The sequence below is a fragment of the Amphiprion ocellaris genome, chromosome 1 (genome assembly GCF_022539595.1).
Source record: "Amphiprion ocellaris isolate individual 3 ecotype Okinawa chromosome 1, ASM2253959v1, whole genome shotgun sequence".
In the NCBI taxonomy this organism is placed as follows: Eukaryota; Metazoa; Chordata; class Actinopteri; family Pomacentridae; genus Amphiprion; species Amphiprion ocellaris.
In genome coordinates, this window is record NC_072766.1 from 2674276 (window position 1) to 2818454 (window position 144179).

The 144179-nt window shown below is 38.8% G+C and overlaps 3 protein-coding genes across 13 annotated transcripts in view; all 3 read right to left on the reverse strand.

The window, feature by feature from the left end:
• Positions 1 to 699, reverse strand: part of pias1a (protein inhibitor of activated STAT, 1a) — a 75088-nt gene extending 74389 nt beyond the window's left edge. The window contains exon 1 of the mRNA XM_023270658.3: positions 650 to 699. Within this exon, the coding sequence (XP_023126426.1) occupies positions 650 to 673 (24 nt within the window). The 5' untranslated portion in view covers positions 674 to 699. The remainder of the gene's footprint in view (positions 1 to 649) is intronic.
• Positions 700 to 8692: 7993 nt separating this feature from the next.
• Positions 8693 to 29507, reverse strand: skor1a (SKI family transcriptional corepressor 1a). 11 transcript variants are annotated; one of them, XM_055013355.1, is made up of 11 exons: positions 27351 to 29507; positions 19997 to 20039; positions 16887 to 16998; positions 13228 to 14995; positions 12636 to 12717; positions 12474 to 12545; positions 12244 to 12306; positions 11404 to 11490; positions 11193 to 11267; positions 10583 to 10648; positions 8693 to 9667 (listed from the first exon to the last, which is right to left on the reverse strand). In XM_055013355.1, exons 4-11 carry the CDS (start codon positions 14983 to 14985, stop codon positions 9570 to 9572), a joined length of 2301 nt encoding a protein of 766 aa, XP_054869330.1. In that variant the 5' UTR covers positions 14986 to 14995; positions 16887 to 16998; positions 19997 to 20039; positions 27351 to 29507; the 3' UTR covers positions 8693 to 9569. The 11 variants fall into 11 exon arrangements, with proteins under 11 accessions (XP_054869330.1, XP_054869324.1, XP_035804245.2 ...); XM_055013349.1 differs by having other exon boundaries at positions 19997 to 29507; XM_035948352.2 differs by lacking the exons at positions 16887 to 16998; positions 19997 to 20039; positions 27351 to 29507 and adding an exon at positions 16039 to 16240.
• A 2458-nt stretch (positions 29508 to 31965) lies between these two features.
• On the reverse strand, positions 31966 to 118300 carry map2k5 (mitogen-activated protein kinase kinase 5). Its single transcript, XM_055011010.1, has 22 exons — positions 117889 to 118300; positions 115864 to 115912; positions 113157 to 113224; positions 106859 to 106928; positions 106056 to 106096; positions 104638 to 104705; positions 104501 to 104549; positions 101254 to 101318; positions 86799 to 86838; positions 86596 to 86664; positions 84706 to 84787; positions 83581 to 83642; positions 79825 to 79873; positions 79631 to 79704; positions 78413 to 78463; positions 77089 to 77160; positions 75568 to 75597; positions 66849 to 66875; positions 66462 to 66494; positions 52326 to 52387; positions 51335 to 51380; positions 31966 to 35811 (listed from the first exon to the last, which is right to left on the reverse strand). The coding sequence occupies exons 1-22, from the start codon at positions 117985 to 117987 to the stop codon at positions 35701 to 35703; spliced, it is 1317 nt and encodes a 438-aa protein (XP_054866985.1). The 5' UTR covers positions 117988 to 118300; the 3' UTR covers positions 31966 to 35700.
• Between the last annotated feature and the right edge of the window lie 25879 nt (positions 118301 to 144179).

Below are 144179 nucleotides of genomic sequence, written 5' to 3' on the forward strand. Positions count from 1 at the left end.
GCTGATCTAACGGCTCGGCGGCAGCCAGAGGACCGTTACACGGAGCTGCGTGTTTTTATTGTGCGTGTATCAACAGGTAAAGAGTCAGGTAACGTCTACATCACTCCCCCACAGGGTCGGCCCTCTGCTCAGACGAGAAACTACAGATAAATATATAAAGTTTACGATGAATTCTCGGTCCGTGTGTGGTGTTTTCCAACGTGAACCAACAGGCAGGACGGATTCAAACCGCCTGACAGTCTGCAGGCTGTCGGCGCGGCAAATATTCAAGCTAACGTTATTTTTTACTAAAAATACCACCGGAGAAGCCACGCAGAGACAGTTATCAGGCTGCCAGGAGAACCGCTGTCTTCACATTTTAAAATAAGAGCCGGAGGAGGACGGTGAAGTGAAAGCCGCCCTCCAGGAGCTGGTGTTTGTGGAGAAAACGGTCCTGAGCCCCAGCAGCGGCTCAACATCAACATAAACACGCTTCGGCCAGCCTCGGCGCGCCCGGATTCAATAAAGTTGCTGCTGCCTTTGGGTCATAAACACCGAACCTGAGCTCATCTCAGCGCCCCGAAGCTTAAATCACTCGGCAACTGTGTCACTCCACATTCTAACGCCTCAGAACCGAGTAAATTTATAATGATTTCAGGCTGCGTCTTACCTTCAGTTCCGCACTCTCCGCCATCTTGTATTTCTGTGCGCAGGCGTGGTGAGGTGTGGTCACATGACTGGGACGCGCAGAGCGCTGCGTGAACGCGCACACAGCGACAATGGTGCGTTCAGGAGCAAAAATAAAGAGAGGACAAACGGCCGTAGAAATAGAATAGAATAGAATAGAATAGAATAGAATAGAGTTTATCAAATTGCTGAAAGTACAATTCTTTAATTAAGTTAAAGATGGATAGATAGATAGATAGATAGATAGATAGATAGATAGATAGATAGATAGATAGATAGATAGATAGATAGATAGATAGATAGATAGATAGATAGATAGATAGATAGATAGATAGATAGATAGATAGATAGATAGATAGATAGATAGATAGATAGATTACTTCTTTAGACTTTTTAAAATATCTGTCAGGTAGACCAGAACTGAATAATATGTTTCTGTTTTCGGTGTATTAGTAGTAGTAGTAGTATATTCCTTTTTATGGTTGTTAGACAGACAGACTTTATTAATCCATAGAGGGAAATTCTGTTGTTAGAGCAGCTGGATATTCAACAAGGGGGTAAACAACAGACAACACAGAATATTAGGGTCAGGTATAAAGTGAAGGTAGCATAAAATAAAATAAGATAATAATAAATTAAACTAAATTCAATAAGAATATGAAAAATAAATTGTGACCAAAAAGATCATCATTAAAGTAAATTTTTATTAAAGCTATTGTTATTATTAGATTATTCTTAAAGTAATAAAATAAAATATATCTTTAGTTATCATCCATAAATATTTAACTAAATTCAAATAATTATTGTTGTTTTTGTAGAATTGGTAATTATATTTTGAAAAATAATAAGAAATGTATTTATGTATTTTTTTGGTCAATAATACTTTTAATGTAGTAAATCATTTATATAATAATGATATTAATGCTAGCAATAATAATAATAATAATAATAATAATAATAATAATAATAATAATAATAATAACAATTGTTGTTAGCTGAAGTAGTAAATTAAGAATCAAGTAATTTTAGTCTATTGTTTGACTTTAATAATTTATCATTTTATTCAAGATGTCAAATTTTAGTATGCAAATTATTTTCTACATTTTCTCTCCTTTTAATTCCTAGTTATGTGTTCATACTTTATGAATTTGTTAGATTATTTCCAGTAGTTTCCAGCAATAATGATTCCTGGAGATTGAAAGGTTTAACACATAATGCACGTTTTTACAAACACATGTAAAATTCTAGATGTTCCTTAAGAATAACATGCCACTGAATAAACTGTAAGGATGTTCATAAGAACACAGCAGATAAAGGGTCATAAAAGTTTCTCTTCAAAGTTAATTTTCAATTTTGTTAAAAGACTGAGGAAGTCACTTGATAAATGTCTCTTACTGTTACAGCAAAGAACTTTTGGATCATTTTAAAGTGTAATCTGTGCTCAGATCTCTCAGTTTCAGGATGCAGTTTGCTCATATAAACATTATTAGTAAACTCCGTCCACTAATGATGAGTTGAGGCCTCAAAGCTGAGTTTTCCTCTGGGTTTATGATGCCAATATTCTAACTCTGAATGAATGCAGGTCATCTCTGATTATAACAATGTAGACCAAACAATCTCATCGCATCTCCGTCTCAGATGTCAACAACAACCAATGTCTTGTTTTCCATCTTAAAATGTGCCACACCTCAGCGGGCTCGTCTCAGATTCCCAGTAGTGCTAACATGGAGACACATCTGATTCAGATCAGTCGACTATGTGGGTTAAATCATTCTTCACCAACAATGACTCTAATCTATTAGTCCATCCAGCCTGTAATCAATCTCCTGGTGATCTGAAATCCTGACTGGAGAAGATTAGAAAGAGTCTGAGCCACTGGGTCAATATATCATTGCAAGACTTTTTCTAACATAGTTGACAGGTATCATAGTTGATATTTTTGCTGTTTTCAGGCCTTAAATCAATATAACCACCTATAACCAAACACCACATGGTATTTTTACAGAACGATTCTTCTAAATATTATATATAGAATTAAGTAAAATTGAAATGTAAAGTTATTTCTACAGATGTTGTAGTAAACCTGTTGACTACTTTATTTTAAATAACTCAGAAAGCCTTGGAGTCTGGCCAGTCTTTTCTTCAATAATTAATTAACATTAATTTACAAATTATCAGAAATATTTCCTAGATGTTACTCATGCCTTTGGTGAGTGTTTTATTGTACAGAACATTTCAGAACGTTCCTGTCGTGTGATATATTTAGTTGTGGGAACACTTTGTTGAACGTTCTTCGATTAAACATTTCAACAACGATAACAAAAGAAATACGTTCTTAACCCTCCATGATCCTGCCTTGAGGAAGAACATTCTGGGAACTAATTAAACACTAAAAACACTCTAACATTTGTACATTCTTATTTCACACAGGACATTTTTATAGTGTATGTTACACGTTTTATATTTTGCATTTTATTTAGTTTTACTTACTGCATATTTTATCTCTATTTATGGTGGTGGTAGCTTTATTTTTTCTGTTGTAACAACCACATTTCCCCTCAGTGATTAATAAAGTATTTCTATTCTATTCTGACTAAAAGAAAACTTCCTGCTGGAAACATTAGTGGAATTTTGCTGAACTTTCAAAGACTTTTTCTTGGAACAAAACAAAATCAAGCTGGGTAAACACTGAGAGCAGAGGAATGTTTGATGGAATGCGACAATAATTTATTTATCATCACGAAGGAAGACCAGGATACATTATAGTAATATTACTAATTTAAATGTTTGTACTGAGTGACTACGACAAAAAATATTGAATGCAGGTAGATATTAGATCACAGTTTATATCCTTCATGTTCTGTAAACTGTTTGTTAAAAGAGTTTAAAATATCACAATAGATAATTGGATAATATGGTGCTTATATAATAAGTCCATATGATATTGTAGCTTGTGGACAGAATAAAGAGGAACATCAGAAATAATAAAGATTATAGTTTACATGCTTATAAAGACACAACCTGAATAAAAGCTTGCATTTAGAACCTCAAATTTAGTTTAAAAGTAGAATATTTCAACCTAGAGATGCACATAAAGGTTGACATGCAGCAAATTTGAACATTTGTTGTGAAATATTCTGATTCTGTGCACATTTTTTGACAAACAAATGAGTTATTCTATCCTAGATTGACATCAAATTATAGATCTAAGTGAGTCACCACAATGTAAACTCATCTCTCTGGTCTCGTCAGCGCTGCCATCTAAGCTAACAAAAAATATTTTATGGGAAATATATTATGAGTGAAGCAGCAGGATGGTGTAAACTGGAATTTATCTTTCAAATCTGAAATCAAAAATCCTGGAACAAGATGAGAATCACGGCTTGTTTCCAAACTGCTGTGCTGCACCCTGACCTCTGACCTTTGGAGAATTCAGCAGAAATAGCGACCAGAATATTAAATGTTTCATACAAGTGGATCACATGTTCATTTTATTTGATACCAGGTGACTCTATTGTGCTCTTAAAATCTTGCCAATGCAAACATTGTATACAAATCTTCAGGATACATCAGAAAACCAGAGACAGTTGTACATAACAGTGTAAGATAATCCAACACATATCAGAAAATGCATGTGTGTGTTGGGCTGAACTGCTGGCTGTGGTCGTAAAAGCTGCACATCTACAGTAACAACTTGAATTTAAGAAGGATTTTGATCACACATATTAGTTGTTTGTATCAAAACTTAGAAAATGTAATGATCAAAAACATCATGTCAGCATGCACAGAAAGTGAAATGAAAAAATATTTACTAAAGCACTAAATTTAAGTACAGTTTGGAAGTGCACTGCTTTACTTTCTATTTCACACGACTCAGAGGGATATTATTGAACTTTTACTGTGATTTTTTTGGGGCAGATATACAGACCTGACAGGTGTTTTCAGTGGAAATAGGCCCTCTGAACTTTGATGCTTCACCATGACACAGGAAGTGCTGTTTAACTCGCCTCTACATGCTCTGATCTGCCTCAAACTTTACATGTTTGATCAGAGTCCTGCCCTGATGACATCCATAGGCTAATATCCATTCACAGTATTAGTGCCACCTAGTGGCAACAGGAAATTACATGATTTACACTTTGATGTACACTCATGGAAAAAAAACCTATTAGACCATCCTTGTTTTCTTCAACTTCTTGTTCATTTCAATGCCTGGTACCACTGCAGGTATATTACCTGAAGAATACAATGAACACGACAAAAAATGCAGCTGATTCCATAATACTTTATGTCCTATTTGACCTGCTTCAGCTTCATTGTATTTCAGGGTCTATAAGAGGACATTTCATGTCATCAGCAGCACATGTAAAAGCCTAGAGTGGTTTCCTGCTGACATTCAAGCTGTAGCACAACTCAGAAGCTGTCAGCTCTCACATAACGCCTAAAACTAAAGAATTATGTGAAGCCACAATGGCAGCCATCATGAATGAGAGACAGGTAGAGAAAAAACTGAAGATCTCCAAGACAGCCGTTCATTACACCAAGAAAAAACAAGCCCAACATGATTCTACCAAACTGCTAGCTGGTCAGGAAACACACATCACAACTGGCTAAATGAACTGTATGCATCTCGGCACTATATGTGCCATAGCGCCCCCTGCAGCACGTTTTACCTACATCCATGATATCTGGTAGGCATGTGTAGCCCGTGAGGGCGAACAAAAAAGTCCTGGGGCCCAAAACCTAAACCCAACAGGAAGTCTGCCATCTTGGATTAATTGTGAGATTTTTGGTAATTTTGATCGTTTTCAGTGGTTAACTACTCATAGGGGATAACTCCAGTGTATGCTATATGATATACTAATTTATACTTTGGCCAGTATATACAACAGACCTTAACGATGAAAAGTCATCAAAATTTCTGCAAAAGTCAAAGGATGTGGCCATGGCAGCCCCCTGAATTTTGATGCTTGGCCATGAAACAGGAAGTGCCGTCTAACTCCTCTACATGCTCCAATCTGCCTCAAACTTTACAAGTTTACACCTGCTGGCTACAGGAAACGACACATTTTACACGTAGATGTACTAGTCTTAGCCATTTGACCATATTAACCTCAAATGTGGTGACATAAGCCTGAAGACACTGGTGGTTTCCTCTAACAGTGTGTCTCTGGCAGCTTTAATTAGTACCTTAAAATGCTGCTTATACTTAAATCCGTTAGTTGTAATAAATAAATAAAACATGACACAATAACACTGACAGGGTTCAGTCTGCACAGTGAGGACTTTTCATAATTTGACTGCATTTTACTTCATAACATGTAGCTTTTAAAAGATTGCTCTTACTCTGAAGTATTTCTACTTTCATTTCTGTAAAACATTCAAATACTTCTTCTGCTGCAGCAGATGGTTTGTATTCTGAGAGGAGGCCTGTTTCTTTTTCTGTAGCAGCTCATATTTGGAACATAAAGGTCAGTTTACTTATAACGGGGAGTTCTTCCAGCTGCATCTCGTCTTTTGTAGCTTCAAAAATCAGCCTTTAGATTGAGTTTGGAGAAGCTTCTGCACTGTGACCCAGTTCATGGGCCTTTATTGGATGATTTAAACTAATATTTTTGTGCTTTGTCTCTCAGGCGTTTGCCAACTTTCAGATGTTCAATCACTGAAGTGTACATCGAACTGAAAATTCTTAATTTGACAGCAATTTACGATACACAAAACACATTAAATCAAAGTTTACAGTGATTAAAATCAACCAGCAAGACTTTAATGTCAATAGTTTTCTAAAATAGAAATGATTGCAGAATAAATCAGGACAGAAGATACTAAAGTTGTGCTTTTGTATGTTATTTTTGGACATTTGAACATGCATTTTGCAATTAGAAAACTAAAATAGTGGGACTTCAATGCTTACCCAAATTATTAGATTCAGTTTGACTGCTTTTTGCCAAATGAAATATGAGATTTCTCTTTTGTTCCACAGAATCCTTTACCTCTCAGCATGACGAGTGTTTTTAAATATAAAATATATTTGAAACTTTAACTACATTATTGAAAAATCTGGCAATTTAAGGTTTAAAACAAGCTGTTTATAGTCATTTAAAGCCCCTGTCCTCCCTTTACAGTTTAAATACAGTCAGGAGAAGCAGTCCTGTGCTGCTGGAGCCAGTAGGTGGCGCCCTCTCATTTCAAATGAAGCTGAATTCTAAATAAAATGAGCTGAACTCTCCACATCCTCCTCACTGTTTCGTCTGTAGCCTTTTTGTTCCCAACCAATGCCATCCCATAATGGTTTTATATTTCTATACTGAACAAAATCACTATTACAGCAAACACATTAAGCTTTATGCCCAAATCCATTATCAGAAAATGCCTCGAGGGTCATACAAAGAATCTATTGACAAACTGGTTCTGCTGCTTGTTTCCTGCACAGCAGAATCACAGAGGTTTCATTATATCATTATGTATCGCTGCCATCTGTTGTATTGTTGATGGCCAGTGATGGGGCAGGTGTCTGCTGACCACACGTGTTTATACAGACACACAATCAGTCAGCAGCACACACTGCAAATACGCACACAATTGTCCAGCAGGAGCATAAAACGTTATTCTTCGTGTAAAATGTTTGATATTACAGTGGACGGATTTAACGCTGGTTTGTGTAAATGTGGAGCTCATTACTGAGATCATGTAATGCAGGAGTCACACAGGGACAAAATCTTCTGTTACAGCTCTGAATATGACCTTTACACTGAGATACCAGCAGATCAATATGTAGAAACTGTTTATTTGACAAAATATATAGATGAAAACTGAGTCAGGAACTTCTTTTAAATCACTTCTTAAAACCCGCTTTTACAGACTTGCTTTTATGTGAGCTTTACTTTTAGCTTTCATTAGTTTTAGTGTTTTATTCTATATTATGTCCTGTTTATTTTAGACATTCTCTCTGGTTTTATTTGACTTTCAGCTGCCTGGTTCTTTGGTGTGATGTCATCTCTCTATTTCTTTAATTGTCTATTTTTTTACTTTTAATTTTAACCCTCAATCTTGTTCTTTAATTTTCAAACTAGTTCCCTTGTTTGAGTTGCGTGTTAATCTAGCTAATTATTCATTTAATTTATTGTCATTTTGCTATTTATTTTAATTGACTGCTCTGACTTGTCTCCTATAGCTTGTTTGTCTCGGTGTTTGCATATTTTAACTGTCAAAGCATTTTGTGAACGCTGTTCTTAAGGGTGCTATATAAATAAAATTATTAATAAAACTGTCTGAGAGATCTTTTCCAGATTTATACATCAAATTTTCATATACAGATTTTAGATCCTTTACTCTGCTACATTCATTTGATTACCAGAGTCACAAACTAAAAACAGCCAAGAAGTGAAGAAGAATGGATGCAATATGAGACACAAATCCACCTCAGACATGTAAAGTGACTTCAAAAAGACACAAAACAACCTTAAAATAACTACAGAAACACACAAAATAACCACAGAACAGCAAAGGTCCCACATGCAGCTGCATCTGGAGCCTCTTTGTCACACAATCCATCGTCTCTCTTCACCACACATCAGCCTTAATCTGACTTTACGTGATATTAAACATCTGAACACAGACACAGTGAAGCAGCGACTCGTTTCTCTGCTGCTCAGCTTCTTGTTAGCATTCAGAGGGAAGAGGGCAATTACTCCCAGAAAATTAACATTCATTGTGTGTCGGTGACATTATGTGAGGATCTGCCTCCGTATGAAGCATCCAGGGAGCGGGAGCCGTGTAATCAATATCTATTAGTCCTCCCATCAGAAGAATTAGATTTCACTATTAGATCAGCCTGCTCCCCCGACTCCACGTCAAACAGTAGAAGTGACTGAACATGTCATGCGCCGGAGTAGCTGCCTAATGAAAGATACAATATGTAGAAACTCAAATACAATAAGAGGAAACACGATCCACTCCGAGGAGGAGCTGTTTTCTGTGGAGGCCAGCAGGTGTCAGGATCACACCGAGAAACAAAAGCACACAGCTGCTTTCACCTTTTATTAATATTGACATGGGTACATACAGGAAGGGGAGAAAAATGTGTGAGAAAAACAAATCGGATTTGCTTCCTTTTGTTCTGTTCTCCTAAAATTACAAAAGAAAACGAGAGGAAAAGGTTCGGTTTGCGTGTGATGACAGAAAAAAAAAACCTGAAACTGAACATTTTAAGGTCTAAACTGTACAGAAATGGCTGCTTTTCTTCATCATCAAGTTTGCATGACACACAGCACTCGGTGAAAGAAAAGAGTTTTATTGTGAAGAGTAAATGTGTTCTATTGAAAACAGAAAAGATGTTTGCCATAAAAGAATTTTGGTATAGGACGGCATGGTCAAATATTCCGAAATGTTGCCCATTTAAAGTGCTTAACGACATGTACAAGTGTTACAAATAACCTAAACAATAAGTTAAAGCAAATACAGATAAATAAATGTATGTAAAAACTCAACGTATTCAAACAAGCAACAGAATCTAAATAATGTCAAACTCAGTGTCACAATTAAACAAGCCATTGCACATCGTCATATGATATATATTTATATGTATTTAGTGTCGTATTTTATTTTAACTCGGCTAAAGTAGCAGACAGCTTTGATTCGGTGAGACTCTTCAGTCTGGAGCCTCGACAATCCAGAACATCTTCAGCTCAAGAGTTCGAGGAGGAACCGAGTGTTCGCCTTCAAGTCAAGTGCTAAAATGTGAGTCGTATCTGTGGGAGGTGAACACATGAGAGCTCTCCAGGTGGAACTGTGTGTGTGGGTTCTCTTTCTTTATTTTTTATTTTTCTTCTTTTTTTTTTTTTTTTTGGCTGTGCTGGGTGGAGGGGTGGAGGTCGTGGTGCGTTCAGGGTCCCGTCGGGGCACTATGGAGGCAGCAGAGGAGGTTTGAAGGTGCAGGCTCCGGTGCACTGGCGAGGTGTGAGCATCTTGCAGGAGAAATGGTGAAGAGCGTCGTGAGCTTCTGGGGAAGAGCGAGTCCATCAGTGAGAACATGCAGAGGACACTTTCACACACTAATGCTGCATTAATCAGTTGTGTTTTCTCGCCCTAAATGTTGCAAAAACAACTGATTTAAAGCAACACTCACATGTCCAGACAGATTCATAAAGAGATCTTTTCCTCACATGATTTTAAGTGATGGAGGATCAAAGAAGAAAGCAAAAATATGCAAAGTGGCACGTTTTCAGGAGCCAAACGCAGCACAAAATGCAGCCGAATTTTCACATGATTTGCAAAAGAATTAATTTGCATCCATTAAAGTAAACAGCTGGTGGAGCCGATTCTCTCCTCGCTGCAATTAGAACCACCACAGAAGAAGAAAATGAGGGCGCCGTGAGATGACGTAATTAGAGAAACCTCAAATGGTGGAAAAGGAGAATTTGCAGCATTTCTGGATGGATATTACATGGATTTGTGCCCCAATTTTAGTCTCTTCGGTGGATGTTTTACAGTTTATTTGTTAAGTTTATCCAAAATCCTTTTATGTCCAAATAAAGCATTCCACTGTTTTGCAAAAGTTTGAGTTTTTTCCACTCAGATTTTTGAATTTGCACAAATTTGCAGTGATAAATAGTTTCTGTGCAACAAAAAGAGTGAATTTTCATTTACAAAGACTGCAATTTTGGATGAAACACACTAGATTTGGATCACGTTTCCCATCACACACTGGAAATCCTTAATAAAAAAGAATCTCTTTAAAGGAGGAACAAATAATGTGGGCATGTGAGTCCTGCTTGAGAAAAACATGAATCTGTTCTGTAAATATTGACCACAGTTGTTAAAAAAGTAGCACTTGCATATTTATGTTCTTAGGCCCAATAACTGAATAAAAGAATGACATGTTCATCATGTTCCTTCTTGGACCAGATAAAATTACCTTTTAGCTTCTGCTGTATTGCATAACGAGCCTTTCTCTCTTGGTCCAACTCGCTGCACAAAGTGTCTATCAAAAAAAAATGAAATAAAAAATGAATAAAAAAAATAAACTGTTTAAAAAAAAGGAAAAGGTGAGCTGGTGCTGCTGTTTGCCCCTGTGGTATTTAGAGTGACCCCTCTGCGTACTTGAACCCTGTATTTAAACTACTGTAACGTTACACCAATCCTTTAACGGCTGGCATTAGTTGCTGTCTACTGCATGTAACTGATACAGCGCCACATAATGGGCTATCCATTCAATTTTCCAGAGCATGATTTAGGACAAAATAACCTTTGCAAACAAAACAGTGCGGTTTCAGTTTCACCTTTTCACATGTGATAATTTCACTCAGCTGCAGGAGAATTTTTTAAAAAAAAAGAGTTTACAGGAAAAAGCCTGGACACAAACTGCCAATATTTCAATATGCAAGTGTCACTTTTCCTCTATTTTTGTTCAGGATTGATTGGAACAGGCCTGCGTTACATTCTGTGGCTTCATTTTTCCCCCTCATAAACTTAAAGAGCATTGATCTACATCTGCTTTACAGTCAGAGGACAGAAGAGGGACCAACCTCGAACAATCTGCAGCTGCTGGACCATCTCCTCTCTGTAGGACAGCTCACGCTTCATTTGATCCTGAAAATTATCTGAAGAGTACCGAAGGCCACGTCACATGGAAACTCTCTGACATTATGAGGGTGAATTTAAAAATACACACATTTTCCTGCATTCAGAGGACAAAACACAGTTCCTCTTCTCTCCAAAATAAAAAAATCCACTCACTTTCTGTCCTACCTTTTAAATGCTGGAACTCCCTCTCCAGCTTCTTCCTGAGCTCCACCTGCTCCACCAGCTGCTTCTGCAACTCCTCTGCAAAAAACAAAGCATCAAATCTCAGTGTTTTTCTGCATAAATCACCAAAGAAATCCCACCTCCGTCTCCTCCACTCAGTCAGCCTCCACTTACTGTGATATATTCTGATATTTCTGCGCAGGAAGATTTATGTGAGGCCACTAAAAAGCGACTTATTTCAGGTGCGTTTTGGAACAACCCGCTTCTCTGCTCGCTGCCACAGTAATTGCCAAGCATCGCCCCGAGCTGGAGACGATAATAATGGAGTCCCAGGGTTTTTCCAAGCGTTGTAAAATAATTAGCTGCCGTGCCTCGGGGTTATGGCTCTGTTCGTTAAAATATTAATAGCCTCTAAACGATTTCCTCTTACAATAATAAGTCAAAACTCCCACATCTCGTGATTAAGTGGTTAACAACTATGGAAACACTTTAGGCCTGAAAAATGGAAATGTGCACATTTCTGATTTTGGCACGTCATCTTTAGCAGGCCGAGGGCGTCGAGCTGCGTTTGGATTTTAATGTTTAATATTAATGTAAGACGCATTGATATATTCTAAAACCCAAACAAAAGCTACAGCTACATTTGTGTTTAAAAAGAAATCAGAAATGAAGCCTCGCTGTGAAATAATTGGTTCTATTTAATTACATTTTTTGTTAAATTAAAAATAAAGATATACATGAATATAAGCCTTAATTATTGTTAATTAATATCACCTTCTTCACCCTCTCTGTCTTTTAATTTCTATTTTCAGCCTAAAAAAAGCCTCCTACCTTTAGCCATGTTCTCCAGGTCTCTTCCATGCACGCTGATGTCGATGCGTAAAGCTCCATCGGCTGCACGAGATTAACAAAACACAACATTTAATTAACAAATCAGCCATCTCTGTGTCTGAATATTGTTTTAAAAACCCTCTGGGGAGCACAACAAAGCAGCCAAACCAACTACACGGTGTATTTTAAATTTTAAAACCCCCCAAAGCAGATAAAGTGATGATTTAAACCTTGTCTGTCCTTGTGCTCCTGGTAGGACGCGGCGCTGCGCTGCGTCTGGATTTCAGACACATGATGGAGCCCTGAAGGAGACACGGACACGTCCAGTTAAAACTCACTGGAAGAACCTCATCTGCTTTAATATCCACAGCATAAATCGGTGCAGTAATTACCGTTGGATCTGCTCGACTGTTTGGATCCAAACGGCGGAGGCTCGTTGAGCAGCACGTGCGCGTCCTTTTCATGAACGTACACCTGAAAACCCAGCAGACAACCGCGGTTAATAACAGACACCGATTAAATGCCATTTACCGGAGCCCTTCACATAATTGAGGCTCAATTTATTTCTTCAAAAACAAAACACAACAGGAGCGCTGCAGTTTGATGCAAAGATGGAAGAAATGTGGGTTTGACAAGCAGCGATGTCTTAAATCTATGCCTCAAAAGCAGCTTAATTGGAATAAATACAGAAATAAATTCTGATTAATTGGACTGTTTTATTTTAATTAACGACGGAAAATGGAATATTGTGTTCTAGATTAGCAGGCACTGAGGTGGCACCTTTTTAAACATTTTTAGGAATTTCTTTTTCAATGATTTTCAAGGTTAATTTTCAGTGTGTTTATAAAAATATGTTAAGTATCTACTTTTTCACGACTTGATTCCATTCTCTCGGCCTCCTCTCTGCTATAAACTCTCCTCAGATTTTCTAAAATCCTTCTGCCCTCTCAGGGATAATTAAAGGAGCATTTTATCTGCTCTTACTTCGTGAGGAGGCGAGTCGTTCCGCATCTGTCTGTCCTCATCTGATGACCCGGTGTGCGCCGAGTCCTCCGGTGAAGCTGCGGCCGCCCCGGGGCTGGAGGCGTCCGGCTGCTCCTGGCTCTCCTCCGCCGCCGAGGAGACCCGGTCCTGCACGGGGGAGTCGTGACGCTCCCCTCCCGGTGAGATCCGGATCGGCTCGTCTTCGTCTTGTCCCGGGTTGGACTCCACATCCACGTCCGGGTCGTCGTCGTCCTCCACCACGCTGTCCCTGTCCGGAGACATGGATCTGTAGCTGGAGCTCTCGCTGATAAAATCCGGGGACAGGTAACCGGGGCGGACGCCGTAGCTGTCCCGGTTGCCGTAGAGTTTGGCGATGGTCTCCGCGTCTTTCACGACGGGTCTGAAGGCCGAGATGTAGCTGATCTTCCTCTGAGAGGTCTCGTCTCCAGACTTGTCCTCGTCGTTGCGGGTGGAGGAGGACTGGGAGCTGGGGCAGCGCTCTGCGTCCTGCTGGAGGTGCGGGAGGTGGTTCGTGTCTTTGGGTGTGTTTGCGCCTCGGTCGCTTTGGTCCGATAAGTCCAGCTCGCTCTGCCGGACGCCCGGCAGCTCTGGAGGAGGTTTTGGTGGAGAGCCCGGGTAGGGCGGCATGGGGAGGCCGCCGGCTGCGGGCCAGAACATGGGGAAGGCAGGGTAGAGGGTGTCCTTAGCGCCCGGCCAGAACACACCCGACACGTTGGTTTTGTTGGCGTCAGGAACCCCGTCGCTTTTTTTCTGACACAGGCCGTAGCTGGGGAAGCCGTAGGGGTGGTGAGGAAACAGAGGTGGGGGGATTTTCTGCAGCATGCCGAAGCTCTTGCTGGGCACCGGGATGACCGGGTAGCTCCGCGCTCCGCCCGCCAGGCTCAGGTTGTTGCTGCTCTGCTCCTCGTCGCAGCGTAAAGTTTTGTGGGGGATCTCTGGGGAGCTGGTGGGCGCCAGGCTGGACGAGGCCTGACTTTTCATCGACGAGGACATCCCCGAGCCGCTCATGGGCAGAGTCCTCTTTCTGCTCCCCCCGTTGAACATGGCCTTTACATCCTCCCACGCGTGGTTAATATCCTCAGATGGCTTTTTGTCCGTCAGTTTCAAGTGGCGTCTCCACGAGTTGAAGTTGGCCGCGTCCGGCTGCAGGTACTTGGACTCTGGGGTGCGATGAGAGTGGAAAATGAATTTATTTGGGGAGAAATACATGTTGCAAAAGCTGCACTTGATGCACTTGGCTCTGGAGCTGTTGTATCTGGCGGGGATGAAGCTTCCTCTGGAGCCCCAGGCGCAGTCATGAGACACGTCAAAGGCGAAATTTTCCGGCAGCTTCGGGGGGCTGTGAGCTCCCAGGAACGACTTGCAGAGCCGCTCGGCCTCGCGTTTGGTGATCATGCCGCAGCGCCTGGAGGAGATGGGCATGGCCCCGGCCCGCCGCAGGAGCTCCAGCTGGACGGGGGTGCACTGCACGCAGGTGATGCCCAGAGCCACCCGGCGGTTGTGAATCTCGTTGTAGCTGTAGTTCTTCAGCAGCGTGTTGGAAATCTGGGCCAGACAGAGCCTCTCCCTGCCGTCTATGACCAGAGACACGATGGGAACCCCGTACAGGGAGGTCTCACTCACTTGGTTCGGTTTGAGGGTGCTGGGGCTGGAGAAGCTCTGTGCGTCCTGCTTTGAACTCGGGGAGGAGCTGGCGTCTCGTCCCGCGTCTCGAAGCTGTCCGGGCATCGACTCCATCCCTGGAAGCCTGTCAATCAGAAACATGGAGTCAGCCTGAGGCCTGCTGGGAGAGTCTACACAAGAAAGAGATTTTCACTGCAAATTATTCAGTCTGTGAGAAAAACAGTCAGTAAAAACAAATAAAAACACGTGAAATATGGCAAAATATCAAAATATAAATTCAATATTAAAAATGTGGTGAGTCCATAAATATGTGAAATACAGAGAACATAATTAATATCATTATTTAATGAGAAATATTAACAAAACATTAATCTGGTATTTACAGTAGAAAATGACCTAATAATGCCAATATGGTGGCATAATAATAATAATAATAATAATAATAATAATAATAATAATAATAATAATAATAATAATAATAATAAACTAACATTTTTTGTCCAGGACTCTGCACAAATAAAAAAGTGAAATCAGTCAGACATCTAGTTCATCTTTTATCTATGATTTCTTCCTTCGTGCGTCCGGCCTCCTCTCCGGTTATGAAGCCTCCTCTCCGGTTATGGATCCTCCTACTTCGATGTGGATCTGCTCTTATCTTGAAATCGGCTCAGCACTTTACGGAGCAACTACTTAAGAGCCACATAAGATCCTTAAACGCGGATAAGGACAGAAGGAAAATGCCGCCTGATCTGCGCCAAATGCGCTTAGCAGAGAGGAAAAGAACAACTATAAGCTGCTTTTCTGGTAATTACACGGATCCAAGCGTGCGTCCTGCATTGTTAATAAAAGACCAGCCCCATATATAATTAAAGCTTGTGCCAGGTTAGCCTCGGAATGAGGTTGGAGGAGGCCTATCTCACGTTCACCTGGGCATACTTACTTTTTCCATCTCGTCTCTGGGATTCTGGAGGCCGCGACATCTCATGCAAACCGCCTGCAGCCTCTTTAATGTTCCATCTGAATTAACTACACCGGAGAGGCTCACAAACCAATATTTGGCAAATTTGGAACCAATTACGCATGCAAAAATGAACAACAAAACAAATCAATAACACAAAAAAATACCCTTAAATTGTGATGGAATTATTGATTTTTAAAACGACATACCTTTCTCTACTGAAAACACAACACACTCCAGCGGGGTTAGAGATGGAAAAAGATAAATAATATGAACGTAAAAGGGATGAATATTCAGGCCCGATGCGTCCAGAAAGAAAAACGAGGCGATCTGACAAAGAAAGTCAGCAGCGGAGCCTTTAGTTCAGCTTCTCTCTGCGTAGGACCTCCATCCTGTTGGAGCCCAGGGAGGTGAATGGAGAGGAGACAGGAAGCACATGGCATCTCTCTCTCTCCCCCCTTCCCTCTCTCTCTCTCTCTCTCTCTCTCTCTCTCTCTCTCCCCTGTCATGCTGGTGTGTAATAGCTCTCTCCCTCTCCCTCTGAGCTGCTCCTCACCACTTCTCACAATTTCTTTTGCGCACAAACATGATCAGAAACAAAAAGACCTCACGCCCAATTAGGCTCCTGCTGACCCCAAATGGAGAAACATTCCGGCCTTTATGAACATATTTGCTGTTATTACACATAATTAAGAGAATGGCATCTTCCTCAGGATGGCACAGGCTTGGAAACGTGTGCGTAAAAACACCAAAATTTCGCTAAATTATAACGTCACCCCGTCTATGCGATTCTAGGACCCTCTAGGGGGCCCCCGGACCCCACATTGGGGGCCACCGCCGTGCCAGAACCGATCAGTGCGTGTTGGGGATCAGCTGTAATCATGCGCGTCCTCTAGCTGGTATTATTTCAGTCGGAGCGAACTAAAAAAAAAAGGGCCCGGGCTCATTTATCAAGTTACGCCGCCATCTGTTAGGCTTCCACGCGAATCAATCCGAGGCCTCCGTGATCAAAAGAGAAGCAAGAGAGGAAGAAAGAAAACAGAGAGAAGGAACTTACTTTTAAAAATGCTTTGTCTTCACACCCACAACAAATGGCGTAAACGTGGGATGAGCTGATGATCTGTCAAGGTCTGGAGAGTCGCAGCGTTTGGAAACCAACAAAAGAAACTCTGTAAAGAGGAGGCAGGAAAAGGCAAAAGCAGTCAGATTGTGTTTTATTTGTTCCACATTATGTGAGTTTTAACAGAGCTACACCCTCAAACAGGATCCCAACCTGCAGCCAGGGCTAAAGCTGCACTAAGGTTAAAGATGAAAATATGATGAATAAACTCACTCATCCATGTTCTGTCATTTAAAATCTAAACTTTACCTTACAGGAAGTTCTTTCTACAACCATTAAATGACCCAGTAAATAAATATTTTAGTAAAAACCTAAAGCAAATAACACATTTAAGGGATGGTAATGGACAATATTTACTGATGTGACAGTGAAGCTGAAACCAAATTCAGGAGAATAAAAAAAAAAATCAATTATCGGTTCTATAATGGAAATAATTCTGCAGACAGAAGGACATCTGTCTGTTTTTTACATGTTAATGGCTCTTTAAAGGACACAGAACCTGTAATTATTATTATTTACAGCATATATGGCTGTTATTTTATTTTAATTGTGTAAAATGAAGCACAAAGTTAGAAGCAACATGAAAAATGAAACAAAAACCATCTTTTCATAATTATTCCTCTGTATAACTTTATTCTTCTACATGTTGTGCTTTGATTAAATAATATTCACTTTGGGGAACAGAGCAGTGATAAAGGATAAACCTGCTAATTTTCTATATTTTTCTCATTAAAAAAACCCAAAACAAACCCTAATAAAGCTCCAGTGTGTCAGAAACTCTTGTTTATTTTGCTGATTTCACCTCATCCTGCTGCTATAAGTCGTCGCAGCACACCCATTGTGTATCAATCCGCCTCTGAAAATAGTCCCCAACAAATTTATCCCTCTTTGCGTGACATTTGTTAAAACTAGAGCTGTTATAATAAAACAGTCAGGTTTTTAAAACATTAAAGATGATGTATATTTATGACCTGCTCTTACAGATCTTTAAAATGTGCATTCATGCATGAATTGCGTACAGATCAAGTAAATCATTGACTTTACTGAGAAATAACAGAATAAATTCTACTGTAAAGGGGAATTTATGAATTCTTTATGGGATGTTTGTGTTGCAGATGGAGGGTTTAAGGGGGCCGGTGAGAAACAGTGGACCTCTGAGAGTCTCAGTCCGGCTCTGATGTTCAGTTTTTACTTTATAAATGAAACTACATCACATTGAAATGATCAGATGATATATTATGTTTACAGGAATGTTTAAAAAAATCAAAGATAATGTGAATGCATGAACAGATATCTGTCAGAGATGGCTACCAAGAGAAACCAAAGAAATGAAAATAGTCCACAGAAATGCATCATCTAAGCCAGTTTAAGTTAAATATACAGAATGCAGCTGCTCTAAAACATCACTCACTGCTTTTAAAATAAACTTATTGTATATTTGTAATCTGTTTATAAAACCTTAAAAATGTACATTTGTGCAAAAACTGACAAAAACATTGAAAGATAAACTACTATTAGCTGGTTTTGGTCTTTTCATGGGCTTGAAATACCAGAATAGCACCAGTGTTCTACTGTAAAGTGGAAATATTAGTTAATTATTGGGTGTATTTGCTACAGGTGGAGGGTTTCAGGGGGCCACTGAGCACAAAGGGCCCCAGAAAGTCTCAGTGCGGCTCTGCAGTTAAAGTGACAGATAACTGTAGGTGGGGAAACACCTGAAGCAGGAGTCTGGAGATCCTCCCAGGTGAAATTCTGATCTTGAAACACTTCATTTTATACATTATTTTGTGCTTTTCCTGCATCACTTCACACACTTTAACTGCTTGGATGTATTTCTTTAAGATAAAACTCATTTTTAAAAAAACTATCCACACATTTGGAACACACAGAGTGAAGAAAATGACCTGCACCTGTCATTTCCCCGCATATTCTCTCCCTTGAAGTCTTTGTAAACGCATAAATGTGTGTCAGAGAAGGCGACAGGTCAGTTCTAGTGTGTGTGTGTGTGTGTGTGCGTGAACAGAGTGTGTGTGAGAACAGTGACAGATGAGTGTGTTTATGAAGCATCATCAGCCTCGTGCAGCCGGAGCTCAGCCGGTTTTACCTCCTCTGCAATATTGATGCCGAACCTGATCCTGAGCGCATCCTCTCCTCTTTCACCATCAAGAGGCTTCCCCCTGCAGCCCCCGCCAATAATTACAATTTTATACTGTAATTATTCCTCTCCTTTTAATTATTTAGACCGCCGACTTGAATGCAGCCATTGTCGCTGCTGATTCCGGGGGAAACGTGAGCTCGACGTGGCCGGATCAGCAGCGAGGAGTTTTTAATTAGACATTTCAGCGGTAATTTTAGGCGAGCTCTTTATTATTACTGTTGGATACAAATTACCCGGCCTCATTGATATGCGCTCAATTGTTTAAACAAACCTTTAACCTGAAATATTCATGCGCTTCAGGTTTAAGTCATTAGGAGTCCCAACCCAGCAGGTGAACCAGACCTGATGGATTATTTACCACCAAGGGAGACAGATGTTTATCTTTATAAAATAACGTTTAATAATCGTTAAATTTGAAGTCTGTGCACTTAAGTTTTCCTCATTTTTTTGCTCGGAAGACTGGGAACTTTGGCACAGGTGTTATAAAACATCACATGGAGAAACTTTTGGTTACCTTTGCAGCAGTGTTGTCCTCTTGTCCTTTAACCTTTTCATGTTTTTTCCTTCTACTTTTATTATCTATATTCAGTTTTGAATTTCATAGTCATATAAAAGCATGAAAATGAACCCAATTTGGAGATACATTTGGTTTAATCCCTCTCGCAGATACTTGCGCATTTAAAAAAGTAAATATTTGACTCAATTTGATCCTAACAGTGCCTCTGTTGTTTTTTTTATTTTATTCAAACCTTTATTTCATTGAAGCAAGTTAACCTCCTCAACTGCAGCTCCATAAATTGTAATTTTGTGCATAATAAAAAAAATATCGTGACAGTTCTAACGGAGCTTAATATACATCCATAGAAGCGTTAATACAAATAAATCTTACCTTTAAAACCTTGACTCTGTGTGGAACAGCTAATCTGTTGGATCTGTGGAGGAACACAGAGCATTATTTACACTCAGTGCCGCTGCTGTGCCATGTGCGTAAATACGCACAAGGTTATGAATGGAATGCTTCCACCGCTGTGTGATGATTGAAGTCAAAAGAAATATTTTAACAGGACAAAACAAAGACAACTCCAGTAGACTTAAGAAACAGAAATAAGTTTATAATAAATAGGAAATAAGAACGGACAGATCCATTAAGACGTGTAAAAGAGAGGCGGATTTAACAGTTTACCATGTTTTTTGTGGATTAGTGTTTAATCAGTGCTTTATATCTCTGCCTTGTGTTCAGAACTTTGAAAGTAAAAGTTTCAAACAGATAAAGTCGCTTTTCTTTACATTTTCTGCAAATAATTCTGCTGCGTTTTAATAAAAAAAAAACAAACAAAAAAAAAACGAGACGGTGACGCGTTCAGGTGCTTTAAGGAAGAATCTAGGACGGCTATACTTCCTTTGCACTCACTTGATCTAGTTATTTATTGATTGATTGCCTGATCAGGAGGTGGAGATCAAGTTCAAATCTAACCGACAGTCACATCACCTGCTTGCTGTCTGACTGCAAACACGTGGCTGAAGGGAAACATCGTGTATCTGAGGGCTTTTATCCAAACTAAAGGCAGAATATGAGGCTTTAAAATGCAACAATCACACCTTTAACTGTAGCTGACTGTGTGTGTGTGTGTGTGTGTGCGCGTGTGTGTGTGTGTGTGTGCGTGTCATTGATCTGCTTTTGTGAATTTGAAACGTGATCATATTTTCCAGTTTGATCTTAATCCCACAACACTTGAATTTTGTCACTTGGCGCAAAGAAGATAAATCAAGCCCACCTCAATCAGGACGGCTTTAATAACAGCAGCGATTGAGGCCAAATGTTTTATAATTAACAGGTGTATCAGCATCCTATAAAACCATGACCCCTATAAATCCCATTTTAGAGACCAATCAATCCTCCTCTCGGACTAAAGGGCCTATTGATCCCCTCTGCTCGGCTCACTTAAACGCTTTCTCTGTATCCTTTTTTTTTTGTTTCCAGTGAAAAGAGCATTTCGATTGCACTTTTTTTTATTGGAGGAAAGATTCCGCCGAGAGGAAAGCGATGGCTCGAAAATGAAACGGTGACATTTTAATTACAGGACATTGATAAAGGGATGTGGGTAATGGCTGTGTACAGGGCGGCCACTCATTGTCCCGCCTGATGTGCTAATCAAGTCGGACTGCGGTGGAAAAAGGTCATCGGCCGACACAAAGCGGAGCCGCAGCTCGCTGGGAATTTGGGAATATGAAGGTCCTGAAGAGCCACAAATGAAGACGCATCTCCAAACAAAGCGCGGTCAATATCCCGAGGAGAGGCCGCCAGATGAGATCACGGAGCGTCCATATATTCATTCCAGACATATTATCACTATAGGTCAGCCATGGATCATCTGATGCTGCAATTTACATGTCACACAAAGCGGTTGTGGTAGCAAGCTGAGCTGACACCACTCAGCAGCAGAGAGGCTCCCTGAGGGCTGCAGTTTGGTTAAATCAACACATCTGACCGAGTGTGGACAAGAAAGTTATCATGTCAGATTTAAAAGTTACCACAGCATCGTTATTTGGACATTCTGGCGTCTTTAAGGCAGTTTTGTGAGCTTAAAGTAGGTAGAAATCTGGTGAGGAATATTTGGCTTCATATCTGAGGATGAAATATTCAGGACTAAATCATCAACAATGAAAGTTAAAGTTAAGAGAAAACATTACATTCAGCTAATCTGCCCACATTGTAACTGATGTTGGTCCAAATACTCCCAAACTCATAAAATCTTGTTCTCATGTGGAACTTATAAGAAGCAGATTGAGAAAGTATGTTCAAACATACATTTTTACTGCCCTAAATATGTTAACTTATTAGAAAAAACACGACATAAGGCAGCCCATGCATGGCTGGATAAAGCTGGGTCGAGTCCAGGTGCAAAAAGTAATCATGGACCCCCTACAAGATGGTTTCAGTCTTACAACCAGACTTGTGTAAAAGATTGCCAAAAGTTTCCAAAATTGCAAACATCTGAAAAAAATTCGATAATGAATTGGAAATGGTTGATCAATTCCTCTTTTCACCATCTGAAGGTCTCTACACGCTGTCTTTTCAGCCGTCCCAGATGAAAGATAACAACGGTGAGAGAATGATGGTGACATCTTTGGTCTTGGCTCTAAATCGGTGGTCCTACGTCGCATTGTGAGACAGGTTCAAGGATGGCTGTTGTCATGGTGACCAAAGACAAGCTGCCATAAAATTCTGACTGTCAGAAATTTGGGGTGATCGTCTCACAGTGTGATGCTGCTGGACCTACGACAACTAACTAACCAATAGAAATGCAGGATGAGATGATGTACTGATCAGAGCCACACTGGAGCTTAACACAAAGAGATGATTTGTGATGACAAAGTGGATCAAAACAAGTATGTGGGAATTAAACAGAGAAGACAGCCTAGTAGAGTTGTGGCAGCAGAAGCCTTTTTGACGCGTCCTCCAGCTCGTACCACAACCAGGCAAAAAGGACGAAACATGGAAGGATGTAGCGGCAGAATTGCAGCTCCCAGGTTAGAAACCTAACATTAGCTGTTATTCCCTGAGATTGTAGGGCTCTGTTCATGTTTGACTAGTTTCCCTGTGATTGTAGGAGCTCGGTTCATGTTTGACTAGTTTCCCTGTGATTGTAGGAGCTCTGTTCATGTTTGGCTAGTTTCCCTGTGATTTTAGGAGCTCCGTTTATGCTCTGGTTGTTTATTTTTCATGGATGGACGCGCATGATTATGATGTTTTATTCTTGTGCGTTCACATCGACTCATCATAGGCTGAGATTCAGCTGCGTTTTCATCGTTCAATCTGCACAGAGCAAACTTCAGGTCATGCCCAAAGATTATTAGATTCATGTGGTACAGTGTAACAAGCTGTGAATTTATAAGATTGTTAAATCGCAGTGTGTCGAGGCCACCATGAGCCTAAACTCCAGACCTCATGCATGGCTCCTTAACATGGTTTAAAACCAGGACGTACCCAATCTGTCCTTTAGATGTAACTAACAGCTCGGTAACTTGTTATGGCTTGATGTTGCTGTTTTAGTGCTGATGAAGTCCGCTTGGTTTGGAAATCAGAACAAAAACTAAATGATTTGCTGACAAAAACATACGGCGACATGTTTTTTAGCCACGTCTGTCTGACATTCATGGTTCCCAGCGGCAACTTCTAGGTCGACTCCCGGTTGCCTGAAAAACCTCCAAAGGTATGGATGCTTTGTTGCAAAGAAGCAGAAACTCGACTCCAAGCTCCTTCTGTATGTCCCAATTCCACAACTTTTCTCTAAAACTGAGCCCAAGCTGCCTATGGAGTACAGACAGAATCCCACACACTGCCTTACTTGCAAAGATATATTTAGTGGCGCAACGTGGTGCAAAACTGGAAATCCTGAAACATTGCACCGATAAATGAACTTTTTGGAAACGTTCATCCCTCTTCTATGCCCCTGCCTCATGAAAAACGTGTGAAGAGCTCATTAGTGTTTAAACCTACAGAGAAAACTCATTTCGGACCTGTAATTCACAACCTCATTCTTTTGGTCCCTAGATTTCATGACCACAGGTGAGAGTTGGAATGTAGACTGACTAGTAAATCACAAATCTTCACCACAACGATCAGATACAACACCAACACCAATCCGTCTGTCCAACAAGATCCCAAGATACTAGAAGTTCTCACTTGGGGCTCAACTTGTCCCAAACCCAGAGGGAGCAATCCACCAGTTTCCTACAGAGAACCATAACTTCAGGCTTGGAGTTACTGACTCCGCAGGATCCATCACTTTAACGCTTTCCCTTCATTGTCTATGTGAAACACCCCACATTGCATTGTGGTAGAATTACGTTTTGAGGTACCGGGCATTGTGTTGCTTGCTTCTGCCTGCACCTCATTTGCATAAAGTTGAGGTCTTGTCTATTTTATGCAAATGAGGAGCATCGAGAGGAGGTCCGTCGGCATGCAAAACTTTGGTGAAATCTCTAAACTAGTGGTTAAACTAAAATGAGGGCAGAATTAGCAAATGCAGAGCTGTTTTCAAAAATACTTTTAGCCGAACTATTTTCATAATGACAGATAAAGTTTGTGAGGGAGCCGCCATGTTGGTCCAACACCACTACAGGACTGGTTTCAAGTGAAGGTAGACGTCTGCTGTTGCACCACCTAGTGGCCTTCTAGTGACAATGCATCAAGCTTGCGATGGTGGGAAACATTGCCTCACGTGTAAAAACACTGTGAACACCAACCTTAACAGCGGTTTGTAGCTAAGTTTACTGTAGCTATTAACCGCCCCAGTAAGCATTACAGTTCACGGCCTGATGAAGCCAAGAGAACCTCATCATGTGCAAACAGAAGAGATGTGACTCCGATGTTCCGAGCACTTCAAATAAAATAGTAAACATGGTAAACGTTCTACCTGCATGTTAGAGACATCGCAGGTATGCTAACATGCTGTTGATTGATTCACAGAAGTCTCATCTCCATGGTATCAATGTTATTTCTTCACTGGGAAAGTAATTTGAAGGTTTTTGCTGCTGATGAGTTGATGTAGCTCTTTGTGCTCCTTGTTAGCCGACATCCCTTCTGAATGGACCATGACAAGGAGCTCGGCGGCGCCTTTCATCTGATCCCGTAGACAACTCTCTTACTGATTCGGCAGCAGGTGTACAAGGTTGTTCTGCTGCTTTTATTCTTAAAGATGCAAGAGTAAATGTGACAAAAGCAAATGATTTCTCTGCCTGGCTGGAGTCTCAGTGGAGGGTTTCCACGAATGCTGCATTGTGCTCTTTTGAAATGTATCTGCACTTCTCTTCCTCTAATGAACTTTCTCAAACACTTGACGGGGATATTGGTAGCATGAGGTTCAGACGGCACAGAGGCAATTCTCTCTCCCACTGCAGGCTGAGAAGAAAAAACTACAAGGACAAGCAGCATTCTGGCTCTTGGTGGGTGTTTCTCAGAAGAATAACCGATGCTTACTTTGAAGCGTAGAGAAGGGTCAGGCAGCAGGTAAAGTATCAGCATCAGGCAGGGCAACCTCAATCACAAGCTCATCTTCCTAAAGATGGATTTCATTTAATGATTAAATAAAGCAGGGAAAGAATTTCTGTATGATCAGATAATATGAGAGTATAGATGGGCCTTGAAATCAAGCCATCCTCTGCCTTCTAGGGCTCCTTTAGAAAACTTGAAGCTCCAGACAATAAGGCTTATCGCTGACTTACCGCTGGCTGCTTAGATTCGTGTCAGGGCCCTGAAATGCCTCCATGCTCCTGTTATGTGAAACACGGCTGCATAACTAGCACACTTGGCTGCCAGTCAATAGATGTGCAGCTGCATTCAGACAGGAACGTGTATAAGCAGCATCGTACAAGGACTCTGACTGCGTGACTTAAAGAAACACAATAGAGCCGTGAAGGCCGTGAGTCAGTCTGAAAGAGCTGGAAGGACTCGGACAAATATTTGTTTAAGCTTAAGGCGACACTGAGAAAATGATTGAGTGATCTTGACGTTGGCTTGTTTCCTTGAGACCTGCAGGACTTAATGTTTTAAAAAAGGGGAATTTAAAGATGTCTTTAGCAAACAAACATGCAGAGATTAAACTGAAGACCTCTTTGAATTAATCATCGGCTCTGCGTCATTCTGAGGAGACGAGCTGCTAAACCTGAAGGCCAGAAATGAATCCTGATCATATGAACTGCTGATCAAACCCTGGAACTGAGGATAGATTTGGCACATTAGCAGCTAGCGAAGCATATTTAAACATATAGAGTTTAGTTAAAACAGTTTTCTTCTTGTATATCTTCACTCACACAGTTGTTTTGCTGTTCTAATATTGCACAATGAACCCTAACCCTACAAGTTCTAACAATGTTTTGAAGAAAACATTTCATTCTAATGCTCAAACAATGCATAAAGGATATTTCTCATTACTAACAGTGTCCCTATGAGGTTAAAAGTTAACTAAGATGTCACGTTTTGTTAGGAATATTCAGAGGATGATGTCAAGCTTGTCCAAACATGTTCCAAGAGAACAAGAACCTCAAACCAACAACTTCCCACTAAAAACATTAGTAGAATTTTGTACAACAGTCTCAGAACAACTTGAGAAAAAAAACGTGCAAGGTTCCTTTAAAGCAATTTTAGCTGAGTGGTAGAAATATTGCAAATATGTTAAAACGTGATAAAAAAAAATTATACCTTATTTTCTTCATATCTCTGTGTTTCTAAATGAATCAACTAGAACTCCATTCATTTCCAGGAGAACCTCCGTGAACCGCAATGAATTTACAAAAGTCTGCCTTCTGTTGTTTTCTCTGGTTGGGAATTTGCCTTGAGGACGTTTAAAATTCAGAAGATTTGCAATGGATTAAGAAGAAACTGGACTGTAAAGCTGGAAAAAATAATTAGCTGGGAGCCTATTCAGTTGCTTGCTGTATCTTGAAAATATAATAGATAATATAATAGAGTTCAAGACATTCTGTGTAATATACAGCTACACATAATGTGGTAGTTCATACGTCCGGTACCAAAATATTTCACCAAACTAGGCTACACAGGTGGCAGGATAACCTCCTGAATATATGGCTTCACTTTGTAATCCACGTGGCAGAACAGCAGTTTCTTACCTTCTCTGTCATCTACAGGAGGACGTTCTTGTTATTGCAAGAGTTCAACAAACAAGGTGTTTCTGAGGCTTTAGTATTTTTACATAAAAAGGGAGTAAATGTTAAATGTCCTGCGTGCAGACTTTGGTATTTATTGGTTGAGGTGCAGAGTGCAACCAACTCTATGCTCCTCACCCTACTTTTCCAAGTATGTAAAAGAAACTGCAATTATTGCTGCAGTAAATTGCAAAAGGCCTTTTCTAGAGCTGGTGCCTGGTTTGTCCATTCTGGGCTTCTGTAGAAACATGGTGGTGCAACAAAGTAGAGTCTGGAAGAAGACCTGCTCCCTCTGTACAGGGATACCTCGGTTTACGACGTACGGTGTTTCATCATTAGTAGTGGAACTAGTAATGAGTGCAGCGGATGAATACGTCGTCACACGGTGCTATCAGACAGCTTTGTTTCCATTCTCCGGTTGTACGCCACCTTGGATTGTGCTACATTCACTAACTTTTTGTCCTTCATTATGGCTCCCTAGTGTGGTCAAGTTGTAAAAACAGTGCAACTTATTCTGTTATCTTCTTGTAAAATGATTCATACATGCATGAAAGTCGTTGGTATTCATGACTTACGGTGAAAATCGACTTACATCGGGCCGTAGAATGGAACTCCGACTCCGCTGTAGATATAACAATTCTGAATTTCCTGGTATTTATACAGAAATAAAAAAACATAATTCTGAATAATATTACCCATTTCGGCCAATAGACTTTATAAAAGTCACACATTTTAAGAAGCTAGCTGACAGGGTTTAGCCTAGCTTAGCATTAGACTGGAAAAAGCGGGAAACAGACTTGTAATGCTACGTGTCCACTAGATGTGTTTTTTTCCTGCATGTAAACGCATCACATCTGAAAATCTCCCGTTTTGGTGAGTGTGTACTTTAGGCCAGTAGCCAGTGTTTAACTCCTGCTTCCTTCTTCTCCAACTATCCTGCCCCTGATTGGACAAACGCATCGACTCGGGAGCTGTCTGCTTATGGATTTCAATCCGGACCAACATGGCGGCTCCGTTGCAAACTTTCTCTTTTATTACGAAAACAGTTCAGTGAAAAGTATTTCTGAAACATCTGAGGCGAGAAATAATCTGACGCTGAATCTGTCCTGGTTTTAGTTCACCGATGGCTAGTTTAGACGTTTGACTAAAGTTGAGTCTACTTTATGTAAATGAGCTATGGGGAGATGAACCGGATCGCAGCTAGAAACGCACCGCAACTTGACCAGCATGCAGCACGTGTGTTTCACATAGACAGTGAATGGGATGCGGGAAATTGACGGATCTAGTGGACACGTACCTTTAAGCTCAAAATAACAAAAAGTAAAAATAAAACTTTCTTACCTGCTGATGACACAAGATGGAATTTCACTAACAGATAAAATGTTTATGATTAATCCAGAGGAGAATATGAACAGGTGCACTAAATGATAACAAACATAAACCATCTATGGGTTTTCAGAATATTTCATTCTCAACAAAAACTCACTGTGGTGCTGAAGGAGAAGTCACGGCTGCACCAGATGCATCCTCTGGGGAACATGAAGGTCTGTTTAAAAGTTCACTACTTCAGTCAGGACTGACCAACTGAGTGAGAGAATGACTGTCGAAACATCACGGAAATGTTTACAAAACACTTGAAGAGTTTTTGAATAAATGGAAATTGCTCATCACTAAATGAACCATTTTTCAACATAAAAACAAAATCCTGCAGAAATAAAACCAAAATAAAACACATCCACCACACTGAGATTACATCTGTGTCAGCTCTGGGTCGCATTAGTAGACATTTTTACTTCAGTTTCAAAGCACATTTTCTGACAAATCAGGAACAGCTGCATTCATCCGTCTTTGTTTCTCAGCATTCTGAACATTTAAAGACTTCAATGAATGTATTTGTATGTATTGTATTTAATTATGTGTTTGTGAATGTGGAATTTATGAAAATATTTTCCATTTTGAATCATAAACACTATTAATTTAGTGGTGCCAGATTTTTTTTGTATCACATTCAGAGATTCATGAGGAAAACACTGGGATCAGTTGAAGTCTTTGAACTGCAGATAAATGAGGTTAAAGTCTGTCATCCGTGGTTTACCATCGCTCCTCTCATAAACCTCTTAATTCGGGGATTTGTTTATGTCCTTATTGTTCTGGAGGTATTGAAGTTCAATATGAAGAGCTGGAGGTGATTTTGTTTTTCTGTCTTGTTTCCACTATCTTTCATATTCAAGAGTTCTAAGTTGCATAGAAGGAAAATTCAGGGTGTCCTTGATGCTTTAAGAGAAAAAACACAATGGCATCTAAACACAATCGCTCTGCTAGAAAACATCTGAACTGCTTTTCACGGCTAAAGCACAAATTAAAAAGCAGGAATAAAGCAGATGTTAATTAAAGGCTGACTAAGATTAATTATGAAATGCAAATTAGAACTGAACTCTGGATAGCGAGGTGCTCACAGGTTTGGGTCATTCTACGGGAAGACGTGTAAATGTCAAAGAATTAATGAAGAAACTGTGATTTTTCTCTACACTTAAAGCCGGGTGAAATGGAGGCGATTCTTTAAGGCTCTCCAGGTCTTTATATGATCATTTTAATGACAACTCCATCAGGCTGCTTGTCTGAACTTTGCACTCAGTCGAGTTTATCAGGTCCAGAAGGCTGAAGCCGTCCAACACAGCAGTCCTTCAGAAAGGTTAAGATGTTAACCTTCCTGTTGTCTTCACTTATGGACACCCAAAAAATGCTTTGTCTGAAAAAAATCCAAAAATTCAGCAAAAAAATCCCCCAAATTTCTGAAAATTTGCAAAACCTTCAGGAAGAAAATTCCAATAATTCCTGAAAAGTTTCCTTTAAAAATTTTATTTTGAAAAAAATCCCCCAAATTTGGCAAGAAAATATTTTCAAAAAATGAGTAAAAATCTTCAAAAAAAATCCTAAAAATATTTAAAGTGATTAAATATGTATCAGTAAAACTTCTAATATTTTCTTTAATAACATTTACAAAAAAAATCAACCAAAATCCAGAGAATTTTGCTGGATTTTGGTTGATTTTTATGTGAATGTTCTTAAGAAACATTTTTAACATTTCTTTTTTTCCACAAAAAAAATGTTGCAAAATTTCCCAGAAATGTTGAAAATGTGGACATCAGAAGTTTCACTGTGAAAATATACATATTTTTCCACATTTTCAAACTTTAAACCAGGTCAGTTTTGACCTGCAGGATGACACGAGGGTTAACTCAACAGTCATTCTGAAGGCTGCTTTTCGAGGTGCTGATGGATCGTCCTGACAGATGTTCTGAGAGCAGCTCATTTATATAAACTGATGTTTCTGGAGCTGCTGCATCTCTTTCCATGATCTGCGTGACTTACATCTTTAAGTGTATTAAATTTAGCGATACATTCTAATGTCTAAAGTGATTCTAGTATAAAAACACTCATATCTGGAAGGTACAGGCCCTGGTGAATCAATGCTCCTGGATAGAACAGGGTCAATATATAACTGAGGGACTTTTGAAGTCCATAGGATATATCTTGCATTCATTTTTATTAAAAGTAAAAAAAACTGTTTTTTATGTTCATTCTGATCATGTCTTTACAAATTCCATAATCATTTATCATGGAAACCATCACTTATTAATAAAAAATGAGTGGATGTCACTAAAATGTCAATTAAATAACCGTCTGAATTTAATACCAACCTCCTTCTAATGAGCTAAACAATAATAAAACGAGCTGATTCAGAAATAGCTTTGTCTGTTTGTGGTAATTTTAGGTGTTTTGTGGTCATTTTGTGTGTCTCTATGGTTATTTTGCAATGCAATGAGGAAGTTACTGCTCAAAAAATCAAATCATAATAAATGTCAACTTTTTGACTCGAGTTTGCCAAAAAGGCATGTGGGAGACTCTGGAGTCAACTAGAAGAAAATTCCTTGGTCTGATGAACCCAAAACTGAGCTTTTTTGGCCGTCTGATGAGATACCAAACACTGCACATCATCACAAACACTAAAAAAACCACCGTAAAGCATTGCAACTAGCTTCTAACTCCTTCAGAGGAGTCGCAGGCGTCCTGGTGGCCGCCCTCATAAATCTCTTCTCACTCAGTTTTTGAGGATGTCCTGCTTTAGAATAATTTAGATAGAAGTTGGATCCAAAGGGGTTCAAATGAACTGGAAATCAATACGGAATAATGTGGAAAGTCATGAACAACCCTCTCTACAAGCTAAAGCTTCTACCAAAAATAATGATTCAAACAATCTGAAAGGGGCTGCACTTCTGGTATGAAAATTACAGAATTTTGTGATTAAACGTTCTTATTCATTGTAATACTATATAACTGTGCAGTGTGTAACATACTAAGATGTGTAACTCATGCTTACGTGCCTGTATAAAAGCTGTGCTGTTTCCTGCCTTTGTCACTTGTTCAGACTGTGTTCTGCTCAAGTTGATTCTTCGCCGCAAGTAAAACTTGGGAAATTAATCTTCAGAAGAATCTATTTGAAACGTGGAGAGGTGAAGAGAAGAAGCCTGAAGGGTACAAAGGTGAACATATGAACAGAAATACACCTTAAAGATCAAGAAGTGCTGCAGTTAGTGAAAAAACTGAGATTATACCTTCAAACTGATGCGGTTTCCCCGTTGTGTCATCATGAAAGCAGCAAAAATAGTTTTCCCTTCAAAATAAACAATAATAGACAACAAGAATAAGGGGAAAATTAAAAAGACTGTATTCAACATTAGATTATTATTATTATTATTATTATTGTGCAAAAAAATTCAAGGTAAAATGCATCTTAAAAGAACATTTCCTATTTCATTGACAGAAGTATTGCACCAATATTGACCAAAGGGTCAAAAATAAACACTGTTTAAGGAGGTTGTCCATCATCATCAGACCCCAGATTCTTCCTCATCTGAAACACAGAAAACCTACTCAGGAATTAGTCTGATTCTTAGACTTTGTGAGCGTTTACAAGCCCATCTTCATTCCAGATCTGGACCATTTACAGCACCTAACCTTTGTTCTAAACCTGCACCGTTTAAACTCTATGGATTAAATTATTCTGTGAAAAAATACAGAAAAGCTCATTCAATAACATTCAATTTAAATCCAGACTGAGAGAACAACAGATTGTTTTTAAAGGTCAAATATTTAAGAGAACAACAAAATATCAAACTTAGGCAACGATTTAGTTTAAATACATTTTATTTATTATGGTTGGAGTATGTGCCAACACAGATAATTACAGAGAAGGCCATAGTCAGCCAGTAAGATCACAGCACTGATACTTCTGCTGAATCCCATCTCTGACTGGATGCTTTGCGGTTTTTGGCAAGAACAAGAAAAACAAAAAGGGCAAGAGTTGGTCTCAGATGTGAGCAGGCTGAAGAGTAAAAAAAAATAATAAATATTTCCGTCTTTACGGCAAATTCCTTTAAAAAAAAAAAAAAACACAATCAGTGAGAACAAGCAAAAAGGAAATGTTTGAGACTAAAATTAGAATGTTACACTCTTTTTAGTCGAACTTGAGTGGCAAGAATGCACCAACCGTTTGTTCATGAGCAACAAAACACTCGTCTTCTTTCACATCAATTTAGCAGTTTTACCAGAATGCAAAATATTTAAAACTTAACAGCAACTTCACAGCCAGTGGGCGTCTCACTAATGTAAGAAGAGTGTGTTAGAATTTGACATGATGCTATGATGCAGAGAAGAAAATCTAACTGCTGAAAAATGATCCATATTTTTCGGCAGTTATCAGAGTATTTTCTTTATGATGATGAATGGACATTTTTTTCCCCTAAACTTATAGTGAAAGTACATCTATGCCAACAAAGGTAAAAAAAAAAAAAAAAAAAAAAAAAAAAAAACACAAAAAACTAAAGCCTCACCTGCAGGTATCTGAGGCAAATAGTGGCACTGATAAAACCTGCAGTGAAAATCTGTGACAAATTAACTTTCCCCTTATTGCTGGAACACAGAAAAAGGCTCATTCTACTTAGTTTATTATCAGATCATAGAGTTAGAACCGATGATAAAGGGATTTAAGGTGGGCTGGGATCACATATTGAATAGTTTCTGTTCCACATTGTAACCCACTAAACTTTAAGGCTCAGTTTACCAAACATGGGATGAGTTCAAACATCCATTATATACTGTATAATATGTTTTAGTATGTCCCAGTAAGTCAAAAATACCAGGATATCTTACTACATTTGGTTGCATTTCGCAGTAATGTAACCCAGCATTCCACAATCCTCTGAGCAGTGAATGATATGCAGCCTAACGTCGTGGTGATTGAGCCACGGATGAATGAAGGTCAGAGATTGAGATGCAGTAGTATGATGAAGTGGTGAATCCCACCGGTGTGCAGACGGCAGGCAGCAGTATGGATTAAAGTGGAAATACAAAGAAGGTGATTTGAAACGATTCACGTCCAAGACTTTAGAGAACTTTTTTCAGTGGAGATCGTCATTAAATTTTCAGACTAAACATTAATCCATGTCTTGGAAACCGTTTGGGATGCTGTGTCCGAATTCCACCCAACGCACCAGAGTGATTAAACACAGATAGGTGTTAATTAAACTAGAAAAGCTCTCAGAGAGCGCAGTACTCCTCCAAGGCTGCTCGGTCGTTGCATGATTTCAACCGATAAGTCTCGATAAGTCCTCAGCAGTGGATTTGAATCAGGATCACAATCATGTGGCGTTCACTTGTTGTCATGGTTACAGTGACGCCGTGCCGCTATCTGGCAATGATACAGAAATCTTTAACAAATCTGTGGATCCAGACTATAAGCCGCATCACTGCCAAAATCTAATCATTTGGTCCTTGTGTCATTACTGACCTTCCCTGAAAATTCTGTTCAAAACGTTTGTTCAAAGAAAAGTCGAAAACTAAAGCTGAATTGCTCCGATTTGTCCAACGTTTCTCTGAGAGCCCACAGGTGCTACCAACTCTAGAGGGAGAAACAAAACTCCAAATGTCAAAGATAATTAACATTTACGTTTGTACAACGCTACAAACTTGGTGTTTTCACTCCAGTGATGTTTCACCATGCTGGATGTATCGTCCAACAGCTCATAGATTCTAGAAAGCGCGAGTGGGCGGAGGAAGGGAAGTTTGAACTTGTGGGAACAGAAATTTCTTCATCGACCACAGAATCAGGTGCACAATGCATTTCACTGTGCATTATACTATGTGTAATTATGTTTGTGATAAATAAAGGTCTTGAATCTTGAATCTTTGGGGATTTAGAGCCAAATCTTGCAGATGTTTTATCATGAAACGGACAAACGTATGAAGATGGAGTTCCTTGGTGGAGTAATTATGATTTTAACACTTCTGCCAAGGTAAATGTTTAAATCCTCAACAGAAAGAAAAATGTTTGTCCAAGAAGTAAATGAATAAAACCACTTACTGGCCTTCATGCATCTTCCTGCCTTCCTTCAGCTGTTGAACAACACACTGACACGGTACCTTCAGTTAGATTTTAACACATTCCAATGTTGGACAAAGGCGTCCATCAACTCCCAAAATTAAAAGATCTGGCCAATTTAATATTCCTACTTGCATCTTATAGTATATTACATGCTATTTTTCCCATCTTTTGTCTGGTGAACTGGAAATTAAATATTACTTCAAGACAAAAAAACAGCAGAATATATTGGTCATTTTGGAAATAGATGCAAAATAATAATAAAAAGATCCCAAATCATGAACAGCGTTTGATGATTAAACTCTTTCCTCACCATCACGGAGAATAAAACCACGTCTAAATGAGGAATAATAAACTGCTTTCAGCCCGTTTCTGTACGTTGATTCTCACACATCAGACTACGTTCACTGTGAATCTGCATTTAATTGCACTTGAGCACTGCGCATTTCACCGGCTGCATTTAAAGACCTCGTCAAAGGAATTCATCTTCGTCACTTCATTACGTTCAGCTCAGCCATTAGAAATCCATAGAATCCACCGTTTGGCTCGTCTTTGCTGTTTAGAGCACTGCATTAATGTTTTACTGATCTCATCAGGCAATCCAATGAAATGCTTTATATCTGTATAGGACAGGAGATTTGTTTTCAAAATAAGGACTTAGTGGTCACAATATGAATAAAACCATAAGTAAAGATGTAAAGTGATGGTTTGTATTGGGAGATTAAAAAAACAAACACCTGATGATTAAAAGTGCACATCCGGACCTTAAGGTTGATTTCTTTCAGTGGCTTTCAGGTTCGTCCGATAAAAGATGTGCAACTGAGTTATACTCTGATTTAATTAATAAATTAACCTTGGTTCCTTTTGATGAGTTTGAGTAACTCACGGTTTCCTCTGTTAATATTTCATTTCCCACTACAGTCGTTTTAGCTCAGGAGCTGGAAAAAAAATACATTTTTGGGAGGAATCTTGCCACTACAGTGACAACTAACATTTGCTGAGGTAATAACTTAGACCACTGGACAAACAGGCACACAGATGGGCAGTTACTCACAGGCAGAAACCTTAACATTCACTAGAGGGCTGTCAACGGTAAAGCACAAGACGGCTACTGAAGATACCATCATAGGAGCAGAGCACAACTCTGCCGGCGTGTTGCAGACTTGTGCTTTGATTTATCGCCTCTGATCCTTAGAATCAGGATCAGACTAATTCCAAACCTCCGTCAGGCTGTGATGTTCGCTGAACAAAAGAAGCTAGAAAGAAAAGCTCAGAGCAGAGACTCCTCCACGCGGCCGGTGCTGTTAAATAAAGAACTACTTACAGGAAGTATGTAACATCTGGTGATTTGTTTCTTTTTAGTCCATGTACATTAAATCACCTCTACAGTGCATGTGGACGTACTTGACCCTGCAGCCTTCGATAAGTGCTCAATGTTTGGGTCCAGACGTCCGGATCGACAGCAGCTGGACGGCTGGAGGACGTCAGATCGGTCCCTGAGCCTGCTGAGCTCGTCTCTCCTCCAGACAGCGACAAACCCACATGGACACCACCTCTGCATTTCCATCGTTGTACTGCACGATGAAGGAATGATCCTGAAAAACACAAAGTTAAAAAAAACATACATCTTCACAAGAAAAATCGGTGCAACTCAAACAACTGAGAGTTGAATTAACCCTCCTGTTGTCCTCATTTACAGGCACCAAAAAATATTTTTTCCTTGTCTGAAAAAAACTCCAAAAATTCAGCAAAAAAAAAAAATCCCTAAATTTCTGAAAATTTGCAAAACCTTCAGGAAGAAAATTCCAATAATTCCTGAAAAGTTTCCCTTGAAAGGTTAATTTAAAAAAAAAAAAAAAATCCCCCAAATTTGGCAAGAAAAATCCTGTAAATATTTTCCAAAAATGAGTAAAATCTTTCAAAAAAAATCCTAAAAATATTTAAAGTGATTAAATATATATCAGTAAAACTTCTATTATTTTCTTTAAGAACATTCACATAAAAATCAACCCAAATCCAGTGAATTTTGCTGGATTTTGGTTGATTTTTATGTGAATGTTCTTAAAGAAACATTTTTAACATTTCTTTTTTTCCCACCAAAAAATGTTCAAAGATTTCCCTATAATGTTGAAAATGTGAACATCATAAGTTTCACTGTGAAAATATATATTTTTTTCCCACATTTTCAAACTTTAAAACGAGTCAATCCGATCCACAGGACGACACGAGGGTTAAAAAAGTAGTTATTTGATAAATAAAGAGAGCGACGACACACTCGGCCCGACTCTTAAACTAAGCTTTCACTAATAAGTTCTGATTTATTTGTTCAGATTGAAAACTTTTTTTAACTTTAACCTTAACTGCACTGCCAAATCAAATTAGAAAACATACATAAAACACAATATTTAACCTTTATCACCTTCATTTATTAAAAAAAAAAAAAAAAAACTCTTTGGAGTCATTCATAAATTGAAATTAAATTTCATCTTTTCACCCATCTAGCTTCATATGTATGACCTTCAGAATAGCTAAAAATGAACTGAAGTGGCTGTAAAAACACAAGTAATGAGTTTTCACATAAAAACTGAAAATTGTAACAGCTATTAAAATGTTTATACCCATTCTACAATATTATTTTTATTATCAAACAGATTGGAGCCACAAACATTATTACATCTTTACGGTTTAGCGCTATTTGTATAATTATTCTAAATCATGATTGGCGAAATAATGATAAAATAGAAATAAACTCAACAGGAACGTCATAAAATCCTCTTAAATATTAATGTCGAACAGATTTGCTTTTAACTACAAAATGTGTAAGTAATGGCTTGTCAGGGTGTTTCAAAGAAATATCTCTGGACTTTAATGATCCATGAGAGTCATAACGGATTCTGAAATGAGCCTCGTAATAAAAAAGTAGCAGCGGCAGAAACAGACCACCTTAAAAACGAAACTCTTTTCAGGATAATCTCGACCGCTTTTCAACACTCGAGCCGACGAATGAGCTCCAGAAACCCCACAGACCTGCCTGCTGATTGGTGGCTCATCAGGTTTGTTAAATGCTGACAGACTTGTTACTGCAGCGGGACTGAAACAGAGATGTCACATGTGATATCTCCCTGACAGCAGCCGAGTCAGCGACCTCATCTGGCCGACAGCTCAGACCAGAGTCGGGGGTCACGGAGGTCACGGGGGGTTAAAGGTGAAAGAGCAGGAGGCTGTAAATGAGACAAACCAACCTGAGCTAACCATGAATTTTATTTGAGGTGTCTCGATGTCCAATTAAGTAAACAGCACTCTGGCCGGCCGCTTTAAATGAACTTGTCAACACTGATTCCAGCAAAATCCGTCCTGAACAACGAACGGCTGTCACTGTGAGCAGGAGTTCACTACGAAGTGAGAAGATCAATCACAGCAAATAGACTCAGACTTCTGTTTGGCTTTTTAGTCACAATTAGAACTCGGATAATAAATGATCTAATCTGGCAAATCAGGCGACGTTATCTTAGGGCAGATATCGGTATGTATGTCAGCTCTGAAGCAGTTCTACGATTGTCTGGTGGATAATTGTAACTGAGAATAAACTACAGCAAGTTGGCACAATCATAAGAACACGATGTTTTTTCTTTCCCACAGTTTTGTGAAAGGATTTTTTGTCTGTTTTGTGGTTGTCAGAAATTTGGTTGCATAAAGCAAAAACTAGTAAGATATAAACATGTTCACTGCAATTCCTGCATGGCCTCCTACCTTCACAAGTCAGTCAGAATATTACTGAACTCCTACAAATCAGCTAAAGAACCCAGCAGTTGTGCAGGTAAAGCTTCTATGATCCTTCCCCCTCACTGTCCGCTGCTTCCAGGTGAACCACTCAGAATAAGAAGCTGCCTCGTAGCTCTAAAATATCTGATCCATGACCAAAATACACCAAATGCTCTTCTGTCAGCCCAAGAGTGAACACAAGAGTCTTCATGCACTCCCAGCATCTGAAAAACTGAGAGGAATACTTTGATTTTCGAGGCCAATTTCTCAACAACTGAAAATTGTCAGAGCTTTGTAAAGCTGAGGGACATTCAGAGATGGTGGAAATCTTAAGACTCATTTGAAATTAATTAATAACCAAGGACTTGGTGGGATATTGTGTTTTCATGTCACTCTAATCCAGGGGTGTCAAACATGCGGCCCGTGGGCCAAAAGCGGTCCTCCAGAGGGTCCAATCCGGCCCTCAAAGTGTAAAAATTCCAGAGAAGACATTAACTGCAGATTATAAATTAGTAAAACTATAAATTTAAAATCATTTCTAGATCATGACAAGTTGTTTTGATCATAAAATACTAGATTGTTCATTGTTCTTTTGTGTCTCATTTTTGTCATTTTTTGTTTCACTTTTGTCTTATGTTTTTGTCATTTTGTGTCATGTTTTTGTAATACTTTGTCCTGTTTTTGTTGTTTTTTGTCTGACTTTTGTCATTTGTCTCATGTTTTTGTTGTTTTGTTTCTCGTTTGTCGTTATGTTTCCTTTTTGTCTCGCTTGTGTTTTTCGTATTTTTATCATTTTGTTTTGTTGTATTCTATGTTTTTCGTCTCGTTTTTGTCGTTTTGTGTCTTTTTTTGTCTCGCTTGTGTCGTTTGTCCCAGCCCACTTGAGATCAAATTGGGCTGAATGTGGCCCCAGGACTAATATTAGTTTGACACTTCTGCTCTAAACACTAAACTCAGCCAGTGTTTAAATCTGTCTGCTTCCAACAGCCAACCACTCCCATAAAAGCTGTTCTCATTTACATATTTTTCTGTTTCTGTTGTCAAAACAAGAATTAAATAGTGACTGAAATGCTAACCAGCAGTCCCTCCAAAGCCATTTCCAAACTGCCGCTTTACAAAACTAAAATACAGATTTTATAACGACAAGGTTGTCTGACAATCAGGGCAAATAGAGACGTTTATGTAACCACTAATAGATAACCCCATTCTGACAACATGCTCTCAAACATTTTTTTTTTGACAACTTGTACATTCATATACAACTTTTATAAAGATTTTACAGTGTTTTGCAGGACTGTAAGTCAACAACAAACCTACAAATCTGGTCAATGCAAAAACCAGATCTCCCTACAACGACGACTTCAGTAGATTGACTTAAAATTGAGGCGCAAAGTCACTCCAAGGTGATTAGTGTTGTTGTCAGCTGTTTCTTGTGGGGTCGTCGAATACCCCCCAGCAACACCCAAACTGGTGCAGACAATGTAAGATTAGCAACAAAGTAGGACAGGCTGGTGCTGATGGTCCACTTTTTCCCTCCTGAGATCCATCTTGTCTATTTGTGGTTCCACAGGAAAATATGTTAAAGTGAAGATTGTGTTTATAAAAATAAAATCATATTAAGGGTGAATACTTTAGCTCGTGATTGGCTTTAGAAAATTCACTGAAATGAATCTGGTTTGCTGATTATGTTCTGCTCTATCTTTGCTGACCGCTGTTACTTTGGGCTGCAGACATTCAATCACCGCAGCAGTTTTATATTTTAAAAGAAAATGGACTTTCTAGTGTGCTCTAATCGTGCACAAACTGTAGAGATTGTTAAGGACTGGGGGGGAGCCCCATCAATCCTGTTGTCCTTCTAATGGGCAGCTGGGGTTAACACAGTCTGAGGTTAATTACTCTCATATCAGTGTGTGTGTGTGTGTGTGTGTGTGTGTGTGTGTGTGTGTGTGTCTGTGTGTGTGTGTCTGTGTGTGTGTGTGTGTGTGTGTGTGTGTGTGTGTGTGTGTGTGTGTGTGTGTGTGTGTGTGTGTGTGTCAGTATGAGACGGCTGGACTGGACGCTCCTGGGTGCCCCTATGTGCTGAATACCCATCTCATCAATCATTCTTCCTTGCCTCAGCAGAGAGGGAGGGACGCAGGAATAAAGAAGGAAGTCCTGCGTGATGTTTTTAAAATCGAGCTCTCCAACCTCTGCTCCAAAAATTAACCCCGACAGGCCGGAGACATCTGCTGGAATGTGACCTGGACGAAGGTGGACATCACACCAGACCGAGACAGCAGAAATGCAGAAATGCCAAGACACTAGAAACACGAAATCAGGCCAAACTCCCTCTACAAGATGTTTTAGTCCCATCTGCTGAATGCAATTTACATTTACTACTCAACATAACAGAAGGAAGAACTGCTACATGATTGGAAGTGAAATAGGTGCAAATTTCAGTAACACAAAACGCTTGCAAATGTACAAGAGACACAGCAATGATTGTGTGGTATTATCAAACGCTCTAGAACAATTTTTAAATTGTTCCTTAAGCTGAAACTCTGAATTTAAAGTTTTAAGTAATTATAGATGAGAAGTTGAAAAGAAGTGTACTCAGAAAATGGTAACTTTAAACATTTATACCTGTGTTTCCATCATGTATTTTTATGTGCATTTTAAACTACTGCATGAGAGTTAATGGAAATAGCAAAATTTGAAAGAAGAAATTCCCAATGTCTCAGAAAAGTTTTTGTAACCTGCCTAAAGAAGGGTTAAATAATTATTTTTATTCATTTCTGATCATTATTTCTTTCCAGCTTACGTTTATAAGTGCTGTGAGTTTTATTTTAAGAACTGGAACTTTATTTTGGGTTAGACAGGAAGTAGTATGCTAAAATATTCGACGTAGCTTAACATTGCTAATTCATGGACTGAGCACTGCTTCTGTTTCTTCTGTGAGGGTTGAAAACGAGAGAAAAAGAGGTTGGAGAACTGTTAAAGAAGCACTTTTAACTGTCCTGGCTTCTCCTGATGAAAACCCCCTTCTTGGTCAGGTCTTATTTGATGCATGGAAGCTGAAGCCTCCCAGTCAAACTTTGAGTCTCCACCACACCATTCAGTGGATTCTGTGGTAGGATAGTGTCTGTCCTACTGACCGACACTAACGAGAGCCTACTTTGAATCCTTTCCCTGGACTTTGACTAGCCCCCCTGATTTATTGACTTGAACTTTGATTAGATCCACAACAAACCAATTCCAGAGGAACACTTTCAAATGGACATTTTATGTTTTTTCTTAGTTTACTGGGCCCATTGGTATCGCATTGTAATGATGTGCACTGTTCAAATAGTTTTTCAAACCTAAAAAGTTCACAATAACAACTGATACCTGTGTCCGCTGGTTACTGCTATTACTCCTAGCTCCTCCGAACCTCAGTAGCGACGTGTACATACTCAGAAGTGGGTTACATTTTGAAAAACAGTCCATGTATAATATTTGAGATGAAAAGACCTTTCTTTCCTCAGTAAGTTCTGACATTTCGGCACCGGGCAGCATGTATCATGGCTGATACCAGCTGACTTGAAAGAATTATTACAACTTTACTGATTGAAAACAATTTTTGAAAGCATATTTCTATTTTCCACTTGTGGTTGGCCAAAGTTTTTTGTTTCTTCTTTGAGTTTTTTTTTAAAAGTGGTTTTGTTTCCTCCATCTTCTACTACTGTTTATTATCGTCATGTGGAAAGTTGTCCTTACTGTCACCTTATGACGACACTAGCCAGCCTAGTTTATTCACCCCAAAGAAGGTCATGGAAACAAGCCAAAATTTCTTTTTCAATTGCTTTTTTTGTGGCATATTTTAAGAGTTTGCTTCAGTTTGCTCAAGAATTGTTCAGAAATACAAATTTGTCAACGGGGCAAACGGCATCTACCTTTAATCATGAAATACAAATAATAATGCGTTCCTTTAGACCACTAATTCCCAATATGTGACCCTTTATAATGAAATGATGTCCAATAATAAATATCCTCTCACAACTCCACCACCAAGAAACAAACATACAAAACCCCCAGGAACGGAAAAATAGCTCTAGACTGTTAGAGACATCAGTTCCCTCAAGTGATTTTCACTACATTATAAATACATCCATTGCTTCTCTCTCGCATACACATAACCGTCTAATAATTAAATTACCTGCAACCTAAATTAAGTGTGAAACCTGTAAAGGAAGAGTTATGAACACAGAGTGAATAACTACTCCTTAGTTAGGTCATTGAAGGTGTTTGACTTTCTACAGTAGCAGCGCATGGTCAGAGGTGAGACGGGGGGAAGGACTCATTTAAAAGTTACATTAATCACCGTCTGGCCATATCAAACTGGGATAATCACCTGCAACCGCTCCGCTCAAATAGAAATGGCCTAAACCCAGGGGAAATTCTACCTAACTCTGTAATTGTTTGAAGCCTTTCAAGGGTCTGTTTAATCTAAGATTAATTTATGCGATTTTAAATAACTCTATGTATGATTAATACGCTCAGAAGAAATTAAAAGGAGTTTGAGGCAATTATAACAAGAGAGTGGTCATCACCTCATTAGAATAGTGTTGGAAGAAACATGGTGTGAGTGTCAGTGTGTGTGCGAGACAGAGAGAAGGGTGAAGAGGTAGATAGAATAACTAGGTCTTTACAGATTTGCATGCTAATCACCGGCTCCCTCTGGAAACTGGCTGGCATTAGTTAGTGTGTATGAACGCAGTGTGTGTGCGATTTCTGGTCAACGTCAGTGCACAGGGAATGTAGAGAAACTTCCATTTGGAGGATTACTAAACTAATAATCCACACATCTGTGTCGTTTTCTAGATATCTACCTGGCAAATGAGCCACAACACTAAACATTAGCCACCAAAATGGAAAAAAACAGTAAAACAAGGAAGCGCAAAGGAGTAAGAGCAGCATTACTGTCATGTTTTAGTATCTAAACAAGTACACAAAAGAGCAAACCATCCACTACTGCAACAGTCAAGATTCACTCTCAAATCGAGGCAGCTTTTAGCTTGGCTGTGTGACATTTAACACTAGTGGCAAACAAAACTAAGGAGTAGCAGTAATGGTGATGACGGCATGTTCCAGATTGGAAAGATGAGATATGTCAGTGTCAGAGATTTCAAGGGTAAAGTCCTGACTGACATCAGACAGTACTGGATGAACCAAGATGGAGAGATGAAGCTGTGGAAAAAGGGCATCTCCCCGAGTCCTGAGCAATGGAACCAACTGAAGGACCAGATTTCAGAAATTGACGATGCCATTAAGAGAGTAAAAGCATTCCTTTCAGTGTTATCTATTGAACTAACTGAACATGTCGGCTTTCATGCTTTTGTTTCATCGCGTTTAGATTACTCAATTTCCTTTAATCAGGTTTGCCAAAGAAGACCTTCATGGTCTGCAGATGGTCCAGAACGTAGCAGCTCCTGTTCTGACCAGAGCCTGTAGATGAGCATCACTCCGGTGGCTACCTGTTTCGGTTAGAGCAGACTTTAAGGTGCTGATGCTGACATATAAAGTTGTAAATGGAATTGCTCCATCGTACCTGTCCAGTTTGATGAATCTGTATGTCCCCACTTGTGTTTTATGTTCCCAGGGGATCCAAAGGTCCGTAGAAAGATGGTTGGGAAACAGGCTTTGTCTTTCCAACATTGTGGAACAGTCTACCTGTTCAAATCAGGCAGGCATCTTCCACCGATGGATTTAAAACAAAGCTGAAGACCCACTGGTTTACTGCTACATATGAGTCTTAAACTGTTTTACTGATGGCCTTTTTATTGGTTCAGGATGTTTGTGGATTTCTGTTTTTTATCTCTACGAACAGCACTTTGACTGAAAGCGTTTCCTAAGTAAATGTATTATTATTATTATTAACAAAAAGGTCAAATCAAATATGTTTTGTTGTAAACACGTTGTTTTTTTTTAAATATACAAGATTTAAACATTGATTTATGTGTAATTCTGACTTCTGCTTTTGTTCATAAATGGCGTGACTGAAGAGTTGCTGTGGTCTCAGCACGTGTAAATGGGCTTCACATCAAAGAAGACCCAGGGGTGAAATGTGAAAACATCTGGCAGGGAAGGTGTTGACAGGAAATTTTAGGGAGGAAGAGACACCAGTGATTTGGTCTGAGAGGAGGTGCAACGATACGTAAGCATGCATGTGAAAATCCTTTTTGCACGTGTAGCAATGTAAACACTAAGAGAAGTATTCCTCAGATGATAAAGCAGCTTTCAAAGTTTGAAGACACATGATAACTACAACTGAGGCAAGACGACAGTCATTTAAAGCATTACTTAAAAAAAATACACAGAAGACAAATACATACAAGATTATTGGATGTGTAGTTTAGTCTGTATCTGGACACAAGAGCCAATATTACACATCTTTCCTATGCTTGGAGCTACTAGGACTCTGATCCACGGCATTTCGGTTTCTCTTCAACAAAATAAAAAAGAAACCGCAGAAAAACACACAGAATTTCTCTGCTGTAGTAACGCATCTAAAGCTAAGTTGAATACACTTTGTCAGTTATCTGAATAAATAAAAATACACAAGATTATTTCACAAATAAAGAAAATGTATCTAAGCATCATTGATGTTCACAGATCTATTGTGGATTAATATAAAAAAAGTCATTGACGGTTTTAGAATACTCGCACTGAAAGAGGCCAAAACTTGACACTACTCAGTTTCTATTCTGTGCGTCTGAGTCAAAAGCAGATTTGCGGACGGTCAGAGAGAGGAGGGGGTTCTTTTGTGAAAAACCGAGGGGCTCATCTGGTGTCTCTGGGGTTGGAAGGGGGCTATGAAATGTGTGTGTGTGTGTGTGTGTGGGCCCATGAATAGAAAAGCAGAAGAGGAGGGCTGCATTGACAAGGGTGCTAAAAGGCTGTGTGAAGGCTGCTGGCTGGGGAACGAGGGACAGTGAGGGGGAGGCAGAGGGGTGGATGGAGAAATGAAACGTCCATCAAATCACAATGAAACAATATTAGGGTGTGGGGATCATCTCTGTTGTCTATCTTCACTCGTACACCAAAATGCATAAAATAATTCTGCACTATTTGCTCTAAAACAACCCATTCTCTCATTCTCACAGTAAATCTTAATAAACGAGCTAACTGTTGATGCACAGGCCTCGTACTGGAGGAGAACGATGGCCTGTTCAGAATCTAAAGCGAGAAACCTCAGACAGGACGGGTCACCACCAAATACCTGCTGCCAGTGTCCTGGGAGCGAGCCAATGGAAAGTCTCCTCGGCTGACCCACGTCAGTAGCTTATGATGACAGGATAGGGTGTCCACAATGAAAGATGCATCAGTATGAGGAGAGAAAAACACACTCCCTTTCCTCTCTGACGGCTCATCATGTGATTCTTTACAGGAGAAAAAAATCGCTTCTGATACGAGTCGAGTATTGAGCTCAGTACAGCTCAGCCAGATATTCCTTCTTGATCAGTGTCGAATGAAACGACAGAAAACTGAGCTAAGAAGAACTCGACATTTGCATTGATGACAAGGCTTTTGATAAATGCTATGATTTAGTGCTACATAAATAAAACTGAACTGAATATAAAAGCTTAAGCTACCGATTTATTTGTTACATTATCAGGAATTTAAAAGTCTATTTGCACTGTCTAATTTCACTGTTGAAGCCTGAAAGAGGTAGAAATACTAAGTATGTGTCAAATAGTTCGACTATGTGAGGCTTTAGTAGCATGTGGTGAAAGGAACCAAGTACCCCGTGGAGACTTTGTTGGCTAATAGAGCTCCCTGGTCTGACTGTATTGTGCACATTTAAGTGCATGTACCCAAAAGGTGGTCTGTGCAAAAGCTTTACAATAAAAAAAACACATTAAACACACTTCTGAGGTCTAAAAGATGCACAGAATGTGATGACTGAACACAGTGTAAACATGTGGATCTTATTTGGACTGAATTCAAAAGTACACAATTGGTTTGGGATTTTAACAGTTAGTATTAATTAAAAAGTTTTTTCAAGTACATAAAAGTTTTCTAATGTTAAGACACACCTCATAAAACACGCTCAGATCATCCTGCAGCTGCCACTAGATGTACAGTTGGGCTCTTTTTTCTTAAAGTGTCACTGGAGTAAAACAACTGTGCCAGTGGGACATGCAGCTGATCAGCACTCATATTCAAACTGTAAACAAATACTAGGCGCCAGTTCCTCTGCTGTTGAGTAGAGGGAGAAAAGGCTGGAGGTTTTTTTTAAATTTTTTTTTTATTGCAGTTGTTTTTTTCCACATTCAGGACGCCAAAGCAAGTACCAGTGATTGGCCAAAAGATCTCTGAACATTGCCTGTCCAACGCTGTACGCATCCACAAGTCACTTTGGTTCCACATTTCACACAGACGTGGTAAAAAAAAAAAAAAAAAAAAAAGTGAGAGCAGGTACAAAAGAAATAGCATCAGATTCAAGCAGTTACTGACTTTTGCTCGAAAAAAATTCAAGAAAAAAATTGTACTTGATGAATTCATGGACTGATTTAGTGATGCACACATTTTATCCATAATTTCACATTATTGTATAAAGGTGTGTGAATGTGTTTTGCACTGTCGTCATAGTAACAGCTCCAGCAAAGATGTGAAATCCGCTTTGTTCGTCCACAATGCAGAATTTCACAAGATGTAACTGCTGTGCTGAGAGAAAAGAAGTTACATCAAAATAACAGCATTTATGATTTTATGAAAAAAATACGTCATTCTTAGTGGAAATGCAGGTGCTTCTGTGCTGTTTACAAGCTTTTGCTATCATTAAAGTTTCTGTTTCTTTTTTCTTGATACTTTCCAGGGTCTCTCTTCCTTTCCTCATGTTGGGAACATAGCATGAGCCCAAGAAACAGCTTTTCCCTTCACGGTGCGCCTCAGCTGGGTAAAACAACAAAACTGAACTCAATGGGATAAAATAATCTTAGCATGAGCGAAGCACCAAGTCCGTGTAGTTGCAACAGACTGTATCAGCCTTCAGGGACTGAACCCATCATGAGTGAGCCTGCAATCAAACAGCAGCCCTGTAAAGAACATCTAATGGGATAAAATCCCAGTGACAACAATGACGTCAATAAAAGCTACACCAGTGATTAGAGAAACCACATGCTGAAACCTGATGAGCAAACTAGAGCTACTTGGTGAGTTTGCACGGTCATAAAACAACATTATTTGCTCAGTGTCTACACTATTGTGCGATTTCCTGCATTACCCTCCGCAGATAAAGAGTGGGAGCAAATGGTGGCATTTTCTGTGGAGCAGAAAGAGAGACAGAGGAGAAAGGGGGAGCGGTGCATTAACATACAGATAGAATAGGTAAAGAGTTTTAATGTACTCAGGAGGCTGAGTGAGAGGCGGGGAGGAAAAGAGGGAACGAGGAAGAGGAAAGAGAGAAAGACAATCAGCAGGCTGGTGCCACAAAGGCAGGCATCCGTGACCTTATATCTCAGTTCATCACGGGCCGGGAAGGAAATGAAAGGCCTACAGGAGGACAAAATATAGGTAAAGGAAAGACGAGCGGGATGGAGGAAAGAGGGAGTCAAAAATAGAAGGAGAGAAGTGTGAAAATGTGAAAAAGAGCACAGGGATCACCATGAATATGAAAGAAGTGGAGCAGAGTGGGAAGATGGAGGAGAGTTAGGGAAAGGAAACATTGACGGGAGCAGAGATGGAAATGAAACCATGCAAACTACGATGACCCGAAGCATCGGAAAAACAGAAAGAGTCTAAAAAAGGAAGCCATGTACAGTCATGAAAAGATGGAAATACAAATATAACAATTACTTGTTGTCAAAGGTGGCCTGTATGCAGGATAGTAAAGACAACAATGCTGCACAGATGTTGTTCTTTTTTCTTGGGTTTCCAATTAATTACTGAAAGCACCCACACCTGACAATTCAAGTTCTATCATACTGTTTGTTTTTGATTGCTTTCATTTGTACACCATTAAAGTCAATAAAGAAAATAATGACGGGAAATTGTTAACTTTACACAGAACATTTAGGGAAGAATTTGTGGATAATAAGCGTTGGATAAATTAGCTAACAAAGCCTCCAGAGTGTCTCAAATACATAAACTGCATATTAACTCATCGACATTTGGTGTAACCTTTGTCCTTGCATTGTTTTGTCTTTGAATTAAGCTTTGGCTAAGAAGGAAATAAACCACAAAAACACAAAGTAAAAAGAGACCTCAAGTATTCCTATTCCTCCTCACAGTACAAATACAAAAGAAGGCCAGACGACGGGGCATTCAGCCAGACTCAGAGACAAGAGGATGCAAAACAAACTAAAAGCAACCAGGAGAACAATTAGAGCAGATAAATCAGAAAAACAATGGAAGCTGCATTCAATTTGAGCTGCAAGCAAAGTAAACTAAAACTTCCATTTCGTGTGGAGGCACGACGTCTCTTTCCAGCCAACATTTCCCTTCACTCTTTCTTTCTGGTGTGAGACTGAGAACATGCAATCTGTCAGCAGCTGTAGATTTACACCCTGCAGCCCACAACACAAACTTTCACCTCTCCACTCCCACCGGACCCGACTGTCGCTGTCCTTGGTCCTAACACAGAAACCCGAGAGTGTCGCAGCTCTTAAAAGGCGGTTTGTGCAAACTGCCGGTTTGGTGTGTTAACGTGGAGCTGAGAAAACCATCAGGTCCACACTGGAAGGGAAGCATGAGGCTCGACACGATGCCACAAAGAGCTGGAACTGAGTACAGTCCTTATTCATCAAACCACTTTACAAAGTCACAGGATCTATGGCTTTGGTATTTTAATGTAAATTAACTGGCTGCTGCTGTCAGTTTGGACAGAACCAGTTCACCAGCCAGGACAAATCAACACTGTCCAATTTTTTTAAGACACAAGTGTACAGAGACACTGAGTTTTTAAACTTCTGTTAAACCCTGTGAAATCCCATATTGATGGCATATTTCCAATGCTATTAGCAAAGCAATTCAAATTATCTTCAGACATTCATGATCCTACATAAATACCTAGCGATTCCTAGATTATCAGGGGTTTTGGTCCTCACATTTTAAAATTTAGACGTCAAAGAATTATTTATCTCCTGCCGAGGGGGCTGTTATTTAGAGCTGTCGATACCAGCACTGTAAACCAACACATTAATATTTAATTTTTGCTCCAGTCCATCGTAATAAATGCTTTTCCCTCAGTATCACTATTTAAATAATGCTTCAGTTTTTGGGTCCATTCATTGGTCAGCTACAGTTCTAGAGAATAACAGCTGCAGCACAGTTCAACTCAGTTCAGAATAAAAGTTTCTAAAGTATGCCAATACTTCAAATTAACCCCAAAGAAAAAATGCAGCTTGTTCACTGTACAGTTTTAATGCGGCACAGGAAAGAGAAAACACAAGGGTAAATACACTATCAGGAAAGGTGAAAGTACATTTAGTGTTTTGTATTCATCAGTAAAGACAGCATTTATATTCTATTTTTATGTCCTTGTAGCTGCTCAATAAGCTCAAAACCAAAGCATTTCTGAGGACAATTAATTATGTAGAATAATCATCTGAACAGTAAAGTAGTCGATATATTAATCTGTAGAAAACTATTCTTTAGTTTAGGACAAACCTTGATTTGAGCTGTTATTTAAATAAAGTGTTTTGCTGCAGCATCATCTTATGGGCTGTTGAAAAGCTAGATTCTTGTACAGTGAGTTCAGGATCTGTATATGTTTGCTAGACAGAGATTCTGCCTCATGATAACTTTGACTGCAATGTTATTTCATTCTAAAAACATGCGCCCTAATTTAAAATTTTAAGTGGATTCCTCTTCAAACATGTATTCAGAATGTTTGAAAGTTGTATGAGGCATAAACTCTTTTATAACTTTTTGGATTCAAATGTTTGAAGGATTGGCTGCACCTCCCTGTGAAACTTGTTGTTCTGTGTTCTGTGGGAAAGAAATCGACTGATTATTGAACTGTGTGAGCTACTTCCAATTCAAACTGAAATTTCATTTTTTAGTGAAGAAATGTAAACTACATCCCTGTCAGAGGCTTTTTAATGTAGCTTGAATGAGTAATAATGAAACTGTGCAAACTAAAAAAGTATGTATACAGGCGGTCCTCGACTTGCCTCACAGTTCCGTTCCTACGGATCACTGTAAGTCGGAACCAGCAAAAATGTAAACAAAGCCATTACGTGCATCCCGATATTGATCAGTTCTTTGGAAAAGCCATGAATACCAACAACTTTTATGCATGTATAAATCATTTTACAAGAAGATAACAGAATATGTTGCACTGTTCTGTACAATTTGAGCGTTTTATTCTATCTAATTTCACTTCCATGGAGACGGCTTTCCTTTTCTTCCAATCATCAGAAGAGTCTGACTTACACTGGGAGCCATAATGAAGGACAAAACGTTAGTGAATGTAGCACAATCCAAGGTGGCGTACAGCCGTAGAATGTAAACAAAGCCGTCTGATAGCACCGTGTGACGACATATTCATCCGCCAACTAGTTCCACATAACCAGTTTCAACGTAACGATGAAACGACGTACGTTGAGGACGTCGTAAATTGCTGCTGTCTAAATTAGACGTCGTAAACTATATAAGTGACCAAAAAGACAATGCAACTTATAAAAATTTACTAAACTGTCCCCGTGAGTTAAGTTTAAAATTTGTCTAAGTTACAAATGAGACATAAATGTGACAGCAAACTTTTAGAATCTGGAGAACTAATTATGTGCTGCACAGAAAGACATTGAAATGAGAAGTTTGCATAGTGTTGGGCTTTTACAAAGGCAGCTACACACACACACACACACACACACACACACACACACACACACGTGCACACACACACACACACACATACACACACAGGCACACACACTTAAAAATAATTTCCTTTTGTCAGTCGGTCAAATTTCTGTCAGGCTATAAAACTTAATTTTGTAAACCAGAATGATTTGACTCTTGTACAACAGTTAGACCTCATTCATTCAGCTTGGCTTTAAATGCAGTGAATTGAATGAATTATTCCTGAAGTAGGTCTTAATCCTACCTCAAGGTTTCTTGCTGACCTCTCTCTGACATCTTTCATTGGTAGCAAAAAGTTCATTACTGTTGTTTCCACACAGCAATGCCAACTTGGAGGGTCCTTGACCCAAAACACCTCAATCACTGTGGAAAGTACAATTGTATATTCCAAAAGCTACAGAGATAATAAAACCATGTTTAATTGAAATTTTATTGGAATGCATGAGCATGATCACACTCTGTACACATTTATTCAAAACTTATATTTTGTGGTCCTTGGAAGTGCTTAATGGAAGGCTTGGTTTAACTTACCATGAGGTTATTAGGTGCAGGTCTCTCTTTGGGGTGCCGCCGCATACTGAGAAAACAAAAAAAAAGATACACGAGCAGTCTGTATCCAGCCACTATTCATACTGTTTCTAAGTGCGCAAGAGATGCTTTTGTTACAACTTTTATTTCATGCATGATTTTCATTTATAAATGAATGTTCAAGAGCAAGCTTGAAACAAAACCATTCATGGCAAAGAAACCGAAAGAGAAGGTTTAATACTCGTACAACACAGCGCCTTTATGTCAGACAGATTAGTGGATTCATGTTTCTGTGAGTGTCCTCCACATCGCGTATACATACGTGATCTGTCAGGACAACCTACACTGGGGACGTTTAATCATGTGACTGGTTTATGTACTACAACGTAAGGGCCATGACTGTCTAAGAGTAATCCTCGGCCTGTACCAAGGCATGGCAGAACCTCAGTGGGTCCTGAGAGAGAGGTGCTCGGTTTGAGTAAATACAGCAGTCATGGGGGATAAACAATAGCTGCTATAGTCGGCTAGCGAGTGCTTAACACACATGCGCGCACGCGCGCACACACACACACACACACACACATACAGCGTTTTCATGTGGTTTGGGTGTGTACGTAGATGTTTGTGTAACTGTAAAGGTTACAAGAGGCTAATCAATCAGAAGCAAGCACAGAGTAAACACTGTATTTGTCCTGATGCATTAGATAAATCAATTACTCGTGATTTTAAAAAAAGACACAGCTATTTATTGAATCACATAGCTAATGGCTAATACAAGCATAATGCATTAACACACACAGGCCCATGCACTTTAAATCCCATTGTACACCATTATACCTTTGATTGGCCTACTGTAATTTAGCTCATCCATGTTAAATGCAGCTTGTGGTCTTTGTGACTGTTCAGTCTGGCTCTGTGGGGCCAGAGATGGTTGATGGTTGCAAATATAATACGGTAGTACAAAATTTAAACCAGGAACAGAATACTGACTCACCACTGAGTGATGAAGTGAACGAACTTCTCACTGAACTGGCCGATGTGAAGAACTGGAGGATCCTGTGAAGTGGAACAAACCAATTTAGACAGCAAGTACGATATTAATCCGGAACAAGGAAAGCACTCAGAGAACGCAGTCCTCCTCCAAGGCTGCTCACTCCTCCATATGGCATTGTCAGAAATGCAGCCTTTTTTTTTTTTTTTTTTTTTTTAAAGAAATGCAGCATTTATTTATTAGTTATTGATCAGAAATCACGGTAACACAGAATGTGGCCATTTAATATAGATGTACCCACAAACAAAATGACCTTGCGTTGAGCACAGGCGTGTGTTCTGCATGTCTACGTTATGTATGGATACCGAATCACGTGACCTAAATATGTAGCAGGCGGTAGGAATTGATGGGACTCAGAAACACCCCCACAGTTTATTCAATTGTTCCTTGTATCATTTCCGACAGTGGCTGATTTGTAGTGGGATCGCAATCATGTGATAGTTTCCTCTGTCAAAATGAAGGAAAATCCATGTGACACATGATTAGTTATAAATTATTTGCTCAATTTTATTTCTTGTGAAAAATGAAAAAGCATAAATTAAGTAAAAACATTTCTGTCAATGAGGTAAAATTGTTTACATATGAAGAAATGTTTTACTATTTACAATGAGTTGCAAATGTGAGCATTTTTAAAGGTTTTTCACTTTATCGACTTGTTAAATTGTCATCTCGTTACTCTGTCACTTTGCTACCACTTGCTGAATTAAATGGCTAACTGCAAAATAAAAGAAAGAAAGAAAAAAGGCAATTTTTTGGTCAATGAGCACAGTTCAGCTCAAGCTCAGGTAGATGGAATCATCCTTTTTCAAGTGGGGAAACTGCACGTTAAGTCTCAGTTCATCAATGAAAATAGATATTCATTGGAAGTGGGAGGAAAACTTGACACACAGAGCAACATAATAAACATATTAAAGCCGCAAAATCGGAGAAGTAACTGGATCTTTTTCAACTAGAGCACTTAAGAGTGTTTGAATAAGGTCAAGTGCAGTATTAATCAATATGTCATACGATTACTGACACAAGCGATGTTCAAAGAGTACAGTGCTGCTGAATGAGCCTGACTTCGATGAAGTTCAGAGTTAAGTGCCTTTCTTGTATAAAGACTTTAGTATCTGACCTCAAGGTTACACGCTGCACTCTTTATTCCCGGTACTCATGGCAGCATTGAGTGGTGTTCGGCAGTCAGGTTTTAATGGACCTGTCACAGCTGGTAGGTGACCCAGTAGTCAATCCAACTAATCAACAAATCTGGTAATTCATAAGGTGAAAGTGTAAATGTAAGAGAAAGTGTTGTAGATTAAAACTATTACGGCTTGGATTTTCTTACACCATGGCTGTACAAAGCCCAAAGCTGAAAGGAGTAGAAGAGCGAGAAATATCACGGAGCAACGGCTACAGTTTAATTAGAATTCTTCATATTCTAAATACTAATTCTTTTTATAACTGAAGTGTACCTTCAGGCCCAACCAACGGCCAGAGAATATTGGAGGAACGACACGGAATCTGCCACAACTTCGCCACAGAGGGACAATAGGTTTGGAGCCCATCTTTTTAACATAATTTTTGGCCATTTTAAAGATAAGGGGAACAAGAGGCAGTAAATGATGCCATAGGTCGGAGTCAATCTTTGGTCATTGCAGGACCTTCAGCCGATATTCATGGGTTGCCTTCTTAGTCCAGGTGAGCTACTAGGGTGCCTCTGATTTTTTTTTAATTTAGTTGATACGTTAATATTAACTCCACCACTTATGTATTTATGTGATACAGTGGTTTCTTCTCACCCAGCTGGGATGGGATCCATCCACTGTAAAAGATAGGGATATGGTGATGTGGACTAATGTGTGGAAGCCTTGAGTTTCGATTTGGCCATTTTTTTGAAATTAGCGAAGGATGGATCCGCGTGTTGAGAACTCGAGGACTCAACAGATACTGACATAATCACATGGTGACCCCTTCTCTACCTTACTTGACCGTCTACTTTACTGTAAATGGAACGGTCATTCGCAAAGTTAACATCATGCTTAATTCAAAAACAACATAATTTTTGACAACATCAAGTTCCTGGGCGTCCACATTACATCTGACCTGACCTCACCTAATAAAGAAGGCTCAACCAAGACTCTTCTCCCCTCAGCTCCTGGCAAACTTCTACAGAGCCTCAACAGAAGCCATCCTCTGTCTCAGTGCAACACTGGTACGGCCACTGATTTAGCCTGGGTGGTGAAAACAGCACAGGGGATTGTGGGAAGTCCTCTTCCAGACCTAGACTCAATATATGCGGGCCGGGTCCAGAGGAAGGCCCGACATATCGCCACCGATTCTGTCCATCTGGGAAATGGACTGTTTATTCCGCTTCTCTCAGGGAAATGGTACAGAAACACAACTCTAACTTCCAGACTGAAAAACTCTTTTTATCCCAGAGCTGTCCAATCCATCCCCCCCTGCACACACACCGGACACACTGCATCTGTTTGTGTTTATTTTTTGTCTTTTTTCATTGTTTTGTGTCTTTCGGTGGTCGATTTCAGTCACTTCCTGATGGTTTTGTGCCTCTTTGTAGTTGTTTATGTCTGTTTTTGGTTGCTGTATTTGTCTTTGCTGTTGTTTTGCTTCTTTTTGCATTGATTTTGCATCTGTTCATCTCAATTTTTAGTCTGTTTTCAGCAGTTTTAATCTCTTCCTGGACATTTTGTGTGTCTTTGTAGATGTTTGTTAGTCTTTTCTGTTGTTTTGTTTCTATTTGCATTAGTTTTGCATCTGTTTGTGTTCATTTTGTGTCTATTTTCATCAGTTTTGAACTCATTCACAGTATGTGTAATAAGGAACTGAGCCTTGCACTGGACTGCGCTTTACCATCCATCTCACTGCTCATTTTGCACTGATTCTGTTTGCATATTTATATCCTATGAGTTTTTTAAAATTTTATTTGCATATAGTGTGCCTTTTTCTATTTTTTTATCGATAGCTGGGAGTCACCAAACAAAATTTTGCCATGTGAAAATATATTGACAATAAAGATTCTTGATTCTAATTCTTGATTCTTGGAAAAGTCTTAAAGGTAGCGACTGACACAATCAACCTATCAGGATCATCATTACCAAGGAAACAAATTAGGTGAGAAGTATTGCCATTTTCTCAAAGACTTCTGTAGAATCGGACATCTTTATACAGCCAGAGCAGTCGCCCCCTGCTGGCCATTGAAAAGGCATTTCTGCGTTGGTTTCACTTTTCAGATATGGAGGATACATTCATCTTTGATATTAAGTTTCTGCTCCAGCTCCCCACAACCCTTCAGAGGATAAAGAGAGTGTGTTTTATGGATGAATGGATGTCTTTTATCACTGTTAACTCCTATCCTTCAGTTTATAGTCCAAGAAAAGAAGAAGAAGTGAAGTACATCTTTAACTTTTACATGGACAAAGACCGACTCATGTCTTTCAGTAACTCAATCAAAACGCTCGTCCACCAATAATCACTTTACCACAAAAGGTCATTTTTAATAAAAGGAGTTTTTAGTTTGTTAGAGACCACGCGTGCTGCTTGGTAACCTTTTGTCATGACGGTAACTATAGGAGCTCTGTGGTATATGCCAAAAAGTTATTCCTGCTTAAAAAATGTTTAACATTTTGGGAAATGGGCTCATAAATGCTTATTCACTGCATTTTCTTTTTCTTCTTTTTACCACAGTTGTGAAGACACTCACTGGCATACAATGTGTTTTCAGAGTTGGGCTAGTGTGATGAGATGGTTGGTATTATTCATGATGTCATCAATGAGGCTTGGGAAGAAAAAAGCAGCTGTTTGGACCCATTTTGCGACCAGTATGATGCTGTAGAGAAACGAGTGAGTGTTTCATGCTGTAAGGCTTTAAAATACTACCAATCTCAACAGATATCTCAAGATACACCTGGACAAAGAAACTGCAGCAACAAAAGATGGTATAAGCTGTATGCAGCCGGTTGAATAAAGGCTACAGTTCTGAAGGGCAGTCACTCATGTATGACATTTTTCTTGAATAATACTCTTTGTTTTGTGTAGTTTTTCACTTCCTTGCAGCGAGAAAGGGGTATGAGAAACCTTTGTGCTGTTTGCCTCACTGTGTCAAAGCAACATTTTTGGATATTATTTTTCCAGGAATTCAGGTTTTTCCAAGTATTTTTAGTTTGGATTTTGCTGTATTGAGTTGCGGAAGACACACGCTCACTGCAAGCCTTGGATTATTTCATTTTTTACATTTAATGTGATTTTTTTTGCTTTGTTTTGCTCTGAGTATTTTTAACCTCTTGTCATATACTTTCAAAAAGGTGCAACAGTACATTCAAATGCACTGAAATGCATCTCTTCTGAAAGCAGTCTTTAAAAAACAGTCTTTAAGGTGGCCATCATAACACTTAAAGTCTTCTATCTGTAGCTGGAGGTGTAAAAAAGGCCCGAATCTATGGCAGTGGTGTTGCTTTGATTTTCGCCAATATTTGTGTTTTTGTTCAGTTATGCTGCTTAACCACACCAGTATAACACCAGTAAGGATGCCCTCAATGGTAGCCCACCACAGAGTGACCAGGGTTTCTGTTGAAATTCCACAATTTTTAGGGAATTGCGGAAGGTAAAGTCTTTATTGTGCCTTCTTAGCGGCAAAACTAATGCCGCTTTTCCACTAGCATCTACTTGCCTCGACTCTACTGGGTTTGTGAGGTTTTCCATTAGGACGTAGAACCTGGTACCAGCTACTATTCTAGTACCTACAAGGCCGGGGTTCCAAGCGAGTTGAGTCGAGCTGACAATGTGATCTCTACAGAGTGCAGGCCACTGATTGGACAGGGAGTGACGACACATGAGACCTGTACTGTGGGTGAATGAAGAGGTCGAGACTTTTCTGTCTTTGGTGGCGGACCAAAGAATACAGAGGGAGCTGGACGGTGCGACTCACAACAAAAAGTTTATCAGGAGGTCTCCGAGCGGATGGTCGCTCACGGATACAGCAAGACAATGAAGCAGTGTTGGGAAAAGCTGAAAAAGCTCAAAAACGACTATCGGTACATCAAGGACTGCAACGGCCAGAGTGGGTCAAACCGGAGGTGTTGGAACTGTTTTAGCCAAATGGACGCCATTTACGGGCACCGACCGGCGAGCAACGGGAGGGAGATTGGCCTCGACTCCACCGCTGCATTATTCCAGACCACGTTCGAGGACGGTGAGTGTTTTGTGACTCCACCCACGAGGAGGTGGTATGACATTGTCATGGAAAACGACCTAAACTGAGTCGAGTCGAGTAGGTGCTCGTGGAAAAGCGCCGCAAATGCCCGAGAATCTCACAACCAAGTGAACAGTTTTGAACTTCATAAAATTACCAATGACCTCCTTTCTTTTTTTAACATTCAGGGAGATGCTTTTGTTCTGGCACCATATAGATAGGTCCCTTACTTTCTTCCTAAAAGCACCTGCATTGTTGTTATTCATCAGTCAGTCACTGCAGTGTGATTTCACTATGCTGTTAATAATGCATTTGGCTACACTATCATATGTGAGCAGATAGTAGATTAATAACTAAAGGAACAACCTTGTGGTGTTATTATATTTATAATGATGGTAGATGAATAAATGGCATCTACATTCACTGCCTGTCAGAAGGTCATACAGCCATTTACACATGGACCAGAGTTCCCGAGCTTTAACAACAATTAAAATAATACCACATTACTAAAGACAGAACTGTATTCAACACAAACAACATCTTACAAAGGAGTTTTACACACAGCTAATACAGAAACTAATGTTTAAAGACTGAATTGGGAACTTTATGATGAATAAATGTATTTTTTCTCAGGTCAAACCCTTACAAAAAAGCTTTTTAAATCATGTAAGACTATACAATATACACAAAGTCTTCTGAAGCTAGAAGAAAACGAATAAAAATTAGACCAAAAATGTCTACAGTTCTCTGAACAATATGAGAGTTGAGGTTCACCAAATGTGACTAACCTCAGATGAATATTTCCTCAAAGGGCAGACTAAATGTAAATTACTGCCATAGTGAACAATAGTATGTTCTCTCTCTCTCTCTCTCTCTCTCTGTGTGTGCGTGTGTGTGTGTGTGTGTGTGTGCGTGTGTGCGTGTGTGTGTGTGTGTGTGTGTGTGTGTGTGTGTGTGTGTGTGTGTGTGTGTGAGGCTTCCTACATATCGTCAATGGAGGTTCTATGAACCGTGTCATGTAGAACAGCTGACCCTCTATTACTGCCCCACACCTCATTACTCCATCCATTTTCCTTCTCTAACTCTGCTTCTTTCACTGGATTTTACTGTCGGCATGACAAACTCTCAATAGTTATGCTTATTTTTACCCGTGACATATTTAGAGAGAAACTGTCAGCCACTCTACAAACTACAAATCTGTATTCTCTTTCTTTATCACAACACTAGTAAACACCCAGCAGAGAGTCGAGTATGAAGCAGTGTGTGAAATGAAACAGGACTAGCTTTTGCTGCCTGAGCCTGAACACTGGATCTGAACAATTTGAGACAAAGAACACCGAAAAATACAAACAACAAATAACTTTTTAAGCTGAAAATACATTTTTAAAAAAAGGTTGTTTCTACTAATATTACTCCGTAATTACTTTTTTAAAAAAAGGGCAAATGTGACGTATCTCAAGTTCTTCAAGGAAAATAAAACAAATAAAAGTTTTTAAGTTGATTATATATAAAAGATTGGTTGTTCTACTAATATTTCTACATAATATAAAAAGAAATGTGACATATCTCAGGCCCAAAAATGCTGAAAAACGAAAAAATTATAATAAAAAGAGCAGCAGTGGGTTTTAAGGGGTAAAACATGCTATGGTTTGTTCTATACCTTTGAATCACTGCTGCAACTGTGTTACAGCTCATTTTTAGTTGGTCACTCATCTGTCTGAAGTCTAACAATCAAATCCTTGGTTATACTTTCCATGCAGAGCCATGATGCAGACATGCTGAACGAAACAACCTGCAGGTCCAAAACTGACAAAGTTCTGTGTTCACAGGTTATTTTAAAACTATGTTCATGCAATTAGTTACCACAGGTGTGCTCCATTTGGTTTCTTTGAGCAAATATTTTCAGATTTGTGTGTTGCACTGAGTTTCTACAGCAGAGCATTTTATATACAATCTTTCTAAAGTATTTGTTTTAATTGTTTATAGGAGGTAAAACCTATTCATCAATTTAGAAATAATGCAATTACTAAGAGATAATACAAATTTGAATAAGTATACTTGCTTTTGTACAAAAAAAAACACATAAACTACTCAGATATGCACAAAAATCATAAAGCCCGAGTCCACACCAGGCATTTATTCAAATTCAAAGAATTAAATCTCTTTACATGTGAAGCCCTGCTGTGCCATTAAAAACACCTCTGGGCAGTGTTCGCCATTCCTTAATGCTCTGATCGGCAGCCTCCCGCAAAGCATGATGCATGAATCCATTTAAATTAACAAAGGAATGGGTTCCTTCTAATCTCACTGCACTTCATCGTTCGGCTGCCGCTTGGATGAGCAATATATCACTGCTCATACACGTGCACAAACACGCATGTACAAACAAACGCCCTTGAGCGCTTCACACCACAAGCCTCAGTATGCACTCTGCTCAGGAGGGGAGTACCTGGTAATTTGCAACCACTACATTATGGTGCACACACACACACACACACACACACACACACACACGCACACACACACAAACAAGATCAATTAGAGCCACTCCATGTACAGAGTGTTGGCTACACAGCTGAAATATGTGTTGTGTTGCAAAATCTCCGTCTGAACTTTCCACACATATCCACATGCACCTTTCTGCAGACAAACACAAAAACACACACATTTATGCATGTATTCATGTCTCCAGCTGAGAGGAACACCGCTGCAGCTTTGATGTGGCAGCAGGCGACGGCACAAAAGACGAGCAGGCTGATGAAAGTGGCCGGTCCCGTGAATTATTCCTCCGGTTGTCAACGTGCTCCACTACGACACGGAACACACACCAAGAGGGTACGAGGGTACGAGTAAATATACATGTCATTGCCGTGAAGCAATTATTAGGCAAAATTAGATCAGTAATTACAGGCTTGAAAATAAAGTGGGAGTTCTTTATTAGTAGAGCCACTTGCTATTCAACAAATAGAGGAGAGAGGCGCATTAATGAGGGAGGACAGCAGACAGATGGCAGGAACTACTGCAGAGAACTTCTCATTTAAGACCCCGGCTGAATAGGACGAGTGTTCGTCTCCGCCAAACACTAATACCAGCTAATAACTTAAATAGAGGGTAGTTAACCCTCGTGTCGTCCTGTGGGTCAAATTGACCCGTTTTAAAGTTTGAAAATGTGGAAAAAAATATATTTTCAAAGTGAAACTTCTGCTGTCCACATTTTCAAAATTTTTGGGAAATTTTTGAGCATTTTTTGGTGGAAAAAAATGTTTTAAAAAATTAATGAACCGTGGGAGTTTGGGGTGTTAGGGATTTAAATGTCATTATTGTGGTTTATATTAGTGTTCCAGTGTAATTAATGTTTGTGTTTTTATGATTTCGTCAGTCTAGTTAGTGTGGTTCAGTGTTATGTTGTCAGGACTGTGAGAGTGAAATGTGTTTGATCACTTCCTGTCACATATTACGTATGTAGTGTCGCTTTCCATGTGTGTCAAAATAAAAGCATCTGCCAATTGTAGAGCGCATTAAAGGCAAATATCCATTCTTCAGCACCGTACTTCAACGCAGCTCACCACTATAAGAAATATATAAAAATACCTATATACTGCAAAATCCTGCGATACAACGAAAAATCCAGTGAGACCGTGAAACACGACATGGCGACGGACCACTGTACTGAAATGTGAGAGAGTGAGTCACTGCATATGAAACATCAGTGCTGTTTGTAGCTCTTTTGTGATGGAGCCTCTTTTTGCAGGATCATTATACAGCTCAGGTGTTACGGCATCCTTTGGTTTTCTTCAAACACTCATCCAAAGAACAAAAATCGATCAAAGCTGACACAGATTCTACCTTCATCAGTCAAGAAGCATTGCTGTCCTTAGAACAGATTCTATGTCTTGTGGACTTGCTTTGCAAAAAAATTTATTTCCTTACAAGTCTATTAATTACAGCTTTGAACTTTTAAGACTTCATCCTAGAAATATTCATTTAACTATTTTAATTCCAAGCACTGTCTAACAAAGAATCCAGATAAACTGTTGCACTGTTTCTAAAACAAGATCTTTCTTTTGAATTTTTAGAATGCAATTTCTTACAAAACTATGAGAGGAAAAAAGGAAGAGGACAGCCTCCATTGTGTTGGGATGCTGGCGACTCCACTTAGCTTAATTCCACGCAGTGAAAAATCAGTTTTTGTAACTATTGCTGAACCTACTTTTGCATGTGGGTCTGTCTGGTAGGCAGTTGTGACATCTTTTTGTCGTCTTTGTTAGATTTTATCGATGTTGATGTCCTGATTTTCAAGGCCACTCTCTTTGCTGCATAAAATTATTTCAGAATCTTTGTCACATTGTGAAGCAGTTGTTAAATTTCAGTTTCACATGAGAAAATTAGAATGTTTTTTGGATTTCTGAATCTGCATACATGCCAATTATTCAACTTAACATCATCTCTGTACTTGTCTGGTCTTTAATTTGAGCCTGGCTTCCTCAGCCACACCTCACTGAGTATTTATGTGTGATTCAAACAGAAAGAAATAAAAAAGAGGCCGACTGCCACACTCCAGACGAACCACGAACACACCTCCGGCTAATAATATTAATGATCCACTCATGAGAGTGTATTACTCATTCAGCCATTAAAGCAACTCTCAAATCCCCTGTGGAGAAGTCACACACAATACCAAAGCATCGTAACCGAACGGAATCTAAAAAACATTCGGATCACATCTACAGTATAAACTAATGAGCAATATTTACAAAATGTCAGAGAGTCAGATGTAATTTATCACACCTGCCACAATGCTGGAGTCAGGTGTCTACAGCAAGGGTGTCAAACATGCGGCCCACGGGCCAAAAGCGGCCCTCCAGAGGGTCCAATCCGGCCCTCAAATGTTAAAATCCCAGAGAAGACATTAACTGCAGATTGTAAATTAGTAAAACTATAAATTCAAAATAATTTCTAGACCATGACAAGTTGTTTTGATCATAAAGTAAAAAACTAGATTGTTCATTGTTCTTCTGTCATTTTGCGTCTCATTTATGTAATATTTTGCCTTGTTTGCCTTTTTTGTCGTTTGTCTCATGTTTTGTTTCTCATTTTTGTTGTTGTGCGTTTCCTTTTGTCTCGCTTGTGCTTTTTGTCTTATTTTTGTCATTTTGTGTTTTTGCTTTTTTCATCGTTCCATGTAACATTTTTGTCATTTTGTTTCACACTTTTGTCATTTTTTTTGTCTCATTTGTGTCATTTGTCCAATTTTTTGTCGCTTTGTAACGTTTTTTTCCATTTTTTTTGTCGCTATTTTGTTTTGTTCCGTGTCTTTTGTCACTTTGTGCCTCATTTTTGCAATATTTTTTGGTCTTGATTTTGTAGTTTATAGTGTTTTTTAAACTACAATACTATATCATTCACTTCCAGATAGCTGTGACTAAATGTTGTGTTCCTTTGGAGACACTGATCTGGAAATTGTAATGTGGAAATGATAACCTGAGGCTTAATGTTGTTGAAACTGAACTTATTTTTCTTGACAAATTTCAGTTTGTTCATAATGTTTTGTAAAAAGATAGTTCCTGAAATGTGAACATTTTCAGAAAGCACAATTTTGCACTAAAATAAAGGAAAAATTTAAAGTTGTGGTTATTTATAGGTTATTATGTTGTGATTTTACTGGTCCGGTTCACTGGAGATCAAATTGGGCTGAATGGGAAACCTGAACTTGAATGAGTTTGACTCCCCTCAGGCCTTGTCCACTGGTAGCCGGGTATCTCACAAAACGAAGATATTTTTCTAAGATTCGGCCTATCATCCACACGAAAACGCAGATTTACGTCATCAAAAACGATTCTTTTTAAAAACTCCGACCAAAGTGAAGATTTGCGAATTCTCCGTTTTATGCGTCTGCATGTGGACATCAGTAACCGGGGTTTTGCGTTTCGAAACGTCACCGCCTGCGACAAAATATGTTCTTACGTCACATATGCGACCTGTGTTTACATTCGGTAACAATATGGATGCTCTCACAAGGTTTTGGACGCTGTTTCTTGTACAGGCGCTTTTTACTTGCTTGTTTTTACAAGCCCAGATACTGCTCCACATTCAACAACACAGGCGAAGGACGACGTTAAGGACGGTTATTCTCCACCACCTTGCTAGGATTTGGGGAACTACTGCCACCTAGAGGTCTGGCATGCTTATGAATGTGCTGAAAAACGCACTTATGCGGTTAGGTGTGGATGAAGTTTTTTTCTAAAAACGAGGTGGTGTGTACGTAAGTTTTTTTCTAGACGGAGGGGACAGGCTATTCGGTTTTACAAAAACCCTGCTACGTGTGGACAAGGCCTCAGTTAGACAAATCCCTGCACTAACAACAAACTGCTCTAATGTACTTTTCACAACCTTTCTGTTGTCTCTACACAACTTCATGTTTCCAGAGAAAGCTTATCCTCTCGTCTCCTCCTCCAAAGCGCTGCATTAGCCGGGACAGTAAGGCGGCGCCGCCTCGCCAGGGACAACACAGAGCGTTCTCTCGCCTCCAGGGGAGACGGCAAAGGGCACGGGAAAAATAGTTTGAGTGATGGCTCCGTCTAGCTGACTAATGAACAGTTCAGCCCAGGTCAATCCATTACAACCAAAAGCATTTAATTATTAATTACGGCCAATCTATAGGCAGTTAAGGACAAGTGACATTGTATGTTTAATGTGCGTTATAGCCGGTGATGGAGGCATGTGAGGAGGAGGAGGGCGGGTTGAGGCTGCAAAGTTGTTGAGGCATTTTGGATATTAGTGTACGTCAGCAAAGAGCTGAGGAGAAAAGAGAGAGAGGAGGGGAAGGTTTCTGCTCATGATGAAATGTAGGCGGTGAGAACGACACAGCAGCATGTCAGTGTACTAAAACATAAAAAAGGCTAGAGTCAGGTTGGGTTGCACTGTGTGTTAGCCTGGTTTTAGAAACATTTCAACTGATTTACTGTGTGCTCAGGGAAGAAAAAAAGAGGACATTTGAGAATCATACATGAGCAACGGGAAAAAGTTAATAAACACCAGGTACATATAATCCTGTAATGTGCGATAAGATAAGATAAGATAAGATACAATAAGATATGATAAGATAAGATAAAGGTTAGTGAAATATACACAATTACACAGAGGTTAGTAATAAAATAGAAATAATAATAAGTATTTCTGTCAAGTATCTTAAGTGTGTAAAGTGTCTACAAAAATAAGAATTAAAATAAATAAGAAAAATAAAATAACACGAATAAACTGTAAACTGTATACTAAAACTAATAACAAGAAAGATGAACAGAAAACTACTTAACTGACGTAAGAGTAAAAAGATTTATTGCACATATTTTATAGAATGACATCTGTCTAAGTTTAGGTAATTTATTTAACCCTTGCGTCGTCCTGCGGATCAAAATTGACCTGTTTTAAAGTTTGAAAATGTGGAAAAAAAAAACATTTTCACAGTGAAACTTCTGATGTTCACATTTTCAACATTTTTGGGAAATCTTTGAACATTTTTTGATGGAAAAAAAGAAATGTTAAAAATGTTTCTTAAGAACATTCACACAAAAAAAATCAACCAAATTCGGATTTTGGATTTTGGTTGATTTTTTTGTGAATGTTCTTAAAGAAAATATTAGAGGTTTTACTGATATATATGGAATCACTATAGATATTTTTAGGATTATTTTGGAAGATTTTTTTTGGAACCTTACTCATTTTTGGAAAATATTTGCAAGAATTTTCTTGCCAAATTTGGGGGATTTTTTTAAAAAAATAAAACTTTTAAGGGAAACGTGTAAGGAACTTTCTTCCTGAAGGTTTTGCAAATGTTCAGAAATTTGGGGAACTTTTGCTGAATTTTTGGATTTTTTTCAGACAAGGAAACAATATTTTCGGTGCCCGTAAATAAAGACAACAGGAGGGTTAAGTGCAGAACTGCAAAATCACTGCAAAGTAGAAGGAAATGAATTAAACACTTCCATCCATCCATTATCTATACACCTCTTAATCCTCACTAGGGTCATGGGGGGGCTGGAGTCTATCCCAGCTGACTCAGGTGAAGGCAGGGGACACCCTAGACAGGTCACCAGTCTGTCACAGGGCCACATACAAAGACAAACAAGCACTCTCACATTCACACCTACGGGCAATTTAGAATGATCAGTTAACCTCAGCATATTTTTGGACTGTGGGAGGAAGCCGGAGTACCCGGAGAAAACCCACACATGCACAGGGAGAACATGCAAACTCCATGCAGAAAGATCCCGGGAAAGCCGGGACGTGAACCAGGGACCTTCTTGCTGCAAGGCGAAAGTGCTAACCACTACACCACTGTGCAGCCCTGAATTAAAGACTTACAAAACTAAAAAACGGACACACATTTTCACACAGTGGCTAGATCTATAGGTTATTATGTATGCCAACTTTCTTGTGTGTTGATATTTAGTTCATTCCTCTCCTTTTATATGCTTTATATGTCATGCATTTATTATACGATCAAATGAAGCTGCTACTCGCTGTGGTCTACAGTGCACATGTAACATCATCAGTCTCTTAGTGTTACCACTTCTTCTACAAAAACAAACAACCAGTGCAGTAAGGAGAGAAATCCTGGTTAAACATTGTCTTGTCTGCTTTGCTACTGGCTCAGTAATACCCAGAATTCAGAGCTGTGTTTGTGTTTGTGTCACTCATGACAGGTCCAACCTCTACAGTAATGTGCGTGTGCATATGTGTGTTGCCTCAGGCGGTTGCGTAGGGTGAAGGGTTGAGTGAATGGGGAGCAAAGCCGCCTGAGTGGTTTGCTTCATTAGGAAACAAAATATAAGCTTTCCGGGCCATTAGGACTGACTTTAGATGCAAAAGCACATAAGACGACGACTCACCTCATCAACGATGCATTGCAGTAACTGGAGAGGCTGAAAGAGGAGAGGCACGGGGAGATGAAGAGAAAAAAAACACTTCAGCCTACACAGAATTTCTAGGCAATAGGGAAAATCAATAGTGTGGTAAAAAAAAAAAAACATCTACCTAGATTAATCAAATGCAGCGAGCTCAGGCAAAGCCACTCTTCAGCTCCTGAATGTTTTTATTATTCCATAATGGCACCTAATGTAACACCAGCAGTTTAAGCATGATCTAATATTTTACCGCAGAAATGCAATTTGAGTGTTTTTTTTTTTTTCAAATGAGAGAGTCAACCAAGAGTAACAAACTATAGAGTGGGAGACCTCTAGCTTTTGCTCCTCCTATTCCACTGCAATAAAACTTACCATTAAAGATCCTTGGTTCTTCGGAATCTGTAGGGCAAGACAGAAAAGAAGAGACGAGGCAATATGTAATTAGCGTGTCATAATCAAGACGATGCACTTGGACACATTATGATCACGAGGAGAAAATTATTGTTTTCCTGTTGGCAATTTGTGAGTATGTGTTAACACCATTTACATAATGAAAACACACAAATGTTAATGGCCTCGCGCTCATTTGTGGAGAAACGGGGGTAAAAGATCCAGTAATGCTAATTTTCAGAGCAGCATTTTATTCCTGCCCTCCAGGTTGTCTAGATGTGGCGGGTAGTAGAAGAACCGTTACAAAAACAGTATCGAGGAAGCTTCGTGCTCAGTGTGTCTGATTCACAGGTGCAACAGGGATATTAGGACATGGGAAGCTACCTAAACACATAAAGACAACAGGGGAATAGCTGTCAGTTTTTGGAATACGCAAAAAGGGCAGAAGTAAATCAGATCCAGATCACAGAGTGTCTACAAAGGAACACAACATGTAGTCACAGCTATCTGGAACTGAATGATGTAGTATTTTAGGTTATGCTCAAAATGACCAAAGTCAGACAAAAAAAGACAAAAAAAACCCAACAAAAACAAGCCAAAATATTACAAAAGTGAGACACAAAATATAACAAAAATGAGACAACAAAAAATGAGACAAACGACACGAAACAAAAAAAAGACAAAAAATTAGACAAAAAAAGTTTCAAAGCAACAAAAAAATGGACAACACAAGTGAGACAAAAAAAACACAAAACAACACAACAGTGAATAAAGCAAAACACAAAATGACAAAAATAAGACAAAAAACACAAGCGAGACAAAAAGGAAACACAAAACGACAAACACGAGAGAAATGACAAAAGTCAGACAAAAACATGACAGAAAACAACAAAAACAAGACATAATATTACAAAAACGACAAAAGAACAATGAACAATCTAGTGTTTTACTTTATGATCAAAACAACTTGTCATGGTCTAGAAATGATTTTAAATTTATAGTTTTACTAATTTACAATCTGCAGTTAATGTCTTCTCTGGAATTTTGATACTTTGAGGACCGGATTGGACCCTCTGGAGGGCTGATTTTGGCCCACGGGTCACATGTTGAACACCCCTGCTCTATTGTTTCAATCAAGACACGTGAAGGAGCTGTGTTCTTAAAAATAATTTTCATCTGGAAGCCTCGTCTTAAAATATACAAAGCTGCAGTGAATCGACAGAAAGCATCTAGTTCTTCTATTTTAAACCCCAGAGCTGCTTCCATCAGGTCGGCCTGTTTTTAATTTCCAAAAACCTAAACGTATAACTTCATCACGACAACTAAATCATACAAAGCTGGAAACCTCGGCTCAGCTAAACGTCTAATAATGTTTGGTAAATAAATCGCTCATTTCTCCGGCTCTTTTGACAGTGCATTAGAACACTTATTGATTCACTCAATTAAATACAGGTTTTCACACTCTGTAAATACCAAGAGACTCCTAAACTGCCTCTATATCCAGTTTTGCCTGATTCAGACACATTAAAGGCAACTATGGAAAACTAATTTGTTCAGAAATAATTACTAGAACAAAATTGCATGCTGCTCTAGGGGCTGAAAATGGATAGTGGGAGACTAACTTATTCAAGCATAACTGAACACTTATTCTTCTTGTACTGGGTAGCTTGACCACATATCAGAAAGATTTAATAATCCTTCCTCATCTTTACCCCTCTTAACTGAGCCTCTCATTGCTGTATGCTGATTACCTGATAGATACATCATTGTCTATGTGTTCATCCTGAGGGTAAGCATTGTTTAACCCTCCTGTTGTCCTCATTTATGGCCACCAAAAATATTGTTTCCTTGTCTGAAAAAAAAAAAAATTCAGCAAAAAAATTCCCCAAATTTCTGAAAATCTGCAAAACCTTTAGGAAGAAAATTCCAATAATTCCTGAAAAGTTTCCCTTAGTTAGTCCCTAAGTTTTATTTTTAAAAAACCCCCCAAATTTGGCAAAAAAATGGGGGGTTTTTTAAAAATAAAATTTGGCAAAAAAAATTCTTGTAAATATTTTCAACAAATGAGTAAAAATCTTGCCAAAAAATCCCAAAAATATCTAAAGTGATTCCATATATATCAGTAAAACTTAATATTTATTTTTTGTGAATGTGCTTAAGAAACATTTTTAACATTTCTTTTTTTCCACCAAAAAATTTTCTAAGATTTCCCCAAAATGTTGAAAATGTGGACATCAGAAGTTTCACTGTGAAAATAGATTTTTTTTTTCCACATTTTCAAATTTTAAACCGGGTCAGTTTTGACCTACAGGACGACACAAGGGTTAATGGAATATTTAAGGCGAAAGAAACGTTTTCCGACAAGGCATTTCTTCGGACACCCATTTCAAGAAGCACATGCTCTGAGTATATAAATAAGAAAATGTATTATTTTTAAGATCTCAAATGATTTTTGTTCCTTTCAAAAGCAACTCAATAAGCAATTCCAAGAGATCAGATGGCAGTTTGCCTCCTTAAAAAATTCAAAGCTGCTTCTTCAAGGGCAGAAATCAGAAAACTCAACAGGTCTCCCCTTTTTGATAACCTCCTCCCCTGCATGTTTCAAAGGTGTGATTATGGGTAAGTTCAGCCCCGCAACGTCTCCATGGAGATGCAACTACTACAAGCAGGGAAAATGGAGAGAGGTCCTCATCTCTGTTCTCTCCTTTCTTGTCGGGTCAACAACAAGCAAACCTGAAATTACAGGCTGTTAAAAATCAATCGCAGCTTCTCTCTGATCTCCTTCAAGCTGACAACCTTTAATACTCCTCAGATGCAAGAATACCACTCAAATTAGACTCACCAAGTGGTAAATTTAGATTTGCACCGCCTTATTGATTCTATCGAGGCTAAATATTAAACCTTTAAAAGACAAACGACAAAATTCAGACAAAACAAAGACAAAAACAACAAATACAAGACGAAATATTACAAAAATGAGATACAAAATATTACAAAAATGAGAAACAACAAAAAAATGAGACAAAAAAATTTGACAAAAAAGTTTCAAAGCAACAAAAACATATGGAGCACACAAGAAAAACACAACATGACAAAAATAAGACAAAAAACACAAGTGAGACAAAAAGAAAACACAATGACAAAAACACCAGACAAATGACAAAATTCTGATTAAAAAAAGACAAACAAATACAAGATGAAATACTGGAAAAATGAGACACAAAGCAACAAAAACGAGAAACATGACAAAAAAATGAGAGATGATCGGAAACAAAACAAAAAAAAGAGACGAAAAAATTGACAAAAAGTTACAAAGTGACAAAAAATGGACAAACAACAAAAATTAGACAAAAAAATGACAAGTGAGAAACAAAATGACGAAAAAACAACAAGTGAGATATAAAAAAACACAAAACGACAAAACAACAAATAAAGCAAAACACAAAATGACAAAAATAAGACAAAAAACACAAGCGAAACAAAAAGAAAACACAAAATGACAAAAACGAGAAACAAAATGACAAAAACATGAGACAAACGGCAAAAGTCAGACTGAAAAAAAAGACAAACAACAAATACAAGATGAAATATTGGAAAAACGACACAAAACTACAAAAACGAGAAACAAAATGACAAAAAATGAGACAGATGGCAGGAAACAAAACAAAAAAAAGAAGCAAAAAAATTGACAAAAACTTACAAAGTGACATAAAAATGGACAAACGACAAGAATTAGACAAAAAAATGACAAAAGCAAGAGACAAAATGACACGTGAGACAAAGAGTGCACCACCTTATTGATTCTATGGAGCCTAAATATTCCACCTTTAGAAGATGCTGTCCTTCATCAGCTGCATGTGGAAGCCAGACGTAAGGTTTTGTGCATTATTCAGAACGTTCAGGGGACAATGATTAGCATGATAATAAATGGTGACAGACGTAGTGCAGCTTTACATACTTAAGATTGACAAGGAAGAGCCAAAATTTTATTTATGTGACTTGTAAAGTGATCTGAAGCCTAACAGTGAAGTCTAATCCGGTGAAATAAAGTGTTAACTGTTTACAAAGTGTGCAGGAGTTGCTGTTGGCTGCTGAAAAATTACAGAAAACATTGTTTATGCGTTCAGTACACACTAGCAACAGATACCAGTTCCTTTCCGTTTCATCTGAGAGGGAAAAACAAAGTACCAAAGGGAAATCATCTACACCGTTTGATAGATGCAGTGATGTGTAATGGAAGTTCTGACACGGTGTTTCATCCAGAAATTCATTCAAATCTGAGAGAATATGACAAAACGAAGAGAAACAAAAACAACCATAGACCAACCAAAAAGACAACAAATCAATCAGGAACAATAGCGCTGGCGGCTGTATACACATCACATCAGGTCTGGTGTCTTCAAAGACTTTCAGAGCGAGCCGTGCAAAACTCCATTAACTCCTGACAAAGAATGCAAATGAATCCCGACATGTGGTGAAGTGGAATTAAAGAGACCATCTCTAATCATGAGAAACACGAGGTGATGACTCCACTGTGAGTCACACACAAAAAAGGATGACAGAGAGAGAATGTACCAAGTAAACAAAAATAAAAGCAAGCGGAAAGCAAACACACTTCATCAGCATTTCAAAGTGTGAACAACACACGGCTAAAACTGCAAAAATTTCACCAACTTTAGCAACTCATCCTGTGTCTTCTACCGATCTACAGGACAAATCCAGATGCCACACATTCCCGCACTGCAAAAACTCTAAATCTTACCAAGTCTATTTGTCTTATTTTTAGTCACAATGTCTCATCCCACTTGATTCAAGATAAATTCACTTAACAAGAGACATTTCAGCAGATGGAGGGACTTGTTTTAAGACAATGCATCTTAAATATCTTGTTAAGTCTAACAATCTTGAAATTATCTTGTTTTGAGTTGTGTTTTACAAGAAAACTCAAAATAAGTTTAACCCTTGTGTCGTCCTGGGAGTCAAAATTGACCCAGTTTAAAGTTTGAAAATGTGGGGAAAAAAATATTTTCACAGTAAAACTTCTGATGTCCACATTTTCAACATTTTTGGGAAATCTTTGAACATTTTGTGGTGGAAAAAAAGAAATGCTAAAAGTGTTTCTTAAGAAAATTCACATTTTCAAAGCGAATTTCACTGGATTTTGGTTGATTTTTATGTGAATGTTCTTAAAGAAAATATTAGAAGTTTTACTGATATATATGGAATCACTATAGATACTCTTAGGATTTTTTTGGAAAATGTTTACTCATTTTTTGAAAATATTTACAAGAATTTTCTTGCCAAATTTGGGGGATTTTTTAAAAATAAAACTTTTAAGGAAAATCTTTAAGGAATTATGGGAATTTTCTTCCTGAAGGTTTTGCAAACTGTCTGAAATTTGGAAAAAATTTTTGCTGAATTTTTTTTTTTTTTTCAGACAAGAAAACCATATGTTTTGGTGCCCATAAATGAAGACAGCAGGATGGTAAATACATCTCAAATTAGGAGGTTACATCAAAGCAAAAATCTATTTTTGAGTGAAAAACCGCTTCTTTTTTTTTTTTTTTTTTTTTTTTTTTTAAAGCATATCTGGCTTATTTTAAGACACCTAAGCTTGACAATCCTGGTAACATAGAGCTTACAGTAAGTTTTCCCAGCTAATTTTGAGATCTCAATATTCTAAATATCATATCTTATTTCAAGAAATCTTACCAAGCCATTTTTCACTTGTTCTATTGGCAGATTTTTTCATTTATTTCAAGGTAAAAGTTCCTTGAAACAAGTTTTTTTCTTGTTTTGAGAGGAGCATTTTTCCAGTGCTTCCAATCTCTCTCTCTCTCTTTTATCTCCTCCAACTTGTGCCTCTGCCTGTACTAAAATGTTCTCTGTGAAGTGTAGCAGGGGGTTTTGCACAGACAGCTGTGCCAGCGTCTGCAGAAATGACAGCTTAGGCCTGAGGACGTTGGCTGGCTGCGCCTGACGAGCTGGATCCGAGCGCTCTCGCCACACTGCTCTGCTACAGCCTGCAGGTGAACTGTCTGCAGTGCCATATGGAGGTAGGAGGAAAATTAACACCGAGATGAGGAAAGCTGCGTGACGGCCTGAACTACAAACTGAGAGGTGTTTCTGATATTTTGTCCACCACTTTTCTATCAATTCATGCACTGACAATTAACAGGATAACTACATAAAAGGAAAGAGGGAACAGAAAGCTAAAATCAGACGCGCCTGAGGCTGTAGCCAAACACTCCACACGTGGACAAACAGATTGGTCATTGTGTGACAATTACATCATTCTACAGTCTAAGTGCTGTATAAACACACCTTTGCTCCGGTGCACAAAGACATGCGCTTACCTTCTATCATGACTTAGAAATTAACAGTCAACAGAGAATAAATAAAAAGACTGTAATCCAACCCATGTTTACCATGGAAGCATGCAACAAGGTGCACATTTTGGTTTCTCTCAGATAACAGATGATTATCTAAAGCAGGGGTGTCCAACATGCGGCCCGTGGGCCAAAAGCGGTCCTCCAGAGGGTCCAATCCGGCCCTCAAGGTGTAAAAATTCCAAAGACATTAACTGCAGATTGTAAATTAGTAAAACTATAAATTTAAAAATAATTTCTAGACCATGACAAGTTGTTCTGATCATAAAGTAAAACAGTAGATTTCTCATTGTTCTTTTGTCGTTTAGTGTGTTATTTTTCTAGTATTTTGTCCCTTTTTTTGTTTTTTGTCTGTTTTTGTCATTTGTCTCGTGTTTTTGTCATTTTATTTCTCGTTTTTGTCGTTTTGTGTTTCCTTTTTGTCCCACTTGTGTTTTTTGTCTTTTTTGTCATCTTGTTATGCTGTGTTCGTTGTTTTGTGTCATTTTTTTCATTTTGTCCTTTTTTGTCTCGCTTGTGTCGTGTCTCCATTTTTTTTGATGCTTTATAATTTTGTCGAATTTTTTGTTTTTTTCGCTGTTTCGTGTCTTTTTTGTCATTTTTTGTCATTTTGTTCCTCACTTTTGTCGTTTTGTGTCTCATTTTTGTAATATTTTGTCTTGTTTTTGTTGGGTTTTGTCTTTTTTATAGTAAAATACTACATTGTTCAGTTCCAGATACCTGAGACTGGATGTTTTGTGTCTTTGTAGACACTCTGTGATCTGGAAGTTGTAATGTGTAAATGATAAACTGAGGCATAATATTGTTGAAATTGAATTTGTTTTTCTGAACAAATTTCAGGTTGTTCATAATGCATTGTAAAAAAAAAATATTCCTTAAATATGAACATTTTCAGAATGTACTTTTTGGCACTAAAACAAAGGAAACATTTGGAATTGTGGTTATTTATAGGTTATTATGCTGTGATTTTACTTGTCCGGCCCACTGGAGGGCAAATAACATCTTTACATGGAGGTAATGGACATTAACATCTAAATCACCAATAATCTAAAAGAAAACTTTTTTATGCAGATACGCAGAGATTTTAAAAGCCTCATGAGACACCCAGCTAGAACATTTAGTAAAATTTGTCCCCTCTTTCCAAGAAACAATAAGTAGCATATCTAAAAATAAGCAGTCATTTAGGGAAACCCTGCACAGACACTGCAGTCGTTACAACACGCTCAGTTTCTTTAATTAACACCAAGGAAGTTTCATTTGACTGATGGATCAGTCCAACTGTTGCATGCATTAAGATCACAGGAAAATTACAACTATACTTCTGTGAAGGCCAGTGTTCACGGCCTAAAAGTCCAACAGTTTTAGAGTATAATTAAGATTTTCCAAGTATAATGTCGATACAATCACAGTCTGATTGTTAAAGCCAACTCTTACAAGCTCAAATCTGCCCTCTTTCTCATTTCGTAAAGGAGGGCAGCCTGGAGGTAACTTGAGGTAACTAGATTCAGATTGCTCAGCTTGGGATTAGTGAGATAAACCCATCTTAAAGGGCTAATTAATACTTGATGGGATTGGGAAGCCACTTCTGTGGTCGGCAATTACATTTGAGCAGGATTTTAACTTAGTGTAATGAGGGAAAAAAATAGCCCAAAAGAGAGGATGTATACAATGTATAAGCTGTGTATCAAGAACTTATCTAGATTGATCTAGATAAGGAGAAACAGAGATTCCAACTTAGAGGATATATTAGTTTCATTCAGGGCTCATAATTACTGACTCTTGTAACAAACCTACCATCATACCCACCAAGGATACTACTAGAAATTCAAGTCTACAAAGAAGTAAGGAATGTAGTAGGAATAGTCTGTCAATAGCCTCAAGTTTTTTGTTCTTTTTTTTTTGCTATTTTATGAAGTCGTGTCTTAAAAAAATGATCAAAAAAGTTCTACAAAACACAAATCAAACCAAACTAGCTGGATTATCTTGAGAAAATACACAGTGGTTTATCAAGAATGTTGTTACTGAAAACTAAAAATGCAACAGGAAATCATCTCAGTAAAAATCTGTTTTGTCAAACCTATTCCTACTAAAACATTCCAGCTTTTCCGGTATTAACCAATCAGAATTTAAAATCATGAAAAATTCTGTGCAGTAAGGTTTTCGTTTGTTTTTTAGTTTACTTTTATGTTTTATACTTCATTCCTTTAACATCTCCATTATCTTTGCTGCTGTATCATTAAAACGTTCCCCACTATGGGACTAATCTTATCACATAATGACACGAATGAAATACAACATTAAAAAACACTTACCTGTGGATAGGGGAACATGCCAAGCGCCAGCTGCATGGAGAGGAAAATAATTATAAATACTCAAGGATACAGTGGAAAAGTTTTGTTTTTTTTCAGTCAAACTAACAGGTAATGTGTAAGTATATGTGACTAGAAAATATAATGGAGTTAATGACAAGAAAGGCTTGAGGAAGGCCTCCGAATACCGTTTCTGGTCAAATTTCTTGGATTGGATTCCATTAGACAACGAAGGAGCTCAATAATGTGTCCACCCTTTGTTTTTTTCTTTTTAATTCACATTTTTACAAGTTATTCAGTCTTATTATTCCTCCATTTCAAAGGACAGGTTGGCTTTGAAAACAGGTAAAAGTTAGAATCAACCACAAATAAAACATTTCATTTCCTCAGAGCACCGTGCCGAATTCAACAAAAGCCTCGAAGCACAAGAGACAGTACTAAATACTCTATGGACTGACCATGCTGCGCAAACAAACTGCATATAATATAATACATGTACTGATGCATTAATGTACGCTTTTCAACTGCCAGCGTCTTTACGGCATGGAAGGAAAACAGCGCTGAAGCCACCGCAGCAAGCAGAACTTGAGACTTTCAGTCTTTGAAGTGAGCTTAGCGGCCACATGCTGACAACACTTCCTCATCAAACAACATCAGCTATTAGTTAATAAACCCTTCCAATTACCACCTGCAGAGAAGCAGATAGAGGGATAAGGAGGAGGAGGACAGGATTGTGAGGCGGTCGTATGTAATGTGTGCATGTGTGCTATTCTCACTGGGGGGTTGGGTGACAGCTCTCCCTGACATTTGGCAATTCACTCGGGGTGGGCATTTTTCATCTTGGTCAAGGGCAGCTTATTGGTAACATTACGTGATTAAAACGTCAAAACGCTCACCTCTTTCCTTGAACATAAATAGACCAACTAGTAGGCTAAAGATCAATCCAAACTGAGTGGGACTGCGAGCCATTTAATTTAGCTTAATGCACGCATCCACCGCTCCAAACAAAGAGAGCAGGGCCAGAGGATCCACTGCTATTAAACTCCATCTTTATCACACAGAGATCACGTCGATAATTCTGACACAGCTCCAACACTGCAAACTCATCCATTATTGTTATAATTGTAATGATATTAAACATTATTGACAAACAAAAGTGAGGCAAGAGCCCAAATCGTTTGTACTAGTACAGAGACAAATGGCGAATCAATACTGTCAGTGGGACGACAAGAGACCTGCGAAGTGTAATACCCAAACTAAAATGTTATTTGAAGACGTAGCGTGTCAGTCAAGCGCCTGATCAATGCTACGTAGGAAGATGAACAAAGATAGCGAATGAGCAACAAGCAGCCTTAACACACACAACACAATCCACTAGATTTGGACTGCAGGATGCCTAAATGTGTAACAATGAAAAAATTAACAAAGCAATTTTGGAAGAATTAATGTCTTCTGCATAAATTCTCCACATTCTTCCCTGAGTATAAATTAAATTTATTGACAGCCATGTAGAAATTGCTATACCTCCATGAAAGAGATTCCCACGCTCCAGACATCCGCATGGATTCCATACTGTTCTCCTGATATCCTCTCCGGCTGTGGAGAAAAAACAAACCAACATCAGGATGATAGCTTAAGTTTTCACTAGCAGTGCGATGCAATTAAAACAATTAATCTAATTAACTACAAGCTTTGTAATTAATTAATCGCTATTAATCACATTTTTGTCATATAGCAGTATTTGACGGTAAATTTTTTCGATTCAAATGAGTTTTGGTTGACTAATGAATCAATGAAGAGACATATACGCGTTGAGAATTTATAAAATGTATAAAATTTTAAATATAGAAAAAAGTGATTTCGATGACTTAAATCCTGGATTGAGTTTGGTTTTTCCACTGTATGGCACATAACATCAGCATAAGTAGTTCAAGGACTTTCAGAAAGTTGAACATCCACAGATTCATTCTGTTTTCATAGTTTCTGGGCCTGATAAATGCTGTCATTTTGATGGTTCTTTTTTGAGGATATCAATTTTTATTTATAAAAAGCTAGATTTTTTTTAATGAACTAAAAGTTGAAATTGGGTTGCACAGTGGTGTAGTGGTTAGCACTTTCGCCTTGCAGCAAGAAGGTCCCTGGTTCACGTCCCGGCTTTCCCGGGATCTTTCTGCATGGAGTTTGCATGTTCTCCCTGTGCATGCGTGGGTTTTCTCCGGGTACTCCGGCTTCCTCCCACAGTCCAAAAATATGCTGAGGTTAATTGATTATTCTAAATTGCCCGTAGGTGTGAATGTGAGAGTGATTGTTTGTCTCTGTATGTAGCCCTGTGACAGACTGGTGACCTGTCTAGGGTGTCCCCTGCCTTCACCTGAGTCAGCTGGGATAGACTCCAGCCCCCCCCCGCGACCCTAGTGAGGATTAAGCGGTGTATAGATAATGGATGGATGGATAAAAGTTGAAATTTAAGTTATTAAAAGACAGCCAGACAAACCAATGAAATAACTCTGCCAAGGCTCCGCTTCCTTGACGGAGTAATAATTTAAACAACAAAAATGTTTCATTTCTATTTATCTGCATTTTTCATCTGTCTGCCACATTCACAGATTACTGTAAACTCCAAGTCCAATTACAGCAATTATGTTCAACATTTTAAGACTTTTTGCAAACTAAAGCACTTTCAGTGTCTTCTAAAGTGGTCTATTATGGGATGGCTACATCGTTAGCCGTTAGCAGGACTGTTGTAACTAACGTTAGCACTGGTGCTAACAGCAGCATGTTTTACATTGAGGTGATACTGTCGGCTTGAAGTTTTGAAATGAGGCTAAACTTAAGGTTGAACACTCACCGCCATGTATGCATTGGTTCCCACATACGTTTTGGCAATTGAATTCACCAACTGCAAAAAAAGAAAACAAAAAAACAATCCAATTAACAGTGTTTAATTGTAAATTTTAGGGTCAATGTCTTCGATCAGGGAATAAAACACAAGCTAAGAGCGGGATCTAAATAACATTATCTGAATCTATTGGCATGTCAGGTTGATATTTGGGAGCAAACAGGAGTAACACAAGGAGACACTAGTGAGTCTGTGTGAGACTGTGTGTGTGTGTGTGTGTGTGTGTGTGTGTGTGTGTGTGTGTGTGTGTGTGAGACTGTGTGTGTGTGTGTGAGACTGTGTGTGTGTGTGTGTGTGTGTGTGTGAGAGACTGTGTGTGTGTGTCTGTGTGTGTGTGAGACTGTGTGTGTGTCTGTGTGTGTATGTGGGGATACAATAGCACATGCCATCAATGACAGGACTGTGATAATGAGTGTCTGCTCCCTTATGGCTGTTTTTTTCTTTTTGCCCTGAAGAGTGTGAAAGACGGAGGGAGAGAGACAAACATAAAAATACAGTTAAACAGACAGAGGACAAGCCAGAGCTACACACATTAAAGATGAAAAAAAAAAAAAAAAAAAAACACCTTGGAGTTGCCAAGTAAGTGGAGGTTAAAAATGAGTAACAATTTGCCACAGAAGGGATGGTGTGTGTGCGTGTGTGTGTGTGTGTGTGTGTGTGTGTGTGCGTGTGTGCGTGTGTGCGTGCGTGCGTGCGTGCGTGCGTGCGTGTGTGTGCTGAAAAGGGAGACAGAGTCCTCAGGGTTGATGTTTTGGGGAACGGTGAAGGTCTGTCCCTGATGATTACATTACAAAACACACACTGGCGCACACACACGCACACACACACACACACAATGACGAGGCTATTGTCTGCCACCCACGCTTTCCCCCAATCTACTGAATACATATCAGTGAGGCTTGGCGTTGTGTGTGTGTGTCGGGGCCATAATTATAACAAGTGATTTTTTTGGAGGCTGCAGAACAATGGAGATGGTGGGGGGGTTAATGTGAAAGGAGCACCCCTGGGACGGCGCTGATGTCTTGAGTTGGAAATGAATGCCGTGATTGACAAGCTGACCATATGCAAACGCAAACACACACACGCCGACTGCACAGGACAAGAAGCTGTAGACAAACTGTTTCTCTGTCTTCTCTCTCTCTTTCGCCCACAAACAAATCAGCGTACCTGTGTGCTGACACCAAAGTCACAGAGCTTGACTTGTCCTCGGGTGTTCACCAGCATATTGGAAGGCTTGACATCTGTGGAGACAAACTGCTTGATGGAACTGCAACATCAGCACTCTGCAGCTTGTCTTTATCAACTCTGCTCTTTTTTCTTTTTTTTTTAATAACACAGAGCCCTCGCGCTACCTTACTCACCTCTGTGAAGAATCTTCAGGCTCCACAGATACGTCAGGCCTTTGACTACCTACAAACACAGTGAACAGAGAAAAATACACACAGTTTAATTAGATGTAGCATTAGATTGATTATGTTCAATATGTCCTGGAGTTTCAACAATGTGTTTTTGTGTGCCAACATTATGCTGCTGTTTCAAGGTAGACAGTCAGCCATGATGCTCACTGCTTATTCTGCTCATGATGCGTCTTACGGCATATAAAACACATCATATAAACGACAGAAAACTTGATTTCACCGTCAGATCCACCCATCGCTCATTACATCTGGATATAAAAGAGCAATATGGCCACGACGAAATTTGAGGCTTAAAAACAAGAATTCAATTCAATTTTATTTATATAGAAGAAGAAGAAGTATTCATGAGTCAGGTGACGTCATGATCACGATGTCCATCTTTTATATTCTATGGTTTCTATGGTGCTTATTAAAAGTACTGACCCTACTGGGAAGTTTTCCTCTCTTACTGTGTAGTTGTATTTCAGGATGAAATCATGGTCGATTTAATTGGCCTTTATTGACAAAAATGCACAAAATCAGTATTTAGTGCTGTCAAATGATTACTTTTTTTTGCAGCTTAATCACAGGGTTGTTGTGGATTGATTTCGATTAATTAGATATTCGTTTTTAATCTATATTTATAACGTTTCATTTTGTATGAGCAAACAGATTCAAGAAACAAGGGAATATGTATTTACATTTCCCACTGAGACGGCCAACATACTGGTTACCGTGTTCCATTTCGAGTTGCTTGGTTGTGCGGCGGCAAGTCTGACAAACTGTCTGAAATGTAGTTGCGTTAATTTCATTAAAATTTTTAAATCAGATTAATGACGATGATGGATTAATCCGCACTAAATTGTTAATTTTGACAGCTCTAGTAACATTCTTTCATGTCAAACAGGAAACAGATTTCAACAAAGTAATGTCAATTATTTAAAAAAGATAAAATGTAATTTACGTTCCTGTTGAAAAATTCAGGACCTTTTAAGTGAAGAATAGAGATCATCTCATTGCAGTGGAAGTATCTCAAGTGATTGTAGTATGAAGATTTTTTATCTGGAAGGTCAAGTCACTGGTGAATCCGAACTGCTGGAAATAATTAGAACATGAAGACAGAAGAGCACTCTGAGGAGCTTTGTGAACGGTTACAATAAAATTTCCAAGTCACTAAATATTTGTACAGGTAAAGCCATCATTAAGAAATGGAGGGAATATGGCACATGTGAACTCTGCAGGTCGTCCTCAAAAACTGAGCGACTGTGCAAGAAAGAAACTAGTGAGGGAGGCCACCAAGACACCCATGACTCCTCTGTAGGAGTTTAAAGCTTCAGCAGCTTAGATGGAAGAGATGTGCATTGTTAGAGCTTTATGACAGAGAAGAGAACTGATTCACTGACTGGACCTTCCAGATAGAGGTATCTTTATACTACAACCACTCAATACACATTCACTGCAATCAGATGATCTCAAAGGATAGCGTTACTTTTAAACCGACAATTCAGTAAGGATGGTTTTACCTTGGCGACATGTTTCCATGGCATCTGCCCTCTTCCTCAGAGCGTCATCCGACGTGTGATAACGTGTCCTTTTTTATCACTCTGAAGAAGACAGCAGATGCCATCGAAACATGTCGGCAAGGTAAAACCATCCTTTCTTACTGAATTATCGGTTTAAAAGTAACGCTATCCTATAATAATAAGTGACAGAATGAACATAATCCAACTATTCAGATGATCTCAGTTTCACTAATTGTGACTTTTAGCACCAGTTAGCTGCATCTGTGTTGAATTAGTCTTGATATTACTTTGTAAAAATCTGTTGTCTAAAGTTAAAACAGCTGCGTTATATTGACCATGATTAAATGTTTAAAAGTAATAAAAAGAGAAAACTTGGAAAGAGTGTGAATACTTCTTAAAAGCATTAAACCTCAGCGTGATGGCCTGCAGTTTTTAGAAGATAATTCTCTTGAACAAAAACACAGGGTGGGTGCACCTAATCCCTCAACATAGGCGTGTAAAAGAATCAGCCCCAAGAAGAAGAATTCAGCAGTCTTTAGGTGTTAATACATGGAAAAGGACCATAAAATTGACCAGACTTGAATTGTTAGCTGCACTGAGCAGACTTTCTATTGAACTGTGATGGCAGAATGAGAGTTAAACTGAACATTAAAGCTTCCAATTTGCTAGAAAATCATCATTCCAGCCCTTTGCTATAGTGACAAGCTTTGCGTAGTTGTTGAAATAATACAACTACAGATGCAGGGAAGCAAGGAAACGTTTTGGAACAGGATGACTCGTCTCTCCAGAGGATGAAGGGAGAGTTAAACAATTAGAGAAGCCAGGTACTGAGATTCTTCTCCTCCATTCTGACAGACCTTCAGTGGTTTGGTTAGGGCACCTTGTCAGTAAGCAGTAAAGATTTAAGTATTACTCATTTCTAAATAGATAATACTGCTTTAAGGTGATTTCTTCATTTATGGGATATGAGAGCTGATTCAAGCCTCAAGGCTCCCGTCATCAAACAACATCTGAGATAAATTAAGAAAGCACAAAAGCTCTGTGAAGTCCTGCTGCTTTACAAGGTTGTGGTGAGAGTGCAACAACTGGCGTTTGCAGCTTCACTCGCGCCCTCTTGGGTGCTTTTCCTTCTGTGATAATTAACAACTGTGACAGTGGAAAGGAGGGAAAGCTGTGAATTAGAATTAGCGCTGACTAAATAGCTGTCATTGTTTGATTACGGACAAAGTTAAAGGAGAGAGACAGAAAAGAGGAGGTGGAGACAAGAGAAGGGTAATGAGTGTGTAAAAGAGACATGCATTAATCAACATCAAGGCCGTTTCGATCAAAATGCTAGTTTTAACTGAGGGTAGAAAATGAGGAAGCGAAGGAGGGAGGGGAGGATTAGAGGAAAACAACACTCACTTTGTCCATCACTCCACCAAATAAGGGCTAATTGAAAAATTCACACCTGTGGTTCTCCTGTGTTTTGTTCCATTATTAAACTGAGTATTTGCCTCAGGCCAGTTCTGTTTGCAACAAACAAATAACAGGTCACACTCAGAATGGTGACGAGTAGGAACGACGGGCGATGACATCTGAGGCATGAAATCAGCAACAGCGTACGACTGCAGCCGACTCCCACAAAATACATACTGAGAAAAGTGGCTTTAAAAAAACATGCACAGAGGTCCCTCGTCTATCGCAGGGGTTAGGTTCCAGACCCCCGCGACCATATTTATATTAGTATTTATATATATTTTTAGGCTTTATAAACCCTCCCCACACACTGCACAACACCACAGAGCAACACTGTGCAGCGATCAGATGCCGATGTGAAATGGACAAGGCCAGATGCTTTTACTTAAATGTATTTTTTTATATATTTTAAAAATGTTTAGTCTAGAAAATGCTTATTCTATTGCAAAAATAATTGAAATAATGTAGCGATTGCAGAGCCGGTCACCATGACTGAACTGTTGTGCTGCAATGCACCATGGGAGTTCTGGGTGTTGGGGGTTTAACCCTGTGAAACTCAGTGTTGCAAAAATACATCAGTTTTATGTTTTTTATTTTATACATATATATATACATTACTTTGGCAAATTTTTTGGTATTTTTTTATATTACATGATATAAACATATATAATATATAGTCATTAGAATGCTCTATCAACTCAAGTAATACTAATATTTAGTGTGCTTGATGGAAACTTACTGCCACCGCGATCCTCCCCAGAACATGTTCTGGAATTCTTTTGTAGACGTCCAGAGATCCACCTGCGTGAGACAAATAGCTCAGGAATTTATACAGAAACAGCAAAATCTGCATTAATATCTTAAGGGCATTTACAGCACATCATGGGGGTTCAAAATTCACACTTCACAATCCATAAAGCTGACAAAACACGAGTGCAATATGGTCAACCAGCACAATGCTGTGGAGTTAAAAAACAGACTTTTAGATGCAGTCAACTTAGTTGAAGAATGTTTCAGAATAAAAGTGAGTCTACATAATCAGATGATATATCTCTTATCTCTTAGATACTTGAGCAGTGACTAAAAACTGAGGGAGGCAGAGCGTTTGCATTTTGCAAGAAATCAGGTTGGCTGAAACTTTCTTCTAAAAACTATTTTTATCAAAAACCCTTTCCTGATTTTACTTTAGTTTTAATTTCTTTCAAACTGTCTTATATTTCTGTTAAAAATGTGTAGACCTTTTCCAACAATTCCTTGTTTCTTAAGACACCGAACTGTGTTTTCATCTGTCTTTATTTTGCTGCCCTCTGAGGAACATTAGTTTTGAAAAGTGTGCTGTAAATAAAAATTAACATTATATTCAATATTCACTGTTATATCTTAACTTGATGACACATACATTGTGTACATTGTGCACATGCAACTGTAGATGAATTTTTTTTTAATACTGTTAATTCTTCTTTTCAATAATCAAATCTGAGTGGAGATGACTGATCAAAGAAAAGTTCCACGAAGTAAAGAAGTGTTCAGAGGTTATACAGACTTCGCTGACAAGCCGGCAAACGTGTGAAACAGGGGAATGGCTGCATTAACACACACTCAGACAAACACACACACCTAAAAACACAAACAATCTCTCATCTCACACTAGCCGACGCACACGCATACAACTACACCTACAAAATGCACTTAGGTCCAGATTTATCACGCCCTTGTAGCTTTTAGCACACAGGGATGCTAAGAAGCTCGCAGCATCGGACATTCTTTTGATCCGTAGAAGTGTAAATGGATACACAGTGGGGAGACAGACGACCGCTCCCTGCAGCCTCCTCCACACAACTGTAGCTGGCAAAGAAAAACTCACCGTCCATGAACTCTGTGCATATGGATATCCTGTTCTCTACAAAAAAGGCACTGAAGAAAGTGATGATGTAGGGAGAATCACACTGCAAGCAAGAGCAGACACAATGCGATTATTAAAGAGCGTGTCAAAATATTCATTATGATAAAAAAAAAAGACTGTTTAAACCAGGGGTGTCCAACATGTGGCCCGTGGGCCAAAACCGGCCCTCCAGAGGGTCCAATCCAGCCCTCAAAGTGTAAAAATTACAGAGAAGACATTAACTGTAAATTGTAAATTAGTAAAACTATAAATTTAAAATTATTTTTGATCATAAAGTAAAATATTAGATTGTTCATTGTCCTTCAGTCATAGTGTCATTTTTGTAATATTTTGTCGTTTTTGTCTTTTTTTGTCGTTCGTCTCATGTTTTTGTCATTTTGTTTCTCATTTTTGTCCAGCTGTGTTTCCTTTTTTTTCGCTTGTGGTTTTTGTCTTATTTTTGTCATTCTGTGATTTGTTTTTTTGATCGTTTTGTGTAGAATTTCTGTCATTTTGTTTCATGCTTTTGTCATTTTGTGTCTCATTTATGTAATATCTTGTCTTGTTTTTGTTTTTTGCCTTTTTCTGTCTTTTTTTTGGTCATTTGTCTCATGTTTTTGTCGCTTTGTGTTTCCTTTTTGTCTCGCTTGTGGTTTTTGTCTTATTTTTGTCATTTTGTGTTTTACTTTTTTCATCATTTTGTGCATCGTTTTTGTCATTTTGTTTCATGCTTTTGTCATTTTTTTTGTCTCATTAGTGTCATTTGTCCAGTTTTTTGTCATTCTGTATCTTTTTTGTCAAGTTTTTTGTCTCTTCTTTGTTTTGTTTCGTGTCATTTGTCTCATTTTTTGTCATTTTGTTTCTCGCTTTTATCGTTTTGTGCCTCATTTTTGAAATATTTTGTCTTGATTTTGTTGTTTTTTGTCTTTTTTAAGCTAAAACAATATATCATTCAGTTCCAGATACCTATGACTGAATGCTGTGTTCCTTTGTAGACACTCTGTGATCTGGAAGTTGTAATGTGGAAATGATAAACTGAGGCTGAATGTTGCTGAAATTGAACTTATGTTTCAGGTTGTTCATAATGTTTAGTAAAAAGATTATTTCTGAAATGTGAACATTTTCAGAATGTATTTTTTGCACTAAAACAAAGGGAAAAAAATGCGGATTTGTCTTTATTCATAGGTTGTTATGCTGTGATTTTACTGGTCCGGTCCACTGGAGATGAAATTGGGTTGACTGTGGAACCTGAACTAGAAAGAGTTTGACACCCCTGGTTTAAACTGTCTCCTCCTTTGAATTTGAGTAAAAAATGATTAGAAATTAAACTGTAAAGGTGCAACAGTTGCACTTAATTGCACAAACTGAAGTTCCTAATGATCACTGAGGCATAGGAGCATCATTCAGCTGCATTTATCTGATGTCGATCTAACTGTTTTCATTGAAAAGAAATGATTCATCATTTAATTAAATGCAGAGTGCATGAGAAAAGAGCTAGTTGAGCAAAATGGAGGCAAAAGCAACATACTGAGCTCAAGCAATGTTTCCTCTGTTGCAGTTTAATCACACGTTCATTTTGGCAGTGAAAGTGAGTTTCTATGAACAAAATATGCAAGAAAGAAAAATAAAAACAGGCTCCTATTCATGGAGAGTGATCAGTAAACTTTAAACTATTCCACCTTTATGTGCATGTGTGTCCATCTATCACTGATCCCCAGCTTAAGCTGTAAGACCAGAGGCGATAAATGGCATTTCATTAGTGAGACTCATGGTTAATTAACTATGTAGGTGTGGTAGGATGGCAGGAATCAGTGGTGGAAGAGCGGAAATTGCTTTGGTGAAGAGGAACAGATGAAAAGAGTCGAAACTAACCTTGTAGAGGATTTCTAACTCTGACATGATTTGCTTCTGTAATTCCACCGTGATATCCAGAGGAATGACCTGCAATCAAACATCAGGAAACAAAGCAGAGCCTTTAATAAACCAAACACTAACGACTTATTTGAATGTTTTAATGTGGCACGCTACGTGAAAGACAAAGTACTGACAGTCGTACAAATGGAAGGAATTCTCACCTTGACAGCTAAAACACGCTTGCCAAGAACGTGATATGCTCTGGAGGGACAAAACAGAAAGTAATATGAATCAAAATGGAAATAATACAAAGGAAATGCAACCTCCTTCTGTAGCCACCAGACATTAATACACTGTTACTTACTATTTAATAAACACATTAAAACACAAAAGTAACTGTGGCATGTTTAAAAGATGCACTCTTTTAAGTCAGTATTTTGTCACCTTGTCTTTGGCTGATATCACAGCTTGTCCAGGTACAGTATTCCAATAAATATGTGCAGTATTTTTGCACTGGGAACAGCATTCTCCGCTTTTTGCACTGTATCATCAGGTAGCAATTACCATTTTGCACTACTGTGTTTATATATTCCTTTCTAGCTTGTAAATATCTGTACAGGGGGTTCTCAGTTTATGACGTCATCGACCTACGGTGTTTCATCGTTACGTGGAACTAGTTGACGAGCGGAGCGGATGAATATGTTGTCACAGTCCAGTTGTAAAAACAGCTCAATATATTGTAGAGACCCTCTGTGATGAATGAGTGAGACTTTATCTGGTTCTCTGCTGGTTTATTGAATCTTCACACAGGCTACTGTGGACCGTAGCCAACGCCAGAATAACTAGAAAAACCCCATAACTTAGCTCCAGAATTATCAGCCATTCCCAGCTCTCTCTACTGCTGACTCTCAGCCAATCAGAGGTGAGCTAACTAAACATGGCACGTTCACTGACATTAGGTAAATCTGGAATTGAACAATAAACATTGAAACCTCAACATCAACAACAATATCAGTCCATTACAATATTCTGTTATCTTTGGGTCGGCTGTGGCTCAGGTGGTAGAGCGTGTCGTCCAATGATCGAAGGGTCGGCGTTTCGATTCCCGCTCTGTCCTAGTCATGTGCTGTTGTGTCCTTGGGCAAGACACTTTACCCACCTGGCCTCCAGTGCTGCTACTCACACTGGAGTATGAATGCGTGTAAATGTTGGTGGTGGTCGGAGGGGCCGTAGGCGCAGATTGTCAGCCACACTTCCGTCAGTCTGTCCCAGGGCAGCTGTGGCTACAAATGTAGTTTACCACCACCAGAGTGAGAATGTGTGAGTGAATGAATAATGGATTCATTGTGAAGTGCTATATAAATCTAATCCATTATTATTATCTTCTAGTAAAATGATTCACACATGCATGAAAGTCGTTGGTATTCACGACTTCTATGAAGAACTGATTGATATCGGGATGCACGGAACGATCACAGGAGTTTCGACTTACGGTGAAAATGGACTTACATTGATCTGTAGGAATGGAGATATTCCATTAAATATCAGCCGTTTTGGGCGCCCAGGTAGCTCAGCTGTTTGAGTGGGGGACCCATGAACAGGGGCTATAGTCCCTGACACAGCAGCCTGGGTTTGAGTCCAACTCACGGTCCTTTGCTGCATGTCTTCCCCCCATTTTCTCCCTACTTTCCTGTCTGCCTCTCAACTGTGTCCATCTAATAAAGTCAACAAAAGGCCAAAAAAATAACTTAAAAAAAAATCTGCCGTTTCCAGATAGAATAGTCATTTACCACATTAATGTCTGAACTGTATTTCTGACTAATCTGATGTTATCTTCATTGAAAAAATACTTTTCTTTCAAAAAGAAGGACATTTCTAAGTGATCCCAACTTTTGAACACTAGTGTAAATCAAGGGAATGTGCTCCAAAATGGTTGCATACAGCTGTATATTTTACCCTTGACAGTACAGTCTCGTGCCCCACACTCTGCCCTGAAAAATGATGACTACTAATCAAAGCGATCATGAACTGTAAGTAGTTTATGATGCTTCAGTTGTAGTTGTTTTTCAGAGTAAAACTGCATCATACATAGGGGATAAAACGCAATAAAAAACACTCCTATTACCCGACATAAATGACAATAAACCTGTATCGGTCTGTGAGTTTCTGAGTCTGAATTAGCATGACGAAGTGCTTCTGTCATTTCTCCTAAAGGTCAAAGATCACCACGCAAATCGAGAAGCAGTCAGGCCTGTCTCTACCTGTTCCAGACAGAGTTTTGAGTTGCAAGTGAAGCAGCAGCCCCAGACCGGCCCCATAATGATTTAATTATCAAACTCCTTAATGCCAAACGTCGGCTTTAGTTACAGCCCTTGAAGGTTGGTTTACGGTACTGGTGACAATACCTCAGGACCTCTCAACATACAATCCTCAAGGACGAATACTGTCCAACAGCTGTCAGGTGATGAGGATGAGGAGGGTTCAGCGTACGTCAGAGGGGCCGGTTAGTGAACGCGATACCTGCCTACTCACCTGTCAGTGGGTCTATTGAAGAGAACGTGTACGGTGCAAGGTGTGATTAATGCGTCTAAGATTGGAGTATCGCATTGCTCCTCAGCCAGATACCTCTAAACTGGCCCAGGCCTTTAATTAATGACACCTATTAGTGCCACGTCAGTTATTTACCCACAGGTAGAACAAACACTGGTCTCCGACTGCAGCTATGCCATGGTATCTTTGATAACAGTTTGGTGACCGGTGAACTCAAAAACTAAACAAACAGAATTAAATACAAGCTGCAGAGAGAATCAACAGTAATCTCACATATTGAAATATTCTTTCATTTCATTGCTTGTGGCAAAGTCTCATCATTTCCTTTAATCTTGTATGAAGTAGGTTCACTACTGTTGAAACAGAAAAGATGTCTTCATCTACAGCAGGGGTGTCCAACATGCGGCCCGCGGGCCAAAAGCGGTCCTCCAGAGGGTCCGATCCTGCCCTCAAAGTGTAAAAATTACAGAGAAGACATTAACTGCAGATTGGAAATTAGTAAAACTATAAATTTAAAATAATTTCTAAACCAGGGCTGCACAGTGGCGTAGTGGTTAGCACTTTCGCCTTGCAGCTAGAAGATCCCTGGTTCGCGTCCCGGCTTTCCCGGGATCTTTCTGCATGGAGTTTGCATGTTCTCCCTGTGCATGCGTGGGTTTTCTCCGGGTACTCCGGCTTCCTCCCACAGTCCAAAAATATGCTGAGGTTAATTGATCATTCTAAATTGCCCGTAGGTGTGAATGTGAGAGTGATTGTTTGTCTCTGTATGTAGCCCTGTGACAGACTGGTGACCTGTCTAGGGTGTCCCCTGCCTTCACCTGAGTCAGCTGGGATAGACTCCAGCCCCCCCGCGACCCTAGTGAGGATTAAGCGGTGTATAGATAATGGATGGATGGATAATTTCTAAACCATGACAAGTTGTTTTGATTATGAAGTAAAATACTAGATTGCTCATTGTTCTTGTGTTGCTTTGTGTCTCATTTTTGTAATATTTTGTCTTGTTTTTGTTGTTTTGTTGTCTTTGTCTGACATTTGTCGTTTGTCTCATGTTTTTGTCATTTTGTTTCTCATTTTGTGATTCCTTTTTGCCTCGCTTGTGTATTTTGTCTTAGCTTTGTCATGTTGTGTTTTGCTTTATTCATTTTTTTGTATATCGATTCTGTCGTTTTCTGTTTTTTGTCTCGCTTGTGTGTTTTTTGTCATTTTGTTTCTCATTTTTGTCGTTTTTTGTCTCATTTGTCGTTTTGTAACTTTTCTGTCTAATTTTTTGTCTCTTTTTTGTTTTGTTTGGCGTCATTTGTCTCATTTTTTGTCATTTTGTTTCTTGCATTTGGTTTATGAAGTTGTGGTTATTTATAGGTTATTATGCTGTGATTTTACTGATGGGCTTAATGTGGAACCTGAACTAAATGAGTTTGACGCTCCTGTTCTACAGTGTGGTTCAGGTCATTTGACGAACTTCAATACCTATCGGGCATTTAAAAAAAGAAGTTAAAGAAAAATTGAACTTTGAAGTCCGAGAATAAACCATGAGCCTTTTGTTGATTTGAATGGATGGTGTTCTTTCTGGACAAACAGTTTTTGTTCTTAAATGTCGTCGTTCTTTCTGGAACGGAGCTCTTTGCACATGAGGTCTTGTTTTCATTTTGATGTCTCATTCTTCCTTTAAGCTACAATCAGTATCAGTTAAGCATGACTGCTGCCTCTTAATTAAGACGAAGATGTTAACTGAGGCAGGATCGCAGGGGTAGACGTGTTAAATATTGACTGGGCAGGCTGTGTGAGTACAGCAGCCTGAGAAGAAATTAAGTTTTCACCATGCTAAACAACTTGTATTTCTCATTAAGAAGTCCAGACATGCTGGAAGACGCATTTATCCTGTGGCTAATTTCAGGTTCTGTAACTACTTTGATGTATTTCCTTGTGTATCTTCATGCAAACTCTCATACAACCCCAAGCAGTTTCAGGCTGTTTCCCATCACATTTTTGTTCACTGTGGGCTCTTTTTTCACAGCAATATAAAGTCCTGCACCTCTATGGAAACAACACAACCATGTCTAGAAGTAGAATAAACTCAAAAATGACATATTTGCAGTACACATGTGCAAACACATTGGTCTGGGGGCTCTCTTTACATTAAAGAAAGGTGGGAACTGGAAATGAAGATGAGGAGTAGCGGGACGTGTCCAATTCAGGACACAAAATAACCAACACTCCAATGTGGAAAGAATTTAACTGGAAAGTAAAGATGAGATCTTTTAAAACACCCTCCATAATCTCAACCTTTGATAGAAAAAATAACAATTACTGTTGGAGAAATCGATGTGCAAAATGTATGGATTTTCCTATTTAAACATTGATTAATTTAACTGATTTAATAAATTTTATTCATTTATAACTCGTTAGAATTATTTCTATTTATTGATTTCTCTATTTAAACACTGACTAATTTGAAATACTTTATTATTTTCTTAGAATTAATTTTGTTGATTTCTCTATTTATACATTGATTGGATGGATTTTTAGAAATGTATAACTCTTCTTGGAACTAACTTGATTAACTGCTTTCTATTTTTACACATTAACTGATTTAATTTAGTTGTAACTCTTATTAGAGCTAATTTTATTTATGAATTTCTATTTTTACACATTAACTGATTTAATTTATTTATAACTCTGATTAGAGCTAATTTTATTTATGAATTTCTATTTTTGCACATTAATTGATATCATGTATTTCATTCATTTATAACTCTTGATAGAACTACTTTCATTTATTGATTTGTCTATTTAAACATTGATTAATTTGACTAATTTGAAATATTTTATTTATTATTTTTCTTAGAACAAATTTTACTGATTTCTCTATTTATACATGAATTGATTGGATGTATTTTTTACAAATTTATTACTCTTCTTGGAACTAATTTTATTAACTGATTTCTGTTTTTACACATTAATTGATTTAATTCATTTTATTTATTTCTAACTCTTCTTATAGCTCATTTTATTTATGGATTTCTCTACTAAAACATTGATTAATTTCACTGATGTATAACTCTTGGTAGAACTACTTTCTGTGAGTCATCCATATACAATACTTTTTTCACTGGGTATTTTCTTCAATCTGCTTCACATAAATCCAGCATCCTCAACATTAGCGGATAGGATTAGAAATAGTTCATTTTCATAGGAGAATATCAATTGAGAAACTACCTGTATGTCTGTGTTAGATACAAATATTCTCAAGTTTAAACAAACGTCTTTGAGCAGCATGTTTAAGCCTGGAGACGTGGTGTGACTACTGCTCGGTTAAAGCGTTATTCTCAGACTGTCCTTGACCACCTCAGGGCCGAGCATCCCTGTATGAGTTACAGTGACAGGCCTGTGACAGCGGGAGACATGGGGACAAGGTTACATAGCCACCCCCCGCCACTTCCCCCTGATCTGACCCCAGTAAACGTGCCCCATTGCCTGGATCTTATTTACACTCCAGCCCGCTCTGTAATAAAAGCTCCATCATGCAGTATTCATAGGGCCTCTCGCTATGTCTCTGAAGTTGGGGCTGTGGGTTGGACAGACCGGCCTCCAGGATCAGGGCTAACGTTTACACCGCCACATGGGCGACGGCCGCCTCGCTCTCCATCTCTTTCACCTGATACTGCTATAATTGGTCTCCTAAGTGACACAGACAGACAGAAACCTAAACACAGACTGACACGCAAGTAACACAAACATACACAAAAACCCTTCCTATTTATCCACCACACTACAAAATGAAAGACTTTGAAGCTAAATTAAAAAAAAGAACAGATGAAAGGGTTTTTGTATATATACATGCTAAAAAAGGGTGATTACTGAATGTACTTTAATCATTATCTTTGAGAAGAGGCCTCTTGTGGCTGAGAGAGTGATTACAACAACACAACTGCTTCTGGAGTTTCCGTTCTGTGTCAAACTGCTCAAAACCACTCTACTCATCCGATACCACTTTTAAACTGCTCTGTTTAATCGATATAGGAGAGATGCTACGCAAGTTGAATGGTACTTGCATTGCAGTCAGTTTGTTTTCTTATGTACTATTCACATGGCATTAGTATTACCTGGGTATGCAGTCGTCATGGCAACAGTAAATACAACAAAGCAGCGATGTGACTTGAGAACAGTGGGCAGTGTTGTCAGGATAACAGGCCATCAGGACATTTGTATTAAGCCTGTTGAAAGATAGGCCTAGAAAAATGCTTCTTACCGCATGCTGCTACGCATGTCATCCATCTCTATATCCTACCAGATTTCCCTCTTCTTGTTGATCTGATTTTGCCGTTTCTGTGAATGGTCCATTGGCCTGTTGTGTATCGGCCTACTTCTGCATTTGCATCTAAAATGCTGTCAGTTTCCACCACAGCCTCCAGAATTCAACCGGGAAAGAGGTAGAAACAAAAAAAACAACAAATAAAATACCCCCCAATCACTGAGATGCAGATTCATACGAGACTAGTATTATCACAGGATGTTGTCTGGCCAAATATGGTAGGTAATTTGCGGTGGAATTTTTACTTTACAAATTACAGACATGGAGCATTTGCACGGGATTAAGATCACAGACATCCTCCACAGTTACTACAAAAATCACCATTACATCATCATTAGTCCTGAGGTGATACTAATCCTGTGCAAATAGGGCTTAAGGCCACATCCAACATAACATACAAGGTATCAAAATGTATAACTTTTGCAAAGTTTGAACTTAAAAGTCCACACTCTTCATGGGCTTTAAGAACTCTAAAAAACAAGTCTTTTGGTGACCCAGTTTTAGTCTGGCCAAGCAGAAGTGGAGACTTTTAGAAATTATGGCTAAGCTGCCTACGTTTGCTTCGTAATTGGGTTAGTCACTCTGCGTCCTTCCCTGATTCATGACACTAACCTTTTCCTGGAAGACGACAAAGTCATAAGCTGGATTTACTTCATTTCAGTGGCAGTTGCACCTCGTCGTCAGTCCAAGCAAAGATATCTCTGGTCTTTCTTGCCATCATTGCTGTTGTTTCTCCACAGAATATTTTACAACTCGGCAACCAACTCTGTTTTTTTTTTTTTATTACAGCACAAGCATGCCCTGTAGGGATGGGAAACTTTGGGCACCTCGCGAGTCGATAATGATTACAATTCAGGGGCTACGATTCGATCATAAATCGAATATTGATGCATCTTTAATTTATGCATATTGTAGAGTGTTGGGATGGCCGTGTCGGTGAAATAGCGCCGGGATGGGATGGTGTAACTGGGCTCCAATGTATGCAGCAGTGCACACGTTACATATAACGTGGCTCTTGTCCAGTTCGCTTCCATCGTCGATGTTGTAGAAGTCGAAGTTTTTCCACGTCTGCTTTTAAATTAGATGGAGCTGTTCGGATCACAAGGTGAGGTGGGTGGCGGTCCGCCAGGTTTGTTTTACTCTTTACGTGTCGGCATGTCCGCTCCAGGTGTTCATCCCAAAGTGTCCCAGAGATGAGGTGTACCGCGCTTCTTAGTTCCACATTATTTAGAACCTTCTGTGTTACTTTAATTAACAGATTTAAACAATCAAAATTTGGATGTTTGTAAATTGCTTCAGATTTGTCCACGTCGGAATCGCGATGCATAGAAGAATCAGACATTTTCCCCACCTCTAATGCCCTGAGAGTACATGAATAATCAGTGTGATATGCATTTACAGGCATGCAATTCTGCATGGAGAAAATTTCTGAAATGGTGGTAATGGTGTGAACATGATAGTTTTTACTTTAGAGGCAGCTTTGAAATAAAAACATTATAGTGTGGATGTAGTCTGAGAGCTGCTTATATTGTATCGTGTAGCAGGTAAAAAAAAAAAACATGGGCAGAGCTGTTCTTTGGATATTTGCTGTTTCTGTGTGTGCTCTAGGTTTCAAAGTTAACACTATGTTCCACTGAAATAAAGTCATCAAACTAACCCCCAGTAGACACTAAATACTCAACCATTTCTCACCACAATCATATACTAACTGCTTAGTTTGAGATTTGAAACCACAAAACTTTGGAAATTTGTTAATTTTTTCTCAATTTCAGATAACTTCACCATTAAGCTATGTCAACACAGAAGTCATTTAGACAGTAGTAACATGATTCACATTTGGCATTAAGGACTTATTTATTTGTCTCAAGTACACTTCCCATAGCAAGGCACTTTGAAAATGACAGGCAGACACTCTTTGAATTAAGCTTAATACAAAAACTCTGCCAATTTACTGAGGAATCTCCATCAGAATGGTAGGAATGACTGCAGAGATTTTGTATGACGCTGCATTCAAAGAGGACCTAATTAGCCTCATAGTTCTGTGTATCAAGTTACCAAGGCCAAGTAAAAAACAGACACCACAAACTTCACCTCTTGCCCCATTGGTGTAAAATCATATAAGAAAACAGGTAGACCAATCAGAATCACTCATTAGTGGTTCCTTTAAAAGGCCCTGTAACGCCAGGTGTAAACTGAAATCCCATCCAACAGGTTTTTGACACAATCTGAAAATCAGCCTACAGTTAACAAAAGAGGTTTGGCCCTTCAATATACAACCTAATCAATGAGGTAAGAAAAACCAAATCAATGGGGAAAATGGGCTGAACGACTAGAGGACCAGCTGTAGGTGTCTAAGTAGATGTCACCACAGTCACAGCCAGGCAAATGTGCTTGTTTTAATTGCACCGCTGGATCCATGAGTCACGGAAATAGCTTGTGTGTCCTTGTTATTGTATTTATAAGCCATGGAGTCGGTTAGATTGGTGGACAAGATGGACCTCTGAGAGAGTGTGTAATAAAAAACAAAGGCCGACATTGATGGATGGCTGGGTCAGCATGTGGCTGTGCAGAGCTGAGGTGTTGGTAACATCCAATTGAGTCTAAATGGCTCTGGGTCATAAATGGGCTAAAAGGTTAAAAGGTGGGGAGCCTTTCGTGGTGCCATTCAAACGTGATAAGCCCAATATAAGCTGGACCAAATGGCAAAGGCTGAGGACAGAAGATTGTTTCTCAGCAAGCATGAAAACCTAGCCATTCCCTCAGTGTGTATACATGCTGTATTTTATTTCTTTTTAAATAGCTCAGTTCCACTGTGATACAGCCGAATATATATCATCGCCGTTTAATAAATTTCACAGAAAGGTTTTTATTCTTAAAACAATAATACAGAAAAACAGCCTGACAAAACAAATATAAGCTGGACTGGCATCGGAGTTCCGTTCCTACTGATTGATGTAAGTCGATTTTCATCGTAAGTTGGAACTCCGGCAAAAATGTAAACAAGTCCATTCCATGCATCACGATATCAATCAGTTCTTCATAAAAGTCATGAATACCAAAAACTTTCAAGCATGTATGAATCATTTCACAAGAAGATAACAGAATATTGTAACGGACTGATATTGTTGTTGATGTTTCAATGTTTATTGTTCAGGTCCAGATTTCCCTAATGTCAGTGAACGTGCCATGTTTAGTTAGCTCACCTCTGATTGGCTGAGAGTCAGCAGTAGAGAGAGCTGGGAACGGCGGCTAATTCTGGAGCTAAGTTATGGGGTTTTTCTAGTTATTCTGGCGTTGGCTACGGTCCACAGTAGCCTGTATGAAGGTTCAATAAACCAGCAGAGAAGCAGATAAAGTCTCACTCATTCATCACAGAGGGTCTCTACAATATGTTGACCTGTTTTTACAACGTGACCCATGTTGGTCGGTGTTTCTTCCTGTTCCCAGCATTTTATTCTGTCTAATTTCACTTCCATGGAGATGCCTTAGTTTTTTTTCCAAGCATCAGAAGAGTCTGACTTAGAGTGGGAGCCATAATGAAGGACAAAAACTTAGTGAATGCAGCACAATCCAAGGTGGCGTACAGCTGGAGAATGGAAACAAAGCCATCTGATAGCGCCGTGTGACGACGTATTCATCCGCTCTGCTCGTCAACCAGTTCCACATAACCAGTTCTGACGTAACAACAAAACGCCGTAGGTCGAGGACAGCGTACACCGAGGACCCATTGTATCTGGTATATGTTTTGCAAATTAATGTAAAAATGGCTCAAAGGACAATTTAGAGGGTACCGCACACAACACCTGGCTTCACTTTCTTGCAAATCTACCCTTTTGGACTGTTGGACAATCAGCTCATCAGGATAAGTCACATTTACAGTAACCATCTGGATCCTCAACCTTTACTACTTCTTTTGTCTCGGTGCACTACACAATGACATGACATGAGTTATGGTAAAAAATAGCTAGTCTGAAGCAGCTTCTTTCCTGCACAATAATGTTACTTTTAGTGTCCAAAATATCAGCAATAACTGTGTAGAAGGACCAACGATCGGAACTGCAAAAATATAACCCAAGCTGTAAGTAGCTGCAGTGTTTTTTTGTTTGGTTTATTTTAAATCACATGTTGGCATCTGGTTTTGAAGTTTCTTCAGCTGATGTTTGAAATTCTGATTGCTATGATGATGATCAGCAGCTGAAGAAACGGATATCTGACAAATGGCACGCTCTAAATCAAAATAAAAATGTTTGCAACATAGTAAAATCCTCAAAAATTGCATCAACAGAAATGCTATAATACAACGTTAACCACAGTGAGGTTGTCAGAGGAGGTATGCAGTTTTTTGCTTGTCTTTTTTTACCAACATACTTTATTGCTTTCTATTTTTTCGCAAGTAAAGCATGCATGGAGTAAATATGTTGGACAAACCGATGGAAATGTAATGACATTTTGTTTCTGTACAGAACTGAAACACAAAGAAGATTAACAGCAGATTATGGTGATTCTTTGAACCCTTAAGAAGATCCCACCGAGATAAAGCTTAGCCAAAGACACACTTGATAATTGTTTTGATGTAGTTACTGTGTTGCTGTTTTTTGTCTTAAAATATGTTAATTTATCTTTGCAGAGTTATGTACTGAGAGGAGAGCACTTTACATAAGCTGTAATCATTTCACTGAAAACGTTCAAGTGAAAAACACTGCCAAAGTTAATACAACTCCACACAGAGGCCAGCGAGTCATCGTTCTTTAACTAGCTAACTAATGACCTGTCAACAACACATCAAAGGCAACACCGAGGGAAGAGAGGTATTAAGTATGTGAAGCTTTGTCTGACTGTGACAAAGTAATTAAAACTGAAGAAACAGGGAAGCAGCTTCTAGACTGATTGGAGCAGACGCCAAGGACGCCTACACAGTTAACACCAATTTTGAAATTCTTCTCATTTTATTGACTAATCTAGTTATACAGGGCCAGAAGGCCTAAAACATAAGTTTCTAACATCCTTGTTCTGAGCCTGTACACTCAAGGGTGACGCTCCAACACAAACGTGTGGTCATAGAGGGTCCCGTGCTAAATGCAGAGTAGCAAAGGTCGTGTATATGTGTCTGTAGGTTCCTATTATTTGTAGTTTTTAGTTTGCAATACATAGCTCAGGGGCGTCAAAAATGCGGCCCGCGGGCCAAAACCAGTCCTCCAGAGGGTCCAATCTGGCCCTCAAAGTGTAAAAATTAGAGAGAAGACATCAACTGCAGATTATGAATTTGTAAAACTATAAATTTAAAATAATTTCTAGATCATGACAAGTTGTTTAGATCATAAAGTAAAATACTAGATTGCTCATTGTTCTTTTGTTGTTTTGTGTCTCATCTTTGTAATATTTTATTCTTTTTGTGTTGGTTTTGGGTCTTTTTTTGTCTGACTTTTGTCTCATGTTTTTGTCATTTTGTGTTTCCTTAATGTCTCACTTGTGTTTTTTTGTCTTATTTTTGTCATTTTGTGGTTTGCTTTACTTATTATTTTGTGTATCGTTTTTGTCATTTTGTTTTTTTTGTCTCGCTTGTGTTGTCTATTTTTTTGTTGTTTTATTTCTCGCTTTTGTCATTTTTTTGTCTCGTTTGTGTCATTTATGCAATTCTTTTGTCTCATTTTTGTTGTTTGTCCATTTTTTTGTTGCTTTGTAACTTTTTTGTGGAAATTTTAGTCTCTTTTTGTTTTGGTTCGTGTCGTTTGTCTCAATTTTTGCAATTTTGCGTCTGGTTTTTGTCATTTTGTGTTTCGTTTTTGTCATATTTTGTCTTGTTTTTGTTGTCTTTTTTGTCTGACATTTTGATCATTAAGTAAAATACTGTATCATTCAGTTCCAGATAACTGTGATTATAATTTGCAGTTGTGGTTCTTTATACGTTGTTATACTTTTAAACTGTAATCAATCAATCAAATCCTCAAGTCGAAGGTCTGCAGCTCCAGTAACGATGCTTTTGTGTGCAGGAGACACTGGATGGAGCAGCTGAGTCATGAACTGCTCCGTGTTGCGTTCCTGAACTGGATGTAACTGCAGGTGATACTGTTAGACAGAGTTTGGTAAAAACAGATTTTCTGGCGTGGTCTTGTTGACGGCTCTATCTGTAACGGTTTTCTCCAGTGTCGTGCTGGAGATTGGGTACACGGGGTTCAGAGTGGATGTTCTGAGAAACTTTTCCAGAGTAAGAAGCTGCCCAGAACTCGGCTGGTGCTCATCAGGAAGGATGCAACTGGAGCAGTCTAGGAAATAAAAGCCAAAACTTCTGGACATGTGAGACACTTACACTGATTTACAGGTAAATAAGCATTAATGCATTAAAGCAAAGCCCATCACCCAGAAGAGACATCTTTTTTTCCCAGCTGTTCATCTCAGCTTTGAATAGTCAGAGAATTTTTATCCTTTGCAGTCGACATTTTAGGAAAAGCAAGTGTAAATGATAACATTCAAAACACCTGCTTTCCATTCACACAGGCTCGTTCCAGGTTCCAGCGTGTTGTCTCACTGTCATGGACACTTGGATTCAGGCCAGTGTTAACAAAATCTGTTTCACGACAAGTGAAAATGTAAATGATGAGAGAATTCTGTAGTCCTCAGCATGAATGTGGGACATACGCGTTCAGGGACAACAACAAAGGGCTACAATTTCAAGCTGTCCTTAAGTATATCTGGGCTCCTGTGCTTGTCGTAATTATTTTGACCCAAAAAAGCACCTATGAATTGATGAATGCATCCGAATTAAATACTAAATAAGGCACATCTGAATTGAAACGGACACAAAATAACAGTCTAACAGAGTTGTTTTTATAAGCCTGTATTTTCTTTTCCATCTTCTCCTTTCAACCATATAAATTTCAGCACCAATGCATATAGATTTTTTTTTTTTGCTGGGCTAAATTGAGTGAAAAGTTGTTGGGCTTGCAATATCGGCCTTCCACTGTGCAGTGTAACCACTTCTGGAGCCAAACTGATGAACAATCTTATTCTCCTAGCACTAGGAGGGATCGGCGGCTAACGAAACAATCTCAAAATCATAAAACAGTAAAAGGTGTTTGGACAGAAAGGGATGAATATATATAAAGATAGTCTTGTGGATTTTCGAGATAAGAAATTTACTAGGTTTGCTGAGAGTGTGTGTGGCAGACCACTCTGTCAAGTCAAGGTTGGCCTGAGCAGTGATCAATACTTCAATCTCAATAAAACAGCTCAATAGCTAAGGATTGATGGGAAGGAGAAAGCACAAGGTGGGGGAAAGAAAGATAGAAGGAGCGACACAAATGCCAACCTTGTCATAACGTTAGCAGAGCAGTAACACATTTGTCTAGGACGGAGCTCTTCATGGTGGCAGGTAATGCGCTGTACTATAGACCGATTAAGTCAATTGCTGTCATACCTTACAGCTCCAAATCAATATCATATATGTTTGCAACCTTCAAACCAGAATAAATAAATGAAGGTACGGAGACAAAGCAGCCCGATAGATGTCACACCAAGCGCTGAGAGATAAATGGACATGTGAAGGAGCAGAGAGAGTGATGACAAATGGACAACCCTCCACAGAAAACTACTGCAGAGTAATGTGTGCTATTATGCCATAAAAGCTGAGCACAAAAACCTAAAAGTCACACATTCTTCCTTTAATATTTTCACTGTATAGCGGCTTTAGCCTCACTGAATACATCCTTCAGACTATCTCACTGGCTTCAGCAAGTATCTTTTCAGCGTCACTATCCGTTATTGTGCTTCGGCCTTGTAGTGTTGGTGCCTCAATGTGAGCGTCAACAAACACTTACTTGTAAACTGTGCCTCCATTTCCATGGCCGAGTTGCTCTTGATAGTGGATATCTTGGGCATTTATCTGCAGAGCAACACACACATGAATACTAAGATGCAATTTCTGGATTATATGTGTAACTAAACAGGCGAGAGAGAGTGTGCATCAGAGACAGAGACGTTGTTGGAGGCCATAAACAAGCATTTAGGTCACTCCAAGTTCAGCGACTTAAGTAGAACAAAAACAGAGGAACAGAAGGAGGAGGAGATCAATACAACATTTGCTGTCCAATTTATAAAAGGACAGTGTGTTCAGGCGAGCAGAGGAGTGACTGATGTACAGTTTAACGACGATCTGTTTGCCGTCATCATTCTGCTTTACTTAGATACTAAAAAGTGTCAGCGGCATTCTGAACTAACACGGCTCGTCTGTGCAGAAGTTTCCTCATCTTGAATGTTTTGAAATTAACAGTCAAAGGAAACAGAGCAATGAAATAATCTTGTGATTTAAGTTTAGTACATATGAATACATCTCTAATACCTACTTAGCAGTGAAGGAGACGGCATACGATCTGTAAAATACCTCAAGGTAAAGCACTGCATCACTGATGAAAATGTGAGGGTCGTTATAAAAATAAAAACTGAGAAGAAAACAGGCTCCTCAAGTTCAGCATTTATAAAACCTTCCATTAATTTTCATGTTAATAATGTAGACTCAACAAACCCTTCTCCCTGTGTTGAATATATATGAATATATTTTCACAAATAATTATAGCGTTGGTCCCGGTCTCAAATTTCAAAGTAAGAATTACTGAATTCCGACACTTACTGGCACTAATGAGATTTAATCTCTTCTATTAACATCTTAACTGGAGAAATAAACCAAACAAAAAAATAAAATGCTAAGTACCAGCAGAGATTGATCTACATATCCATATTTTAAACGGGTACATTGAATATTTCACATCCCTTTGTCCATTCAAAATGATCAATTTTAGATTCAAAATAAACACACTGATTCTTATACCAGTAAAAACCCTCAACATTCATATTTACAGTAAGAGGTAATTGCAAAACATGAGCATCCTGAAAAACTACTTATAATACTTACAGATTATGAAAAGCATTTAGGAAAAAATGCATAAATTTACACACAAAATTGGTAAAGATTTATAATATCCAGTGAGTATTTCCGAACTTAATTATTGCTACAGTTAATCCTGTATTGGAGCACGACATTCAATATGAATGGAATCTGTGTGTGGCATTCACTGACACTGCATGCTGATATCTCCTTCGGAGAGACGCGTATTTATAATGACATGACGCTAACGCAGAGGATTAAAACACACAGGTGAGTGTGTCAGGATGCCCCTCCCACTTCACCTTAATCGACTTGATAACATTGTGAGATGAGGGAGGCGAAGAGAATGAGAAGAAATAGATGAAGAGATGGAGGAGCGGGGAAAGAACAGCTCTATTAGTTCACCGTGTTACAGCAGAAACCTGAGAGGCTGTCGGCTTAATTGTGTTCCTGACATGCCGGCTACTGTGTCTGTGTACGTATGAGAGAGGGAGGCTGAGAGAGGCAGAGTTTTTATAGAAGAGAGGCATGACTGTAGCAGGTTTGAGCCTGAGAAACCTACAGACTGGCTGCCCTCACTGTGTTTTGTTTTGCACTCAGAAAAATAATGGAAATATTAAGAACAAATGAATGTACTTTGCATGCTTGCTTAAGGTGTTTTGTACATAATGTAAGATAGAAACACCTACATACTGTCTGCTCTCAGTAGCATCGTGTCCACAATGTATTTTTATGCACAATTTAAAGTGACATAGGTAAGTAATGTTAAGTAAATAAATGAGAACTGAATTTTGCCTGTTTTACTTTAGATGCCTGCTTGAAGTGATTTTTGACGTTTTTCGAAGAAGAGTTAATGGAAAATGGAAACTCTTTTTCTCAATAATTTCTTAAAGTAACTCACATACATCGCACCTACAGACTAGTTGTGTGTCCATAATGCCTTTTTATGCACATTTTGAAATATCGCGCTAGGAAAATATTAAACATCTGAAAATGCTCCATCTTTTAGGAACAAGATCTTTATGCTTAAGGTGGTTTTCGTCTTTTAAAAAAGGAGGTAACACGCAAAACTGAAGATGGAAACACCTTTTTCAAACAATTTTTGGTGCATGACTGATCAGTACTAGATGACATGAGAATAATTAAAACCTGTCTAATTAAAAAACAATTCAGCTTTTTTTGTTGCGTCTTTTGCGTTTGCACAGGTTTTGTTTTTGGCTTCTTCTACTGTGTCAATATGTAATTGAGAGAATTTTGAAGTCCATGAGATATATCTTGCATACATTTTTATTACAAGTTAAAAAAAGAGTAACGTTTTTATGTTCATTATGATCATGTCTCTACAAATTCCATAATTATTTATCATGGAAACATTCACTTATTAATAATAAATGACTGTATATCACTAAAATGTCAACTAAATAACCGTGCCAATTTAATAACAACCACCTTCTAATGAGCTAAACAATAATAAAATGAGCTGATTCAGAAATGGTTTGGGTTCTGTTCTTTTTTAAGTTGAGATAATCATGACAGATATTTCTTTTTTGGCAATTTGGAAAATATCTAATTGTACCTGTGTCCGAGAAATCACTTTCCTCTAAGTTCCCCATTCCAAAAACACCTCTCCAGGAAGTGTGCTAATTCCAGATCACATGACCTGCTCCATATGATGTCATTTCCTCCTGAAGAAAAGACTGGCCAGACTCCAAGGCTTTCTGAGTTATTTAACATAAAGTGGTCAACAGGTTTACTACAGTATCTTTATAAATAACTTTCAATTTCAATTGTACTCAATTGTATATCTAATATTTAGAAGAATCTTTCTGTAAAAATGCAATGTGGTGTTTGGTTATAAAATGTTGATTTTAGGCTTGAAAACAGCAAAAATGTCAACTATGATACCTGTCAGCTATGTTTGACAAAGTCCCGCAGCTATATATTGACTGTGCTGTAAAACAGTTCATGGACGCAGGCCTAATCTGCATTTTCCTCATTTTGATGACATCAAAAGTTCCTTTTAAATCTTTTTTTGACAATTCCATAAAAACATGGCTACTGCAGCACAGCGAAGAGACGATACAAACTCTGTCTACATGCCCACGGTCTTATAACAGGTGTAAGAGCATTAGCAGTGAAAAAACAGAGGTCAGAATGTACTTAACCCAAAAACACACACTCACCTGCCCGTTTGTCAAGATCCTCTTCAACTCAGCAGATGATTTTTTTAAGCTGCGAGGAAGGAGCACAAGAATTATGCAAGCATTGATCGAATAAAACCACTCAAAGTTTGTTCCAGGTAATGACACGACCTCCTCACCTGTTGTTGGCTATGGAGTCCGGAACGGCATGAGTGCAGTCGTTGGCTGGGTTAGGTCTTGTGTTAACCTGCGAGCACATACACACAAACGTGAAGAGGACATACTAAATTACACACCGCTTGGTCAAGGCCAAAAGACAGGCAGCCAGACAGACGTTTGGCCAGACCACTAATGAACAACAACAACAATAAAACACAGGCTCTCACTTCAGCTTGGAGGGTAATTGGCTTTTGCAAGAAGGGGAGGCAGGCAAAGGAGAGAGACAGAGGAGGGGAAATGATGATGGGTAGAAGGGAGAGGAGGATTAACGTCTTATACATGGATGTACAGCAGTAGGTTTTAACACTAGAGAGTGATAAATATCGGTTGGCAAAGGCTGGATAAAGTTGAAACATTAAAATTTTCACGCCTCACTGGGGACATTGGTCTTTATATCTAATCGGCTGCATCCATGTTTACTCCAAAGACTTCCGTTCTCAACCCAGATATTGAACAAGGAAGAAGAGACAAGACCCTACAAAGGGGATACTAAAAATAACTCATTAATTGAGGTCAAAAGGCCGATGTGTTGGGTCCACTAAAGCACAGGGATTGCCTCTTTAATTAGTGCCCAGGAAAACCTAATTTAAAAGGCACACAAGACTCCCCTCAGCCAATTACTTCTGTATTAAAATGGGAGAAAAGAGGGGAAAGATTACCAAAGGACTAAAGGTTTTTTGGAGAATATCATCTTCTCAAAACAGACCTTTGACCTTAAGAAAAACTGACACAGTTCAGGAGTTGTTACCGAAGCTCCTCGGAGGATACGTTAAATAAAGTGCTTTTGGTGTATTTTTCTTTTAGCGGGGGGGGATTTTTATCATTGAAATACAGATGGATATTAAATGGATCATCTGGAGAGATGGAGGAGGTGTCAAGTCATTTAACCCATGGTAATTAGCAATGAGTTTCAATAGCAACATATGCCTGACATAAAAAGGGAAGGTCTGTGGAAGGCCATTTGAGGGCTTGTAATGACAATTTCATGGTTGAACAATGGCATCTTCTTATTGCCCGATTTAGTTGTTGCTCTAACCAACGCACTGATTTTCCTCCTATCATATTGAATGAGAGGAGCTTAATAGTCTGGAGGGGAATCAGGGTTTTCAGGATAACACCTTGCTCTTAAATGACTATCGTGGCATGAAGAACAAGGACATGGGGAGAGGAAGAAGGAAAAAGCCACAGCCAGATCTCCCTATACATAAACATAGGCGAGGGAAGCAAAAGAATGAGTGAGAGAAAAGGAGAGCCTTGACTTCAATTGACATTTCAATAAGTGGAACACAGCGTTACCAATCCATTTGACTCAACTTCCCACCCTCCCCTCCCCTCCTTCTCTGTGTAAGGCAGCCGAAACAATTATTAAGATAGGTACCTTCAGGCCATGTATGTTCCGGTTCCCTGGAGTCTTGCCGGCTGAAACAGTAATTGACTAGATTGTAGAACACATCACTGGGCCATTTACAAATGTGTTGAAAAGGAATCAGTTCTTTATAAAGAGAGGTGGAAAAAAAGATGAAATGAAATGAGGGTTACTTTGAAATTAGTTGTGGACAAGGGAGTGATTGAGATGTTGGGCTCTTGAGACAGTTGGTGGGAGGCAGAAAAGGGAAAACAATCACAGAGTTAGAGAAAAGAGAAGTAGATAGAGAGAGAGAGAAACTGAAAGACAGAAAAACACAGCCAGATATAGAGTAAAAGACAATAAAATGTTTCATCAGTTTGCCCTTTGGGCCCGTTAGTGATTATGTATGACTTCTAGTAGTGTGAAAACTGCATGTATGCATTGAAAACACACTCAATGGGAGCTTAGGAAGAATCTATGCAATGCCAGAGATGCAGGTGAGGCTTAGCCTGAGCACAAGCTTGCACTTTCAAAGTCCTTGGAGCAAAAGAAATGTAGATTTATAAATGACTATCAACACAATAACAGCATGAGCCACTCAATTTTAATGCTGTCCAGAGGCTCCACTGTTACTTCAAGCCACCAAACGCTCCCATTTTCTGATTGTCAGAACAAAGCGCAGGAGATGCACCTAGATTTTGATCACATCCAACTACAGAAGTGTGAATATTTTTATATTGCTTGTGATTAATTGTCAACACATTAATTACAAACAAGTACTGAGCCTTGAAGCAACACCAGAGCATGATAAAGTGTGACATGTCACTCCGTACCTCTCGGAAAAATCTGCAGAGGATCCGGCAGCAGTCCATTCATGCGTTGTTCATTCATTGTGTTGCAGTACTGAAGGGAAAAAGAAAATTGCAAAGAGGTGAGAGTGACAGCAGTTTGAAGTGATTGTTACACATGCTGGAACTTAAATATGCTTACAAAACGACAGAAGTCATACAAAAACCAACAAAAACAGGACAAAATATTACAAAAATGAGACACAAAATGACAAAACTGAGAGGCAAAACAACAAAAAATAAGACAAACGACATGAATGGAAACAAAAGAGACAAAAAATTCAACCAAAAAGTTAGAAAGCGACAAAAAAAATGGACACAAATGAGGCAAAAATTGACAAAAAAGGAACAAAACGACAAAAAAATAGCCAAAAAAACACAAGTGAGACAAAAAGGAAACACAAAATGACAAAAGCAAGAAACAAAACGACAAAAGTCAGACAAAAACAAGATAAAATATTACAAAAGTAAGACACAAAATGACAAAAAATGAGACAAATCACAAGAGCCAAAAAAATTCAACAAAAAAGTTAGAAAATGACAAAAAAAATAGACACAAACGAGACAAAAAATTACCAAAAAAAAGGAACAAGATGACAAAAAATAGCCAAAAAAATATGCTTACAAAAGCCACAAGGCTGCTTCATAAATAAAGAACAATTTAGATGCATGGGGAATTTTCAACTTTACTGCTCAGTACACTGACAAATTTTTGAATATTACACACAAAAAAATGTTTATTTAACTGACGTCAGAATTAATCCACAGTGTTCTCAAAAATGTGAGCATGCTGTGCTGAAATCTGTTGCCGATGAGGAACAATGCCCTGTGGGCTTGTTCTGAAGGAGTGTAGCATTAACCCTTCTCTCCTCCAGGTCAACAGCTCACCAAACACTCATATCCTACAGGACTAACGCGTGTGCACACACAAGCACACACACTCTCACACACACAAGCACACACACTCTCACACACACAGTCACACACACACTCACACACACACACTCACACACACTCTGGAGCCTCTCAGACGCTTGCCAAGGCAACGCAATAATTGATGTTTCAGTTAACCAAACCATCTGTTAAACTGTGAGTGTGTTTGTGCATGTTAGAGTGTGTGTTCTGTGTGTGTCCTTTACTTTCAGAGGGTTCAAAATAAACAAACACGTTAGAACAGGAGTGTCAAACTCATTTGAGTTCAGGTTCCACATTCAGTCCAATTTCTCAGTAAAATCACAGGATAATAACCTATAAATAACCACAAGTCCAAATAGTTTCTTTGTTTTAGTGCAAAAAGGTGCGTTTTCAAAATGTTCACATTTCATGAATTTTTATTTTTTTTTTACAAAAACATCATGAACAACCTGAAGTTTCTTAAGAAAATGAAGTCAATTTCAGCAACATTCAGCCTCAGTTTATCATTTCCACATTACAACTTCCAGATCACAGAGTGTCTACAAAGCAACACAACATTTAATCACAGATATCTGGAACTGAAAAATATAGAATTTTACTTTATGATCTAAATGACAGAACTCATTCAAAAGCCCACAAAAACAAGACAAAATATTACAAAAATGAGACACAAAACGACAAAAAATGAGACAAACGACACAAATTAAAGAGACAAAAAATTTGACAATAACATTAGAAAGCGACAAAAAATAGACATGAGACAAAGAATTGCCAAAAAAACAAAAGCAAGACAAAAAGGAAACAAAACGACAAAAACAAGAAACAGAACGACAAAAGTCAGACTAAAACAAGGCAAAATATTACAAACGTGAGATACAAAATGACAAAAGAACAATGAGCAATCTAGTATTTTACTTTATGATCAAAACAACTTGTCATGGTCTAGAAATGATTTTAAATTTATAGTTTTACTAATTTACAATCTGCAGTTAATGTCTTCTCTGTAATTTTTACACTTTGAGGGCCGGATTGGACCCTCTGGAGGACCGCTTTTGGCCCACAGGTCGCATGTTGGACACCCCTGATTTAGAAGATGTCTTTATGTTGCGTCCACACACACACACGCACACACGCACGTGTTCATTGTGTTTCATTTACAGTCCAGTGTGAACTACCAAGTCATCATGGCAATATGTAAATTTGCTCTCTCATTGTGGGGGAGAGACGGAGGGAGGGAGGGAGGGAGGGAGGAGGACGATGGGACCGGCTTGGATGGGAATGGATCAGAATGGCTACCCAAGTGGCACAGCTGTTATTAAAAGGCCTATTTATCACTGTCAGATCCCCTCCTCGCTCCTAACCCTCTGCTTTCGCCCTCCAGCGTTCTCACTAGGCCACATCTGAACAATGGGCCTAATACCAAAAAACGTGTTGTGTGTGTGTTAGGGTGCGGTGGGAGGCGTGGGGGTGGGTGGGGAGGTGGGGTCGGGCTTGGCGTACCTTTAATTTTCCGCTCAGCTAGCTTATTGATCAAGGCTGCAATTACCACCTAATCTGTAGTAGGTGTGTTATTAAAAGACATTCTCCATTGTTGGCCAATAACTAAACAGTGTCCGATCCCAAATACCATCGTTCAGCCTTAAGGGACAGGCGAGGGAGCGAGAGCAGAAAGAGGGTCTCATCATCATTAGCAGGCTGAGAGGAAATGGGAGGAAGAACGGTGGAATTAGAGCCGCTACCTCCAGGGGGAGCCGGGTGTAGAAGGGATGAGGTCACATGTTTTTTTTTTAGCACCCGACATCGGCCGGTCTTTAACTTTGAACAGGGGCGTCTGTCTTTCAAGGTGTCGAACAATGATTAGAGATGCCTGGAAGTCTGGCGGGTCTCGCAGGAGCGTGTAGCAATCAATGTTCTCGGTGATGGGGGATACTTTTCACAATAAATGCCCTCTGCAGACTGATGTTAATTAAGTGCTGAATTTGAGCATTAATTTTGCTCAGCAATCAGGAGCGTGAAGTTTTCGCGAGGCAATGTTAAAGTAGAGATCTTGAATGAGAAAAAAAAACAGAAAAATGTAACACAGAGGCAGCATATTTAAAAGTCTAATTATAAATTTTTCATAAACATCCACACACACAGAAACACACACAAAGCAACCATGACAGACTGAATGAATTACCCCACCTTTCACCTAACATGCTGTTTCCCTTAATTCCTTTTAATTTCACATAATGGCTGTCTGCTCACCTGGAATTAATAACACTGAAGCAAAAAATCCACTAAGAGTCTCTAAGGAGGCCAAATGGCAACCACAGCAAACAATCACAACAGGGGGAAAAAAAATCTCCAAATACAAATGCAAATGACTGCTGAAATGCATAACCCTTGCATAAGACATTTAAAGTACTCGACTTGCGTAAATTATATTCAGTATTTTCCAGGTGATCAGCAGCTTTCTGTACACTCAGCTGTCCCATGAGTGGAAAGCCATTACCAGGCTCCTGGATTTGTTTGCCAAAAATTCATTGAACAAATAGGTTTTGAAATCTGTGGCCGAAGCAGTGCAGTGTTGTGGATGCTAAATATTTGCGCTGGGTAGACCGAGGGGCCGGTCAGGGACATGAATTAATATGCACTTAAGACCTGTCATTTCATCTGAATAAAGAATCAAATGTTGGGGCTTTAAGCTACTGACTAATGTGACCAAGTTTACTGACATTTCAATATAAAATATTTCACAAAATGAACAAGTCGAACACTAAAAATCTGGCTAGGCTGTAGCTCGTAGCTGTTACTGTTACATTACAGTTGCTTCTCTGCTATTTAAAAATCCACCACTGTGTGAGATCAGCATCATGAGAAAAGAAGCAAGAAAAGCTAAAAGACCATTGTGCATTTATACCGTTCCTGAAAGACCGAAACAGCAGCACTGCACCGTTGAAATCTGCTGCAGTAGCATCATTTTACATCCAAGATAAGATAAGATAAGATATATTCATCCCAGAGGGAATTATTTTGCCAAAGTACAACAGACAATAAACAAAGGTTAGTGGAATATGCACAATTACACAGAAATCAGTAGTAAAATAGAAATAACAAAGAACACAAAGTACAGAATGTAAGTTTCTAAAAGTGTTTGTGTGAAGTGTCACAGTGTGTCAAGTGTCTAGAAAAAATAAGAATTAAAATAAATAAGAAAAATAAAATAAGATACCAGAAGTACAAGGTGTAAACTGCATACTAATACGAAAAACTAGAAGGATTAACAGAACTGAACTGAAGTCGAGTAAACGCATGTATTGCATCAATGTATAGCACTTACTAGGAAAGAGTCCGGTTATATTGCACATAGAAAAGTTTGTTCATTATGTATTCCTTCTGCAGAAGAGGGAGGAACTGTACAGTCTGTCTGCCTCAGGTAGGAAGGAGCTCCTGGAGTGTTCTGGGGTGCACCTCGGTGATCTCAGTCTTAGCTTGTTCAATGAATATAATGATGCAATTTTAGCATCACAACACAAAACAATGGTGGTGGGAAACACCTGAAACCTTTCTAGTAGGTAAACAATGACTTAATCAGAAGCTGCAACCATTCAGACAGGACCCACTGCACAGAAGAACCTCTAACTATGTCAGCTGGATTCGTGAAAAATAACACTGGCTGAGGTCAAAGCCTTTTCCATCTTGGTTTCACAACACTCCTCGGCACAACATCTGTCTCTTTTTGCTTAATCACCCTGTTACCCTATGCTACTTAATGATTAAAAAGCAACCACAAGTGAATGCATGATAAAAACGGACAAAAAACAGGGAGTGTAAATTGTGCCTGTGGCTCCAGCAGCATCATTGTGAGCTGATGGGGGGTAAAAGACATCCACAGATGAAAGTAGATTTTGAACAATTTTGCTGCCCAGGGGGGCTGCTCTTTAATGAGGCAAAACTTTAAGTACTGAATAATAAATAATAAAAATTGACAGTTCATTTAGCTTTCAGTGTACCTCATACAGAAACCCATTACACTCCATTACTCTTACTGTCCGTGGCATGAACAGTAAGTATGGTGGAATATGAAAATGCACAGCACTGGGAGGGGGAGTTGGATGGCTTGTGTCTGTTTGTATGTGTTGTTTTGTATATGCGCTGCTGAATACTGCCAAGAAATCTGTTTTTATTACAGGTTAAATGAAACTAGATGAGGCTAGATAGTTTCCAAATCCTTTACAGCAGGGATGTCAAACTCATTTTAGTCCACATTCAGCCCAATTAGATCTCAAGTTGGCCAGGCCAGTAAAATCACAGCATAATAACCTATAAATAACAACAATTTCGCATTTTTCCTTTGTTTCAGTGCAAAAAAGTACATTTTGAGAATGTTCAATTTCAGGAATTATCTTCCTACAAAACATTATGAACGAACTGAAATTTCTTAAGAAGAAAAATAAATTAAACTGTACCAACATTATGCCTCAGTCTATCATTGACACATTTCAACTTCCAGATCACAGAGTGTCTACAAAAGAACACAGCATTTAGTCTTTTGGAACTGAATGATATTGGATTTTACTTTATGAACAAAACAACAAAAGTCAGACAAAAAAGACAACAAAAAAAAAACAACACAAAATATTACAATAGCCACACACAAAATGACAAAAAATGAGACAAACAACACAAAACAAAACAAAAAATTTGACAAAAAACTTAGAGAGCGACAAAAAAATGGATTTTATTTTTGTAGTTGAAAATTCCTCTCTGTTGTGAAGTTAAACAAATTTGTATATATTGTAAATATTATTACTATTGTTCTATTATTATTTTATTCTTATCACTACGTCTACTGTTACATAAGCTGCTGTAACAATGTAAATTTCCCCTGGAGTGGGGAGAAATAAAGAACTTTATCTTATCTTATCTTATCTTAAATACTAAAAGACAAATTATTGGAAAATAGTAAAATGTTCTGCCTGTAATTCATATCTTTGTTGTTGTAAGTGTTAAGGGACCAAAAAAGAAGTTATTTTATTCATTATATATATATATATATATGTTTTAATTAATCGGCCAATTAATCGGTTATCAGAATCGGCATTGGCCTCAAAAAATCCTTATCAGTCGGGCCCTACTAAAGAGTTGACCTGATTTCAGTTGGTTAAGATTTCCTTTGGTTGACTGCAGCCCGATTATCTATCTGTGCAGCTGTCAACAGTGATGCCTGACCTCAATGTGGAAAGTTTTCATCAGAACCACTTTTCAGAGAAGAATCAGAAAACTACTACAACATACAAGCAGAACCAAAACTACTATCCTGGCATGTGGTCTGTGTGGTGAATGTCTGATTACAAAATGACCAGTTTATCTTTGTGCTACTCACATATGACAACATGGCTTTGAGTTCTTCATCGCTCCTCACGGTGATTCTGTCTCCCACCTCATCCTCATCTAAAAAACACAGAAACATCTTAAAATGTGGACAGTAACATTTTCCAACAAAACATTAACACAAGCAGCATCGTACAGAACAATACGCACACTCCAAAACATTCAGAAGGCAGATTAACTATCAAATAGACTCTGTTCATGCTGTGAAAGCGTTCAATGAAAGTCATCTTAAGCCACGGATTTTGAAACTGCACATGTAATATTGAGAAACAAAAAAAAGGGAAAAGCATGTATTTGGGGTGTCAATACAAAACAGCTGTGAAGATAAACACTGAATGCAATATACAGTATAAGATACTAATACTTTTACCAATAATAAGGCCATCTAGAGACGGGTGTTGCCACACGGCACCCACTGTAAACCCTATGAGTGCATTTCACAGCTGTTTTCATTTGACCTATCTTTTTTTGTATCTATAAATCATAAATAACACCATAAATAAATAATAAGCAGTGATTGTTTATACATCATCAATCTTGAATTGACAAAATACAGCAAGTTGGTTTCATAAATAATCCCAAAACCAACACAAACTCATCACTTGATTTATCTATCAAACATAACTACTAATGAGCATTAATGCAATTTATAAACTAATCTTTCATCTGTCTAAATCACATGAAAATTGTTTGTGATGTGCAGCATTAAGAGCAAGCAAACATGTTAGCTTTGTCTTTTTGTTTTTAGATATACAACAATCTCATTATTAGTATCACTCATTATTTTGATGCGTATGACGCACTGGTCAATTGTGAGATTTTTGAGATATTCTGCTTTCATAGCATGTCTTATTTCAGATTAGTAGAGAGAAACATGCAAAATACATTTTAGGTGTGTATTTTACAACACTTTGTCTGCAGATTTAAATTAAAAAAATATATTTTAAAGGTAGGAGAATGAGTTTTATCTTATCCTCTGAGCCAGAAATCTCTAATTGAAGAGCACTTGCAGACAACAAACCTTCCAGTTTTATTCCCATCTATATTCTGAAGGTTTTTATGCAGTTCTTTGTTCATATACCATTCACTCCCTGATTTAACAACATTTTATTCCTAAAAACAAGGTGAAAATTGATTTTTTTTTCCCGCTGCCTTGTGACAGCACTTTCTCATTTATGGAGTAATAAAAGAGAAATCCAAAATCCCTTCTGTAACAACCTCTGATTCATTTATGAACTTGGCTTTATCCAATGTTCACATTTCTATTCTGGAAAAACATGCGAAATCAAAAATATTTAATTGTATACGCCTTAATTGGATATCTAACTTTAAAATTTCTGAAAACTTTACATACAAAAGAAAATTATCTTAATGTAAACAATCAGCTGATACGGATTAGTTTAAATTTATAATAATTTAACCATATTGTCTTAATTAATTCCTGTTTTTCCCTCTCCACATACAGCAGTCATTTATACATCTAAACAGATAATATCGTCCTTCAGTGCACCATGTATGGGAGTTTTAAGTATGTATTCTCCAATACATGACGTATTTTGACTATTGATACTAACCCTCCTGTTGTCCTCGTTTACAGGCACCAAAAATATTGTTTCCTTGTCTGAAAAAAATCCAAAAATTCAGCAAAAAAATTCCCCAAATCTCTGAAAATTTGCAAAAACCATCAGGAAGAAAATTCCAATAATTCCTTAAAAATTTCCCTTAAAAGTTTTTTTTTTTTAGATCCCCTAAATTTGGCAAGAACATTCTTGTAAATATTTCCAAAAATGAGTAAAAATCTTACAAAAAAATCCTAAAAATATCTAAAGTGATTCCAAATATTTCAGTAAAACTTCTAATATTTTGATTAAGAACATTCACATAAAAATCTACCAAAATCCAGCGAAATTAGCTGGATTTTGGTTGATTTTTTTTTTGTGAATGTTCTTAAGAAACATTTTTAACATTTCTTTTTTCCACCACAAAATTTTCAAAGATTTCCCAAAAATGTTGAAAATGTGGACATCAGAAGTTTCACTGTCAAAATATATATTTTTTCCCACATTTTCAAACTTTAAACCAGGTCTATTTTGACCCGCAGGATGAAACGAGGGTTAAGTGAGCAAATCAAAGGACTAACATGTGAAACCACAAACACAGGACACTCAGAAGGTACACAGTACGCTGCACGATATTGAAAAACACTGACGTTAAGTTATTGTGTCTTTCTGCAATTAATATTACAATATGAAAAAATGCATGAATGTTCACCACATGACCTGAATAACCCTATCTGTAGAGGCTTCATCATGTGGATTCAAACGGTCTACCAAATTAACCAAAGTAGCTACATTGCCTTATGTGGTGGCAGAACTTCTCTCCTGTTTCTCATTCATTTTATGGCACACATGTGGAGCCTGCATGTTCAGAAACTACAAATCTCGTGAATAAAGTTAAAACTTAGTGTATCAAGAAGCCTCTAAATTGAAGTAAACTATCTTCTGTTAGACACATTACTCATGAAAAATGAAAACAGTCTGAGCTTTCTTTTCTTCAAATTGCAAAAAAAAAATTGTCGCATCACATTTTTGAGTTACCGTAATTTGCCTTACTTCCACTATTGCCACAGGAACATTCACAGTACTGTGGATGTCCCTATTTCAGCATTTAAGCAATACAACTTTATAACAGGTACTTACATTCAAAGGCAGTGACAGTGGCTTCAGGCATGACATCTCTGATTGCGACCTGAAACGTGTGGCAGGGTGAGTTACAGCGAAGACAAAAACAACAACAAAATGACTTTAAAACTGCTGATAGATGAAAGAAAGTTTGTTACAATTAAGAAGGGAACATAGAGCTAATTAAAGTTGCAAATATCAACAGGATAACAGTTTTAGTTAAGCTCAGACCGAAGTTTCATCGAAAGAGATGCCAGGGGGTCCACGGCCAACCATGTGGCCAACCCAGATCTGATACGTCAAGTTCATTTACTGACAACCCTGGAGTCTACAGAGTCCTGTAGTTGCAGCCCTGATGTTTGTGTCTTGATGGAGGTTCATACACAAACCTTAAACTCTCGTTTGCTGTTTCCAGCTGTTAGTAGGACTCTTTCCTCTCAGTTTAATAAACACCTGCCACATCAGACAGCAACAGGATCAACTCATGTTGTTTCAAAAGCAACACTTCTGTTGCAGTGTTGATAAATTATTCCAAATTGACAGAATTTTCAACACTGAAATCATGAATGAACTACGGATATTTTGCCAGTGAGTGAACTTTTTCAACCCCAAATACAGCAGCATCTCTTCTCCTGGGCTAATTTTAACAGTGTAACCAAAACCGTACCTTATTTTTGTCTTGCTTGTTTTTTTTATCTAATTTTTGTCATTATTTTGTTTTATACATTGTCTTGAGCTTCACTTTTGGCATTTTGTGTTTTTTTTTTTTTTGTCTTGCTTGTGTTGTTTAATTTTTCGTGGTTTTGCTTCTCGCTTTTGTCATTTTTTCCTCGTTTGTCATGTGTACTTTTTTGTCTCGTTTTTGTCATTTGTCCATTTTGTCTCTTTGTTTTACTTTGTGTTGTTTCTCCATTTTTTTCGTCATTTTGTGTTTTATAATATTTTTTCTTGTTTTTCATGTTTTTGTCTTTTTTGTCTGTCGTTTTGATCATAAAGTAAAATACTGTATTGTGCAGTTCCAGATGATTAAATGTTGTGTTTCTTTGTAGACACTCTGTGATCTGTGAGTTGTAATGTGTAAATGATAAACTGAGGCATATTGCTGCTGAAACTGAATTTATTTTTCTTGAAAAATTTCAGGTTGTTCATGATGTTTTGTAAAAAGACTGCTCCTTAAATGGGAAGATTTTTGCACTAAAACAAAGGAAACATTAGGAGTGCTGGTTATTTCTTTATTAAAATACAGTACAGTTAACCAAAAATGTTAACTGTACCTTATTTTAATCTACTGCACATCAATTAATCAGTAAACTTCATTATAAACTCCAAAAACAAACTGCATCAGTGTGATTTTTTTAACAGTTCAAACAGCCTCTTTGCTTCAACACCATAACATAATTCTTGAAATCCAGTTATAGGGTTATTTCATCTCAAATCATCAGGAACCTTCTGCTTGACTATCTCTGCTTCGCAAGATTTTTCTTAGAATTCTGGGTATTGTTCCTTCCTATTTGTCTAGTCTTTTAACAAGGAAACATGGAAGTCACAATCTCAGATCTATGGATGCTCTGCAATTTGTCGTCCCCAAATCTGAACTGGACAAGAAAGCATTTAGGTTTTCTACACCTACTGCTTGGAATAAATTACATCTCAACTTCAGCTTCAAGCCCTTGTTTCACTGACCGAGTTTAAAGCTGTGGTGAAATCAATACAGTCTACCTGGTCTGTGTGCAAGTTTTAATACGGATTAATGGGACTCTCAATGGGACTAACCTGGTTAAATAAATGTTAAATAAATACTGTAAAACATCTGGACACTCCAAAATAAAAACTCCTGGAGGCGGCCCTGGCTCAGAAACTGTCTAACAGAAAGTGTGTGTGTGTGTGTGTGTGTGTGTGTGTGTGTGTGTGTGTGTGTGTGTGTGTGTGTGTGTGTGTGTGTGTGTGTGTGTGTGTGTGTGTGTGTTTCATTATGCAGAAGAGTGTGTTTTTAACTTAGATGTGACAGCAGTGAGCTAGCTCTGTAGCATTTTAAACACTTACCAGCAAGTCATTGAAGTTCAGAAGAGATGGACAGTCGACGGACGAGTCCATGTCCCCTGACGGCGTTTTTATACGGATCACTATCGCCTCGGTGTCCATTGAGGTTGTTTAAAGTGAGCGTAAAGAGGGAAACTTAAGCCTCATAATACTTTGGCTCTCTGGCTGTCGAAGCTAACGAGCTAATTTCCTGCAGCGGTTTGCTAGCGACACATGCTAGCATCCTGCTCGGTCCAGACTCTGGATTCAAACCTCCGAAGAGCTCAAACCTCCGCCGACACCGAAGTCAAGTCATAACCGCAAAAAACACTCAACTTGGGCCGTAAATGTGAGCTCGCCCGGCAAAGTTTCACCCTCTGTGGTGTTGGATAGTTAGCTCTGCTGCGAGTTTTCAGGAACTGCTTCTCCAACAGCAATCAACATCCTCTTCGCGTGTTTCAAAATAAAAGTCCTGCAGGGATTTTTTTTAAAAAAATCCATTCCAAAATAAAACCCCTTCAGTTTTTTATGTTTGTTGTGCAAGAGGGATTTTTTAAACCAATATACTATTAAACATTAAAAAAGAATAAGACATAAGAAGCTTTTGAATGTTTTATTTAACTTGTTTGAATGTGAATATGTTCTGAATAATGTGATTCACAGCACATTTCTTTTGTGCCATTGTTGTCCTGACAAAACCAAATGTCAACCTAGTTATGAATTTGTAGGGTTAGGGTTAGATTTGTATAGAAAAGTGTGTGAAAGAAAGCAACGCTGGGTGACATTAAGTGTGTGTACAACTCAGCTTTCTGTATTGAAGTGGAATTATTGTGTGCTCCAACAAAAGATGCTCTCGCAACCGTAGCCTCCTTCTGCTGTACACGACATTGACGAGAGATCAAGTTTGATAAAGGAGTACAACACTGAGCACAATAGCTTTCAGAGAGCATAATGGTGGCCAACTAAAGGGTAAATATTCTTTTTTAAACTGGCCTTAAATCAATACGTTCAGTCAAAAGTTGAATCTTGCTTGAATAGTCCTCCAGCTGTTGAGATAAAAAAAATCACAGCTTTTCAAAGAAGTATTCAAAGAGTTTTTTTTTTTTTTTAACTTCTTCCACTCATTAACATGGTATTACTATTTAAAGGTTTCTACTCTGCATTAGTGCATAATTGAGTGTAAAAGAAAGGGACACTTAAAACTGTTGTTGATTACGGCCTTATGATTGAGCAGCGCTTTCTAAAGAGTTCTGATTGCAGTAACGAACAGCAAAGTATTGATCCCTGGGCAAAGCAAAGAAGTCTCCTTTTCTGTTAATTTACAGCGCGCCACTCACAGACCTGATACCCAAGTCCGTTGACCAGAGTTCTGTGTAACTATAGGAACTTGCTAAAGCTAGATCTGGCTAGACGTGAGGCACTTGAAAACAATATCGACGGGATGTGTGCCGAGCCAGCCACCGCAGATGGTTGGGTTTCATTGGCTGCCAAAACAGCCGTCACCACTCCTGGTTGGCCTAAGATTGAACTTCTCTATCAGCTGTTGCCATCTCATTAGGAAGGTAAGGGAAGTGTTTGAAAGGGAAATGTAAACTACAGAATTAACCACACACTGTATATCTACCTGCTTGTCGATGGCCTCGAACGCACACGAAGAGGTTACAAGTTCATCGCATCGACCCTCTCTGCACCCGTCTCATCACTTATGCCTGCACCAACAGCCGGGTTAAAGAGCCATTGATTTCCATGTAATGCTTGAAATTATTACTTTGCCAAATTGTTACAGGAGAGTAAAGGGGAAACAAAGCGGGGCTATCAAGCATTCTGATTAATGCCTCCACCAGCACTGCCCTCTGATGAAAAGCACAGGATCTATATGGCACTTTGTCAGACATGCTCTCCCAGGACTTGACGTTAGGTCCTTCTGCTTTAGGGGCAACCAGGATGAAGCCCAGTCAGCAATCCACATTATCAGAAATCAAACTCCTGACTTAGCTGGGAGGGGAAAGTGGAAAAGAAAGACCAGCATTCACTGTCTGGTAATTAAAAGCCATTTCATCAGACCTCCTCTGCCGCCGCATACCTCTTTTCTTGTTATAGACAAGCTGCTTAGCACAAAGTGAGCTCAGTTTGACTCTAAATATATGAGGCACACTTATTTAACTTTCTCAGCAAAGAGGGAAAAGCAAGTAAACGAGGGAGCAGCGAGATTGCCCATTACATCCACGATGGTTTTGTTTTCATTCATGGCTGTTTATTGTGTGTAACGAATGTCATCCGTGTTCACTTCTTCTTCTTGATGATTATTATTTCAATAGTCCATGTCAGATGTATTGGTCGGCTTGTTGTGTTTATTGATTACTAATCCAAAGTCAGCACTGTCTTCTCTCACTGTAATGCTGAGACAGAAGATCTTGAAATGCTTGTGAAACACTGATCGTTTCTATCTACTGTGCCCCTTAACATTAATGGTGATTATTCAAAGTAAAAACGCTTGTAGTCTGAGGCCTTATTTACCTCGATAGATCCAACACTTGGGAAGATATCACTGGCTTCGGTCTGCTGTGAGTTCAGTGAGAAAAAAACATGTCCCGCCATCTGTCCAGGGCCCAACTCAGGTATCCAGACCCTCAGCCCTCCAGCTGAAATAGAGATGTGTCTCCTCAGCCTTGAGGCCTGAAGCCTGTTGTTTATTGATGCTGCCAGAGTCCCCGCTCAGGATCGATACCATCTCCCTCAGATGGGCCTTCAACATGCAGGATTCCAAATTGAGGTCAGGATATAGAGGGTTATGGCACTTCAGCAGATGTGAATTGCTGGAGAGCCCGTGATCATTTGTTACATCTTCCTTTAAAGTTCATCTCTGAGTTGACCTGTGATGAAGCATGGGAAGTTTGTGAGTCATCGGTATGAGAGTTATGAGGGAAAGCAGCGATATGCGGACAAAGAAATGGATTGTGTGACTACCTCTCACCTCTCGGAGCAGCATGCTTTCCCCACCACTTCCCCGTGTTTCAGGTTCACCTCTGAGGTCCCCTTTATGGCCGCGTGTTGTTTCTGTTGTTTCTAATAAAGAGGAAATATTGGTGCCTTCCTGACCTGCTCATAGGGGCCACAGAGAAATTTATAGGGTGTGTCTCCTCCATTGAGGCTGCTTCTGAACTGAGCCTGACATAAATAACACATCACCAGTTCAGCTGAGCTCTATTGGCTTTTCTTTCAAGCTGTGGTCAAGTGACTTTATGGAATGCAAGATATGACTACTTGTTTTTTTCTCATGAATGTGCATAAAGCAATTAAATTTGTGACATCTTTTTAAAACATCAACATGCACCACACACCTCATAGTTTAAAATGTCCCAAACATCCTCTCCTTATCATTCTCCTCATATATTATTTATTTTTCAAACAAACTCATGTGGAAACCTGGCACCATTTATGTCAGGTTCAGTGGGGGTTATATCAAAACGGCATTTTATTTACAATTTCCAACTTCTGGATTTTTTAAAATCTCGGATACCTGCTTCCTTCATAGAATAATAGTTCACCTACTGAGAAGCCAGTTCTGCTCTCCTCTTCACGTACGCTAAAATGCAAATTAAAGAACCTTTACTATGCATGTTCTCAGATGTAGAATTTAGTTTTTGGATCTCCTAGGATATGTTTAGATGTTTTAATGTAAAAAAAAAAACCAAAACATTATTTTTTGATACTGTACACTGCTGCAGAACTCTGTCACCACCCGACTTAACGCTTCATTTTAGTTCCTGTCTCTTTAAGAAAAAAAAGCTGCATTGGTCAATTAGGCCAATTGGAATTTGAGTTTAGGGATTTTAGACAGTTTTGTCTGGTCTTTGTCATCATTTATATCCATGTTGTCGTTTTGTGTCTCTTTTTTCTTGCTTTGTGTCTGGTTTTGGTTGTTTAATTTGTGTTTAAGGCTGTTTTGTCTCTTTTTTCGGTCATTTTTCACCACATTTGTGTCCTTTTGTGTCTCATTTTGATCGCTTTGCATTACGTTCTTGTATTGTGTCATATTGTGCCTTTAGGTGTTTTGTGTCTCTTTGGAACAGTTTTGTTGGGGTGTTGTGAGTCCCATCAACCACTACATATTAAGATCACGTGATTCGGTATCCGTACATAACGTACACATACATAACGCACACCTGTACTCAGCACGAGGTCATTTTGTTTGTGGGTACATCTATATTAAATGGCCATATTCTATAATGCCATGACTTCTGCCACAAATTTTTTCAAGATTTTAGCCATTGGAAATGATACAATGACTGAGCAGCCTTGGAGGAGGACTGCACTCTCTGAGAGCTTTTCTTGTTTTAAATGTGCTATATAAATAATGGTGACCTGACGTGTATGCAATACCTACCACCAATAGCTGCAAAATAAATGTAGTGGTGCATGAAGTATAAGATTCACTGTTAGATGTAGAGACGCAGATGTATAAAGGAGCATAAACTACTCAAGTATTAACTGGCGAAACACAACAACACAAAGCTCGGGGAAAAGAAATGCAAATAAACAGTAACTAAAAACATTTAGAACAGAATAGCAACAACAGCATCGTAACTGTATATACATGCGCACGCAAATGTGCATGACTGTGGTCAAGACGCGTGACCTCTTTCTAAGCACATATAGCTTTGGTGCAGAGTGTCAGGTGGCCTGTTTGTCAGCTGAAATATTCATCAAACAGATCAACGGAAAGTCTGGCCGCCTTTTCAGCTGACAACTGCATGTCAATAATTGATAGAAGATGAGGTAAATGACTTAGTGAGTGTTTGGGGGGTCCTTCTCTTTCTGTAAGCGATGCCTCTGACCTTTGGTGTGTGAAAGAGCTCATCATGGTCAGTGCTCATGTGTCATATAAAGCCCAATACAATGAGCTGAAGTAATAAAGAGACTAAGTACTATAATGAAAAAAGAAATAATAGGTCCCGTCCTGGTATAGATTATTTTTTTGTGTCTTTATCAGTGTTTTAAAATTCATTAACTTATTGTTACAAATAGACTCATTACCTGACCTTTGTGTCGTATTAGAATCAATAAAGCTTCATATTGTTTTGTTATTGTGATTAATAGGTGGTGTATATAACAAATTATTTACAGGTTGTGGTTAATCAAGGAGGCGTTTAGTGTAATCCGTGGCAGACAACATACCTGCTAATGTTGTGAGTCAGCAGAAAGTTGTGTTGGGGTCCGTGTGTGTCGGTCTTCACACATTCAAAATCTTTATTCTTCTGCCTGATGTCTGACCTCCTGCTCGCAACAACCAATAACGGTTGAACAGCACTTTTATGGCTCCAATTCCCTCCGTAGCATCTGCAGGACAGAGTGTAATTAAGTTTCACCGTCAGCATGAAGTCATGCACTCGTCTCGGCAGACTTCAAAATAAGAGATTCTCATGTAATATTTGTATATTTTCTGAAGTGCTATTCTATTTCTCTCATTAGACAATATGACCAAGTTATTCAAATAATACTAAAAAAAATACAACGTAGAACATAAAAGGTGTGATAAAGTACAATTGAAAGGCCTATGCTTTTTACACCTTAAAATTAACAGATGCAAATAAAATAATAATAATTTTATTTATATATCACCCTTAAGAACAGCGTTCACAAAGTGCTGTGACAGTTTAAAAATTCAAACACAGAGGCAATCAAACAAGATATAGGAGACAAGTCAGAACAGTCAATTAAAATAAGTAGTAAAAATGATACTAAATTAAATGAATAATTAGCTAGATTAGCAATCATAACAAACAAAGGAACAAGGCAGTCTTAAAAATTAAAGAGTAAGACTGAGGGTTAAAGTTAGAAATTAAAAATCAAAAAGTCAGAGAATTAAAAAAAATTACACCAAAGAACCAGGCAGCTAAAAGTAAAATAAAACACGAGAGAACATTTAAAATAAACAGGACATAATACAGAATAAAACACGAAAACTAAGTAAATCTAAAAGTAAACCTCACATAAAAGCGAGTCTATAAAAGTGGGTTTTAAGAAGTGATTTGAAAGAAGTTACTGACTGCAAAATGCTCACATTTGACTTACACCAAAAGAAAATAATAAATATTGTAAAAGCTATATACACACACAACACATTTTTTCTTTGTTTTCAATCCCAAATTTAAAATCCAGCAACTTTTTCTGTAAGTCTAAGATTGAGCTTTACACACAGACAAATCAAATTATCTTATATGTCTGTGTAAACTACCATCTTCTAAAGGGAACTTTTGTATTTTTTTGGCACATTGTGGCTTCAGAACTGCTGAGATTCTTCATGCTGCTATTCACCACTATTTTCTACTTCAGGGATGTTAAATTCTGTAAGACAGGGCCTTTGCAATATGAAGAATGTGGCTGAAAATGTACTGGCAGTCTGCTCTGCTCTGTCCTGACAGCAGGTTGATCTTAAACAGGTAGATATTTAACATAAAATGGATTTCTATTGACTGTTTTGAACATGTCTGCTTATGTTAATCACTAGATAACGAGTTTCTTGATCCATGTAGCCTTATGAGAAAGCTGCGTTCTAACTTGATTACCAGCAGTTGGCTAAATGATGGTAAGTTTTAATTGAACCATTGAGATCCATGTTTGTGCGTCCAACAGCAAGTTGGAGACAAAAGATTTGAGCTTCATCTCTATTAAAACATAAGACAGATTAACCCTCGTGTCGTCCTGCGGGTCAAATTGACCCATTTTAAAGTTTAAAAATGCAAAAAAATATATACATTTTCACAGTGAAAACTTTCACATTTTCAACATTTTTGGGAAATTTTGGAACATTTTTTGGTGGGAAAAAAAGAAATGTTAAAAATGTGTCTTTAAGAACATTCAGAAAAAAATCTACCAAAATCCACAGAAATTCACTGGATTTTGGTAGATTTTTTTCCAAATGTTCTTAAAGAAAATATTAGAACTTTTACTGATATATATGGAATCACTTTAGATATTTTTAGGATTCTTTTGAAAGATTTTTGTTAATTTTTAAAAAATATTTCCATTTTTATTTTTAAAAAATTTTTATTTCTTGCCAAACTTGGGGATTTTTAAAAAAAAAAAAAAACTTCTAATGGAAACTTTTAAGGAATTTTCTTCCTGAAGATTTTTCAAATTTTTATAAATTTGGGGAATTTTTTGCTGAATTTTTGGATTTTTGGGAACAATATTTTTTTGGTGCCATAAATGAGGCCAACAGGAGGGTTAAACAACTTCTGTTCTTGCCAATAATTTGCAGTTTTGGAATTTCTAAACAGGATATTTCAATTGTCCACTTTCAACCGTTCATTGACTGATTATTCTTCCAACAGTGCTTTCTGTAAAATTCAGAGGTGCTCATGTGATGATTTACATGCAGTAAAAGCATCTTTCTGCAGACTTCATCCTTAAATAAGTGCTCTATACATCACTCATTTTGCAATGTTTATTGTGCTTCACATTACTAATGAAATTCTAAAAGAAGTGGTAAAAACGAGGAGAATCTGAGGGTAATTTGTGATCAGCACTTACTTTAAATGAAGGCATTTCATGTAGAACTAGTTACAAATGAGAAAAAAAATTACTAGCATTCTTCAGGTGCAAAATTATAATATTTTAAGGCATTTTGTGGGAATAGTGATGAGACTGAATAAGTCTGGCCTTGATTTGCAACAATTCCACAAAGAACTCCAAAGTGTCTGACCACCTGTTTTAGATTTTTTCCCCCAATTACTAATATTTTCTTCCATTTTCAAAGTTGCATTTAATAACCTGAGATGTTTCTTCATATACTTGATGTAACTTTTGAGATATTTCATATCTAATGTCTGAGAGAGAGTCTTTCAGATGATCAAGGATACATCCAAAATTTGCATTTTTTTTTTTATAGGGAAATACACGAGTGTTTATCAGCCACTGCTCTATTAAATCTGTGCGTGTGTGTGTGTGTGTGTGTGTGTGTGTGTGTGTGTGTGTGTGCGCATGCGTGCGTGCGTGCGTGTGCGTGCGTGCGTGCGTGCGTGTGCGTGCATCTGCGCTGCTTCATTGTGGGATATAACAAAGCCCTGGAAATACAACCTCCAGGGGTCTTACCTGGACGTGGCGGCCCCCACTTTTTCATTAAAAATTGCAATCCTGCAGCTGAGGCTTCGTTACACCACAATGTGACAGAACTATACAAGGGCAAACATATGCAACCCGGACCCAACCTTCAAATATGCCCCAATAGATAGATCTTTTGCTCTTCCCTATTTTACAAAAAGTTTGAATGCAAATTGATGCAGACTATTTCCAAAGAATATGTGCAGGACATTGTTGTTGGCCTTGCCGTGCTGTTTTCACAAGCTTCTCTTGTTTAAGTATTGAAACGTCTGCATACTGAAAAAGGTGCAAGAATTTACACTCCTGTCAAATGGAATGTGTGAGGGTTCGTTTTTCTATCCCCTAAAACCCGTGACAATTATGACGTGTGAAGAATGCATAATAAGATTCTTAATATATTTAACTGAATCCATTTTGCTGCTCGCCTGTCACAGTTTTGTCCGCAGTGATTTCATTTGGTGAAATTTGCTGCGGTACTTTAAAACAGCCCATTCCCCGGACCATCATTATGATTTTTTGCGGGGCATTTGAGGCCAACAGAGGTGCTGGAGTGAGGTAATTGAAGTGTCCGAGACAAACGTGCTCTGGTGAGATTTGAGAGCACGGTGGCAGAGTAATTACAGGTCATAAGTTGAGCACCAGGAGCAGGAAGTGCTCAGCCTGTCGAGTTCTATGACGTGCACAGCTGCACGTGCACGCACACAAACACACAGTCATTCTTCAGAATCAAATATAATCACGTGTCGTTTACATACACATAATTAAAAATACATGCAAAGTTGTTAATGTTTTAGCCATAGCTGAGTAGTCTCATATGAGGAATTTAGAGTGCTATCTTCTAGTCCATCCATGTAATACTACCCCCTAGTGGTGGAATAAGAAACTACTAAGGCACACAGTGTGATAGGGATAAACTGAAATGGAAAAGTTGTTTAGGACCATACTTGAGAGCCTTAAAAATACCATGAATATAAAATGGTTTATCTTAAACTTCTGAATTTACATTTAACAATCTGCACATTTATCAGAAAATTTGAATTTGAATTTACTTAGGGATTAATAAAGTATCTATCTATCTATCTATCTATCTATCTATCTATCTATCTATCTATCTATCTATCCATCTATCCATCCATCCATCCATCCATCCATCCATCCATCCCTCCATCCATCCATCCAAATCACAACAGAGCTAAATGCTAACACGTTCAGCTCTTTTTAATTGATCTGGACACATCCTTTACCTGCTCTAACTGATCTGGGATGAGTCCACCACCCCCCACCCCTTAGTCGAGTCATTTGTTATCACCTCATGGCTGCACGGTGCAATTGGCCGAGCTGCTCTGGAGTGAAGGGTCAAGCCTTTAAAAGGGAATTACTTCATTGACACAATAAGAGATGACATTTTATTTGACGTCTTACCACCACTTCACTCCCCTCCAACATCCCTGCCTGTCCTGCATCCTAACTGCTCCCCGGGGACCGCTGACCTCCATGTGGATGTGTGTGTTTGTGTGTCGGTGTGTGTGTGTCGGTGTGTGTTTGCGTGTCGGTGTGTGTGGGTGCAGGTCTTGTAATTTTATCTGTCCAGAGTTTTCTTGTTAGAGATAGACTAATATGGGGTTGGTTTTGGGGCTGATGTCGATGCAGATGTAATATGGTGCACAAGTGATATTTGGAACGGATGTGCGTTAAATGTAATGTTTTAAAAGCATGTGATAGAAGAGAACCCGGTTTCTTCATTAATAAGAGTGACCATAACTGAATATGTAAAATAGAAATAGGAGTGATGAAATTAGGACGCTTTTGACTGAGATTGATCAGTCTATGTCTGCTGTTCTTCTCTGTTTTTCTTAACCTTTCACTGTTCTATCACTTTTATTTCCCACTAAGGTTCAAATCTTAAAGCATTATTGTTTTCCAGACTCTGTTGGATTCTAACTGAGCCGCTAGCTGTTACCATAGCCTTAGTCACTGTGAGAGCAGCTAGTTTCCTGGTTTGTGGCAACGGCTTGTGTTTTTTGTTCAGTCTTTGCTTGAGAGACATTTGTGAGACTACAGAGTGATGACAGACAGAGAGAGAAGCAATGCATTTAACCCTTTCATGCACAGAGGTCGCTACAGTGTGCAGCTACTCAAAAGCTGTTTTCTTATATGTGCATGAGCTTTGATGGCATAGCTGCACATCAGCCATTAGAGTGGATCCTACTGCATCATATCATGCACTGCCACTGACTGGCTACCCATTCCAAATGAATTAACCCTCCTGTTGTCCTCATTTATGGGCACCAAAAAAATATTGTTTCCTTGTCTGAAAAAAATCCAAAAAAATCTGAAAAAAAATACCCCAAATTTCTGAAAATTTGCAAAACCCTCAGGAATAAAATTCCAATAATTCCTTGAAAGTTTCCCTTAAAAGTTTTATTTTAAAAAATGCCCCAAATTTGGCAAGAAAATTCTTGGAAATATTTTCAAAACATTAGTAAAAATCTTTAAAAAAAATCTTTAAAATATCTAAAGTGATTCCATATATATCAGTAAAACTTCTAATATTTTCTTTAAGAACATTTGCAAAAAAATCAACCAAAATCCAGCAAATTTCACTGGATTTTGGTTGATTTTTTTTGCGAATGTTCTTAAGAAACATTTTTAAGATTTTTTCCACCAAAAAATATTCAAAGATTTCCCAAAAATGTTGAAAATGTGGACATCAGAAGTTTCACTGTGAATTTTTTATTTATTTCCCCACATTTTCAAACTTCAAAACGGGTCAGTTTTGACCCGCAGGATGACACGAGGGTTAAACGTAATCAAGATGCCACATTAGAAAGGAATATGTGACCCAGCATCTATATATTAGGCTGCACACATCTAATCCAAAAAGCTGTATAATAATCCTTCATAAAGTAATTACCTGTAACTGTATTTGTGTATCTTTGTTCAAGTATCTCTTTGTAGCTGCGTATCTAGTGTTCACACTGTGCTCTGCTCTGTGCACTTATTTATTACTGCATCTCTGTCAGGTGTGTTTAGACTGAATAGACTGCAGGTGTTACTTAGGATTCAAGCAGAGTCCTGGGGCTTCTGTTTGTATGTGTGTGTGTGTGTTTCAGTGTGTGTGTGTGTGTGTGTGTGTGTGTGTGTGTGTTAAAGAGAGAGACGGAGTGCGAACGAGTGAATGATTGACACCAGACACTCGTGTCACCCCCGGGGGGATTGGTAGAGGCCGTGCAGCCGGTCTGGCAGGTCATTATCAGTGTGTCACGCGGTGGCATGACGGCTACTTCCTTTGAGACAAAACACACAACACACACCGACTCCTTCCCCGAGTCACTGAGGAATGCCTATCCAAGCCAATCAATCGGGCGATCAATTGGGGACCAACTGGCAATCCCCTGCAATCAATACGGCCCTTGTTGCGTGGCTCCAGAAATGCCACAGTGACTGTGGCACTTAATTAAGTTGTTAATTGCTGTGTTAAGCTTTCTCAGGTACCCTCCCCAGACGGTAATTGAGAGTGGCTGGACAATTCGGCTATCGGCAGCACTTTGCTAAATTTAATCACAAATCCAAGTAATGGCAAAGGCTGTAATACAAGGAGCCAAACAACAGCGACAGGGTGGGTTTACAAGGAGGAGAGGCGCTGCAGCCTGTTGCTGTTTACTGCAGCGTGCACACATCTGGATGACATCATGCAGCTGTGACGGCCCGTAGTGCAAACTACTCAGCGTTTCTAAGGATGATGAGGTTTGCTTTGGGCTAAAAAGGCAGGACGCTTGACAAAAGACAATTTTAGTAATCTAAAAATTTAAGCTGCTTTTGATTTTGAAACTCGGCTGAGTTTAATTGAAATTCTAAACACCTGCAGAAAGCAGGAACCACAAAAGAACATGCGCTGTATGTCCACCTGTTTTCTTTTTTCTTTATTTTTAATTTAATTTTTATCAGGCAGATCATACCTCATGGTCTAGAAATGACTTTAAATTTATAGTTTTACCAATATACAATCTGCAGTTAATGTCTTCTCTGTAATTTTTACAATTTGAGGGCCGGATTGGAACCTCTGGAGGGCCGCTTTTGGCCCGTGTGCCGCATGTTTGACACCCCCGCTCTAGAAGACGGAGGAGGTCCCATCTGGAATGATAATGGGTATTTATTGGGCTGTTAAACACCAAATCTGGTGGCATCTCCAATGTTACTAACAAACCAGTGGCTTTTAATTGTCATTACTGTCTTACAAAGTCTGAATGTTGTGTTTATAGTCAGACTGATCTCTGGGTCCCTGTACTTGCAACTCAAATCTAACAAAATCATCATCACACAACATTTAGTCACAGCTATCTGAAACTGAACGATATGGTATTTTACTTTTTGATCAAAACAACAAAAATCAGAGAAAAAACAACAAAAACAAGACACAAAATGACAAAAGCAAGACACAAAATGACAAAAACGAGACACAAAATGACAAAAACGAGACACAGAATGACAAAAACGAGACACAAAATGACAAAAGCGAGACACAAAATCACAAAAACAAGACACAAAATGACAAAAGCGAGACACAAAATGACCAAAAATATCAGACAAACAACACAAGCGAGACAAAAAGGAAACACAAAGCAACCAGTGGCCTTTAATTGTCATTACTGACTTACAAAGTCTGCATGTTATGTTTATAGTCAGACTGATCTCTGGGTTTCACTTTTATATCCATTTGCAACTCAAATCTACTTGACAAAATCATCAACAATAGTTAATATGATATGTTCAAGTATCTATTTGCCCAAAATCACAGCACACAATATGAATTGGCAATTAATTTTTCATCAGTGTCACAATGGCTGTAAAGTCATGAAGTGATAATGTACATAATACAGTCATTATGTACAATCAGAGTAGAGACATGCAGCATAGCACTCCACTGACTGCTGTTCTCTTACTACTCATCTGTTGCCCATGAAAATCTGAAATTAAAACAGCAGGTTTTCTCTTTCAAACAAGCAGGATCTACCTGCTTTGTGTGTTCTTTACAAAATGGGTCTAATTTAATAAAATACTGACGTGAAGCGCCCCGAGGCGACTTGTGTTGTGAATTGGCGCTATACAAATAAAGCTGAACTGATGTTCCCGCTGAAGTTTTTTGTGATAAAATCACACGGTGAGGCCTTTCATTCCTTGCTCCTCAACACGTGCTCAGTCTGAGGGGGGCGATTACCACACTGGAAAAAATGCTCCTCCCAAAACAAGAAAAAAAAACTTATTCCAAGCAACTTTTATCTTGAAATAAGTGAAAAAATCTGCCAATAGAAGAAGTGAAAATGGCTTGGTAAGATTTTTTGAAATAAGATATGATATTTAGAATATTGAGATCTTAAAATTAGCTGGGAAAACTTATTTTAAGCTGTGTTCTAGCAGGATTCTCAAGCTTAGGTGTCTTAAAATAAGCCAGATATGCTAAAAAAAATAGCAGTTTTTCACTCAAAAATAGATTTTTACTTTCATGTAACCTCTTAATTTGAGACGTATTAACCCTCCTGCTGTCCTCATTTACAGGCAACAAAGAGTATGTTTCCTTGTCTGAAAAAAATCCAAAAATTCAGCAAAAAAATTCCCCAAATTTCTGAAAATTTGCAAAACCTTCAGGAACAAAATTCCAATAATTCCTTAAAAGTTTCCCTTAAAAGTTTTATTTAAAAAATCCCCCAAATTTGGCAAGAAAATTCTTGTAAATATTTTCATAAAATGAGTATAGATCTTCCAAAAAATCCTTAAAATATCTAAAGTGATTCCATATATATCAGTAAAACTTCTAATATTTTCTTAAAGAACATTCACATAAAAATCCACCAAAATCCAGCAAAATTTGCTGGATTTTGGTGGATTTTTTTGTGAATGTTCTTAAGAAACATTTTTAACATTTCTTTTTCTCCACCAAAAAATGTTCAAAGTTTTCCCAAAAATGTTGAAAATGTGGACATCAGAAGTTTCACTGTGAAAATAGATTTTTTCCCCCACATTTTCAAACTTTAAAACGGGTCAATTTGACCTGCAGGACGACATGAAGGTTAAACTTATTTTGACTTTTCTTGTAAAATTCAACTCAAAACAAGATAATTTCAAGATTGTTTGACTGAACAAGATATTTAAGATGCATTGTCTTAAAACAAGTCCCTCCATCTACTGGAATGTCTCTTGTTAAGTGAATTTATCTTGAATCAAGTGGGATGAGACATTTAGACTAAAAATAAGACAAATAGACTTGGTAGGATTTTGAGTTTTTGCAGTGCAGAAGTGCCTCCAACCAGGGTGGGGTTACTGGGGAGTTAGACCGCCGCTGACTGGCACTTTTATGGTGTTATTAGCAAGTATCCCACTGTCTCCGCCGCTCTCGTAGTCTAATCCCATTACGTTCAACACTCAAATGGAATTCAGATGGAATGGCGTCCTCCATTTTAGGAAACGACTCCAAACACAGCGGGCGTCTGCATTCTTATCCTGCTTTGCTGGGAAATTAGAGCAGCGCAGGCAGGAGCCGAGAGCGTATCAAATCATCATTACAAAACAGGAGCTCTTCACCTCGCACACAGAGCTGCAGCACATCCACTTCACCGGCTTCCAGAGAGGCCTGGAAGTGCTGCACGGCCCTTCAGAGGTTTGGTGAGAAGTGCTGGGGTGTAGTGGAGCAGCAAGAGTGGAAGTAGCGGTGAGACAATGAGAAACAACCACTGCTGCTCTAGGCTCTGTGAACAGGCTTGCCATTGATTAAAACAGCAAGGTGTGCAATAAAGCGCAAGGCGAAGTGTTGCCTTCCATATGGACCCCCGGACCCTTAGGCTCTGGCCACCAATTGGGCCTTTCTGCCTGCTGCTGTTGCCCCTTTTCTCCTCTCTGCTTCCCCTTCTCCTCTCTCCCTCGGTCCCCAGATGGTAAAAACAATTTTCCAGCCCTCTGTCTCTCTCCTCTGCTGCCCGCCGCTCTGCAGCCACAAAGGGCCCTGGCCGTGATTCAACCGTTTACTCCAGTAATTAACAGCACCCATACCACAACAATTACAGTCACAAGGCTACTACACTCCAAATATACACTCACACAATCGCACACAATCACACACACGCAGCGCTAACTGTGGCACAGTATGAATTAGAAGGGAAGGTAATAGCCGGAAGCTGTAAAAATAAAATTAAAATAGTATTAACAAAAAGGTGAGCACAACATGCTGGCACTACAGCAATGATTACCTCATAATTAGACGAGACAAAGCTCTCTCCCTATCTAGTGGCAAAACACTGTAATTACTGCCGTGACAGAAAATCAAAGGCTACTTTGTAAGCAGCAGGAAAAATTAACATTTCAGGCCCTGAAGCTGTATGTCCTGATTAGAAACGTATTAAATCAATGCATTGCTAACTGCCGGACATAAATACATCTCCTCCTGAAGGGGCCTATAATTGCGAGAGCAAAAAAAAAAAACGTGGGTTTCAATTTCAGAGATGTGGCATTAATTGTAATGACAGTATTATGTGGTAAATGTACACTCCTTTTGTTAGGAGATGATGCACTTAAAGCGGCGCTTTTCTCAAATGTGTTTTTGGAGCGAAGATCAAAGCTTGTTTTCCATGAATTGTTGGAGGCCTCTAATCTAAGCTCAGAAGGCTGCAACGCACAAAAGAAGCAACAGATTTTAGTAAACTTGATTTATTCAGGACCTTATGCACAATGTATATGGAGGTAGAGATGTACTTTAAACGTGCACTAATGTATGATAATTAAATATTAAAAATGTAGCTCGTAGTTTACATACAAGTCTGTATTTATTGTGTTTTTTCCTTTCTGTCAGCTCCACTTTGACTTTTCTGGCTGTTCTGTCAGGACTCCCTCCTCTGTCCCAGCTTCAGCCCCCACCTGACCTCCCTCATCCTCCCTCATCCTCCCCCTCCTTCCTCCTATTCCTCTCTCCACCTTCCTGCTGCAGCTCTGCAGAGCTGCTCTGTCCAGCTGCGGCTCATCACCAATCACTCATCAACAGAACTCCGGTCAGCTGAGGTGCAGCACACCTGATGATCATCTCCACCATAAAAGCCGGCTGCACACTCCACACCCTGCCAGATAGTAAACTCTGCTCACACGCTCTGCTGACCCACCTGCTCTGTCCTCCCCTCTCCTGCACTCTGGATCCAGCCCTGACCAGACCTCCCCCCTGCCTCCCTCACCTTGGACCTCCTGCCTGCTCCTGGTGGAGGGTCTCTGCCTGCCGTGTGCCCCCTTTGGCTCCGGAAAACACCCCGCCTGTCGCCCCCCGATGGAACGAGGCCCTCCTGCCCGCTCTCCGCCGCCGACCTACCCCACGGAGGACGCCAACCGGGCCGCCGGTTCCTGGTACAGTCACCCCACAACCTCCCCTTTAGTTCAGTTATTCCAGTCACCAGGTTCCCCACCCCGTCCAGCACTCCCTTTTGTTTTTGTTAATATAATTCACCTTTGTTCCTGCCTCAGTCCCTGGTCTGTGTGCTCTCTGCTCGGGTTCACCCCCACGCCTTGACATATTCAGTATAACACTAAAAATAATATACTGCAGGAGTGTCCAACATGTGGCCCAAAACCGGCCTCCAGAGGGTCCAATTCGGCCCTGAGAGTGTAAAAAGACATTAACTGCAGATTGTAAATTGGTAAAACTATAAATTTAAAATCATTTCTAGACCATGACAAGTTGTCTTGATCATAAAGTAAAATACTAGCTTGCTCATTGTTGTCATTTTGTGTCTCATTTTTGTAATATTTTGTCTTGTTTTTTGTCATTTTTTGTCAAATTTTTGTCATTTGACCATTTTTTTTGTCCCTTTGTAATGTTTTTGTGTATTTTCTTTGGCTCTTTTTTTTGTGTTGTTTCCTGTCATTTTTTTGTCATTTGTTTCTTGTTTTTGTCATTTTGTGTCTCATTTTTGTCATTTTTTGTCTTGTTTTTTGTCATTTTTTGTCAAATTTTTGTCATTTGACCATTTTTTTTGTCCCTTTGTAATGTTTTTGTGTATTTTCTTTGGCTCTTTTTTTTGTGTTGTTTCCTGTCATTTTTTTGTCATTTGTTTCTTGTTTTTGTCATTTTGTGTCACATTTTTGTAACGTTTTGTCTTGCTTTTGTTGTTTTTTGTCTTTTTTTTGTCTGACTGTTGTCGTTTTGATCATAAAGTAAATTACTATATCATTCAGTTCCAGATAGCTGTGACTAAATGTTGTGTTCCTTTGTAGACACTGTGATCTGGAAGTTGTAATGTGGAAATGATAAACTGAGGCAGAATGCTGTTGAGATTTATTTTTCTTAAGAGATTTCAGGTTGTTTATAATGTTTTGTAAAAAGATAATTCCTTATATGTGAACATTGTTGCACTAAAAGAAAGGAGAAATGTGGAGTTGTGGTTATTTATAGGTTATTATGCTCTGGTTTTACTGGTCCGGTCCACTGGAGATCAAATTGGGCTGAATGTGGAACCTGAACTAGAATGAGTTTGACACCCCTGATCTACTGGCACATTGATTGAATCAGTGTTAAATAAAAATGAAAAAAAACTGCCATCATCTACAAAAACAAAATTTGTCCTTGAACTTTCCTGAACAATTCAAAGTCAGTTTTAGCAGCACAATAATACATTTTAGTGATTCTTTCCTTCTTTTTGAAAATATTTCCAAGAATTTTCTTGCCAAATTTGGGGGATTTTTTTTTTTTTTTTAAAAAATAAAACTTTTAAGGGAAACTTTTAAGGAATTATTGGAATTTTCTTCCAGAAGGTTTTGCAATTTTTCAGAAATTTGGGGAATTTTTTTGCAGAATATTTGTATTTTTTTCAGACAAGGAAATAATATTTTTTGGTGCCCATAAATGAAGACAACAGGAAGGTTAAAGCAGTGCAGTACATTTCACCTCGTCAATAATTAATGTAATTTTATAATTATCGTAATTTCCAGACCTGCACATTGGACATGTGACTCATCAAAAGCCACATGGGTTGTGACCCATCTAGTTTCTGTTTCCTGTTTAAATTGATAAAAGCTGCTAGTGGGAAAGCCAGACGATCCCTGGCATCTTTAACATGCCACAATAGGCTTCTTGGGAATATAACTAATTACTTCACATCTGTATTTATTTGATCCGCATGGAATTCTCCCTTCTGTCACGAGTGCCGAGCTACGCCAGCTTGGACTAACAGTGATTTATCTAAGTGACACTTTTGGCTCCGATTCACATCAAAGCAGCGCCAAAATCAATAGGGGAAACATGGGGATGATGGGGAGGAGGAACTGATTTTTTTTTCCCCCTCAGCAAAACTGTCATGCATAAAATCCAGCAGCATAAATAAAGCTTGCAGGTTTGCTGAATCAGATAGGGTGGAAATAAGATACAAGCTGTTTGTTAATGGTAGCTTAAAGAAAGACTTCCACAACTTCAGCTCTCAGTGTGACACCCCAACTTCATGCAAGAACAGCTTCTACTGACCTCTGTTGTCTACTGAGTGAACTGCAAACACCTCATCCTGTTCTGGATGAGGGGGTCCTGAGCAGTGAACCGGTGAGTTTGAGGAACTGGGAGGCACAGCTGCATGACTAAAATGTTTGAACATTAAGACAATCAGCAGAAACTTTACACAGAAACACTCAAACCAGCTCCTGATCACACATACACACAAAATGCAAACTAAAATTAAAAATTGAACCCAGTGGGCTGTTTAAATTAATGAAGATGAATTGAAATGCTGAAGTCTGAAGGCTACCAGCGACCCCTAGAGGTTACAACATTCTTTACACCTTAACAAATACTTAAACCAGGGGTGTCAAAAACTCATTTCATTTTTTTTTTTTTTTTTCTTTTTTTTTTGTCTGCATTTGTTCTCATTGTTTAACTCCACAAAAGGGGAGTCAACATTTTATGAGATTGATGCATATTTTAGTCTTGCAGCCAAATATTTTAATATTTAGTGCATGTGTGTGACCATCACCGGCCCTCCCTGAAAGCTAAGCAGATATTCTTTATTAGAATTCCCTATTATGAGCCAGGGAGGGCAGTGCTACACCTCAGTGATGTGTGGGGGAAACAAAGACTGGACAGGACGAAACAGGACGAACAGAGATAGAAACTAACAGGCGGTGCTATTACAATTAAAGAGTGTGAGGTGGTGTGTTATTCCCAACTACTAATTGCCCATCAATAAAAATAAATAAATAAATAAATAAAAATTTGAAAAAAGAAAAGAAAACCAAACCAACACAAAAGAAAAAGAGATTCAATAATAAATGAACAAATGGTACTGAGCACCATAATTGTGGGTGTCTTGATAGTATAGAATAGAATAGAATAGGCCAGAAAAGGATACTAGTGCGAGAGAGAATGAGTTTAGGGTAGAGACTGGAGAAATTCTCAGCACATTCTGGCGGGACCCATCAATCGCTGAAATGGGACTCGGCAGTAGCTGGCAAGACCTGATCAAACATGCAAGTGTGAAGAACCCCGAAGCCCAGAACAGCAATCACGGCAAGGCAGGGCCAAGTCAACAGGGCATCCCTCCCCCCGGGCCGTAGGAGCCACAGGACGGCACCCCCAGAGAGCCACCAGGGCCACCGTGAACCACGCGGACCCTGAGAACAAGAGGGAGCAGCTACTGACACCCCCTGCGCGCCCAGACCGACCCAGGTGGCCCGGGGCACGAGGACCCACCCGCCACCCAAACCCTAACCCCGCCCACCCCAGTCCCCACCAAACCCCCCACCCCACCACCCGACCCGCCCACCCCCACCCCCTCTCCCTCCCCCGAGGGGGCCAACAGCCCCACACAGCCAGGAAGCCAGACACAGGGGCCGAGCGGCCCACCGAAGGGATGGCAACCAGCCCATCACAAGGCAGGCCACCACCGGGAGCCGGCCAGAGGAAATCGGAGCCGGGACCCGATGTGAGTCCAGAGGGTAAAAATGGACAGTGTGGTGGGGCCCGGCGACGCCGACAGGGAGGCACCCCGCATACCCCCCGCACCAGGCCCCAGGTGAGCGCAGTACACCCAGGGCCCCCACTCCCCGCAATGCGCCCTGACAACCCACCAGGACAGAGTCACCACATGCCACCAGCCCGCAGTACAGCCACAGCGCCCACCAGGACGGCCAATCCAGCCCCCGCAGCCCACCAAGAGCCATCGCACCTGCCCGGACCCGTCGGGCACGCAGGAGAACCCCCCCCGACCACAGCCCCCAGGTCCCGGGGACCCCCCAGCCACAGCAACACGGATGATGGTCCACCCCCGCCACCCCATAGCTATAAGGGGGCCGGGTCCCACCAGTGAGGCCATATTAGTGAGATCCCCCCATTACTCCCTGTTAATATGTCTCCCGATCCCAGACTGGAGACATTATCCCTGCACCGTGATAGTGTAACCCTGAGTGTCATGTGGTGCATTAAAAGTGGGGAGGCTGGGCGAGGCGTCCAGGGGGCGGGCCAGAGGACCACAGAGGATGGCTACTCTGCAGCCTACCCTGGCCCAAGTTCCCCGAGCCGTCCCAGACCTACCCCCAAGGTGTGAGTGTATGTGGTGCATTAAAAAGAAATTAGAGAGCAGGGGAGGCAAGCAAGAGGGTGATGGGGAAGAGACAAGGCCGTAGAGCCCTGCCATCCGCCCCACCACAGAGCCCATCATTCCTGCCCCCACCTGCTCTCGGGGCCCTAACTCATTTCAGTTCAGGTTCCACATTCAGCCCAATTTGATCTCAAGTGGACCGGACCAGTTAAATCAGAGCATAATAACCTGTAAATAACCATAACTCCACATTTTTCCTTTGTTTTAGTGCAAAAAAACACGTTCTGAAAATCATCATGAACAACCTGAAATTTCTGAACAAAATTAAGTTCAATTTCAGCAACATTCAGCCTCAGTTTATCATTTCCACATTACAACTTCCAGATCACAGAGTGTCTACAAAGGAACACATTTAGTCACCTGGAACTGATTGATGTAGTATTTCACTTTATGATCAAAATGACAAAAGTTAGACAAAAAACAACAAAAACAAGACACAAAATGACAAAAGCGAGACACAAAATGACACAAAACGAAAAAAATGAGAAACAAAACAACAAAACCGAGAAACAAAATGACAGAAAATAAGACAAACGACACAAAACAAAAGAGACAAAAAATTGGACAAAAAACTACAAAGCGACACAAACGAGATTAAAAAAATGACAAAAGCGAGAAACAAAATGACAAAAAAATAAGACAAACAACACAAGCGAGACAAAAAGGAAATACAAAGCAACAAAAACATAAGACAAATGGCAAAAGTCAGGCAAAAAAAGACAGAAAACAACAAAAACAGGAGGCAAAATATTATAAAATCAAGACACAAAATGACAAAAAATGAGACAAGCAACATGAAACAAGAGACAAAACATTTGACAAAGTTACAAAACAACACAAACAAGACAAAAAATGACATAAGTGAGAAAAAAATGACAAAAAATGAGACAAACAACACAAAGCAAAACAAAAAAGAGTCAAAATATTAGATAAAAAAGTTACAAAGTGACAAAAATAGACAACACAAGCGAGATGAAAACAAACACAAAACGATAAAAATGATACACAAAACTATGGATAAAGCAAAGCACAAAATGACAAAAATAAGACAAAAACACAAGCAAGACAAAAAGAAAACAAAAAAAATGAGAAACAAAACAAAAAAAACATGAGACAAACGACAAAAGCATGACAAAAGAAGACCAAAAAACAACAAAAATCAAGACAAAATATTTCAAAAATGAGACACAAAACAACAAAAATGTAACAAACAACAAAAAAAATTGACAAAGTTACAAAACAACATAAATAAGAGACAAAAAATGACAAAAATGAGAAACAAAATGACAAAAAATGCGACAAATGACATGAAACAAAACAAAAACCAGACAGTTGGAGTCCGTAGCAATGTGAAGGGATGGGTATCTGAACCTGTCATGAATACAATGGTTCCACACATGGGGGGGATTCTCCTGCCCAACTGACCACGTCTGGGTTTGCGGTCATAAGGTCTATCTGTACCTCCCCCAGGGATGGTGTGGGCTGTGCTATTTAGTGAAATTACGACCTGCAGCTCTTGTGATTCCCAAGTCAAATGTTACCGCCATTTTTACTACAACACTAAGATGAAGGAGATGTTCTGTCCCCTCCACCACTAGATCTCCACCACTAGTATCAAATGTAAGAGGTATCTTTATGACACTTTTTCCCATGTACAGGAACAGCATATTTAGGAAATGGGATGAATGACATCAGCGTCTGGTAGTTGGTCTAACATTCTTCTCAAGATTTCCACACCGATTCTCATAATAATGCTATTATTTTTTCAGGTTTATTTGTTGCATCATCCCATGCTTTAAAACACTCGTAAATAAAGCGATAAGCGGGACTGTGTCCGAGGTAATGTTGAGTGATGAATTCAGAGCATTCATGGCAGAAAATCCTTTTGAAGAAGACGATAAAGTGTAAATAATTGTTGATTTGAAAACAGCCTCTGAGTGTAAGTTGATGAAGTTGTTATAAACATGAACATGTTACAGAAAAAAAGTAAAAAGAAAAAGTGGTAATGATGTGATTATGAGAAGTTGACATTCATCAATGATAAACAGGAGGGAAATGTTAGAAGAATTATACTTAGGTTCATTGTGGTTATCATTGAATGACTGTAAAGGTATCTCTATGCATATGTAAGCACTTCTTGTTGAGAAGTACATGTACATTTTAACTGTAATCTGTATGTACTCACAGTAGAAACATGAGAACAGGGTTGACATGTTCCATATGATAAGATAATGTAAGTGACACTTTCTCTGTTAATACAGAGCTTGTGAGTACTGTCTTTCCTTCCTGTGCTGAGCGTGTGTATTTTCAGGTTTAAACACAACAAAAAGTTAGACAAAAAAGTTACAAAGCAACAAAAAAATGGACAAATGACAAAAACGAGAAAAAAAATTACACAAATGACACAAACCAGACAAAAAATGACAAAAGCGAGAAACAAAATGACAAAAAAATAGAATAAGAACAAATAAACCAAACCACAAAATGACAAAATAAGACAAATGACAAAAACAAGACAAAAAATTATGCAAATGACACAAACGAGACAAAAAATAACAAAAAAGAGAAACAAAACAAAAAAATAGACCAACAGCACAAGTGAGACAAAAAAAACACAAAATGACAAAAACAATACACAAAACAACGATTAAAGCAAAACACAAAATGACAAAAATGAGACAAAAAGCACAAGTCATCTCGAGGGCCAGACTGGACCCTCTGGACGGCCGGTTTTGGCCCGCGGGCTGCATGTTTGTCACCCCTGAGTTAAGTCATTTTGCATTAAAAAAACAACGTGTCCTATGTTTATACCACAACAGATGAAACAGGAAGTACCGTCCAACTTGGTTGATGAGTTACCATCTCCCCGATGAGCCCTGGAGTATCTGAAACGTCTCAGCAGGAGGTAGTGCAGCCTTTACACATCGCTTCCCTCCAGAAAACAAACAAACAAACTCTCAGTAAATAAATAAAATACATTTCCAACTTCACCACCTCCAGGCTCCAAGGTGATGGCTGCTCCGGCAACGCATTCATAGAACTATATGGTTAATTTAAAACAAATGTACATCATAGCGTTGATTATTTAAACACAACTCGGAAAAAAACAGGACTTTAACTTCTTAATTATTCTCGTTCACACCGCATTTCCCATGCACACAGTCGCCTTAAGTGCAAATAAAGCCTCCCATCTGTTTGTAATTACAACTACATAATTTCAGTCATTGTGGTATCTATCTATCTATCTATCTATCCATCCATCCATCCATCCATCCATCCATCCATCCATCCATCCATCCATCCATCCATCCATCCATCCATCCATCCATCCATCCATCCATCCATCCATCCATCCAAATCACAACAGAGCTAAATGCTAACACGTTCAGCTCTTTTTAATTGATCTGGACACATCCTTTACCTGCTCTAACTGATCTGGGATGAGTCCACCACCCCCCACCCCTTAGTCGAGTCATTTGTTATCACCTCATGGCTGCACGGTGCAATTGGCCGAGCTGCTCTGGAGTGAAGGGTCAAGCCTTTAAAAGGGAATTACTTCATTGACACAATAAGAGATGACATTTTATTTGACGTCTTACCACCACTTCACTCCCCTCCAACATCCCTGCCTGTCCTGCATCCTAACTGCTCCCCGGGGACCGCTGACCTCCATGTGGATGTGTGTGTTTGTGTGTCGGTGTGTGTGTGTCGGTGTGTGTTTGCGTGTCGGTGTGTGTGGGTGCAGGTCTTGTAATTTTATCTGTCCAGAGTTTTCTTGTTAGAGATAGACTAATATGGGGTTGGTTTTGGGGCTGATGTCGATGCAGATGTAATATGGTGCACAAGTGATATTTGGAACGGATGTGCGTTAAATGTAATGTTTTAAAAGCATGTGATAGAAGAGAACCCGGTTTCTTCATTAATAAGAGTGACCATAACTGAATATGTAAAATAGAAATAGGAGTGATGAAATTAGGACGCTTTTGACCGAGATTGATCAGTCTATGTCTGCTGTTCTTCTCTGTTTTTCTTAACCTTTCACTGTTCTATCACTTTTATTTCCCACTAAGGTTCAAATCTTAAAGCATTATTGTTTTCCAGACTCTGTTGGATTCTAACTGAGCCGCTAGCTGTTACCATAGCCTTAGTCACTGTGAGAGCAGCTAGTTTCCTGGTTTGTGGCAACGGCTTGTGTTTTTTGTTCAGTCTTTGCTTGAGAGACATTTGTGAGACTACAGAGTGATGACAGACAGAGAGAGAAGCAATGCATTTAACCCTTTCATGCACAGAGGTCGCTACAGTGTGCAGCTACTCAAAAGCTGTTTTCTTATATGTGCATGAGCTTTGATGGCATAGCTGCACATCAGCCATTAGAGTGGATCCTACTGCATCATATCATGCACTGCCACTGACTGGCTACCCATTCCAAATGAATTAACCCTCCTGTTGTCCTCATTTATGGGCACCAAAAAAATATTGTTTCCTTGTCTGAAAAAAATCCAAAAAAAATCTGAAAAAAAATACCCCAAATTTCTGAAAATTTGCAAAACCCTCAGGAATAAAATTCCAATAATTCCTTGAAAGTTTCCCTTAAAAGTTTTATTTTAAAAAATGCCCCAAATTTGGCAAGAAAATTCTTGGAAATATTTTCAAAACATTAGTAAAAATCTTTAAAAAAAATCTTAAAAATATCTAAAGTGATTCCATATATATCAGTAAAACTTCTAATATTTTCTTTAAGAACATTTGCAAAAAAATCAACCAAAATCCAGCAAATTTCACTGGATTTTGGTTGATTTTTTTTGCGAATGTTCTTAAGAAACATTTTTAACATTTTTTCCACCAAAAAATATTCAAAGATTTCCCAAAAATGTTGAAAATGTGGACATCAGAAATTTCACTGTGAATTTTTTATTTATTTCCCCACATTTTCAAACTTCAAAACGGGTCAGTTTTGACCCGCAGGATGACACGAGGGTTAAACGTAATCAAGATGCCACATTAGAAAGGAATATGTGACCCAGCATCTATATATTAGGCTGCACACATCTAATCCAAAAAGCTGTATAATAATCCTTCATAAAGTAATTACCTGTAACTGTATTTGTGTATCTTTGTTCAAGTATCTCTTTGTAGCTGCGTATCTAGTGTTCACACTGTGCTCTGCTCTGTGCACTTATTTATTACTGCATCTCTGTCAGGTGTGTTTAGACTGAATAGACTGCAGGTGTTACTTAGGATTCAAGGAGAGTCCTGGGGCTTCTGTTTGTATGTGTGTGTGTGTGTGTTTCAGTGTGTGTGTGTGTGTGTGTGTGTGTGTGTTAAAGAGAGAGACGGAGTGCGAACGAGTGAATGATTGACACCAGACACTCGTGTCACCCCCGGGGGGATTGGTAGAGGCCGTGCAGCCGGTCTGGCAGGTCATTATCAGTGTGTCACGCGGTGGCATGACGGCTACTTCCTTTGAGACAAAACACACAACACACACCAACTCCTTCCCCGAGTCACTGAGGAATGCCTATCCAAGCCAATCAATCGGGCGATCAATTGGGGACCAACTGGCAATCCCCTGCAATCAATACGGCCCTTGTTGCGTGG

Coding starts and splice junctions, on each gene's coding strand:
- map2k5 (XM_055011010.1), bottom strand. CDS start 117,987: ATGGACACCGAGGCGATAGTGATCCGTATAAAAACGCCGTCAGGGGAC. Junction 113,225..115,863: donor CACTGTCACTGCCTTTGAAT/GTAAGTACCTGT, acceptor TGTGTTTTTTAG/ATGAGGATGAGGTGGGAGAC. Junction 104,550..104,637: donor GACTCCATAGCCAACAACAG/GTGAGGAGGTCG, acceptor CCTTCCTCGCAG/CTTAAAAAAATCATCTGCTG.
- skor1a (XM_055013340.1), bottom strand. Junction 12,546..12,635: donor ACAGTCGAGCAGATCCAACG/GTAATTACTGCA, acceptor TGTCTCCTTCAG/GGCTCCATCATGTGTCTGAA. Junction 11,491..12,243: donor CCTGGAGAACATGGCTAAAG/GTAGGAGGCTTT, acceptor TGTTTTTTGCAG/AGGAGTTGCAGAAGCAGCTG.